We start from the raw sequence: 144,179 nt of genomic DNA, 5'->3' as shown, positions 1-144,179 counted from the left end.
CCATGTTCAATTTTATGTTTTTCTTGATTATAAAATTTCTAAGAAGATACTACTCTTATCTTGTCCACCAGTACAATCTCCACGTCTAGCAAACACTGGGCACATAATATATAATAATTATTTGTTGAATAAATAACCTGTATCTATTTACTGATTCATTCTTTCTTAAAAAATTGCTACTTAATTATAAATATGATTTGGAAGGTTAGGTCTATGCAAAATTTATAAACTACAAATCAAATTAGTTAATCAGAGCAGGCTTCTTCAACTGAGATTTGCTAGAGTTTTTAGGGTAAAGAGCAATTAAGTAATACTGTAGGAAGTCCTGATAAATTAAAATATTTTTACTTCGTTCACATTTTGTTTCCTGCACTGTGTTAGATGCTGTAACTCATCTGTGCGTTTTGGAAAGAGTGAGGTCAGGGCGAATGAAAACTGTCTTACGAGAGAACTGAGAGGCTTCAAGCAAATTTGATTACATCGAATTTTGATTACATGCATTTGGATTTCAGCATCCAGTGTATTCCAGAAATTCATCTTGGCATTCTTTCTGGAATTATATACAAAGCACATTCCTAGTGTCTGCAGATATTTAGACAATTTCCGAATTCCGGTGCCCTGAAAGACATGCTTTCACTTCTTTGCTCTTAACCTACAGAATGATTTTTGAATACTTATTGGATTTTTTTTTTCAATTTAGCTGAAGGCTTCACTTTTCGTTAACTTAGAACCTCCTAGATGTCTTAAGAGTGACTTAGAAGTGAAAGAAAACAGTCACAAAAGACAGCATTTTGTATCACTACATTTATACAAAATGTCCAGAAGAGGCGACTCCATTGAGACAGAAAGTAAATTAGCGGTTGCCTACATGGCAGGGGAATGAGATTGGAGGGCATGGAGATTGACTCCAAATGAGTACTGGTCTCTTTTTGGGGTGACCAGAATGTTCTAAAATTAGATCGTAGTGATAGGTGTACAATTTGGTGAATAGATTAATAATCATTGAATTGTATACTGTAAATGAGTGACCTTTGTGGTATGTGAATTATATCTCAATAAAGATGTTTAAAGAAAGAGTTGCTCACAGCTGAAATTTCTAATTACATTGCCACACATTTATATTTCCATTAATATGAAGACTAACTGCTACTGTGTGGTTTGTTGTTCCTTTATGCATTGATTTGATCTTTCCGTTAATTGAAATGAATTCTGCAATGTATACTACTCTGAAACATGTAATTGCTACTTCTAAACCTCCAATTTTTCTTAAAATAGGAATATTTCAATTTGTTCTAAAATTTATTTAAATCATTGAAAATTAAGATTAATTGTGAAATAATAAGTAATTAAGAATTTATTTGCTTTATTTTTTCAATGTAATATTTAATTACTAAATTTTCATTCTTTGCCACATATCAAGAAAATGATAAAGCATGGGTTGAATCTCACTATGTGTCACATATAATCATGTAATTTACCTTAATTTATTAAAATGTTGACGCCATAAAGCAGAACTTTGCCTTTGTCCATTGTTATATTGCTAACATAAAACAGAGTCTATCACAAAATAAACTTTAAATATATATTAACTGATTTACAGACTGACAATTTTGTCCTTTATATCAAGTATTACTATTACACTTCTAGAGCAACTGAAGGAATGAGTATATCTTCTTTGATTTCTGAAAGGTATTTTTGAGTTTATTTTAAGTCACATTTGGAATTAGCTTAATTATCTCCAAAGTTTATTGCTGCGAAGGAAACATCTCATTAAAATTAAATAGTGTTTGAAATGCTTTACAGTGTTTTAGAAAGATCAGATGCCAGGATTAACGTTTATATTCAGAAGTACATGAACAAAACCCATAGGCGTATGAATCCCCATTCCACCATCCCCCACTCTAGGAAAAGAAAAATTACTCTCGTCTCTGTTTCTGGCACTTCCATCTTTCTCATTCTATTAGGATATAGGAAAAGGGGAGAGTACAAAAACAAAGTCAGGATAATTATTTAGTGCGAAAAGGAAGAAGAGATGATAAATCCTCCATTTTAGGACATCTTTTTGGCACTGAGGTAAAATTTGCAGACATCAGGCTTGATTCTGGGGATTAATAGGGAAGCGGTTGACTTTGCCGTAAAACATATCGGGCAATCTTAGGCAGAGTACAAACATATTTTTCCATTCAGGAGTTTGTCAACTACAAAGTCCAAGTATACTTCTGTTTCCTATTTTATAATACAGCAAGCACTGGGGGTGCCAAAAGTTAAAAGAGTCCTGTTACTCACATCTTGGACATCAAAGGAGGTAGAGATTTCCTCAGTGTTTGAGTCCTTCGCAGCCCTGACAGCAATGGCACCAGTGACTCCAGTTATCACAGGGAAGGAGAAGCCAACTCACATTTTAAATGGTGTGTTTTATTCTTTAACACCCTGTCAGTGATTCTTCAATATTACTTTTTCTTTTTTCATTTTTGTCAGGCTGCATAATGTTCACAGTCTTATTATAATTTTCATAATTAGCATTACTCATTACATCAGTGAGTGAGAAGGCATGAATAATTTGAAACATATTTTCTCCATATAAATCTTACCAAACTTCCATACAAATCTTATCAAACTTCCTCATCTCTGCTACTCACTCAACTTCTGGAAATTTACAGATGTCATAAATAGTGGACTTTTTTTTTCCTTTCTTTTTTTGCTGAGGAAGATTCACCCTGAGCTAACATCGGTGCCAGTCTTCCTCTATTTTGTATTTGGGTTGCTGCCACAGCAGGGCGGAAGACAAGTGGTGTAGGTCAAGCCCTGGGAACCCAACCTGGGCCACCGAAGTGGAGCATGCTGAGCTTCACCACTAGGCTATGGGGCTGGCCCACTTTCTTTCTGTTTTTTCTAGTAAATCTTTTCTCTCTCTTTTGTTCCCATCCATAACATGTGATGTTCATGAACTAATCAGATATCTGTATTTTACTTTCACACTGATGTTTTAATATCTCTATTAATTTTTATCTACAATTTATCATGGTCATACATTCACTAAATCCTCTAGTGTCTCTCCTTTTTCTTTCATTTTTTGGTCGGTGCACAGTAAAAACAGGCTATGTTACAACTATAGGGAACACAAGTGCCTAAAGTGGAAATAAAGCATAAAATCATATACAGATCTTTGCAAAGACTATATTCATGGATTTACCAAAAATTGTTTCCTTTTTTCTAAAGCCAATAATTTTATAGTGTTATTTTTAATATCAAAATATTTTGTACAAACCAATAATTGTTTCTTAAAGCTCCAGTATATAAGAAAGCATGGTTTTTCCATTTGAAGCAGGGAAAGGAAACCCTAAAATATTGCTGAGATGACTTACCCTTTTTGCCTTCTCTTTCCTGGGGTAACTTATTGGGAAAACAGGATGGAAAATATTGTTTGGGGGCAATTCTCCATGGTGTTTCTGCACTTCTATGACAGCTTTCGTTCAAGACTATCTTTTAAGGATATTTGTATAATGAAACCTTGGAAGACAAAGCCTTGTTTGTAAAGCAAATATCCTCAAAAGATAGAGGGGCAGAAGGCAGAATTACTTCCTGACCAATATAATAAAGATGATGTCTCCTACTGGGCCAAAGTTTAGGTAGGTTTGCTTGCAGTCCCCTTTATATAATTGGGGGTTTCCTAAGCTCAGAGTCCCTCAGTTGTGATACAAATCCCCTGAGTGCAGAATCTACCTGTGCCCACCTCTGTGCCTCCCCCATGAGATTTATGGGTAGGGGGAAGGAAACTGATATGGACACTGTGCCATGATTTATAACATTCTTTGTCTCTGACCCAAGAGTCTTACGTCTTCTGCCAGTATCTATAAAATGATGATAGCCTAACTTAGCTTGCAAGTCGGGTAAAATCTCAAATCACTCTTGACAGTTTTGGAGATGATTAGAGCATGGGATGTTGATAGAGACATGGCTTTCTAAAACAGAAAAGTAAAAGGGCCCTCAGCAGCCAGGCTAGGGGGTATGAGAAAACTCTCCAGGGTCCAGTAGCAAATGTTCTCCAGTTGTGGACAAGGAGTGGTGGTAGGTAGTTAAAGGCCATCCCTCATTGTCGTAACTTTTAATGATGCTGAGTGGCGGAAAGTAAGCTTAAAATAAGCCACCCAAATGAGTCTTTGCTTGTTGTTTACTCCTCTATGCATAAGTTGGATAGGCTTAGGAGTCCCAAAGTTGGTACACAGGGCTTTGGGTAAACTGAAAACAGTTGAAGTTTGATTGAGCCATATGTCTGCTTGGAATGGATAGTAAATGTTACTTACTTACTGGTGGGAAGCTGCTCTCCCTCCACATGCTCCTTGACCTCTTGTTCCTCTTCTCAAGTGTTTTAAGAAAAAAAAGGTATTCTGGAGGAATATTTGAGGGAACTATTTTGGGGAAAAGAGGGATTCAAACTTTTTGGTTCTCTTAGATTCAGATGCTCAAATCTCCATCCTACCCAGACTTGTGTGAGGAGGGGACATCTGGATTCAATGTGGAATTCAAGCAAGGTTCATAGCTGGTAAAGGAAGCTAACATGACCTTGTATGGGGGTCTGAGGGACCAATTCATTGTAGTGGGTCTTTTTTTTTTTTTTTTTTGGCTTCTATGCCTGCATGTGTAAATGGAATTGATGGGTTTCTTGAACTTCCCCCATCCCACAAGTGCCAGACAATCGACCTGATCAAGGAAGAGCTGCAAGTAGAGAGAGACTAGCAAGACACACTTCCCTGTCATTTGGCATCAGTGAGTGGGTCAGGATTTAGCATGAGTTTCTTTACCATCTGCTGTCCAGTGCTTTCATTATGCAGATGATATCCTGTTGGTTGGCATGTCAGAACATGCAGTCTTAATTAAAGGCCTAACTCCAATGTTACCATACCGCCGTCAGCAGGGGTAGCAGATAAGACTCAAACCCTTGATAAGTTTCAAAGTGTTTTGGGACTACGTGGGCAGATTCATGATTATTCAGCCAGCAATCGAAGAAAAACTGCTATCTCTTCAGCCCCCTACCACTAAAAAGGAGGCCTAGCTCTTTGTTGGTCATTTTGTGTAAGGAGACAGAATAAGTCTCTGTGACTGAGGATTTTGTTGATTGGAGACTCTGGCAAAAAAAGGCATCCTCGACCTGGGAGGTTCTGCTTGGAGTTTTGGGGTCTCCCTGGCACAGCTACTGTGTACACTTTTTTTGAAAAGGGGCTATTAGGTTGCTACTGAACTCCTGTCAGAAATCCACGCCTGACTCATAGAGGCCATGTGACTGTCTGGCCTGGTATCTCCATTTGGTGGTGGGTCTACTGAGACTCAACAATTAACAAAGTATGAAGGGCCCCTAAATGGAAATGGTATATTCAAGAAAACAACTGCTTAGCCCCAATGACATCTTGGTTTTATGTGAAAAACTAGCAGCTATCCTGTGGTTGTATGAGGACTTTATGCCAGACCCCACCTCTTGAAGCAAAGCACTAGGGTCCATGGTTCACGGAGGTTCCCTTAAATGCCTGGACCTGGTTCACTGATGGTTCAGCTGAGAAGAAACAAGATGTCTACTCGAACGCTGAAGCTGTTTAGCATCAATTCCAGCGCTGCAAAACCAAAATTAGATGAGGTCACTCTGTTCAGAAGGCAGAAGTCTGATTCTTGTTCTTTTGTCGATGACCTAGATGTTTGGTCTGTCATAAGGAAAACAACAGACTAGTAGATTAAAAATTACCTGTCTTTGGGGCCATCAACTGTGGAAACAGATCACAGTTGTTTACTGAACCATCTGCATCACTCATGTAGATTCCCATAGAGAAGAAATACCCATTTTCTGGTAAGATCTACTCTGGTTGAAATTGACTTTGATAATAATAATACCTATTTCATAGGGTTATTTGAGGATCAAACGAGATTACATGCATAAGAAAAATTTGAAATCTTCCTGGAATATGATTAATCCATATAAGTGTTAGCTATTCTTAACATTGTCGTTAGATTTCTTATCATAACTGCTTCAGTATTTTCTTCCTCAGCATTGGTGGAAGACTTTAAACTATGAACTTCTTCTCTATTCAAAAATGTAACCTCACCTGCAGGTTGTAGCTCATTAAAACAGTGGGTATGGCTATATTTCTATTTGCATCTGCCCTTCTTAAAGGAAGAGAAATTGTGGACTCCTCTCTTAGTGCTATTTTTTCAGCGATGCTTATTTGCACCATACTTAACTCAAATTCCTCCAAACTTCAGGTATGTAGATTGCTTGCTTTTTTCCAGCACTCTTGTAGATTTCTTCTCTATAGAGTTATCATTTTCACAATTTCAAGCACATTCTGGAAGAAGATTGCTTCTTTTAACTTTTACCTTTATGCTATTTGTACTAAAAAAAATGATATCTTTCAATTTCTCTACAAATTTTATATCTGGGGTATTATTAATTATGAAACATGTAGGTGTCACAAAAAGATGGTAATGTACAGAAAGTACAAACAGATATATTTAAAATATATTACTTTTTAGTAGAAAAAATACAGAAACTTATCTGCATAGTATGGCTACACAAAGCAAGAGATATCACAACGTACTTCCGGGAGCTATATCCTGGGTTAACCAAGTCCTTATGGAGATGCAAAGCTGCTTATCCATCTTCTGAAAGCAGCCATGTTTTTAAAAAGCCCAAGACAAACTCTCAACCATTCTCTGGGGTGAAGAAGTTTTCCTGAAAATAGAAAGTCATCTATGTGCTTGCTAGGAACAAGAAACAATTAGGCTGCATAAACTGGGGTCGATAACTAGCAACCCAGAATCTTAAACTAGAATTACTTCACAGGAAGCCCAAAGGCCCATCACCCAGCAAGAAATATAGCTTGTAATGCACAAGAGGATCATAATCCCATTAGTAATGTTAGTTATTATTGCAACAGTATTGAAACCTGAGTCATTTAACAAAGAACTCAATAATTTTAAAACAAAAGTACTTTCTTTCAAAACGTAATTGAAGCCAGATATTTTAGGTTCAAAAATACTCTGTACTCATTTCTGAGAATTAAAAAATCATTGAAATGAGTAGTATCTCATTGTATACATCTGTAAAAGACATGCTTCCAAAATAAATATTCAAAAATGAAGGATGTACTTCCTTTTCAGGCCAAGTTGAAGAAGCAGGAATTGGATTTTTCCTTCCACCTAAAACAAATATAAAATCAGACAAAATGTACAAAATAATGGTTTTCAAGACATTGCACATCAGGCAATAAAGTTTAATGATCCTTAAGAGAAAAGAAATAAATGAGATGAGTCTTCTAATTAGCCCAACTTATGGTCTAGAGAGAGTTTCTAGGCCACAGTACCAGGAAAGGCAATCCGTGTGGAGCCTGGCGGTCTCTCTAAATTAAGGAAGCAGAGCTGGGACTCTGGAAAGGAAAAGGAGGTTAGAATCCACAGTGCAGAATATTGGAGAGGAGACAGCTAAATCAAGGGACAGCTCTTGAGGTCCACAGAGTCTCCCATAAGTTTTCAGCTAAGTGGTGACTAGGGAATGCAAGTGAGGAAATCACGCAAGTCCAGACAATGAGCCACCTAAAAGAATTAGAGAAAACAATGCCAAGAACCTATGCAGAGTGGAAAATTCCATAATTCAGGGGCATCAGGTAGATGACTCAGAAGCTAACTATCCTCAAAATGATCAAAAATTCTCAAAAAAGTTAACTTCACTTAGAACAAAATTAAAGAATATTTTTAAGAATATAACAATGTCCACTACTCAAGAAAATAAAAATCAGTGTCTGGCAGTCAATAAAAAATTACCAGGCATGCAAGAGACAGGAAAACATGAACTACAGTTTGGAGAAAAATCAGCAAATTGAAATGAACTCAGAAATATTACTGATATTAAATATGGACAAGAATCTTATAACAGTTGTTATAACTGTATACTATATAGTCAAGAAAGTAGAAGATTGTACTTATTAAGTAGATATATGGGAGATATAAAAAAGATCCAAATTAGAATTCTAGAGATAAAACTTATAAGGTTTGAAATGAAACAACAAATAGACTCACTGAGATTAACAGCAGATTAGACATTATGTAATAAAAGATGTAAGAACTTGAAGAAATAAATTATTAAAAATAAAAAAATAGAAAAAAACATTAAAAATAAACAGAACAATGGTGAGATCAATGGTAAACTGTGGGGTAACTTCAAGTGGACTAATCCACAAATAATTGCAGAGTCCCTGAAAGACAGAAAAAGGAAGAATAAAAAATAAATAGTGGCCAAATTTTTTAAAAATCTGATGAAAATTATAAACTCACGTGGTAAGTGAACATAAGTAAAGCCATCTTGTTACACTAAATGACCCCTTCCTGGTTAAAATCCTTCTAGCATGTAATCACTATAAGTTCCTACACACTTTCATGATCTTATGGCCCTGATTCTGTGCACATACCCCTGCTGAGGTACTCTGATAGCTTTGTTAATAACAATTTTAACACATTTTCCCAAGGAATAAGAAGGCCTCCAGGAAGAAGGAACACCTGTAGGATATTCATCATCACTGACAGAAGAAAAGAACAATGAGGGACCCTGGAGTTTGTTATGCCTGAAGGGCAACATTTTTAAACTCCCTCCTTATTGCCCATTTTCCCTACACAACTGCCTCGAGATTCTGTAATTCTTTAAGATGGTTTTCTTAGACATTAGTCTGCCATCTTCTGATTGTGCCTACTAATCAGATAAAAGCTGCCTTTCTCAATCGCTAACTCATTGTGACTAATTGGCTCAGATAACGGTGAGCAGAGCAAGCCCATTGCTCGGTACCAACTTACATAAGAAGTTCAATGAACCTCCAGCTCAATAAAACATAAAATGAACTACATTAAGTTACATTATAAACAAATTTATAAATACCCTGATAAACAGACAACTTAAAACCCAGAAAAAAGACACAGTACTTTCAAGGAAGAGGGGAAATAATAGCAAGTTTCTTATTGGAACAATACAAGCCAGAAAATAGTTGGACAGTATCTTTTAAGTACCTAGAAAAAAGAATAATCATGTATGAATTGCATACCCAATGAAAGCGTTTTTAATATCAAAAGCAAAGTAATGCCTTTTTGAAACATAAAATAAAACTGAATGAATTTATGACCAAAATACATGAAGAAATGTTAAAGATAGAAAGAAAATGATTCCAGCTAGAAATCTGGAACTATCCAAAGGGATGAAGAACACTGGAAATCATAAGTATATGGGAAAATATAAAATAACATTTTTCATTACTTAAATATTTCTGAAAGATAAATGACAATTTAAAGCAAAAATAACCAAAATAAATTATGAGTTTTATACAATAGTTAAAAAGAAAGAAAATGAAAAACAGCAATAGCGTGAGAGCTGGGAAGGGAGAAACGGAAGAACACTGTCATAAGGTTTTTATGTCATGCGTGGAATGGTATATCACTTGGAAGTAGACTATGATAGGCTAGAGATATTTACTATAAACACTAAACAATCATCAAATTGAAAAGTGCTATAGTTAAAAAGCAACAAAGGGCATGGAATAGAATCATATAAAGCATTCAATTAATCTAAAAGGAGGCAAAAAAAGGAAAGAGAACAAAGAAATGATGGGACAAATAGAAGACAAATATCAAGATGATCAACTTAAAGTCAACCACGTCAATAATAATAACTCAATCTATTATTGAATACGTTAGTATGCTCTGTCTACAGTCATGCATTTCTTCTAGATGGGGAAACTTCTGAGAAATACACTGTTAGGTGACTTTATCGTGTGTGAACACCACAGACTGTACTTTCGCAAACCTAGATGTTGTAGCCTACTATAAACCTAGGCTGTACGGTACTGATCTTATGGGGCCACTGTCATATATGCAGTCCTTCATTGACCAAAACGTCGTTATGTGGTGCATGATTATGTAACACTTTGTTTCATTCATGCCTATGTTGAATAAAGAGGTCCAAAATTCTATTTGATTCAACTCTCTTTTTTATGCTTTACATAGCAACAAATTAAAACTAAACATTCAATAAATCTTTATTAGATAAAGAATTTGAACTATTGTGAGACAGCAAGGAGAGATAGAACAGCAATGTGAATCTCTCAAGTTTATAGTTGGTGCTAGGATGGACAAGTTGATGCCAGAACAGGTTCTGAAATTCTTGGCAATATGAGAACTTGACCTGAAAACAAAAGTGAAGTAGATAAAAATTGGAAAGTGATATAGACATGTAACATTAGCTCCAAGAAAAGGAATTTTTCATCAAGGTTGGCGATTAATAAGTTGGAGGAAAATGGGAAGCAGGAGAATGAACGCTGTTGGATATGAAGTTTGGGCAACAAAGGAGCCTCCAGTGAAGAACACTGCAGAAATTCATGGAGCAAAATAGTGCCAAAAGGAAAATCAAATACATAGTTAGTGATAGTATATCAAATTGGAGCATTTAATTTCTTTCAAATCTGTCATTACTTCCAAATGAAGATCTATCTTTCATGTCTCTCAAGATGAATGTGGTGATCAGTTTAAATAGGTTGGAGTCGATAAAGCATTAGCCCCGTCTGTCTCAATAACAAGAGGTTTATTTAGACATTTTTCTCGCATGTCAAGAAGTTCCCGGGTATCTTACCTCAAGTAGAAAATGGTTATGGTGGTGGCAATTTTTGTTTTGTTTTGTTTTATTATTATTTTTTCAAGCTCTTACAGGCAACCCTCTCAATTAAAATGCAGAAGTTGAATATTTCTTGGCTGTAACGAGTAGCTTCCTCAGTCAAAAATGCCACTTGAAAATCGTCACACACACACACCACCCACATAATATTTTATAGCTTACAATATCATATTATTGTTCTTTTAGGGGATAACTTAGTCAAAAAATTTTTAACTACAAAAAGCACAACTAAGGCAATTCAAATTGTTTTTGAATAAATAGTAATGTAAAAAGGCATGCTCTAGAATATTTGTAATTGAAAAGGAAGGCAAAATTGCCCACAAATAAACTTGTCTTTTGTCATCTTTTTTTTTTTTTGTAAGATTGGCACCTGGGCTAACAACTATTGCCAATCTTTTTTTTTTTCTGCTTTATCTCCCTCAACCCCCCCCCCCCCCCGTACACAGTTGTATATCTTAGTTGCATGTCCTTCTAGTTGTGGGATGTGGGATGCCGCCTCAACGTGGCCTGACGAGCGGTGCCATGTCCGCGCCCAGGATCCAAACCCTGGGCCGCCACAGCGGAGCGCGCGAGCTCAACCACTCGGCCACAGAGCTGGCCCCAACCTCTTGTCATCTTTTAATGTCGCACAGTTAATGCATAGAAGTTAAGCCATATTTATAGCAAGCATGAAAGCTTACGTACAGATTCTATATAATGTTTAGAAATCAAAGATATATGTTACTCTGTAGATTTTAACAAAAAAATGAAAAAATATGCTAAAGTAAAATTGAACAAATACATTAGTTAACTAGGATGAAAAAGAGTACAAGAATCATATTTTTGGTTTAGTTATTGAAGTTTGTTTTAATTCCAACCTAATCTTTTAAATTCTAAGTGTTATGAATAGTTTGAAATGGAATAGCCTGTATCTAGAAATGAATTTATAGGAGAGGATTTAGACTTTTAGATTTAGTGTATAATATTAAATATACACTTTCACGTATTTTTTTTACCAGTAAGTCTTGTTCTCTTTTGATAATTGAAAAAACAATCCTCATGCAATTCTTTGTCAGTCCATTTACATTGAGAGAAATAAAATACTTTAACTTGATAATTTCTAGTTTATTTTATTAGTCTTAAGGTTAAGTGTATGAGTAATTACAGAGGTTATGTGCTGTCTGTGGAGCTATTTCATTTAAGCTCATAAATTGATGCCTTACCAATCAATATCTATCTGATGCACTGCTTAAACCGTACATATTTCATTAATTTTGCATTAGTTCAACTATCTTAGTGATCCTGACCAGTACTGAAATTGAAAGCATCCTGGCCAATGAATGATTTATTGGAAAGAGAGTTTACAAAGAGAACGCTCAATTGCCTATTTGCCAAGTTGTAAAAAGGTGAAATACCATTGATAATATTTATTTATGTATTCACATAAATTCCTCAACTCTCTTGCACTGTCTTTCTAAAGCTATCATCCACCTACTCAGATTTATTTTTCCTCTGTTTTCTCTCAGGTTTACTATCCCACTATCCTTTTGATCTGATAGTTCTTTGTGTATTCAGGGGCCATCTCCAAAAATTTTCTCTTTTTTTGTCCATAAATTCAATCTCTACTTTTTTTCCTGCCCACCTTAGCCAACAAGTTTTCTTAAATATCTGAGGACCCCCAAACAACTTTCTGAACTTTTCTGTATCATCTTTCTCTCCCAAAGCAGTTAATGATAGAGTTTAAATGTCTAAGCCCTACAGAAAAGAATTATTGCGTTTGAATCCTGGCTCTAACATTTTACAGCTGTGTCATCTTAGGCAGATTACTTAACTTCTCTGTTTTTCAGTAAGCCTCATCTGTAAAATGGTGAGAATAACAGTATCTACTTTATAGGGTTTGTAGAGTAAGAGAAAAAGAAATACAAGAACACTTTGAACTATGCCTGACACTATATTAATATTTGCTATCATTATTCTTATCATCAACATCTTTACTATACAAAGCCAGCCTCAGTGTTTTCACTCAAACTGCCATTTACACCTAAACCTGTTTCAATATGACTCCGCCACCACTGGAAAATTTGCACCATCTTTCTTCAGTGTAATTTAACATTATATAGGAAAGGTTTTCAAAACTTTGTAAGCCTTTGTGTCTACAATTCTATTTTCTGACATACATTTTAGAGAAATATTCAGATAAGTGAGAAAATTAAAAAGATATGTTTATCGAAGAATGACCAACAAAATGCTAACCAAACCTTGTTATGATATTTTTTAAAAAATGAGAAATAAAATCCAAGAATAATAGAGTGATTAAATAAACTATCATATAAGTACATAATTAGAGATATAAAGAATAACATTATAGATATACACCTGTCAGCACAGAAAATGCTTTTATCATATTTTTCTATATTAATAACATAAGCTTTTGGGCCAGATGCCTTGTGTTCAAATTCTGATTCATCCAATTAATAACTCTGTAAGCTTGGACAAATAACCCCTTTAATCAATTTTTTCCTATTTAAAGTGAAAATATTAGGCCTTACCTAATAAAATTGTGTAAGGGTTGAAAAGATCATGAACTTGAAATATTTAGCACATGTAAAAGACTTATAATGAAAAGTGTTATATTCTGTCTTTTCCTGTGCTGCATGATGATAACATTTCAGAATTTTTAAGAAGTCTATCTTTGGTACTTACTTTTTCAAAATGATCAAAATTGAAAAGATTCACTTTTAAAACCATAATAAATCAATTATTTTTAAAATGCCATAATCTCATCCAAGCTTTACAACCATATTTCAAATTCCTATAACATATTGCCACCTGGATATTGCAAAGAGCTCAAACTCAGAAATTCCAAATGGGTCCTCATAATCTTCTTCCTCAAATCAATTCTCTCTTCTGTAGTCCTTCTATTCATTACCGTATTTCTATCTAGGAAGAATGTTAAAAAATGGTAGGCTCTGATTTCTTTTCAGTAATTTCCTCCTCCTAGCCTTCCAAAGCAAATTGGTTACAATGTACTATGGATCAAATTGTATTCCCTCAAAAAGTCATATGTTGATGCCCTAGCCTCCAATGTGTCTGTTGGAGATGAGACCTTCAATTGAGAGGCAATTAGGGTAAGATGAGATCATGAAGGTGGGACCCTCGTTTTGGGATTAGTGGCTTTATAAAAAGGGAAAGAGAGATTTCTCTCTCTGAATGTGAAGACACAGCTAGAAGGCACTAACACTACAGTGAAAACAATCTAAACTCCTTACTCTAATATTGAGTGAGCGTGAAATGGTTAAACATGGAAATATTAGCTTTAGCAGTGCCTTGAAGATTGTTAAAACATTATGGTTATTGTGCTAGTTAGTTATCCCTGCTAAACTTAGTTGCTTAGAACAACACAGCAGTTGTTGATGGGGCCCCAACACAATTCTCTTCCATGGCAGGTGTGCCCAGTTCCCGGCTGCTGTGAGTTTAGGCTGCTCATTTACAACTACCCAGTCTATGGTGACTATCCCCTGGCTAAATGGGAGCCTTCCAGCCCTGGAGGCTACTCTCCGCTCCTTTCCTCCAGTCCCATACCCCTTGGGAGAAAGGCCTCTGCTAACGACTGGTTTACACTGGGGCAGGAGATGACCACCCCATTCCTCATTGCAGATAAACTGTGTGGTGCTATTTTTGCTTCAGGCTTCCCCTTTGGATCAGAGCAAAATCAGTGTCCAGGTGATATCCCAGCTTCCCTTTATTCCCCTAATAATCACTTGATCAGGAATCCATGTCTCAAGCTTTGCCTCTAGGAAACCCAAAATAAGAAAGAATATCATTTTTATTGTTCACAAGTCTATAGGTCAGTTGGGTGGTTATTTGGGTCCTCGCTGGGTCAGTGTTATATTTGCGATTACCTGTGGGCTAGGAAGGTGGCTCTGCTGATTGTGGCCGGACTCCCTCTCATGTTTGGGGTTGGCTGGTTGTCTGCGGCTCCTGGATGGCTCAGCTTTTCCCATGTGGTCTCTCATGTCTCTCCAATAGGCTAACCTAGACATGATTTCAGTAAATTGTAGCAGGGTACCTGAGGGTTACTGTAAATATTTCATAAGAATATGGTTACCCTTCGATGTTGTTTGCAACACAGCCACAGATGAAAAGAAGTTACTACCCACACAGATCCTAGATAAATAACCTCAATCCCCATTAGAGGTATTTGTTGAGCCCAAATGATTGCTTCACAGCCTGTGCATAATTATAGCTTGCTAATTTGCCGTTTTCTTGTCTAACCAGAGGGGTGATTCAATGGTCACAAGGATTTATGAACTTGTTTTGCAGAAGAAAAAGAATGCTTTTAAGGAAGTTGTTACCACTGAATGACCCAACCTCAGTTGCCATTGATGCCAAGAAGTCGAGTTGCTCAAAGTCTTATTTGAATTGAAAGAAACATGGACTTCCCCTTAGTTTCCCCGAAACTCCATTTCCCAAGCGCCTTAGCCCGATAAAGACCCCCTGCTTTCTTCTTTTGTTAAGGTATATCTGAGAGAATTTACTCTCCTGCCTTCTCATTTTGGCCAATTCAAATAAATCTTTCTCTACCTCCAAGCCCTGGTGTCTCAGTGATTGGCCTGAGATTAAGAGGTTCAGTATCAAGATCACAAAAAAGCAGGAGAAAGCAGAAGTGCGAAAGGCCTCTAGAAGTCTTAGAATTGACTCTCCATTACCTCGGACGCATTCAATTGGAGAAAGCAAGGTACAAACTAGCCTACACTTTATTTTTTATCATAAAGCAGAAAAGCTTTGGTGTTTGAAGCTTTTATGTCTTCACTCAGCTTATACTGTACGTTTTTCAAGAATGCTTTCAAAAGGAGTGAAAAGCGGTGGGTGGAGAGGGGATCTTCTTGGAGAAGAAATCCACAGCTTGGTAATTGTTTGTATGCTTATTTCTCTTACTAAATTGGGTAACTTTCCCTCAGAGAACAGATCAGTCCTGTTAAATATTGCATTGAATTTATTTGTTCATTACTCAAATATTCGTTAAAATGTCCCATATGTACAAGTCATTCTACTAGGCACTGTAAATTCAAATTTCAATCAATTTTCCTTGCATATTTTCTTTCTCCATTTCTTTCGAATTCACATCTAGTTCACATCTTTTTTTTAGAAAGACATCACATTCATTTGACTGTCAAACTTTTCAAAGTTATATTAGAAATCTCACTCCCATCAGTCCAGGCTCCATTATAGGTATATTTTGAAGCAGGCTCTTTTAAGTTCAACAATCATATTAGCTGACAAGGTAGAGGCAGGAGTAATTAGAGCATGAAATATATACTGCAGGGTCACCTTACATCTCCAGTGTAAATCACGATTCAAAACACTAACTCAGCCACATTTTGACAAGCAGCCTTCAGCCAATTTCCTTCTCTTTGGAGTAGCTTACCCCTTAGCTTGTTAGTAGAAGTTGTAAATATTGGAAACGTATAAACATTACAAGCCCATCTTGGCATACATGTGCCTTTGTGCTTTTAATGTGGAAATTCTCTCTGCCTTGCATAATAGTTTATTGAAAACTCTCTTTGATTTAGCTTCTTTGGTTATGTTCTGAATAAAGGGAAGGAAGGATCATGCTGTCTTACTTTGCATACCTGAAGTAGAATTTGGAAAGACCTGACACTAAATAAGACAAGTCAAGTTAGTTTTTACCATTTCTAGTTTTTCTTCCTAAATAGGAAAACCTTTCATCCGAGGCTACTTTTAGAGGGAAAAAATAACTCAAAACTTATGTAAGTGACTGAAACAGTGATAACTGCCAAAAATTCCAAATTCTTTTGCTTATCATTAATTAATTAAACAGCATGCAAAAGAAAAGTATAGCAGAGAGTGATACAAACTTGATTAAACACTACTTTTGAAAGTTCCTACCTCCAGCACATTTCAAGAGATTCAGTTCCTCTTTACTCTAAATATAAATGGAAATATCACTTCAGGAAGATTGAATTGGCCATTTAAGAGGTCAAATGACCTAGATTCAGCATAGACTGTTGTGATAGAAAAAGTGATTTTCTTTATGAGTACAGACTGTTTTTTAAATTTGTATTTATGATTAAATTGAAAAAGCCATAAGTTGTGGAGTTAGAAAAACTTAGGTTTTGTTTTTGGATAAACAGTTTACCAGTTGGGAACTTTGGTATGTTACTTAACTTCCCAGATGTTCCATTTCTTCCTCTGAAATTATGGACACTAATACATATCCTGAAAGATTATTTTCAGGCACAGAACAATCTATACAACACATCTAGCTTAATCTCTGGCATAGAATATGTGCTCTTGTTACTATTGTTACTGTTATTATTATGGTTATTATTTTATTGATGTTATTATGTTATTGATTACTATTATTTTATTGATATTATATTATTGATTTTATTATTATAAGAGTTCAAAGTAGTAGCTCTTAACATGCAATATTATTTTAACATGTAATTCTTCTATAAAAAATAAACAACTATAGCAAAGTATTCTATAACCTCCCTATGTTTAAAGAAATCAGGGATAGCACTGGGAAGAAAAGATAGATTTCTCTCTAACCAGTCTTACATAGTCCAAAAATTTTTGCCTCTTAAGCAACAATAAGTTACTAAAAGTCAAAGTGGTAGTATTGATTTGATTTTCTAACCTGAGATGAATTTTACCCAATTAAACAAATCATTACTAACATTTATTAGACTGTATCTCAGCAACTTTAGTTAATTCAAGTGACTAATTCCTAAAAACAGACAAAATAGAAAATACAGCTCAGTTTATGCTGGTGTCTTAAAAGTGGCATTTTTTTCCATCCTTCTAGACCAGCTTGAGGGAAGCAAAATCAGTTCGTTCTAACACTTCCCTTTGTGTGAAATGCCTTAAGTCAATTACTTGTTTCTTTTGTTCTCGATTTGAAAGTGCATGGAACAAACATTTTTAAAAAGTGAAATAATAAAAAAGAAATTATATGTAATCACCTTATTTGTTAGTGCAACATTTTTAAAACTTATTTTCTGTGTTGTTTGTTCTAGAATGATCAAATGTTAGATGCACAGACACAGGTAAATAAAGACACTACGGTTGGATTTTCAAAAGAAAATAATATTCTGAAAGTTACCATGGCTTATAATAATGTTTAAAAATAAAACTAAAAAGCATACTTTATCATAAAAAATATTTTTATTTGGGGAAAGAATTTTAATAATTGAATAATAAATTAAGCTTATATGCTTCTTTAAACCTAGAAAGTACCTGTCTACTGTGTAAATAAGCATGACAGCATTATTACAAAGTCATTGTCATCATACTTTGCCAAAAAAAGCTTATATTAATTGGAATACTAATTTTTGGAGGAAGAGAATGAAACCAACTACCATGATTTTATTGCCTGTATGTATTTTCATGAAGTTTTATGAGTGTAATACACATATCATAAGGAAAAGCAATTTGTCAGAAAAACGCAAAGACAGAACTAATATCAGAGAAATATAACATATAAAAAAACCTTTTCACCTCATTATAATACATTTTATTGATTACTGTACTATTTAATTTTAAAACACACAATTTTGCTTATAAGTTCTTACATATTTCATAATTCACTAGCTTGGCCAATCAGTCCTAACATAGGAAATGTTTTTCCTTTTTTCCACTATGTTAAGACATCATATTCAAGATTTATACAAGATACTCTTATAACTACTTGAGAGTGTTTTTTGTCCTCTTGAGATTTGAATTGTATCACCTGAAATATATAAAACTCTTTAGTGTTCTGGAAATTTCAAAGTAACTGGCAGATGCAACCTACAACCTTTTTAGTATCCCGGCAGACATACTCACTTATTGGTCTTTATTATCTGAGCTCCTTTTCCTTTGTAAACCATCCTCAAATGTCTTGACAACCTCCATCGTTAAAGTAGAATTTGTGAGTGGCCTTCAGATGATCACCTGACAATAGAAGGACATTTTAAGAAAAAAATATGATCTAAATCTAGGAAATAAAGAAAAAGGATATCTGTGTGTCCTTTCAGTGTCATGTTGCACCATTAACAGGTCCACCCAAAGATTAATTGGTTTTTTAGAAAGATGGATATTTATTTTGACTTACTGTGCTGCTTGATTACTAGACACTGTAAAGTTACGTGCTTACTTGTAGATATCTGTCCAGTAGAAAAGATATCACCAAGGATTATGGCTTTAGTGACCCTTAGGATATGAACCAGTGTTGCACCTAACCTAGTGATCTTATTCCAATATTCTCCTTCAATGCTTTTCCAAATAGACTATGCAAACACTTATTCCTCAAATGTTCTCGGAATCAGGCTCCCGTCTTACTGGTCACCTTGTTAGTAAGTGAGTTCTATAAAATCTGTAATGTGTATTCATTTTATATTTATAGAATAATTACGTTTTTTAAATTTTGAAAATTATACTTCAACAGAAAAAAGTTTAAAAGAAGAATGCTCAAATTAAAAATAATTTTAAATGATTATTTAATAATTAAAATTAATACTTTTTATTAAAATAAAATTTATTATTAAAAACAAATTTAAAAAGATTATTTCACACTTTTCAAATTTAAAGCTCTGGTGTAAAGGAAAAACCTCACTGTTTTCAGTCTCATTGTTTTTGGTTTCTTTTATTTAAGCTTATATTTCTTATATATCCTTAAGATCAGCTAAAGTATCATTTTGTTTACTATTATTTACTATGTAGTACTTCCTAATGTCAACAGTAATCTATTTCTTATCATTGTGTGTGTTTGTTCATAAAATATCCATTTTATTACGTTCTTACAGTTCAGAACAAAAGAGACCTGAGTAGAGACGGTATCTGAAGGAATCTGATTGCTTCTGGGAAGTGAAGCGGAAGCCTGGCCGTGAATGTTAAGTGCCGCTGGCTGCAGCTCTTCAGAGCAGTATTTCTTGTCCTGTCAGGTGAGTCCAACAAGGTAGAAAAGTTATGGTCTACCTCGAGGTTCCACTTGTAAAGGATGTTTACTTGTAAGGCCATTTGACTGCACTTAGTGCACTGAAGAGCAATCCTTTGACCTCACGACAAGTAGAGGAGGGACAGAATGAAACGTTGCGTTCAGAGGGCACAGCATTCTATTAGAGGCCTGGGCCAACTCCTGTTTAATTATTCAAAAACATCTCACCATTAGAGTCTTTGCATTTATTGAATCCAGAAAGAAAACAGTGATTCAGAGAATGAAAAAGATTTAATTGAAAATAATGGTTAGGGTTTATTTACAAGTTTACAAATTGTATATTTGCTAATACTTTTTGATATTGTAATCTAATATTTCAGCTGTGAAGGGAGACCGTTAATAGTTATTAAAGAATACCTGATATATACTTCTCTTAAAAATAAATTTTCAATCATTGCAAAAATATATGCATTCTAAAGTAAATTATTACGTGTAATTGATTCTAAAATACACATTTTTTTATTATCGAATGTCTCTAAACTTGAGTTTCATGTTAAAATTGACAACATATCTGAACGTAATTGATAGTATTTTGTCATTCTTAGTAGTATGTAATATAAAGGTATTTCAACTGATGACTTCTTAGCTTCAGTCTATGGCAATTGCTGTACCACTGAGACGGCTAGGAATTCTGCCATGCTCACACTGATGGTCTTATGCTTTATTTTCTTACCTTTTTGTAAGGTGATACAATAATTTATCTTCAACTCAGGACTCTTATGATAGTCAAAAGGGGTGCTAATAATAATTGTACTAAGACAATAGTAACAAAAGGCCCTGTTTCAATTAAACTGAAACTGTCACCTCAGAGAAACGGATACATGCATATACACGTGGATGACACATAGCTCCATGAACCAGGCCCTGCCTCTATCAATGCACATAAACACATATGCATAGCCCATCCAGGGAGCTCTAATTGAGAATTATGACCTATGATGGCTGTCCTGAGAAATCTCTCTATTGTTTTTATGAGGATGTTAATAAAATGCCCATTTTGGATATCAAAAGTGGTCTAATAAGTTATTGAAAATATTTTAAATGATATAAATGTACTACTGCTCTAGAATAAAAGCTGATGTCCCCTAAAACCCATATGTTGGAACCTATGACCCAGTGTGATAGAATTTAGAGGTGGAGCCTTTGGGAATTGATTAGGTCATGAAGGTGGACCCCTCATGACTGGGATTAGTGCCCTTAGAAAAGAGGCCCCAGAGAGCCGCCTTGCCCCTTCTGCCAAATGGAGACACAGGGAGAAGACAGCCAAACACGTCTGATGGACTCTCACCAGATCCAGATCTGCAGGTGCCTTGACCTTGGACTTCCCGGCCTCTCAAACTGTGAGAAATAATTTTTTGTTTCTTATAAGTGACCCAATCTATAGGAATTTTTTATAGCAGCCCAAAAAGACTAAGACAACTATCTATAAACTTGTTTACATTACTTAATTAGCAAGGAAATTTCCCCGCATTTAACTACTTATTTACCTATTTATTCATTCATATACATATTCATTTGTTTCACAAAGTATTTAGTAAACACTGGTATTTAAACTTTTAGCGTTTATTGAAAGAATAAATAAATTTGGGCTTATTGAATCACCTTTCATTCTTTCTATTGAGTATGGAAAACAGACCTAAAGGAGGGTCAGCTTTATTTTAATTACTTAATGACTGCCTTAGGGTCAAGTTGAAAGGTTTGAAAGCTAAATTGGCAAAGAAGCAGAAAAGAACATCAAATGGTATTTATTGACTTATAATAAAACTAATGCTGTATAGATCTATTGATATTTCCCCTCTTACCAAAATCTGTAGAACATTGACTTTTAGAGAACAGCTTGTTGTAACAGTTATGTTGAAATTTTTATTAAGACAATCAAGATATTATGGTAAATTGGGTCGTGTATATGAACACTCTAGAAACTGAGTCCAATAAATGCTAAATTTTTTTTCCAGTCTGGAAAGGGAATATACAATAAATTTTAGCATATTTGCTACAATTAGATGTCACATTTATCTTTTTTTAAGATGGTGATTATAGTGATATTGGGTTTCATTGATGAATTTTTTCATTGTTTTCTTCGTGAGTGAAAAAAATAGCCTACGTGAATGTTTTACTCAGATATTGCTCCTGAAACTTTAAGTAGGGTTTTAGTAAGGACTGAGAATATAGCATTATTCACTGTTCAGAAATCTTGTTTAAAAAATCTGAACATATTTCAGAAGATTGCATTTTGGCTGGTTCTCTGCAACTTGTGTGTTTCCATCTTTTGGTAGAAGCAATGGTAAAAATAATTACATATTGCAGTTTTGTAATTTTTAAAGTTTGGATGAGTTCTTAGGTTTGCTTTCAAAATTCCCTGCACCTCTGAGTAATCTTTATCAAGCCATTTCCTGTGTCATCAAAGACATATTGTTCACACACAGTGTTCACAATGTGAATAGCTTTCAATTAGAGATGGAATATTGTGGGAAAAGGCACTGGATAAGGACTCTGTAGATCAACATTCAAATTGTAGTTCTTCACATTTTTTGGAGCAAGGGGCTGAACATTAAGTTGGTCCATATCTCAACCTAAAGAGAGTCTTGATGCTAAAATCCCTTCAGAGGAAAATAGTAAGGGTAAATATCAGTCATGTGCTTCTCTGGGCCCATGGGATGTATAGATAAGTAGGTATTTTCCTTCTTTATGATCCTGACATTGAAGCAGGTATTTAGTTTAAATGCTGTTTTTCCAGTACTAAATAATGCACTTGCTATAGAAAGGGAGGACAATTTCAGCACTCACTAGCATGGAGGTAATTGTAATAAATACAGACTCAATAAAATAAATTAAAAAGTAACAGTTTTGTGGCCAGCCCAGTGGTGCAGCGGTTAGGTTCACACATTCTGCTTTAGAGGCCTGGGGTTTGCCAGTTTGGATCTCGGGCACTGACCTACGCACCACTTGTCAAGCCATGCTGTGGCAGGTGTCTGACATTTAAAGTAGAGGAAGATGGGCATGGATCTTAGCTCAGGGCCAGTCTTCCTCAGCAAAAAAAGAGGAGGATTGGCAGCAAATGTAAGCTCAGGGCTAATCTTCCTCAAAAAAAAAAAAAAGTAACAGTTTCCTTAGAATCATTTTATAAGAAAGAGATAGGACCTGGGAGGATGTAACTGTAGTCATCAGTGATGATTAATGAGAAGAAGGGTCCCATAGAGCAGTGGTTCATTTGAATATTTAGGTTTTTATTTTTATAGCAACTAATTCCAGAAAGGAGGAAAATTTCAAATGGATATGGACGCGAGAGAAAAAACAAGAAGTAGTATGATGAGAGTTTCAAAACGCTTACTCTAAATTGGCCACCAATTTGTCTCTATATTCTCTGCCCTCTGATGTAAACTGGAAAATACTATAGATTACATGGCTCAGAATATCCACAAAGTGAAAGCAAATCAGCTGCTGAAGAGCAACACAGTTATTTATGGAACTGAAATTCTAGGGAAACTTCTTCAACGGGCCCACTCTTAGAGGTCCACAGAGTGGGGCAGCATAGTTACAAACAGCCTGAGTAGGATTCATTCAGTAAAATAAATCCCTATCTTTTAGTCCATCTGCCCTCAAGATTGAACTCAATGTTCTGTCTCCAGGCCTTTTCTCTGGCTCTAATCTAAGTACCTTGACCTGTGAATGGTGATAAGAATAGTAACTACATTGAAGTGCTATTGAGAGACTAAAGGAGGTAACATGAAACTCTCGGTACTTTAGTTGGCAAATGTTAAGCACTTATTTTATTAGAGACTGTAGTCTCTATATAAATAAGAGAATAATAAATAAATAAGAGAATTTTTCATGTTTATATACTCCTTCAACTGTTTTTGCCTTTATTTTTAAAATCGAATTCTCTGTCTTTCATGAGAAAAGAAAAGAAACATTTCCTATGCCTGTTCTTTGTACTACCTTTCAATCACATTTGTAAGCAAAACATGATTTTGGCATAAATTCACTGGATCTTGAACAATACTTATCACCTTCCCCCATACACCTGTCAGAGAATCACAACTATTATATTGCAATAATAAAAATGGTGAAGAAAAACATTAAGTATTAAATGAGTTATTTTTCAACATTTTTGCAAATTCTTAACATTTAATATTTTTAAGTGAAAATGGAGAATGTTGAAAATGATGTTGAATGCATCAATTGTTTGAAATGATCTGTTTTCTTAAAAATATCCTCAAAACCTATCGTATACCGCATTTAAATAGTAAAGTCATGTGAATCTTCTTTCTATAGTACAAAAATTTCACACTGCTGAACTCTAATTGGTTTTCTAGAATGGATGACAGATTTCCATTCATCCACGTTCACTTATTAGCTCTTAGATTTTCAGGCTGGTGAGCAGTAGCCAGAAGATAGAAGAATTTGAAGATTCTGAAAAAGGGGATGGAAGTAAGAAAGAAATTAAATAGCCTGAGGTAAGAATTGGATGTCTTCACCATCATGATAAGAGGAGAAGAGAAAAAAACTCACTTTTATATATACATAAATTGAATATACCAACTCATATAACATACACATAGATGTGCACACACACACATGACATTTTCAAGAGGAGATATAAAATACGTACAAACTTTCCTCAAACTAATTTAAACATAGAACTTTTTTTTCCTAATAGAAACTAATTAACATCTTATGACAAACATTTAAAAATTCTTTTAGAAATGCTGCTTTGAGTGGAAGAATGATAGTTGAAGGGTATAAATGTTACTTGGACATAAGAAAGAGTATGTATATTCCTGCAATTGGAAATCCTTACATCCCTTTTTAGAGCTATTAAATCATTTATTGATTCCATTATTCAATAAATAAATACTTGATATTGCTTTTTCTTATAAGATCTAAGTATTCAAAAGTTATTTTGAGCTCTAATTCTGTAAGTTGTTTTCTTTGTCTTTTGTTCTTTTTTTTTAAAGATTGGCACATGAGCTAACAACTGTTGCCAATCTTTCATTTTTGTTTTTTCCTTTTCTGCTTTATCTCCCCAAATCCCCCTGGTACGTAGTTGTATATCTTAGTTGCAGGTCCTTCTAGTTGTGGCTCGTGGGACACCACCTCAACAGGGTGTAATGAGTGGTGCCATGTCCGTGCCCAGGATACGAACCTTTGAAACCCTGGGCCACCGCAGCGCAGCGCACGAACTTAACCACTCGGCCACGGGGCCAGCCCCTGTAAGTTGTTTTCAATGTATTAGAGTCTATTGTGGTTCATACAAATAATTTTATGACTGCAAAATCTATATTCCTACTGCATTTTATTAGGACATGATCTCTCTATCCATTTTATAGATTTATACCCTTAAATGTTACTTTGTCTTGGTATTTCTACTCCACATCCCTTTGTTTTGAATGTGCTAATTGTTTCGTTGCTGATTCCTTTATTTTTAATTTTTTGTCTTTTAAATCACTTTGTTTTGAGGGTGTGTGTGTGTGATTTTTTAATATAATATATCTGAGTGTTAGGTCTTAATCCAATATGACCGTCTTTGTCTTCTGATGGGTCAATTCTTTCCTTTCTTCCAACCTTCGTTCCTCCCTTCCTTCTTTCCTTCCTTCTCTCTTTCTCTTTTTTTTCTTTGAAACTTTAGTTTCATTTTATGCTACAAAGCTTTATTTACTATTTTTTAACAATGTTTCAATTTTCCAATGTGTATTTCAATGTGAAATGACATCAAATACATTAGATTACCAGTAAAATATAAAACAGTGAAAAGCAATTCTAGAATTTACTACGTATGGTGCAATTAGTGGTGGCTACTTTTAGAGTTTTCTTTTGGGGATTATCTATTGAAACATAACATTTCATAGTAAAGTAGTCTTCAAGAGTAGATTTCCAAAGGGAATCAGGAGTACAAGAGTTTAATATTTTTATAGGTGTTATTTGACAGGCTATGAGTGACTGCAAACCATTTTTACACGTGTGTTTTCCAAAGGCTTGGCTGATGAAGGCAAATCAACTTTCACCACTAGTATACTCACATAAAGTTCTAACAGCTCTCAAAATGCAACTGGGAGAATTTGGACCAATAAGTTAGTCCAGGATGTATTTTATTTCTTTACTGGTTCCCTTATCCATTTCATTACCTTGGTGAATTTGAAATGGAGCATACAGTGCACTGGGAGCTCAGAAATGGAAATACTCTGTTTACAACAGAGTCCCTTATTAAATCACACTTCAACACAACTTAAAGAAATTCATCTAACATATCAGAAAATTGGATTTTATGATTAGGACATAGTGTGGCATGTGGTTTATAAATCAGATTATTTAGATGTTGAAATGACATTTTCTCATAAGTTATTAATAGAGAATACATCCTAAAGACCAAACATCACTTTGAGGGCTTATCTTTGGTTTCAATTTCCATTTTTTCTTGAGGAAGATATATTTTCTATTGCTTCTGGTAGCCTATAATTACTGTGTCAACCTTAAGATCTTTAACAATTCTTGTTGTAACTGGTTGGCTGCATATGGTTTGCAATCCAAGAAATTGATTAGCTTTAGCATTCTAATTATCAGAAAGTTAAGAGGTTTCATATCACTGTGAAAAATGCCATATTGATGAATTGTATGAAGTGCCCCAGCCTATCTTTTCAGTTACTGTAGTATTTCCATGACTGTTGGATTTTTTTCTCTTTAAGCTAACTATTAAGATCAAGATTTCCACACTCCATTACCATTAAGATGTACTGGTCCCCGATTTTATAATCCTAAAGTCGGGTGATCTTATCACTGAGTTGCTGTAATTTATTCAAATAAGCTATTGCATTCCCATAACTCTCAATTATTTGCTCATCTGCTTCTTCTAGGTTCACATATTTTATAGCACGTATCTGTTTCTTTTCACTCAATACCTGAAATACCTTACTTGAATCTTTATGTTCTAACTGCTTTAATGTGAAATTAATTTTCTTTTAACCGAAATGTATTCATTTATGGAAGAGGATCCTGAGATCATCATAAATCAAGCTTATCAATCTGTTAATTCAGTTCTTTCATTTTTAATTTAGGTATTAATATACTTCATTTTCTTCAAGTTTGATTTTATGTATTTTATTTATTTGTCTACTTTGTTTGAGGAAATTGGCCCTGAGCTAACTAACATCTGTGCCAATCTTCCTCTCTTTTGTATGTGGGACACTGCCACAGCATGGCTTGATGAGTGGTATAATTTGTCTGCACCTGGGATCCAAATCCGCAAACCCCAGGCCATCAAAGCAGGGTGCATGCACACTTAACCACTCTGCCATTCATCTGGCCACTGATTTTACTTATTTTATATTGGGACTTCCTTTACTCTCTCTGTGTTAACTTTCTCAGTTCCTAAACACTCCATTTTCAATTAGTGTTAAGTTGAATTTTTTTACTGTATTTCTTTCTCATTTAATTAGTGCTTACCATTCCTCTGTCTTTATCACTGAGAGGCACTGTTTGTACTGCTCCATGCTCTAATTCTCTCCCTTTCTTCCTCTATAGGGTAATGCATTTAGAGTACTTTAAATCTTTTGTATTTTCCCATTTCATATAGTGAGACCTGTGGGAAAACTTGAACTTCTTTTCTCTCATGCTTCACGTCTACCTCAGATTTTGGCTGAGACAGTGTAGTTCTTTTTAGAATTATCCTTCTGTGAATCTTATGTATACTCAAACAATACCAAAAAGTATACATTTATCCATTAAGAGATTATTCTATAAAGAAATATATAATATATGTAAATTTATAACAAATAAAATTTATAATATATATTTATTTACACAGACATGTGATATATGTGCCAGAATCTATCAATTTATTTATATCAAGGTTCATACTCATTATTTTTCTATTATTCCATCTTCATTGCACATTTTGGTTAATTTTTTTTTGGTTGTAGTCTTTTTATTTTCAAATAGTTTGCTTAGGTGTGATATTTGAAGATCACAATTTTGAATTCTGGCATATATTCAAACATATTTCTGCATCTGAGATGCAAATAACATCTTGAGTAAATTGGGAATTCCTGGGCTGAAATCCATTTCTTTCTGTTGTTATAAGTGGTATTGTGTTTAACTGCTGATGATGTAAAGATGTCAGTCAGATTTATTTTCTTCTGCTGGTAACTTATCTTTACATATGGAGAATTGTGAAATTATTTTTTTTATCATTAGAGATCATGCATTTTATCTGGATAGGTGTTGTTTTCCATCAGTACAGCCTGGAATTCTCAAAATAAAGTTACAGTTCTTCATTCAGCTCAGAGAATTTTCTTCAATCAATTCTTTTGTTATTCCTGGTCCTCCATCTGTCCCTTTCCCTCTTTGAAACTCCTCTACTTTTCCTGCTAATATCCCTGAACCGGTTAAGTCATTATTTTCGGTCTCAAATTTCTTCTCATTTAATCCAGTTTCTGAATGTGTCTTCCTAAATGCTTGAAACAAATCAGGTGTCCATCTGCCTCCTCTAGCAGGTCTTTTTCTCTTGCCATGTGTTTCAAATTTTCCATTTTATCTTTCTTTCTCTGCCTCCTGAGGCCTATTAAGTAAGCTGCAATTTTACTCTGCCAATGGATTGAGACTTAGATTTTAATCTTTGAATATCTTTTATAACCAGAATCCTCAGGGTCTCAGAGGCAAATGAGACTCCTTCTCTGGGGAGCTGTCGATTAAGGACAGACTGTCACCACTCTATGGAGACAAATGGAAGAGTTCTTTCTACCCTCTGGTATTTCTTTACTTCCAACCTACCCAGTAATGAAGAATCAGCTCACCTGTTTCCAATCCAGGCTCACTGAGGCCAGAGATAACTAGCCCAAACCTCTGGAAAAAAGTCAACCTTCAACCTTTACTTCCAACACTCCCTCACCTGGGTTGTATAGACTCTGACCATAAAGTACATTAAAGGGTAGGTCATACAGCATCACATTTTCATTTGGAGAGATAAAAAGAAGAAAAATGTGGATGATGAATTTGAGTGGGTAAATTTGAAAACAGGGATGATATTTTGATAGATACTGAATAAATCTAGGTGATATATGATAGTATGGAAATGAACTATAGAAACTGGCAATAATGATATAGAAGATATAAAGGATTTTTAATCTTTTAGAAGATGTGACAAAAGCCACAACCACTGATCGAATACAGAGGACAAGCAAACAAGAGCCACCAGAGAAGATGTTCAAGATACTGGTTTGGGATGAGATGACAAAATAAGTTTGGTGCCTCTTTGTGTGTGTGTGTGAGGAAGATTGGCCCTGTGCTAATATCTGTTGCCAATTTTCTTTTTCTTGAGGAAGATTGTCACTGAGCTAACATCTGTGCCAGTATTCCTCTATTTTACGTGACATACTGCAACAGCGTGGCTTGACTAGTGGTGCTCGGTCCGCACCTGGGATCTGGACCTGTGAAACCTGGGCCACCAAAGTGGAGTACACATACTTAACCACTATGCCACTGGGTCAGCCCCATGGTTGGTGCCTTTTAATGAGAAAGGAGAAGCGTATTATTTGGGCAAAACTGCTATCAGAATACACTGGTGGGTCTGTCAAATCTCCTATCCAGAGTAGCATTTATATATATTTATTGGTTCTTCATAAAAAAATTGATAAAATAATTAAAAAAAATTCAGGATCATAAAGATTATCAGTAACTGTATTCTTGAAGTATTTTATTTTGAAAGATTCTCTGTTCACTCTGAATGTGTTCAGCCAATAAACATTTATCTGTATACCATTAACAGGAACTGCATGGAGCAGTGTAGAATCAAAGAAGAATGCAGCAAAGTCTCTTTCCTGAAGAAGTACTATCACGCAGATAGACTATCATGAAACAAAGTTCGGAGTTAGAGAAATTCACAGGATGTCATGACAAGAGAGGACCCAGAGTATGGATTGGTCAGAGAATTGGTACCTAATATGATTTTTAAAGGGTGAAGAGAAGTTAATTAGGGAAAGCTCAAGGGCTTTTCAGGAAGAAAATGCCACAAGAGTGAATGAGTGTGGCAAGAAACAGCATAGTATAGGTGATGCAATACAAGCAATTCTGTGTAGTTAGATGTAAAATGTGAAACTGGGATTGAAAATTAAAGAGTCTAGTTGTGTCAGTAAGTGCTAAGCCACAAAAGAATTTGTTAGGAAGTTTGAGAATTAACCTATACATGACGAGGAGTTACAAAATATTTGCAGAAATTATTTTTATGACAGCAACATGGTCAGATTTTTTTCTTTGAGATAAATGACTATCTCAGGTATGGTGTAAATGGATTCAAGGGGGATAGGATTGAAACAGAGAGATTTTGGAGGTTATTGCATTTGCTCAAGAAAGAGATTGCAATATTGAAATTGTGTCTTTTGAATAGAAATAAAGTCAAGTTTTAGATAACATGATTTTATGTGTTGGTCAATTTGGGCATGTGGCAAATATCCCCAGTTGACAGGTGCATAAGCATGTGTAAGGCTGGAAAGAGATAGCTGGGTTGGAAACATAGGTTTTTGAGTCATCAGCTCATAAGTGTTAGATGAAGCCATGAGAATGGAGAGAATTACTCAGGGAAAGTATACAGAGTGAAGTGGTAGTAATATGGTAGCAAGCAAGGCTAAAGGGTGGACAAAGAAAATGATCATCATGAAGAAAATAGTTTTTAAAAAGATACAGACATATCTAATTACACTGCAACTTGTTAAGGACATTACTGCTATTTACTAACATAAGTTCCCTCTTTCCTTGGGCATATGAGAGGATTGTACTCGCTTCCTGCTCCCTACCAGTCAGGTATAGTCAGTAGACTTGGTTTGATCAGGGAAATCTGAATAACAGAGATGTACTACTTCCACGTGAAATCCAGTAATTGCCTAACACCCTTCACCTCCTCCAACTTTGGTATGCTAATCACAGAAGTATTTATTGAAAGGAAGCCTCAAAAAGCTTGAATTATTGTCTGCTATTCATATCTGAATGAATGTTCTTTCAATGAAATTTTTCATATTACAGCAAATCTTGGTCCATAATAAGAACCTTTAGTATTCATGAGAAAATCTGTCATGACCTTAGCAGGATGATTTCAGTGAACTAGTGAGATAAGTAAAACTTCAGTGCATCTAGGAGTTTAATAGGTGTGCTATCGTGGACATAATATGTGTCATTTGTTGCTTTATGAACTTTGGAAGGGCAGGAGAGAAGCTAGAGAGTAAATCCAGGGATCTATAGAGTCAAGACAGGGTCCAGTTTGGCAGGGGTGAAGGAATGGAAGAGACTTCAGAAATGTATAAACTGAGGGAAGCGAGCCAGTTTAAATAGGAAAGAACACAAAAGAAAGGGAGTGATTGATGACGCTGTTTTCTACAAGATCCGGGAGAGGATAAGCTAAAAGACACACAGGGAGAAGGACTTAGGATGTGCTAAAGTGCACGCAAAGAGCAGGCTTTAAACAGGAAGAAGTAATCCTCAATATAAGAGACAGGGAGTTACAGGTGATAAAGAGAAAGAAATTAAGGAAAGATCCAGGATTTAGTTTAGGTAAAATCACAAAATATAATCATCAGAGCGATATCCCTCTGTGTTAAATAAGATGTTGGGTGGTTTGTTGGTAATGGAATTATGTTTTCAGAAGTTACAGTGTAGATTTTGGAGGTGGGGCAATAAGCAAAAAGACAAGAGTACAGAGGTTTAAATCAGTTGCAGAATAATTAGAGGAAAAGTGGGAGAAAGGGACCCTTCCATTTACGAATGAGCACAGAGATAAGGGAGAAATTTTCAGATCTTTTAACTTTGTCTCAAGTCCTTTTAGTGATAAAACTACTCAGCGTCCTCAGTAATATCTGCCCTGGTGTTAGTGGCTCTGCCATATGCTTTAAACAATCTTGTTCGAAACGTGACCAGTGCGGATCTAAAGATCTTGTAGTAGCACAATCATTCTACTGTAAAAGGAGCTAAAGCGGTAATTCCGTTAGACATGTTCATGAGCAGTCTTTTAGAGTAATTTTCTTTACTTTGAATCATAGTTTATACCTTAACTAATTGCATTAGTTTTCATTGCTGTGTACCAAATCACCACTGCTCTTCAAGGTTCTCTTCCAAGCTCATTCAAGGTGTGATTAGAACTAAATTTCTTTGGATTATAGGACTAAGTTTCCCACTTTCTTGCTGGCTGTTGGTCAGAGGCCATGCTCATCACTGAGAGGCTGCCTGCTGTTTCCCATCCTCTCCACAATAAGGCAGTTACTCATTTAAGGCTTTGAAACTCATTTCCTCTCACTCTGACTTCTAGACCCAGATTTAAAGAATTCCTGTAGGTCAGGCCAACTCATGTAATCTTCCTTTTGATTTCCTCAAGGTCAACTGGTTAGTAACTTTAATTTGGTCTACATCTGTAAAATCTCCATTGTCATCTAACATAACATAATCATCAGCACAAGTTTCCATTGAATTCATAGGTTCTGAACACACTCAAGATGAGGGAATTACACAAGGCATGTATACCAAAGAGTGGAAATCTTGGGGGCCATCTTAGAATTATAATTATTCCAACAACACTGATAATCAGTGTACTTAAATAATTAACGAATTATTGAACATAGGTGAAAAACTATTAAAATATGGCATTCCCATCTTGTTATATTTTCTTTCTTTTTTTTTTTGGTTAGTGTTCAGGTTCGGGTTCGGGTTAGGGTTTGGGTTCGGGTTAGGGTTATATATTTTCTAATATTATTACCTATCTGATAACTTTTCTCTCAAATTTTCTCCAACAATGATTTTCATACATATCTCACCTTGAAATCCATAAAAGTCATTTTGAAAATTGATGTGAAAGAAAGAGCATGAGAGAACAAAAGCATACATGGGAGAGAAAGCCAAGAGGAAATGTTTTTTACTTAAAGGAAGTGAATGATTCTATGAGCCCCTACAGCCGACCTAAAAGAATATATTTATTTCCTGTAGCAATGGGACTGATCTTAATAAAAGTATATAAATTTTTGATTTTGCAAGTAAAAGATTACACGCAAATGAAATTCAGAACCTCTCTGGAGCTCTTTAGTGGGAGTGAAAAGGATGATTAGAAAAATGTGAAACCCTGAAAATTGGAATGATGGAATTTGTATGGGTTCTGATAGACATGGTTACTTACAGCACCACTTCCAATCCTCTTTGACTTTGCCGTTGAGAAGGGAAATCTCTTGTTCTGATGAGGTTGTTAGCATTCCTTTGCTTTAATATTCTTTAGTAATTTGAGGCACATGACTTTCAAGAGGATGCTGATTGCTTTTAAGATCCACTAATACTATCTCTCATGCCTTCCTGACCCAGAATAACCTGACCAGCATATCCTCAGAAGAATTAAGATGAATTATGACCTGAAGGGAGATAGACAAAAATCTGGCAAATCATTTGGTTTTTATTCTATTTATATCAACCAAACCCTGAGAATTCATGTTATAAATGATTTTATGTGTTATTTTAGGAGGAAAAAATCATCACATTAGATGGGGTCAGATTATTAATAGGAATTGTAACTTGAGCAGTGATAAGTATCTCTAATAATTTACTTGGTGGATAACTGAAATCTGGAGTCAATGTTGGCCTACATTAAATGAAGTCAGAACTTGATCACGTAATGTAGGGGAAATGATATGCTTAGAGAGAAAAGCTATCTGCAGAGGATTCTTCATGGATTATTCGGGCATCAAAACTAATCACACTTGCAAAGGGGCCCTTCTGTTGCTTTCCCTTCTCCCTTCATTTTCTCTGACATGTGGGCCATGTGTGGTGTATGTGTTTTCAACTCTATGACAAAGGCTCTGGTTTCTGTAGGATGCCCTCATCACCAAGGTCAGCGGCAACAAGAAAAAATATTATTTTCAGTCTGTGCTTCTGTGGTTCCAGCCTTCATGTTATCTTTTCTTCCTGCTTGTGGACTTCAGCCTCCAGCTTTAGAAACAGAAACACTCTTACAAAGACTATTTAGTCAACTCCCATACTTGCATAAGCTATTTCCTATAACAAATATCCCACTAATTCTGCTCCTCTGATTGAACTCTCGCTAAAACAAAGGGAAATATAGTAAATTTTTTCATAATATGTATAATGGAAAAAAAAGAAATACAAACAAATCTAATTGGGGTGAAGACACTTGAGGTGAGCCATCAAATTGGAGAATGAAGGACCTCTAACCTAATTCCCAGATTTGAACCAATGTGTAAACTCTATAGCTCCTGAAATAAAGGAGAAACTGGGTTCCCTTAAAAGTGAATCTTAGAAATAAAAATGCAAATATGCAATGGAAATAGTCTTTCCAGTTTTCCCCGACTGGGCCTGTGAACATTTTCACAGGAACTTGCTTTGGACAAAGAGAAATATCCAGATCTTTTAAGTATTACTCAATGCACAGCTCTGAACTGACATGAATTTTTGATCATCCAAAAGGCCACTGCACTCTTCTACTCAGAACTGGGGATTATGGAGGTCAGTTGAGAAATAAAACGTTGGCCTGAATCCATCTCTTAGTGGGCTTGTAAATCTGCAAAAACCCTCTGTAGTTATCTCTCCAAATTCCAAAGGCATAGTTGAACTATCCATATTCCATAGCTGGCAGAATCCCTATGTTGGTTTACTGGCCCATGGGGTAAAGACTGCTGTAGTACAAAGGAAAAGTGGAGGTCTCTCATCTCATTATATCCAGAAAAGAAAACAAACAAACAAACACGTCATCTGTGATTCAATCCCAAAGAATTATGTCAACATCAAAGACTTGAAAGATACAAGAATAGTGAGTCCTAGCTTATTCCCACGTAAAATGCCACTTTGTCTGGGAAGACACATCAGTGCTGGAGAATTAAAAGGAATTATTGTAAACTTAATTATAAATTACCTCTAATTGCAACTGTCATTTCAGATATGATCCCTATCCTAGAGCAAATAGCATGAAGGTCAGCAGCTGGTATAAACCTATTAATATGGCAAATGCTTGTATCTAAGTATTAATTAGGAAGGACCGCCAGAGAGTTTGCTTTCATATGGCATAGAAGACAGCACATCTTCATTGTATTACCTCAATAATATGTCAGCTCTGTTCTATGTCATAATATAGTACACAGGAACCTTGATTTTGTCCCTATCCCTCTGAACATAATGCTATCTTACCATACTGATAATATAGAAATTAGATCTGGTGGTCAAGATATAGCAAATAACCTCTGGAAATATTTGTAAGAGGTATGTGCCAAATGGTGGGAGGTTAAGTCCCATGAAAACTTGGAAGGGATGAATATTATGCATGAAGTCAAGAAGAAGGACGTTCCTTTTTTTTTTTTTTTAAAGATTTTATTTTTTCCTTTTTCTCCCCAAAGCCCCCCGGTACATAGTTGTATATTCTTAGTTGTGGGTACTTCTAGTTGTGGCATGTGGGATGCCACCTCAGCGTGGCTTGATGAGCAGTGCCATGTCCACGCCCAGGATTCGAACTGACGAAACACTGGGCCTCCTGCAGCGGAGCACGCGAACTTAACCACTCGGCCACGGGGCAGGCCCCAAGAAGGATGTTCCTTAAGTAAGGCCTATCTAACTGAGTGACCAACTCCAGCTGCAAAGACCAATGCTAAATTCCTGACAGGATATCATTTCCCAAGAAGAACAGCTTGATACCTGATGGTAGTAGAGTTATATTTAGTTCCTTCCATCCCATAGAGGAGAAAGGTAAAGACAATAACTCGTCATCATTAAAATAGTGACCCAGGTTATATTTGTTTTTGCCTGCCCAAAATTCTTTCAGTGCCACCTGCTTTGGACTTATCGAATACTTTATTCAGCATCATGGTATTAACACAACACTGTTCCTGAACAAGGAAATCATATTATAGCAAAAGAATGAAGAGAACTGGCTTACTATCATGAAATTCACTGGTCTTGCCATATACCCCCGTTTCTAGAAGCAGTGGACTAATAAATTGAGATGACTTAATGAAGACTAAGTTACAACGCTGGTTGGACGACAATAACTTGTCATGCTAAACTGACTACCATATAGCTGGAAAAGTGCCCCAAAATATCAGAATAAATGTAAAAATTTTGGATTCTATTCTTGATTCTATCTGTAATTAATTGGGTGGAGTGAGGCAGATCAGTTTAATTTTCCATCTTTTTTTTTTCTGAGGAAGATTAGCCCTGAGCTAGCATCTGGTGCCAATCCTCCTCTTTTTTGCTAAGGAACACTGGCCCTGAGCTAATATCCATGCCCATCTTCCTCTACTATATATGCAGGACGCCTGCCACAGCATGGCTTGACAAGCTGTGCATAGGTCCGCACCCTGGATCTGAACTGGCAAACCCGAGGCTGCCAAAGCGGAATGTGTGAACTTAACTGCTGCACCACAGGGCCAGCCCCTAATTTTCCCTATTTTCAAAAAGAAGAGGTAGGCATAGGTGTTTCTGGGAACAACAAAAGTGTCCAAGGTGTTCCAGAAAGATTCAGTAGTTAAAAGGTTACAATAAATATTTTTGAATATATTTAGTTTTATAGAATGCCCCTTAAAAAAATTGGAGAACTTTCTTACGGACATTAGGTGATTATGTGTGATTATTAGCGGCCGTCAGATGAGCATAACTGTGATTTCATCTGTCAGTTAGTTGCTCTCTTGTATGAACAGTGTTTGACATGTTGAACTTTTGACCATTAAATCACTTTAATGTGTTTTTGCTCTTATTTACATATATATATTTAATTTTTGTTTATGCTGGTCAAAGTTAGTAGAAATTCTGAGTGGTTTTTGACAAATTCATGCTTTGCAAAAGTTTTCAATATTATTTTGAATTCACTAAAACTTTAAAAGAACTTGATGATTGATAAAATTATTAGTATACAGTAAGAGCCATAGTTCAAGTGAATAATGAGAAAGAAACTCTTCTTTCATTTATGGTTGATTAAGATCTCATAGTAATTTTCTATTTTTGGCATGCAGGTGAAAATAAGAGTTGAGTAATTATGATGGGAAAAGAAACAGCCGCTAAACATTCCAAACTGAGCATATGCACCTGATAAAATAACAAGCTTTAGAAGTTAATGTCGGAACAGAATTTTTGCATTATCAGAAAAAACTACTGAACAAAATTGCTAAATAGTAGAAAAATGTATTCATAATGAAGTTGGAGCAGGATAACTATAGATTTTCAAAAGCAATTGATGCAAACATTATAAATCATGCATTACTGGATTTTAATTATGACCGCCTTTGACAAGACTAAGGAAATGCTGATAAGCTCTCAAAAACAGGTCTACCTTATTAATGTGAGTGAGACAATCAGACATTTCACTAGTCCTCTGCTCACAGATTAATCTCAATGGAATTGATATTTTTCGAGAATTGGGTCTCTCTCAAAATGGTCTTCATTCAATGGAATTTTATTGTTAGATCTAAAACACTAATATTTAAAAGTGCAGAATTAACATGCAGAATATTGTTTCTCCCTGTCACAATTTCGATGTCTCTAAAGAGGCCTGCTGTAATTTAGGATTTCAGTCTTTTAGAGAGAAATAATCCTGTTATGTGTTTGGTGAAAATTTTATGTGGATAGTTTGTAAATTTAAGAAATGAAGACATGTAGATGTGGTTACCCATGTTATGAGACTAACAGTAGATAAAATTGTTGGTTTCATAAACATGTTGGTTTCATTCATTAAAGTGAGTTTTTGTTAATGTAGTGACTTGCTAATTTTTTATCTGAAGAGCTCTTTTTCCAGTTTTTCAAAATACAGTATGTAAAGAAGTTCAACACTACTCTGGTTGAAGTTTGAGTGGGGACTCTGCAGTCTGTTCTACTAAGCCCGGTTCCCAACAGGTTCTTTAACATATACAAGAAACCCCAAAAGCATTACAGAGTAGTATGAAGAGCTTAAATAATTTTTATATATTTGTGCGTGTAATAAGAAGTGTTAAAAAAAGTGTATGAGGATGTGGATTTGCTCTCATGCCAGGACACACACACACACACACACTCCTCAAATCAGGTTCAGTTGCACAAGTATCCTGAAGTCTTTGCAAGGAAAGAAAGAACAGAATGGTGAAAGCAGAAAGGACAAATTCAACTGGAAGGAATCTTTCAAGAATGTTGAGTTCTATATCATGCATAGTTTTCCCTCTGAGCGTTTGAGAAAAGATGGAACTATGTTTCTTATTTACATTTCAAACGTCTAGACCAGCTTTTCTTAACCATTTTATTCATCTCTCTATGTCTTTTCTATCCACATGATTGGTAATACCACCTGTGAAGGCCTCCCATATATATTTTTCTCAGTGACTGATGCTTTTGATATAACTGTTAAGAACTCTGTAGAGTCTGAGATTTTATCCTACCTGCAAACTAACAAGTTAGTGAACCAGAGTTTCAGAGATGCTACCAGAAGACCTAAAATTCCAGGGTCAGAAGCAAAGAACAGTTTATTACTCACTGCAATAGAAATAGACAGAGAATTGGTGTGTGTGTTAGTTTCTCAAGCCCCAATTTCCACAGGCTGATGTGAAGAGAAGTGACATCTGTCTACATTATGGCACAAAATTGGGGTTCTCCTGCCTGATGTGCATTAAAAAAGCCAATTATTACAGCATCAGTTTTCAGGAAAAAACAGCTTTATTGCTTGATGGATCTGCAAGGAGATAGGGGCATATGCCCTCCAATCTGTCTCCCTGATCCAGGGTTTGGGGCACAATTTATGGGATGAGGGCAGGGCAGTCTGAAATGTGGAGATAGATGATTGGAGGTAAGGAGAAATGAGGTAAGTGATAATCCACAAAAGTGTAGTCAAGTTTCATGGCTCTTCATAGAAAGCATGTTCACAAAATGATGCTGTTAGCATGATTTGAGTGTGGAGTCTTCAACCCTTTGACATAAAAAAATAGTCACTTAGGGGCCGGCCCGGTGGCGCAGCGGTTAAGTTCGCACGTTCCGCTTCTCGGCGGCCCGGGGTTCGCTGGTTCGGATCCCGGGTGCGGACATGGCACTGCTTGGCAGCCATGCTGTGGTAGGCGTCCCACGTATAAAAAAAACTAGAGGAAGATGGGCACGTATGTTAGCTCAGAGCCAGGCTTCCTCAGCAAAAAGAAGAGGACTGGCAGTAGTTAGCTCAGGGCTAATCTTCCTCAAAAAAAAAAAAAAAAGTCACTTATTAGGCATTTGCACAGGCCAAGTTGATGAGTTGTTTGTCTCAACTGGCCTGAACCGGACAAGGGGTCTCAGTTCCTGAAAAAAAACACCATTTTTCTTTTTTAAAGATTTTATTTTTTTCCTTTTTCTCCCCAAAGCCCCCCGGTACATAGTTGTATATTCTTCATTGTGGGTCCTTCTAGTTGTGGCATGTGGGATGCTGCCTCAGCATGGTTTAATGAGCAGTGCCATGTCTGCGCCCAGGATTCGAACCAACGAAACACTGGGCCACCTGCAGTGGAGCGCACGAACTTAACCACTCGGCCAGGGGCCGGCCCCCCTGAAAAGACACTCTTAATTACTCTGCTGATAAGATAGGGTCAGTTTCACTGATCCTGGAGGACCCACAGTTACACCTACACAGTGGGTTATATTATAAAAGAGGAACACTAAGTTTACAGAACCCACCTTTTTATTACCAAGCAGTAGGCATGCCTGTCATGCCTGTCCTTTGCTCCGGAGTGAGGTACTTTATCCTCCCAGGCGCTAAACAAACCTGTTTCTCTTCTATGGTGGAGGAGTGGGGCACACTATCTCTATCATCCAAGCCTGTTTGCTGTACAGACATCTTTGAAAAGAAACATCAGTACAGAAGCAGCTGTGCCTCTGCCTCCAAACTTTCAGAAACACAAGAGAGTCCCAGAGAACTGCCTCACAGTGATAACATCATCATTTTTTTAAACACCTCTGAAGATACTATTAGAGAAAAGCAAAATAAGAATAATCTTTAACAAAGTACAACTACGTCTCAACTGAATGTAGCAAATCATTGTACTGTAAAACTGTAGTGAAAACATCAAGAGGGGAGCTCAAAAGAAACATATTCTACAGGTACATAACGAACACATTTAATATATTAAAAATCCAACTATTTGGAAGTTTCCATTGTCTTATTATAGTAGTCTGTACTCCTCTTATCATTTCGTGCAGTACTTAGCTTTGTGATACATCATATAATTGTCTCTTCCCACCAAAATGGGAAGCTTCATGAGATGAAACTTCACGTTGATACAGATGATGAGTGGATCCCATGCATCTTGCACAGTGCCCGGCACATGATCAGGGTTCAGTTAATATCAATTGGAGACATAAATAAACAACATACAGTTTATAAAACAATGATGATATTTATAGAGTTCTAAAGTTACTTCATTGACATTTCTGAGGGGTGTTTGAGATTATGAACACTTTAAATGCTGCACTGAGCCCTACTCATTCTGATGCCCACAGCGCAGAGCATAATACAGCACCTCACACATAACAGTAAATTATTAACACTTGTATACGTCCCATTAAGCTGTAAGCAACTTCTTGAGAAAACTAAAATTAAAAAAAACAATTTAGATTTCCGAGTGTTACAAAATCACAGGGTTGGTTAGTGGCTGAACCACAGATTTCCTCCACACTTCACACTTTGATTTACAGAGCCATTGTATTCTTTTTCTTTTATTTCAGGGGAGCTATGGCTTCTCTGATAACATTATTCTGAATGTTGAAATCAATGTTCATAGTGCTCACATGTTAACCTTTTCACAGTTTGCTGTAAATATTTTTATAAAAGTAATTTTGAAGTGAAACATGTATGATACAAGATAAGAATAATTAAAGTGTAATTAAAATCAAAATAATAATAAAAAAATAAAGAGAATTTTTACACAGAAGAGAGAAAAAACTAGGAGAGTTATCTAGGAAGAAATTCAACTTTACAGAAGATGGCAAAGCATAACAAGACTACAAACAGAGAACCAGGCATGCAAGGTTGGCTTCCCACAATGGCTTGGTTACTTCAAGAAAAGTGTACAATGAGACTTAATGGATCAGAGCCAGAGAGTTTATTACTCAAAGCACAGCCAACATCAGGAGCATCAGCCTGTTTGTATTTGCTGCTCTGCCCCCAAGTCCCTGGATGCATGCTATGCACACAGTGGGTTGTGCTGCAGTTGAGGATGCAGGACCAAGGGCTCAACACTTTTTGATCAAGCAATATCGTCATTTGTTGTTCATGCCATTGAGTTTATTCTGCTAGTGACCCCATGGACATCAGAGAGGAATCCTGCCTGTGCTTTTTGCACCATCCTCTCACTTTCTTGTGTTATATCAGACAATGCTCCACTGCTATTCATAGGGTTTCCATGGCCAATTTTTTTGGAAGTGGGTGGCCAGGTCCTTCTCCCTAGTCTGGAAGCTCTGCTGAAACCTGTCCACCAGGGGTGACTCTGCTGGTATTGGAAATACTAGTGCCATAGCTTTCAGCATCACAGCAACATGTAGCCACCACAGTATGACAACTGACAGATGGCTTGTGTGGGTCCCTGACCAGGAAATGAAAATGTACCTGGGCAGTGATTGTGAGAGTGCCATATCTTAACCACTAGACCACCAAACAAGCATTGTAGCAAGCAGTAAATATTGTAGCAAGCAACAAATATTTCAGCAAGCAACAAATAAACCGGCCCCCTTCCCAGGTGAGGACCAATTACAAGTCACACTGTGGTCACTTTGAACTACTTTGTTGCCTATATGACTGACTACAGAAACTGCTCAGTATCAGGAGACAAACCTTGCAGTGTGACACACTCAGTAAGAACATTCAGGAATGCTCAGGGCCCATGAGGACTACCTGCCTCAACAAGGGTTTTAACCATTACCCCTTTGAAACACATTAACACTAAATATATTCTCATACACATTTGCCACAAAAAGATTCATCTTCTGAGTTATTTTAATAGACTTTATCTTATTACAATAATTATTCTAATGTATACTGAATTCACAAAGACAACTTAATCTCTATATTTCACAAGCCACTAATGTCCAATGAAGTGAAACCCTATAGCCTTAAGACATTGTAATCAATACCCTCAACGTTAAGAAATATTAATATTTATTTGTATATACTTGCCTTTGAGTTCTAAAGAGTCAATGCCAGTATATACAAAACTATACAAAACAGAATCAAATGTTTTACATATATTACTAAATATATCCTTGCAATCCCAGGCAAGAATAATGTAACTGAGCACTCAAGGCCACCAGTAGCATTTTTCAGGCAAATATTAGAGAACATCATAATGCCTGTAGATAATTTTCTTTTATAATTTTTGGGAATTCTCTCTAACCATGACTTTTAAGGTTAAAATATGTAAAAATCTGCAAATATCATTTTCAATGGAGTTCCTTATTGATTTAGGCTAACATTATAATCATATAATTGTTAGCGTCAATAATCGACTCAATTGCTCATATGTGTATTACCTTCACTGCTAATCATCATCATGATGACACAATATTAATAAATCACATATTGTTACAGTTTAAATTTCTTGTAATTCCATGACATGTCTCATTTTATTTTCATAAAACATTTGTAGGATAGGCAAGGTTTTGTCATACCATTTTGGAAATGCTGGAGACTGGCATAGATTATAGTTTTGCCCATTCCTTGGCAATTAATTAAAGAGTTAATGGATATAGGACCTAACAAACCAAATAAGGTGATTCAATCCTGGCTAGCCCTGGAATTTAGATTCCTCTGCCATTTTTATTAGATCTCACTCACTGGAGCCAGGGAACATGCTACTACTGAGCTGGCAGCACTGATCTCATTGGCTGGGGAAATATACAATAGTTACTGATCTGTTTAGGAGCTGAAAATTTTAGGCTTGGAAAAATGAAACTTTAGAAGGAATGAAAGTTGTCATGTACCATAGAAAACTCATTACGTGTAAGAAAATGCTCCTCTTCCAAACAGCTAGAAGCCACGAGCATCGAGAGCAGTTAAGTACTACAGAGCTGATGATCTAAGCCTCCAACATATTTTTAATCTTGCAAAGATTACACAGGCTTGTTTACTTCATAGTCCTGATGGAAACTTGGCTCATTTCAGGAATTTTATTAAAAACCTGATTCAACTCTAATCAAAATATTTAAGTCAGATATTGTCTTAATTACTGAAGAGACAAAAAAGAATGAATGTAGTTCTGACATCAAGAAACTTATAATACAGGCAAAAATCACTAACAAAAAATAAAAATTGTCTATTACACAGGAAAATTATCTTTCTTGTATAAATTCACTGGTTTTGCCCACTTTTATTAATGGTAGAATTTAACCAAATTTTTATCTCCTTATCTCTACATAATTTTTCAGGACTTAAAATTAATATTACTTTGTTCTAAAAGTGTATGGACTTTTTATGCTGAAAGCATCCACTAAAAAATGGTAATGATCATAAATTATATGCTGTCAGAGAAACAAAAGTCATTGCAACAAATTTCATTCTACTTTAAAGGTTGATAGAGCAGTGAGGCTTTCTAAAGAAATTTAGTGATTGACAGCTTAACTTCGACTTTCACTTATGCTCACCCTGTTAGGACAACCTCAACTTCTGGTCAGAATACCATTGTTTTCCCAGTTGACTCTCTGATCTTATGATTGAGTCAATCATATGTGATTGAACAAATAGCAATGCTCATATTAAATTACAGTACAATCTGCATGATGGTGAAATCAAGCTGTAAGAGATGAATTTTCTTTGCTTTGCAGAAGTAAACCATTATAAAGACTTATTGATAAACAAAATAGTTCAGCTTCCAATATCTTTAATAACAGAACACGTGTGCCCATTTATTAGTTAATGAAACAGATTTTACTATCTTCAGTCAAATAAGCATAAAATTTCACTTCTGGAATAATCTGATTTATTCAAAAACATCAAATATGGTGAAAAGAAGTAATTTGACTGGTATCATTTTTTCTTCAGTGCCATCATTGGTACTAATAAAAGCTTTTAAAACTATAGTAAATTCTGGTTAATATTTTTGCTGCTACTGCTAGTAAGATGTAACAATTCTCTGAATCTGACCTTTGGTTTATTGCAGTCTAAAATGTAGTTCTCAATGAAATTAAAAGTAAAAGAAATCTATAGTGTACTTTTTAATTCAGCACCACATAATTATTAGATCCTATCAAATAGGAAATTGAATACAAATCATTCATTTTACAGTATTTTATTACATTATATATTTCTAAAGAAGCTATTATATTAAAACAAAATCTAGTTTTAACTTTTCATATATGCTTTTATTGTCCATAAAATTTTCAATTAATTTTATTGCATCTCCATTACTGTAGTTCAAATTATTTTCTGACTGTAAGTTTTCAAGTAATTTTAACTGAGAAATCAACTTATCCAAGCTTCTGTCAAAACTTGAAATGATCAAATATCACAAACCCACAAAAACAAAATACAAAATTTACAGAAAAATTTAAATGATAATATCTAGAAGTGTTACGAACCAGAACTCATAGATATTAGTATTTTATACACGGGAAACAATAATTATCTTTTTACTTAAGAAGGTATATTTACCATGCAATTCTCATTTCTCTTCTGTCCTTCAAGCAAAGCGAAAATTGAACATGTGCATTTTATAAACATTGATGGCCATTTATGGGAAGGATTATTTACTTAATCTATCCCTAGGTTAGTACTCTACAACCACCAGCGCAGCTTCCAATTTGACACATAGATAGGCACATAGAAAGGGATGATATTTCTAACTCATTATAACTTCAATATTTGAGACAATTACACTCTCGACTTAATTATTGCACCCAGAGCTCCTTATTGTTGGAGAATGATCACTGAGCCAGGAATAAAAAGGCCTGAACTCGCATCTGGGCTCGGCTATTTACTGACTTATGTGATTGTGAGATGAATTCTTAATAGAAACTGGTACAAAATAAGAGCTCACAAAATATCGGTTGATTCAAAATGTGAATTTCACTGATGGAGACAAATATTGCAGAAAGAGGAATAATAGTATATTAGTTTTCTATGCTACATAGCAAATTATCACACATTTAACAGCTAAAAATAGCACCCATTTATTTCCTCACAGTGTCTGTAGGGTAGAAGTCAGGGCACCACCTAGCTAGGTTCTTCTCTGCTTCAGGGTCTTACCAAGCTGAAATCCATGTGTTGACTGGCACTGTCATCTCATCAGAGCCTGGACTAGAGAAGAACCATTTACAAGGTAGCTTACATCGCTGGCAGAACTCATGTCCTCGCGGCTGGCACTGAGGTCCCCATTTTCTTGCCAGTTGTCAGCCAGAAGCTGCCCTCAGCTCACAGAGGCCACCTATAGTTCCTCAACACATGACTCTCTCCATATGCCTTCTCACAATATGGAAGCTTAATTCTTCAAAACCAGCAACAGAGAAAGAGAGATTCTCACCTCAGAGATGGCCCATTCTCTCTTTTAAGGGCTTTCACCTCTTTAAACTAGGCCCACCTAGAGTAAGCTCCCTTTTGATTAATTCAAAATCAACTTATTTGAGACCCTAATTGCATCTGCAAAATTCCTTCACCTTTGCCATATCCTGTTGGCTAGAAGCAAGCCACACTCATGGAGAGAAGATTATACAGGACACGAACACCAGAAGGTAGGAATCATTGGGGTCCACTTTAAGGTCAGTTTGCCAAAGACGGAATTGTGATGATCGAGTCTAGAAGATGTCTAGCTTGTCATTGTTTACATATGAAAAAATGGAGAAGGAATCCAATGAGGTCACAGTATCCTAAGATAGAATGTGATAAGTGTAAATCAGTCAAAATGGTTAATAGCACACTGACAATAGACAATAGCAAGAATAATGTTCATGAAGTTTCCCTTACCTTGACTAGATAGTTGCTACAGGCAGCCACCCATCACTTATTGTAGGGAATAAAATGGGGCAAGATGGGGGGGCGGGATTCAGGCTGCTTTAGGAAAATTCATATTGGTAAGCCTTGCTTGGAATTTTTCCATGAATTTCTTTGTTTCTTTTCCCAAGATGTTGAACTCAGCTGGACAATAAAGCCTCTTACAACTTGTTTTTTGAAGCGACAATTTTTTGACTGTGAGAATCAATCCAGGACAAATAAAATCATTTATTGACAACCCATCCCCTAACCCTAAATGAAAATAAAAATTAAGCCCTGCAGGTGGATAATGTGTTCTTATAAATTAGATTTCCAACATTACTCAGTTTATTTTTAGAAAGCCAACATAGTTTGGCATTTGCTTTTCCCTGCTATACTATAAAGATCTGAATACATTGGAAAAGTAGCAAAGAGCTTTCAATTTTTTCAACCTGAAATTGGATCTCACACCATAGTTCCAGAATAGCAGGGCAATGTCTTTGAACCAAGGATTGCTTATCACCCATCTGCCAGGAGGACAAGATGTCCTAGCAGTCAGCAGCTAAATTCTCCTTTCCAACATTTTGAGCTGTGGCAGGGCTGCATCTAAACCCCAAATCCTACCTCTAAAGTATAAGAGTAGGAAAGCAATGGCCTAATTGTATGATTCCTTTTTCTACAACAGTCTTCTCTGTGATCTAGCATTAAAAATGGTCAAGTGGTCAAGTGAAAATTCATGTATAATTCTACTTGAATCATTAATTGTAACAGTGAACAACTAACTAGAAAATCATTCTATTAAATTTTTTCTTTACTCAACACCTATTATATCCTAGACAGTATTCCAAATTCTGGGGAGAACTGAGAGAACACCTTACTCCAAATATCTAACAATCAGAGGATTGTTAAGCATATTCTGGTATATCCACATTATTAAATGTTAACCAATCATTACTATGCTGTTTCTAAAGAATCTCTCATAAGATTTTTAAATTATTTTTTGGGGGGGATGTTTGACCCTAAGCTAACATCAGTTGCCAATCCTCTTCTTTTTTGCTTGAGGAAGATTGTCACTGAGCTAATATCTGTGCCAATCTTCCTCTATTTTATGTGGGATGCTGCCACATTGTGGCTTGACAAGCTGTGTTAGGTCCACACCTGGGATCCAAACCCGCAAGCCCCAGGCCACTGAAGTGGAGCAAGTGAACTTAACCACTACATCACCAGGCTGGCACCTTAAAAAAAATAATTTTAAATAAAAATCATTGAAAGTAATAGTTGCATGAAAAAATTGTAGCATATTCACCCAATAGAATGTGATGCAATAGTAGAAATGAATGACCTGGAATGACACACGTTAACTGGGATTAATCTCAAACATAAAAAATAAATTACAGAGGAATACTTACAGTATAGTCACGCAATACAGTGCAGGAAAAGTACAAAGAAATATATGGAACATTGAATATCAAATTCTATCTAGTGTTTAACTATATGGGAGAAAGAATGGAAGCCATTCCAGAGGGGAACAAAAGGGGCTTCCATCATTTATGTTACGTTTTATTTCTTTAGCTTCACATGGATATATAGGATAATCTTTTTTCTGAAACCTGTTTTTATTCTAGAATATTTTGCAACTAATTTAAAAAATAATAAACACAAGAGTAAAATTACCAGAAGAAAAATTCCCAGAATATAATATATAATTCCATGTGTTCAGTGGTAGGGTTTTTGTATTCTTTTTGCGTCTTCTGAGTCTTGTGTTTCTCTCTCTCTAGTCAATATTTATGCATTTGTTTTATAATTAGAATAAAACTGTCACTCAAAACAGTTTAAATGAGTTACTGTTCTACTTTCCAGGTTCATTCACTTATTGCTATACATAATTTTCTAGGTTTTTATCTATGTTGTGCATTGATTCTATTATTGCTTTTTATGTTTACATGGTAAGTTTTGAGACTCATAAATTAAACCTACCGTTAAATAAATATTTATTTTGTTTCTCTATAATTTGAAAATGCTCCCATAATTTATTTCCTCCAAATTTCTGTATTTTAGCTTTAATTTATTTTTTAAAAATCATGGAAATGATATCATAATCATTTCTGTTCTTTGTAGACAAGCCTCACTCTCCAACAGACACACACGAAATATTGTAACCTGGGATTACATATCTATGTGTGACATGTCTAACTCCTCCAATCTCTTTCTGTATAAGAATGATTGATAGAACATAACACTATAAATCAATTATGCTTTTAGAATGACTTTTTCTTGTCTGGGATAATATTAAATTTAGTATACGCTTGTTTTTGACAGTGTAAAAACTAATTAGAGGCTTAAATTCGAAGTTCAGGTAGATTAAGATCAGGTAGGTATAAATTCAGAAATCTTTATTAAGAAATCCTCATTGAAATAAGGAGTTAGTTATGTCATGCTGTTATCTAGGTCAGAACTTGTTTTCTCTTTTACCTTTTTCTCCTCTTCTTTCTGAACCTGATTAACTGATAGGCTTCTGAAGCTGACTCAGTTTTTAAAAGCTTTCTGAGAACAGAAATAACTTTGACAGTCAGTGATCTCTTAGCACTAAGCACACATGCTTCACTGTGACCAGACATGGCCTGCCAAGGTTGAGCCTTAGGTGCCCCAGAAGCACCTGAGATCTTGCACTTGATCATGTGAGGGAGATCAGTTTATCTTCTTGCTTCAAGATTAAGTTGTTTCAGTGAAAGACCTCACTAGAATGAGACTCCAGTATTCTTACTTTTTGGAGGGATTCTACTCTTCAAATCCCTGCTTCTGCTACATTCTACAAAATTATAAAAATCTGTTAAAGTTGAATATTTTCCATATTGACTTCCAAATTGTATTCTTACGTTGAAGAGTATATTTCTATTTCCTGCCCTCAGTGGTGATACTGAGCCCAAAAATACAATCCATAATAGCTACTGGTAATTGAATATTTAATATGTACCAGGGGATTTACATATATTCTTTCAATCTTATAGTAACTCTAATTCAGTGTTATTGACCTTATCTTGCAGATAAAGAAATTGAAGTTCAAATTTATATAAAACATACCCGATTCCTTAAGTGGAAACATTTTATCAAAGACCTTCACACTTTCCTTTTGGATAGTGTGGTTGGTGACAAAAACAAAATAACAGCTGTGGCCCATGCAGTGTTGTTTCTCCTTCATTCTTTCTCTAAGATTTTAGAGGAAGAAAGATAGGATGAAACAGATAAAGTGAAAAGAAGCCTAAAGAAATGCAGAGAAAATACAAATAGATGAAAAAAGGAACATAAAGGGCAAGAAATATAAATATGGAAGAGTACTTTTGAGCTTCAACAGACAGAGAAATATGCAAGTATATATATAATTTTTAATAAATAGTGAAACTGCCTTCCTCAATTACTTAGTAAATAATCTGCCCCCAAATACTCTAAATTCAATAGAAAATTAATCAGAGCATCACTATAAGCATGAAATACTGCCACATTGTAAAGTGTAACAGAAATGCTGTTCTGCTATCATCTTAACATTCTTACGCCAAATCCTCCTACAAATATTCACTTTCTGGACTGCCCTCCATGCCTCCTCACGAAGAACTCAGAAATCATGAATTGTATCCAATTCTTACATGTTGACTAACTTTAACTAAGAAAGTTTCATGTCTTTAAGATTTCAAGGTTATTAGGAAAAATGCTGCTGTGAACATAGCGGTGCATGTATCTTTATGTATTTGTGTTTTCATGTTTTTTGGCTAAATACTCAGCTGTGGAATAGACCATCAAGGGATAAATGGATAAAGAAGATGTGGTATATATACACAATGAAACACTACTTAGCCATGAGAAGTGATGAAATCTGGCCATTTGTGACAACTGGGATGGACCTTGAGGGTATTATGCTCAATGAGACAAGTCAGAAGGAGAAAATCAAATTCCGTGTGATCTCACTCATAAGTAGACAATAAAAACAATGACAAACAAACACGTAGAAACAGAGATTGGACTGGTGGTTAACAGAGGGAAATGGGGAGGGGGGAGGGCAAAAGGGGTGATTAGGCACAGGTGTGTGGTGACGGATTATAGTTTCTTTGGGTGGTGAACATGATGTAAATCTACACAGAAAAGGAAAGATATACTGATGTACACCTGAAATTTATATATTGTTATAAACCAATGTTACTGCAATAAACAAAATATTTCAAGGTAACTGAACTGGTAAAGTACACATCACTACTCTGTAGAAAAACTTTTCAATATAAAATCATAAGATATTCTTTGCAATTAATTTTCAATTACCACAGGATCCATTCTACACAAGATTTGGTTTTTTAATCCGTTAGATAAATACATATATTCTATTATTTCTTAAGGGAATACGTGGATATTATAAAATTCATATCGCTTTCCTTTCTAATTTAAATCAAAATATACAACTGATTAGATAATTATTAAAATAGTACGGATAACATATAGTTTATCTGTGTAAACCATTAATCAATAAGTATTATCTTGAAAATCACTAAATCACAAGTACAACAATTTTAGGTTTATTTGCTAGTTAACAAATGTTCTTCACAAAGACAGTTTCTGTGAAATCATATCGTATCTTTAATCATCAATTGCTATTCTTGTCATCTAAAATAATTTAAGGAATTTGATACTTTTGAATCCACTCTAGTTTTTAAGTCTCTTTTGATGTATAGATAAAGATGGTATTGAATGCTATTTTTGGAGACTGTTTTAGTCAAAATTATAGTCACCATCACATGGTGTATTACTGTGTAGTCTGTAATAACTTGATTTTTTGCATTTTTATTAAGTTTAACATATATAGCCATGTAAACTGTAGTTTATCACAATTCTGTTTAAAAGGAACACAATTATTAATTATTTTTGCATGTTTAAAATTATTCAGATGAAAATGCTCAATATGTAATATTGGATTCAAATATATACATGTACATATATACACACAAATATATTTGTATTTATATATATGTATATCACATGCAACTTAGGAAGCATAATTAAACCAATAGAGCACATCACAAAACGTTAACACAGAGGCTATTACGAATATTACAGAAGCTCCCTGTATAACTTACTGAGCAGCCTGTTGTGTGCTGATCTCAGCCTATCAATAACCAATATTGTGGCTGGACAAGCCCTTGTGGATCTTAATATAATTGCAAATGCCCTTAGCAATAACCATCAGGAAACTTTGGAAAAAAAACCAACAAGGTTTTATTACTTATAAGTCCTGCCGGGTACACAGCACACCTGGGTCCACAAAGAGAGATCGCAGATAGAGAAAGAGAGAGGGAGTGCGGGCCTGGGGTTCTGCTTTTATTGGGGTCCAGGGCAGGGGTCCTAGTTTTGTACATTCACTCATTATTGGTGGATTTAAAACATAAGAGCGGGAATTTAAAGAGCAGCAGAAGAACAAACAAGCAGCCCAAATGGTCAGGTCTTAAAATCAACAAAGATCTCTAAAGCAAAGGAGCCTCAAGGTGGGGGGCAGCCTGGCTTATCTAGTCATGTGGATAGCCATGTGTTTACTCGAGGAGCCACTTTTGAAATGGGTGCCTAGGGATCAAAGCTTAAGTCAGGCGCTGTATTACAAAAAAGAAAATCACTCAGCGCTTACACTACACAACATCCTCCTTCCTCTAAAGGGGAGAGCATGCTACTGCCATCTTTGTTTATCATCCGCTTGTGATTCTTTATAGTTTTATCACATATAGGTGCATGCTTAAAATATACCTTGTTTTGCATATTTTGTGTTTATAAAAACAGTTGGAAACTGCATGCGGCCTTTGTGAAATTTTCCCTCAACTTTATATTTCTAAAAGTCACCATTATTGAATTGTGTAGCTTTGGTATATTCACTTTTAGTGCTGCACAATGTTCTATTGTTTTAATAATCTACAATTTATTTATCTATTCTCAAGTTGATGAGTATTTAGACGATTTCCAGTTTTTTCCTCAAAGTGAACAATTTCCTTTGTATTTGAGCTTATCTAAGACAATGAAGGTATTAAGAGTGGAGATGTCGGGGCTGGCCCGGTGGCCGAGTGGTTAAGTTCGCGCGCTCCGCTGCAGGCGGCCCAGTGTTTCGTTGGTTCGAATCCTGGGTGTGGACATGGCACTGCTCATCAAACCACGCCTACAACGAACAATATACAACAACTATGTACCAGTGGGCTTTGGGGAGAAAAAGGGGGGGGGAAGAGAGCAGATGTCACTCTAATACTGCAGAACCCCGGCCTTACTGGACACCACTGTAGACTTTATAAACACTGTACACTTAGGCTACACTAAACTTACAAAAAACTTTTTCCTTCTTCAATAGTAAATTAACTTTAGTTTACTGTAATGTTTTTACTTTATAAACTTTAGTTTTTTTAGCTTTTTGATTCTCTTATAATAACACATATAAAACAAACACATTGCACAGCTGTACAAAAATCTTTTCTTTCTCTATAACCTTGTCCTATAAACTTTTTCTATTGTTAAAAATTTTTATTTCTTTTATCTTTTAATTTTTTTTTTAAAGCTAAGACACAAACACACACATTAGCCTAAGCCAACAATGGATCAGGATCGTTAATATCACTGTCTTCCACTTCCACATCTTGTTCCACTGGGGGGCCTTCAGTGTAATAAGAAGCATGGACCTGTCATCTCCTATGATAACAATGCCTTCTTCTGGAACAGCTCCTGAAGGACCTGAAGGTTTGTTTACACCAGCTCACCACAAACAGGTGAGAAATACATTGCACTAAGATGTTACATGGCTACAAAATGTCACTAGGCAATAGGAATTTAATTTTTTTTTTTTTGGTAAGGAAGATTGGCTTTGAGCTAACACCTGTTGCAAATTTTCCTCTTGTTTTTTTGCTTGAGGAAGATTGTCACTGAGCTAACATTTATGCCAATCTTCCTCTATTTTATATGTGGGATGCCATCACAGCGTGGCTTGATGAGCAGTGTGTAGGTCCATGCCGAGGATCCAAACCTGAAAACCCCGAGCCGTTGAAGCAGAGCACATGAACTTAACCACTATGACACTGGGCTGGCCCCAGTAATAGAAATTTTTTATCTCCATTATAATGACAGACCACCGTCATTTATGTGGTCTGTCATTGATCGAGATGTTGTTATGTGGCTGATGACTATATGAGGGTAAAATCAGGCTGACCTTAGATTTCTCCACAGAAGCACTCCTCACCACAAGATAAGTACAGCAGTGATTGCCACATCCTGAAGGAAAGTAAGTGTAATTCAAGAATATGAGCCACATCTCAATAGTCATCAAAGAATTAAAGCAACTGGCTGAATCTATAGTATAAATTGACTCAGGAAATATAAAATGAGTAGTTCTGTATAAATATGCTTGATAATTAAATTGAACAATCTGAAAGATAATATGAAGAACTCAAGAATGAATTTCAGTGATTTGTTGGTAATAAATATTAAGTCCATTTAATTATAGAACACTGGAATTATAGAACACAGGAATAAACACTGGAGGGAATGTGGCTGTTAATAAACTGTTACAATTATTGACAAAATAAAATAGTATAGGCAACAAAATTTATGGGTCAATAGATATGTTGCAGAAATATAGGAGTGCTAATCCCTTGGCATCTTTCATTCCAGGGAGTCATTAAATTCTGTTACATCTGAATATATGTAAGTGTAATTTTTGTGCCTTTTTAAATTCAATTTATATCTATATTTTAATAATAAGTGTATAAAATCTTTATACAAACAACAAAATAAACAAAACATATGGTAAACAATTTTCTGGAGAAAATAGAAAACAATATTATGATAAAATCCGTATTTACAAAAATGTGAAGGAATACATATATTCATATATGAAAAAGAGCTGTATATTTAAATGTTATTTATAAATAGTAAAATCATCACTTGATTTTGTTTCCATTTTTCTGTTTTTCTAACATACTAAATAATGCTTTAAGGTGAAATGGGTTGAATAAAATGTAAAAGGTTATGGTAGAAAGGTTAAATAAAATATAAAATGTTAAATAAAAATTAACTAAATCATAGAAAATTAATCACTTTTGTCTGACTTAAAAGGCCATAGAAATATCGTATGATTGTGTGTTCAATAATATAGAATGTGCACATTCAAGACTGATAAAAGCATTTTTGCCATGATATTAATCCTTAGACAGTGAAAGTCAAGGGCGTTGCATAGTGCTGGTACCGACAATGGAGGTCTCTCATTAACCTATACCAATGTGCCACATTATCAACATTTCTTTGCCTAGTGAAAGCTTATTAGGGGCTGTTTGAAACCTCAGTGGGCATGCGCTACATTTGTTATTCAATCAGAGTTCTGCAGTATTAGAGTGAGATCTGCTCTCTTAATACCTTCATTGTCTTAGATAAGCTAAAATACAAAGGATATTGTCCACTTTGAGGCAAGGATTAACTTATCCAAGCCACAAAATTCAATTAGGTAAGGCAAAGGTCATTTGTAAATAATATTCTGACCATCTGATTGAAAAACCTGAGTCAGGCACGAAATAATCAAGACTAATTAAGGGAGAGGTTTTATTATTTTTTTCTTTAGACTAATAAATACCTTATGATATATGACCTACGTTATTTTCTTTTTTTATTTTACTACAAATTTTCAAAGATGCTTACCTAAAGTTTTGTTTACTCACTACACTAATGGGTATGACCTTATATTTCTCTTGAATATTTATACTTCAATCTGATTTTTCAAACCAAGCCAAAACACATTTACGGATAAAACAAAAGATGTTCCATAATTGTTATCAACTGCAAATGTCTTGTAAGCTCATATATACCAAAAATAATTTAATTTCCTGTCATTTTCTGAATCTCTCCCTCCTGCTAGTATCATAATATTCAAGGCATTTGTGTGCCAACTTTTCCTCAGAACACCTGGTCAATCCTTTACTGCCAGATGGACCTGCTGATGCAGAAGAAAACAGGGAATAGTTGTAATAAATATGTCTGTGAGGGATACCGTTGTTAACATTATTGGTTGAGTCTACCTTGACTGAAAATTGTGGCAATCCATAGCCTCCATTTATCTGTCTACAACTAGCAAATTATTCAGAGGTGTCAGAAGGCAGGGTGATATAATGAAAGAGCACTGATCTATAAGTTGGTAGGTTGCACAAGGTCTGTGCTGCTCACTTCTTTTTGGCTCACTTTTCTCTCTCTAAAATGAGGGAATTAAAAATTAGGAGAATTGAGTAAGACGTTTCTTGTACTTTCCTCACTTTTACGGTTCAAAGTCACAATGTGAACAGCATTTTGGCACCAGAAAACAAAACTTTGAAGGGCATATATTTTTAAGTAAAAATGTACTTTTCCATATCATCTGAATTTTCAAAAAGTTTTGAAAAAAACTCCTATTTTAACAAAGTTATATTACTTTAATAAACTTTGATGAATAGCCACTGATGGACATTTTTTTCATTTTATTACTGTTGAACATCAACTGTGTTGATGTGTTTTTGTTATTTCTTTTACTATATTATTTAAAATATATTTTTGATGGTTTTCCTGGAGATTGAAATTAAAATCTTAGGATCAACACCACTTGTCAGCCATGCTGTGGCAGTGACCCACATACAAAATAGAGGAGGATTGGTGTAGATGTTAGCTCAGGGCTAATCTGCCACAGGAAAAAAAAAGTCACACAAATTACATCTTTATATATTGTAAGTCCATCAATGCAGTTCTACCAATATTGCTTTATGTGGTTGTTTTTTCAATCAGGTAAGGGAAGAAAAGATTTAAAAAATTATATATATATATAATATATATATATAGTATTTTTTATTTATGTATTAATTTCCTTTAGTGACAATTTTTTAAATGTGGATTTGAGTTACTGTAGAGTGTCATTTCTTTTAGCCTGAAGAATTTCCTTCAGTATCTCTTGTGGCAAAATTCTCTGACAAATTGACTTGGTTTTTGATTCTCTGGGGATATCTTCATTTCTCCTTCATTTTTGAAGAATTGCTTTTTGGATATAGAATTCATGGCTAATATTCTTTTTTTTTTTTTTGGCACTTTGGATATATCATCGCACTGCTGCCTTATATCCATGGTTTCTGATTAGACGGCAATGTTAATCTTCTTGAGGATACCTTGTATATGATATTATTTTTCTCTTGCTGTTTTTAAGGTTATCTTGGCTTTTGATATTTTGACTATGATGCATCTAGCTGTGAATCTCTTTGAGTTTATCTCACTTTCAGTTTGCTGAACTTTTGGATGAATTATGTTATGTTTTTCCATCAAACTTGTGATGCTTTTCTCCGTTATTTCTTCAAATATTCTTTCTGCCTCTTTTTCTCTCTCTTTTCTTCCTAGGAGTCTTATTATACATACATATGTTGGTATGCTTGATGTTGTTCCACAAGTCTCTGAGGCTTTTGAAATTTTTCTTCATTCTTTTCTTTTTCTGTTCCACAGACTGTACAATCTCAATTGACATATATTCAAGTATCCTGATTCTTTTCCTGCCAGCTCAAATCTGCTGTTGAGTATCTTTTTTGAATTTTTCATATCAGTCATTGTACTTTCTCAACTCCAGAATTTTTATTTTGCTCCAGTTCTTCTTTGACAAAATAAATTTTTATCTCTTTATTGATATTCTGTATTTGGTGAGACATCTTTCCTATACATTTATTTAATTCTTTTGACATTATGTGCTTTCATTTTTGAACGTATTTATAATAGCCATTTTAAAGTTGGTGTTTATTATAAAGTCAAATGTTTGGGCTTCCTTAGGGGCAGTTTTTATTGACTTCTTTTTTTTCATATTAAGGGACCAGACTTTCGTGTTTCTTTGGTGTTACAGAGGATCAGGATTGGCCACCCCAAAATGTGTCTCTTTGGCTTAATTATTTTTAAAAACAAAAGACTCTGAAAGAAACTTTGACCTCCCCCCTAACTTCCCAAAAGAATTTAAGATAGAAAGGCTGTTCTAGGAAGGAGCTAATACCATAAGAGAACTTAATATAGCATAATATAAACTAAGTGGGATAGACCTAGAGAAACCTAACAAGGACCTTTTCATCAAAGTCCTCTTCGTCTCTCATTGTCTTTGTAAGGCATGGCCAACATTTCTTTACCAAACATTTGCTTTTCCATTCCTGTGTAAATTGTCTTCCTCCCCTTTGAAGTCCCAACCCACTACCCCCGACATCCCCCTTTTTCCTTAGCTGAAGATATTTAAGGTAGTGACTTCTGCCATTTTGGTGACTTACTGAGTTTTCCTGGGTTTCTCCCATGTGTACATGTTATTAAGGTTTGTTTGATTGTCTCCTGGTATTCTGTCTCATGTCAATTTAATTCTTAGACCAGCCAGAAGAACCTAGAGGGTAGAGAAATAGTTCTTCCTGCCCTACAATGTGATAATTCTATGTTGAAAACTAGACATTTTGAATAGTATAACATGGCATATCTTCTACTCAAATCTGCCTCCCTCCCCACCCCAAGCAAGTGTTTGTTTCTATTGTTTGTTATTATTGTTGCTGCTGCAGTATGTTTATTTAGTAAATTTATGGAAAATTCTGTAAAATCAGTGTTCTTTGTCATGTACAACCACTGAAGCCTTTATTTTCTCAGCTTAGCTAGAGATTCCCTTAAATGCCCTGAATCAGTCTCCTATACTTTACTGAGGAGCTCTGTGTTTAGTCAGGGCATGCCTTTAATCCTCTGGCACTTCACAACTCTGGCTTAGACTCAACTTCTTGCTTGTTCAGAGCCTCAATATTGACCAAAAGTGAGAAATTAGGGCCTTCTTAGAAATTTCCTGTGTATGCCCAAAGTATTGTACATGTGTATGTCTTTTTAGATCACTAGGAATGTATCCTGATTTGTAAGCCCCTGATTTTCATCTCATTAATCTGATTTGCCTCTGAGTTTTTTGGCCAGATTTTTGGCTGCCCTAACTGGCATCACTGCCTCAGGCATCTATGATGTTAAACAACTGCCATAGATCTTTATTTTTCTTTTGACAAATACCCCAAGGAAAAGGCTATTTGTATGGAGAAAGCTTAAAGTTAGGTCGAATAAAGACAATCACTGAGCATGGGGCATCTCAGGGAACTGCCAGACCGGTCAAGTAGTGATAATCCTCTGTGAGTGAGACATTTTTTGGAGAATTATTGGCACCACTCATGTAAATAGTAATCTTTACTGTACATATCAAAGATCTTGTTCTTATTATCTTTAAACTTAGTCAGGGTTTAGGGTGTTACTCTGGTCTCTGATGCATATCCAGTAAAACAAAAGATTATCAGGAACTAAGACCAGATGTCTGTCTCACCTGGAGATCAGATGTCTGCCCCACCCAGAGACCAGCCCCTATATTAGTATCCAGTATTCTTCCTTCTGTAAGATGTTTCTTTTGGACGTTAGTCCCCCCATCTTCCATTTGCTAGCAAGTGTGGGGGATTGGAATTGGCCACCCCAAAATATGTCTCTTTGGCATGAGGATTATTTTGGGCTGGTTATTTTTAAAAGCTGCAGACATGAAATAAACTCTGAAAAGTAGAAGTTATCCTTTGTAAGAGACAATTACATTTGTAAGGGAAATCTCCATCTGTAAATGTGTCTCCCTCTGTGTACCAGGAAGAAGGAGGGATGACCATATCTATAAAAACTGTGATCAATGCAGAAGGCAAATGCTTAAATCTGCATAATAACCTTACTCTTATTTACTATAATTTTCTGGTAATCTCCCATAACTAACTCCCCCTACTCCCAACATCCTCCTTCGTCTTTGACTGAGGATGGTGTTTAAGGTGAGAGCTTCCGCTATTTCAGTGGGTTTCTCAGTTTTCCTGAGTCTTTTGCATGTATATGTGTTATTAAACTTTCTTTAATTTTCTCCTGTTATTCTGTCTCATGTCAATTTAATTCATAGCCAAGCCAGAAGGACCTAGAGTGGGTAGAGGAAAAGTCTTCCTTCCCAACACAAGCTGTAAGAAAAACTCTTTTTCTCCTACCACCTTGCCTCTTAACTGTTGGCTTGTCTTGCAGAGCATAGAAGAACCCCCTTTTTTAGTGGTAACAGCTTCGTGCTCATTCCACCCCCACCAGTGGCTGATATTCTGCTGATTTTCAGTCATACTGTTGTGTTGATATTGAATTTCAAGACCACAAAAAAGTTGGGGAGAAGGCTTGAAAAGAGCAAGTTAAAATACCATAAAATCATTGTTCTTACAGAGATTTAGAAAGTTTTCTTGAATAAACAGGAAAGCTTTTGGTTTATTTCAAGTGCTCTGAAAAGGATGGCTTTTTTAAAGAGTTTTGCCAATTTTCTCATTGCTTTTATGGAGTAGTGGATTTTTGGAGGTCTTTTCTCTGACATTTTGGAAGTGCTACAATATAATAAAATGTTAATAACCATTGTGAAAAATTGGTTCAGAGAATTTCCTACCTATTTAAGTCTGTCACTGAAAGTAATAAGATGTTTTTATCCAAGATATTTTTGAATTATACAAAAACCAAACACATTTTCCCTTCTGAGCTTTAGAAATAGGTTTTCTAAAGAATTGTCTCTATGATCTTGAAGGGAAGCTGAATTTGTCACCCCAAAATGTGCCTCTTTAGCATAAGATGATTTTAAACCGGTTGTTTTTAAGAAACTGCAGACACAGGAAAAGCTCCAAAACCAAGTAAAAGTTACTCTTTGTAAGAGACATTTATATTTATAAGGGAAATCTCCATTTGTAAGAATGTCTCGCTCTCTGTACCAGGAAGAGAATAGCAACATCTCTAGAAACTCTTATCAGTGGAGAATGCAATGACTTAAATCTGCTTAACAACCTTATCTTTCTTTACTGTGCTTTTCCTGGCAACCTCCCATAGCTGGCTCCCCACCCCCAACATCTTCTTTTGTCTTTAGCTGAAGATGGTATTTAAGGTGATGGCTTTGGCTATTTCAGAGAGTCACTCAGTTTTCCTGGTTCTCTCTCATGTATACAAAAAGTATGCATGTTATTCAACTTCTGTTTGTTATTGTCCTATTAATCTGTCTTATGTCAACTTAATTATTAGACAACCCAAAGAACCTAAAAGGGGTAAGGGAAAAGTTTTTTCTTCACCTATAACCTCATTTTTAGTATTCTAAAGACAAAGGCCACATACTCTTTGAAGTAAAATATCTAATTCTGTTCAGATGCTAATCTTTAAGTTGGTAATGTGTCTTCTATTCTCCTTCATCTATTTCCATAAGAAAGAAATAAATTATGCTGAAGTCAATATTTTGAAAATGATTTTTAATGTTGAAATTATCTCATAAGTAAGTGGAAATTTTAGAAGACCCAAGTCATGGTCAGAGAAAAAATAACCATTCTGTTGAGTTTGGCGATCTTGACCTTGGAATGGTAAACACACTGGGAGGAGAGAGCCTGTCTCTCTCATTTATTCCTTTCTAGAGGAACTCTACAGGACCAACTTTCTAAAGAATTTTCAGTTGCTGTTTAATCAATTATTCTTATTTATTTCATTTGCTGTTTAGAAAGATGAATATCTTTTGTTCTCAAGGACAGAAGTAGGTACTGACTATTTTGCATTGTTAATATCTTCCCAAACTTGTTGACAAAATATAATGCACAAGTACTTGTATTCACTGATGATTTAATTTCTTAAAGTGACTAATCTATTCTTTCCTTATTATGCAATTACTCAGGGACAATATTTGCAACTCTAAGGGAAAATTGAAAGCAAAACTGCCCATAAGTCTCAAATTCTATTATAAAATGTCAAAATTTCAAAGGGCACTAGTTGCTTCCAGTTGTCTGATTGTCATAGTTAAGTAGAACATGTTCCTATAAAGAAGTGAAAGACAAATATCTGTGTGTTTGCAGAGCAGTTAGGAAAAAATAAATAAAACAATGACAGCCTTAAACTAAAGATGAATACTATCATCTCATTTTTTCTAAATCAAATCCTTGATCTTTCAAATAGTCCAAAAGTAACACAAACTTAGAAATACAAGCACTTTCTGTACAGCATTAATATTATATACAATTTAATATCATAAATGGCTAAAATTCTGCTTAATTTCCCAGGCATAATAATCAAATATCTGATATTGATAATCAAATACCTGATATGTAAACCTTGCAGCAGGTACATCACTTTCACCTTCACCACGTTGTTTTCCTTTCATAAACAATCTGTATGAACTGTGCTAAATTGATGAAGGAAACGAAAAATATTTAGCTAAAAATACATTTCATTGAGTGGAAGAAACGGAACTAAAATACATCTTATAATTTTAGAAGCCAGTCCTCATTCCATTCTACTGTTTTACATTTCTTTCATTTAATTTTAAATAACATGAAGGAAGGAAAGAAATGCCTTACTATTATTTGAAATTTTAGGGAAAACTTGGATAAGAAATTAAAGTTTATGGGTCATTCATTTCATTTCACATATCTAAAAACTAAATGCATTTAGAAAAAAATTAAGAAAATAGTTTTAAAAGAAATGAAATCTTCTCCAAGAGTCATAATTGATGAAAATATTTTGAACAAAAGTTTTGAGTTTTATTTTTACTGATTCCTTTGTTGTATAGCTAAATGTTAAAAGCTGATACTGATTATGAGCTCATGTGGAAAACAGCTCAAATTACATTTAATAAACTAAGTGACAAAGGGTTGTTTTTACTGAACTGAGAAGCTGTCTTCATAATAATGCAACATTTTTGTTAGCATCATCAAGATTTTATCAACAAAGCCTTGAATAATGGGCCTTGCCTTAGTATGCCTTGTTATTTTCTTATGTATCATCTGCACAAAGTAAATGGCGTTATATGTTATTGTGAGTATTGGTGGTTAAAAGCAAACAAAATATGTAATTTCAATTGTTTGCTGTCAATGATATTGTTAGTTTCTCATCTTGTTCAAGGCATTGCTAGATTCTGTGAGAGATACAAAGGAGAAGACGAGCTCAATCCTTATCTATACTCAAAGAACTTTAACTCTAGATGAAAGATGTCATATAAACAGATGGCTATAGGAAAAGGCAAGACAAGAAGAGCATATTTAAGGTCAAGGGTCGTGAGAACTTAGAGAAGGGAGAATGCCAGTCAACTAGCCAATCAGTCTCATGCTGAAGATGTGCTGAGGAGAACACAAGGCTTTAGTCCCTCATCAGATATGCAACAGCAAAATTTAGCTACCTACAACCAAAGCACAATGCCCTGGGCTATCTTCTGTTATGAGTTGTTTAAAGTGCAAGCTCTAGCTAATGTTCAAAGTCAGGAGAGAACAATAATATTAATATAGTTGCCTCCTGTTTTGCCTCAAGTAGAGGAACAATGGTATATCACATTGTACTAGTCCACCTTTTCCCCTTATAATTAGTGTAATCTGTTAGCTGTAGCTGGCTTTTGAAAATAATTTATTCTGTTTTTAAAAAAATTGAAAGGAGTAAAGTGGAAAAATTTTGGTCTAATAGAGAAAGCATGGGCTATTGAATTAATCTAGCCCATTGAATTTCAATTCTGTAAAAGTCAAACTGGTACCACTGAGTTATCTCACTTAACCTCAATTTTATCATATCTTTAACGAAAATAATACCTTTGTGATTATTAGTGGTGGCTGTTGGTATTAAATTAGAAAAAAATAAGTTAGGTGTCTGGGAAGTAATATTTGGTCCTCAGTAAGTGCTTATTTCACCTTATTTTTAATAGACTTCTCAGCCAACATCATTATTCAGCTTTAGGTTCTTTTACTCTTTAAAGATCAGAGTCTAAGAGTGCACAACGTTATTATACTGAAGTTCAAATAAAGATGCCATTGTATTATATTAAATTGATAATATCTTGGCCAAGACATAAATAAATTAAATTTTAAAAAAATCTTTAATTTGGCCAAAGTTTTTCACCAGAATGACTCATTCTAGTAGAAGAAATAGATTTGATAGATATTTAAAGGTGTAAATAAAGTATTGTTGAGGAGGAAAATTTTTCTTCTACCTTCTAGGCTCTTTGTCTGGTTTAATAATTAAACTGACATAAAACAGACGTTTTTTAGGAGAAAAACAAATTTAATTTTGTATGTATGAGAGCCCTATACAAACATGAGACCTAAAGGCAGTCAGGGAATTGAGGCTTATATGCCATCCTGAGCTAAAGAATGGGATAGGCACCTGGGGCTTCAAAGTGGAGGAGAGCAATTCACAGGAAGATGAGAAAAGCAGATGTTTGTTAGTCAGACATTTGTCCTTATGCAGGTAAGTCTCTCAGATAAAAAGTTATCTCTGGTAATAGCTTTCTTTCTGGCCCTGGCCCCTATTTAAATTATTTTAGACAGTTAAAGGAGAGGTAAACGTTTTTCTTGAGTCTACTCGGTCTTGATTGCCTTCAGCTCAAAATAATCCACATGCCAAAGTAGCACATTTTAGGGTAGCATATTCTGCTCCTCTTCAGTATGAATTGCTAATAATAAGTAAAATGCTTAGTAGAAAAGTGAAAAAAATGTAAAATAGTGATAAGGATAACTAAATAATAATGTCAATAGTAATTAGAAATCATCAGTTAAAAAGTCTTATAATAAAATACAACTTGATTTAAAAAGCTATGTTTTAAATTGTAATTGCTAATCACTCGCAGTCTTTTTTTCAGTGTTAAATCTACTAATTATATTGGCATGTATACTTTGTAAGCAAAACAATTGAATAATAAAATTCCCTGGGCAGGAAGGAGATGAGGGCAGAAACAAAGAATTCCTAAAGAAATATGAATAGTTTTACAAGGAATTTGATCAATTGATTTACTAATTTAAAGGAATCAAGCAAAAGTGCAAATTTTCATAAGAATTACAGTGCTTTTTATCTATGTATGTTATTACTGTAAACCTACCAAAACTGTATTTACTTGTAAATATTCAAGATCTTTTTCCATTCCTTTCTCAGCCAAAAGACCAGTTAGATAGTAATGCAGACCTAGTACAATAGTTTATTAGCTCACTGTTGCATAATATATTATCTCATTAAACAATCGTGTGATAAAAGCATTATTATTTCCATCTTATTCATGACAAACCTGAGATTCAGAGAAGCTAAATGACATAACCAGGGTCATTCAGTTACTGAGTAGATATGCAAGAAACTGAACTTGAATCTGTCTGTTCTTGCTGGTTGAGTCTCTTTGGAAGGATGCTCTGAGATGGAGACTAATTAGTAGAAATTATATTAGGGTGTGTTGTTGCAAGCAAGTGCAGTTGGGTAAAAGAAGGAAGTAGGGTTTGGCAGAGACAGAAGCTTGGCTGCCACTCAGGTTCAAAAGGGTGTGGCGAATCACACAGGAAGTTCTGAAGCAGAGATGCTCTTTCAGAGTTGTTCAGAGATGAGAGAACAAGAGGTCTTTCAAAAGTAGTACTTCTTTGTGACAGGAAGTGTGAGATGGAATAAATTCTCCCTTGCTTTAGAGCAAGGTTTCCCAACCTTCGCGATGATGACACTTCGAGCCAGATAAGTCTTTGTTTTGGGGTCTGCTCTATGCATTGCAGGATGTTTAACAGCATCTCTGGACTCTACCTACTAGATGCTAGTAACACAATTCCTCACTTGTAACAACTAAAAATGTCTCCAGATATTGCCAACGTCCGCTGAAAGACAAAATCTCTCTTCCTCCCAGTTGAGAACTATAGCTTAGAGGGCATGTGCTAGTGTGCTCCAGATCATTAGCTTGAAAACTTCATTGATGTTGCAGGCCCTGACTCTTCATAGGCTTTATCCCCCACCCTCTGGAACAGTGAATGCAAACTGTTGCTGATTTGCCTTTCAGATATGAATGTAAAGAACACATGTGCTGGATAAGTGGCCATTTACTATGAATCTGAGACCACACAAAGATACGACACATGGCACTGCAACTGAAAAGGAGATTTTCACTTGGTTGATTTTGTGGAAGTCTACAGTCATCCTCAATGATCCATCTCTAATGTGTCAATGAGATTGTAGTGGCCAATTTCATTAAATAAATGGAGATAAGAAAAGGGCCACCAGTCACATCTCCTTAAAATCTTTAAGGGTGGCTCTGATCTCTGTCATACCCCTAGGATGTGATACTGTTGTGATTTATCATTTCAGATAGTGAGTAGGGGAGTTTCAGAGACTTTTACTTGGCATTGCCCAGTGTAATAGTCTAACTTCACTGGCTAAAGAACTAATGGGGGAGGTGGGTATACAAACTGCCAAGTATACCATTACAATTGTACATTTAAAAACCAAACAAATGATCACCAGGTGAGTCTGTCAAACAAGTGGATCTATTGCAACCCAAACCTAGGACAGTATTCTCATATGCCCTCATTCTAGTAAGGGAGCCATATTAATAATGCTTCACATGCATCATATAAATGTCAACTTGGATCCTATGTTCAACAGTTCTCAAAACTTGGAGGTATTCCTTTTTCTTCATTGTATAATTACCTAAATAAATGACTATAGATTCTCTTGAGGGAGGACTTGGGAATTATTATCTTGTACACTTGCCGTGGTGTTGCAGCCTCCTTCCTTCTGGAAATCTAACCTCCTCTGTCGGTGGGATCCAGGTTGGAAAACTGGCTCAGATCTGAAAAGTGATCAAAGAATTATGAATATCAGACTGGCTGTTCTCATCCTCCTGATTATCTGTCTTTGATTTCCTTTATTTGTAGAGGTTAAACATTACCCCAGCTGGCTGCCCATCTGTCTTGCCCTTAAGACTCATTGTTCTTCTAATCATCCCCATAGCTTTCTGTAGGTTAGGCTCCCTAGCTGTCACTCTTACCTTCACTCACATTGTAATAATTGTTACTGCCTTGCTTCACACAGTTCAGTACTGCCAAGTGGCCTGTACAATTTTGGAATCCTCTCATTGTCCCCAATGTCCAGTATTATACCAGCATTTTCTAATGTCAGCCCTGGTCTACAACGGAAAGCCAAGACTGAGCTTCTTAGGGATATGCACCTATTTTAAGCACATTCCTTATAGTTTTGGTAAATTTAGGCCCCCTCAGGGAGCATAGCCATTTGTTGAATTTTCTGGCCTTACCTTGTATATTTACTCTAGCGTTCCCATTTCTCTGAACATTTTGATTTCCTCTACTGTCTTCTGCTACAGAAATTTTGCTAGTTCTTATGATGGGCCCTCACACCTTCCAAGGTTCTAAAAGCCATGCTAGCAGCTTGTAGGCACTATGTCCTTGGCTACATACGAGAGCATTAAACCCCAAGTCCTCGGAGAATGCTCCTATGCACACTAATTCTCCCTTATTGAACTTTATTTTCTCAACACCTTGATCTATACCTTAATATCCTATTGCATGTGTACACTACCAATTCCTACCAGAACATATTGGGTAGGTCCAGCAACTCCTTCATGGTACCTTGTCTTCCTTAACAGATACAGCTTACCTTGACAAGTTGTGTTGTAAATTAACTCTAGTTTTTGGTCTGGTGGACAGGGAAGTAGGTAATGGCAGATCCTGAGAGGAAGGTGTACGTTATCTTGTCAGCCATACTTACTTGAAGTAGTGGACAGCTCTATCCTTTAACAGGGAGACATTAACCATTTCTTCAGGTGCAAGAGAATCTGGAGAGTAAAGATTTTCAAATGTATACCCAACTCAGGCCCGAATCATGGAATAGCAGAATACTCTGTATTGAGAGATCAACCTTCTCTCTAGCTCTACTGTCATTATTCAGCCCTGAGTTTCTTCCTTGGCTTTATTTGTCCTCTACATCAGATGAGAGTCTCTTTATATCTTGCAAAGGAAGCATCATAATTTTCTAACCAGTCTTTACATGATAATTAATCTCTCTCGGTCTGTCATTGTTTATGCCCCCAAATCAACCGCTCCCTGCAACAGCTACTCAATTCTATTATCCTTATAATTATTATTCCTTACATACACAACAAATGCATGATAATTTAACTCATATGTACCATGCAAGACCTTCACCTGTGAAAATTTAATCAATTGCATACTACCTTGTGCCAGAGTTTCTCTGCGCTCCAATTACTACTAGTGGTGGACTTCATATTATTATCTGGCCAATGAATGACCAGCTAGCAAATTCTGATTTATATCCTAATTTTTCTCTCACTTCTTGTATCAACTAGCACGGAGGTTCCCCAGGGAGCAGATTCTGAGAGGATTAGGGCATAAGAGGTTTATCAGGGAGTGCTTAGTTGTGGGATAAGAAAAAAGCAGTATTATTAGGCCATATTAGTGGGATGTGATACAACCTCAGAAAAAGTGTCAGCCAAACTAGAATAGCCCTTCAGAGATGTTTCAAGATGAAGCAAGGAGATTGAACATTTATACCATTGCATCAAGCAATCTGTGAATGCAGGCTGCCCTTGGTAAGGGGGCTTGGCCATAGCCAACGTAACTCTCTATGGCCAAGGCAATTGGCCATAGGGCTGGCAATTGAGAGTTATCAGCCAACTAGATGATGGCGAGAGAAATAAATCCTTTAGTCTTGAAAGGATGTTTGTATTTTTAGTACATCACAACATCCACTACAACATGCCACCAAATCATTGTACTTTCTGTGATGTTGCATTGTCAGCTAGGCTATTTCTGATCACAAATGGCTGCCGTCATTGTTGAAACATCTTTTTATAGAAGAGTTATGCTTTCTTACTGGTAATCTAAAGCCCAGACCCTTTGCCTAAGTTAATGTGAAAAATAAAGGAGATAGTTTAAAGTTTGGCAGCATAAAACCTTTGTTTTGAAGCTCAAATATATAGGACTTTTTACAAACGAATTTATTTATCTAAAAGAAATAAATGACATTTTTTCTTTTAAAATCATGTTACTTTTTAAATTATAATTTTAGTTTCATTACATATTAAACTGTATAGTGTTTAAAAGACAAACTAATTATTCTTCAAATGAATTTTCTTTCTCTTCTCACATCACAGTTAGCCTATATTTCTCAGATTTTCCTACAGTTGGATTGGCCGTGTGACCAAGTTCTGCTAGATAGAAAATGCACCTAATTGACATATGCTGCTTCTAGACATGACACATAAAAAAAACCCGCACACATTATTTTTATGTGTTCTTTAACCTTGGAAGCCCTGCATTAAAGACAGTGGAGCTACAAGATGAAAGGAGTTGGGCTTTTAAAACATCACTTGTAGGAAAGCTGTTCTCAGGTCAAGAGCTATCTTGGACTTTGCATGAGAAGGGAATACATTTCCATTTTCTTCAGACACTAAAACTTTATCTGTTAGTCTACTCGTGCTATCTTGATTAATATGGGTGGCATTTAAATTTTTCTTTTATATCTGCTGAAAGTTGTTAATTTTCTGTTTTCTTTCTTAAATATACTTAAATTTCTATGTGACTGTATTTTGCCTTATATTTAATTTACTACTGCTCTTTTAAGAAAAATAACACTAAAAATATACATTTGTTTTACCTTTTAAAAATGATTTTGTTTTATTCCCAGTTTTATTTATTAAATATCATTTCATCATATCTTTTTATTGATCTATTAATTGCATATGTCTATTAATATATTTCTTTTTTTTTCTTTTGAGGAAGATTAGCCATGAGCTAACCACTGCCAATCCTCCTCTTTTTGCTGAGGAAGACTGGCCCTGTGCTAACATCCATGCCCGTCTTCCTCTACTTTATATGTGGGATGCCTACCACAGCATGGCGTGCCAAGTGGCACCATGTCCGTAACTGGTATCCGAACCGGCAAACCCCGGGCTGCCGAGAAATGGAACATGCGAACTTAACCACTGCACCACTGGGCCAGCCCCAATATATTTCTTAATCTAAGCAATTTTCAGTTTTGTAATGAATCAAAATTGATGAATGCTTCTTTGAAAGTTAATGTACAGGGGAGATAATGATTAATTTTATTTGTAGTTTGTTTTGGTTTTCTTAGTTTAAAATATTTTTGTGATTAAATAAATTTGCCTAAAATATCAGAAAACATTTTATCCATTCAAGGTCTTTTGAATTCAATAAACAAGATTTCAGACCCTTCTCCCTTCTACCTCCCTACTCCCCACTCCAGAGAGGATATGGGCATGGGATATGGGCTGCTTCCAATACAGCTCATATAAGGTTGTACAGGTCATTCAGCAAGATTAAAGATTCATTTATAATTTAAGGAGGTAACATTTGAGATGGTCTTTGAAGAGGAGAAAATATTATAGCAGATAGATTAAGAAATTGGGGGGTGTGTGGCAGTGAGAGCGGCCTGGGATAAGGAAATTCCAGTCTCTGGTGTCCATCTGTCCAAAAACATGGATTTGAGATAGTATACAGCAGGTTCAGAGAACCAAGAATAGTACAAGTTGGCTAAAGCAGAGAGGTTATGGAGGAGTGTGTGATGGGTGAGATATTTTATGAAAGACTCACTTTCAAGCTTTAGAATTTGGATATTATACATCAATTTAAACAGTTGTTTCAGTATTTTTCCTCTCTCTCTTTTCTCATTTTGATGAGAAGAGAATTGACACAATCATATTGTTAGTGCCTATAAACATAGCATCCCTACCCACCACACAAGAGGGGCCAAATAAAAAGTGGAATGCCAGGCTTATGGCAAGGAAAGATCTTTTATTTCGGGTGACCTCAGCTGGGAGATAAGAGTGAGCCCTCAAATTCATCTCGTTTTGTCTGATCTCCCCAAAAGACGGAAGACCAGGGGTTTTAAGTTTTGTGAGGAATGTTGCTGCTTGTAGAGAGGGTGGAGAGTCAGTGGCCTTGCTGGTTGGAGCTTTCCCACCAGCCTGCGTTCAGTCTTGGGACACTGCTGTAGGAAGGAGGAAGAGATGATAAGGAATCCAGGTGGCTGTCCTTGGCTGGCTGTCTCCATGGCGGATAGTGGATTCTGGAGGCAGGAAGCCAAAGGGTAAGCAGGGAATGCGTGCCTTGGTTTTAACTCCATATATGTTAGGCTTAATATAGGGGAACTGATATTAGGGCCAGCATCAATATCTGTATTATTGGATGTGATAGATGAATCCAGGGTAATATTAAATAGATTCCATTAATCCAGATAAGAGACAGGAAGATCTGAATGAGGGTAGAAATACACCAATATATTTTGGATGTTTAGCTTTAAAATGCTTTAACATGATGACCTGTGCTTTTCTTCTTTATTTTTTTGACTGCTTTTTTATAGTAGTCACTTAAAGAATATTTCTGTATTTCTTAAACATGTTGGAGACACTGTTCATGGTGAATTAGTCCTCCATTTGTTTAGGGTGACCATACAATTTTGCATTTTCGCTATTTTCAGAGATACTGGGAGAGCTATTTATGAGTAAACTGGGTCAAGAGAAAATAACTCTCCAGGAAAAATAGAATCAACATAAGAATGGGATGAAAATAATAAAATAAGATACATATAAAACTGAATGGATCAATGACTTCCAAAATTCTAATGGCAAAGAATTTCCCCTCTGAGGTTTTATGACTTTTTAAACTCAAAATGAGCCCGATAAAATGCATTACAGTTTCTCCTTCTTTCTTACTTCTTCATTCCCTCCTTTCTAATTGTCTTCCCTTTTTTCTCTCTTTCCTTGTTTCTTTTTCTTCTTTCCTAATTCATCAGAATGTTTATAGGTAATGTAAGTGGTCAATTTGATGTGTCTATTTTCATTTCCCAGTCCTGTTACAATTAACTCTTCTATTGAGGAATAAATTCTAACGTCCTTCTTTATTCTTAACAGTGCTGTACTGGTGTTTGTATGAATTGTGGTAAATCATCTCGGTTATTTTTGAAGAGATTATAAATTATGCATAAATAAGGATATCCATATGCATGCTAATTTATCCATAACGTAAAAGATATGAGACAATATTACTGCTAAAGTTTGGAAGTTCACACAGCAAGATTTTTATCACTTTGAAAATAGTCTGGAGTTACCACAACTTTGAATCTTACCACTTTTTCACTTTGAGTTCAGCTCAGAGTACTAAAAAAACTCACAATTTCAAAGTCATGATATACAGAAAGTGCCAAAATATGGGGTAGAAGCTTTCTTCAAATCAATACTAACATGACCAGAATATTTAACTGACATGTTAAATTATCAGTCCTCTAGTAGATCTATATTTAGGCACAATATGGATGGCCATGCATTTGGTACTAGATTAAGATATAAAATGGGTAATTTATTCCAGTCACTGGAAATATTTGAATATTAAACACCTTATTTAGAAACAGCATACATCCATTATCGGGTTGATTTTTGTATAAGCTAGTGGGAAGAAGTACAAGGTCACCTCTCTCTCATAATTTAAATAAGACTAATAATATTCAGGCTTTGACTTTCTGAGGTGAATTCTGCTAGTATGATACAAACTGGTGTGGAGTGGCAATATTCCAAATATAAAAGAATGAAATATAAAGTTACAGGGAGGAGCGGTGTTAGAAAGAATCATTTAACAGAAAGTTCTAGTGATATCAGTTACTCTAGAATAAGCTGTCACTTTTCTTACACGGCTATTCTTTTCATTGTATAATAAGTAATCATGAAGATTTTTATTTTCGAACAGGCAAATGGCCATCGGAGCTTAGAACCTGTGGAATCAGTGTATTTCCAAAAGATTAAATCTAATTCTTTATGAAATTTCTCTTGGAGATAATATAACACATTTCTAGTTATAGAAGAATGGAATGTGTCAGCATGGTAACTGTTCATAATGCATAATACCTGAGTCTATATATTAAGATGAATCTGGAAATTCATATTTACTGTTCTTGCAGCTATTTGTTTACATACCAATAATAGACTATTTCTATTTAACACATATTTTTGTGCACTATTTTCTCCCTTGCACCAAAACATAAAGCTTGTAGTTCATCCTTTCCTAAATGGTTACCACTCCACTTTTGGTTTTATAAAGTTATATAAGAGGATAAATCATTTTTAGAAGTCATTGCAATATGAATCCATTGAGTCTAATGATATTTTCATATCCATCTTTGTTCCCAAATTTTACGTAGATTCAAGATTCAAGAGAGCCTACAAAAATCCAATACTAGAGCAGGAAGGCCAGGTACAAATCCTAGCAAGATGTCCAGGTATGGTGAGGAAATAACCTTTATTTTAATTCTCTTTTGATATCTGTTACATTTAATTCATAAATTTGTACCTTTGCATTAACACACCAATCTGTAATCTTCTTGACTGATTGAATATCTTTCTGTTCTGGAATAGTTAAACAAGCCAATAAACTAGGAACCAAAAAAAGAAACATCTTTAAGATCATGTCGTTTTTCAATAGTATTCTGCAATTCTATTAAAGTCTTGTGAAAATGGAATGGTAGGATTTATAGTGCATGATATAAAGGGTCAAAGAGGGGAAAAATAAAAGGGGAAATACATATTGTAGCATACAGACTGGTGGCAACATAATGCAGATTCCATGATCAGTATTAGTGTCCGATTTCCTGTCACAACAGGGAAGATAACAGAAGTAATGGATATGATTACATGGTATTCTCACATTTTTAACATCTTGAAAAAATTACCCCATAATAGCACTTCATTCCTGAAAGGAAAAATATTGTATTATCACTTGGAAAAGAGTAAATTGAAAATGTGGTAGAATAAATCTTTGTGAGATGTTTGAAAGGGAAATCCAAAAATGCTTAACAAAATTTTGAGAATTCTAAAAATATATAGTGTGTATCATAAGTGCAGTATATGCAATATTAGATGTTAAATAATAGAAGGCAACACGATTTAATTTATTTGTTTTCATTGCCTCCAACTCCTGAACAATGCATGCAAACGACAAGCCATTTACTTTTTAAAAACATTTTAGATATTGAAATAAAATCTTAATGATTAATTCAAAAATAGTTTATTCTTTTTTTTGTTGCACAGTTTGAGCATTATGAAAGATGTTCAGTATTAAGCAACTTCTCTTTTATAACTGGTCTAAATGTTAAGAATTAGAACTTTACTAGCTTGAAGCTTATTTCAGAGAGAGTTTAAAAAGAGTTCCACAAATCATTTTCTTAGTTTCAACCAAACCTTGAAGGTTGAATTTAATTGAAAATGGTAAAGTTTCATTTCAGGCTTCAGAGATCAAATCTTCTGAGAAAAGAAGGCAATTTAAAGACAATTACATTCTTTGGAATGTAATATGAAAGCATCCTTATTTTCAAATTAAGGATTTCCATATTAAGATCACCTCTAGATTAGTGGCTGGTAAATAATACATTGCTGACATAAATACCTGTGGGTACCTTTAAAGCAGCTGTACATTAATCAGTTCCATACCACATGCTGGCTCTCCAATGAGGAATGATGCTTTGCCTAAATTTAAAGGGCCTCTATATTCCCACTCTTCAAATTGATTCTGACTATACCTACATTTCCTCTCGATGGCACCATTATGATGATGTGGTAAAAGTCTTGGACTTGTAATAAGAATCAGAAGGCTGACATTCAAGTCTTGGTCCGGCTAATTTATTGACTGTTTTATCTTGCACTCTTTTTTCAACCATGTCATTATCTCCAACCCTTGTAAGGGTAATACTTCTGCTACCTGTTCTGTAATAGGGCCTGTAAATTTTCAGTTCTCTTTCTCTTCAGAGTATAGTTTTAAGCATAAACTGGAATTATCCGTAGCATAACAGTTGGTAGGTACACAGTGCTATACAAATGTTTAAAAATGGTATTTTTCTATTACATACATAAACTATAAAATTCAGTGATGATCAATGATTGTAGATTATTTCACTGTATGATGGTTAACTTTATGTGTCAATTTGGTTGGCCCATGGTGCCTAGATATGTGGTCAAATATTATTCTGGATATTTCTGTGAGAGTATTTTGGGATGAGATTCATATTTAAATCATTGGACTTTGAGTAAAGCAAGTTGCCCTCCATAGTGTGAGTGGGCCTCATTCAATCGGTTGAAGACCTGAATAGAACGAAAGACTGATCTCTCCTAAGAAATCAAGAATTCTGCCACAGAAAGCCTTTGGACTTGAACCACAGCATTGGCTCCTCCCTGGTCTCCAGCCTGCTGGCCCACCATGCGGATTTTCAACTTGACAGCTTCCATAATTGTGTGAGCCAATTAAAATAAATCTCTTTATATTCATTAAAACTGATAGAAATTGCCTTTATATAATATTGAAGTTTTATTATTTATAAACAATATTACCTTTCCCAACTTAGGTTTTGTATGGTCTTAATCGTTATTTCCTTATTTATGATATGTGGCAAATGATACATACTTTCCCAAATAGGCAGCATTCTGAGGGCATGGCTTTTAATCAAAACGGGTCCCTAACTCCCATCCTAGAAGACAGTTTCACCTCTTCTCTCAAGTTTTAACAGTATCAGTCCCTCAAAGCAGCACTCTCTATTCCTCTGAAGACCTTGAAATATTCCTTGCCCAGGCAAGGAGTCTGTGTATTCTTTTACCAAGTTTCTTCCATAAGAACAAGACATCCCTGGTTCAGAACATGGCTATTGTCACCCATTTGTACCAGTCCAGCAGGCCAACGATTATTTGAGATCAATGCTCAGTTATTCTGTCCCCAAAATGACTTCTGCCAGAATTATAATATTTGAATCCAGTAGCTTCTAAATATACCCCTCAAACCTTTAGTCCTTGGGGAGCCATTCCTCCCATTCTCAACTAATTTTTACGTTCGGCTATTTTCTCATTTCCTTACAACATTGAATGGTCCATCCCGTGGAGGGTCCCGATCTTAATTCCCCTTTAATCCCTTTTACACTGCTGTTTGGATCAAAGTTCTGCCACCTGCTAGCTTTGACTAAAACTTGGTTCTTCCCTGTGAACACATTTTCCTGTGGTCTTCTACTATGGAATTACTCCTATCAAACAGGATCCACAGAGCCGGGAGTGGACTTCAATGTTCCCTCCATCATCATTTCTTTTCCTGGGTCTCTGTTACATGCACCATACTCTTGTGAGTTTCATGCAATCTGGCTTTAAGCCCCTTTGTCTTCTCTGATCCAGTTAGTACCCTTCATCCCTTAACATCTTTCAGATAGGAATCAGAAACATTTTCTTGTCATCAATCTGAATGCCTATGATAATTTAAGGATAATTCAACATCCAAACTTTGCAACCTGGGACCATATAGACAGAGGCATCCTTTGCAGTGGTTTGGGAAGAGAGGTAAACAAGGGTGCCTTGGCAGAGAATAAAGGAGTCCATGTCTAGTTAAGTCTTCAAAAATAGTCTCTGACAGGATTAGTTGTGAAAGCCAAAGTTCTTATTTACAAAGGCTTTGTTGGGGTTGGTGGAGGCAAGAACCAAAGTTTGGTAAACTTAGAACACAGACTTCTACCATGAAGCATAGAACAAGACTCAGCTTTCTATCAGGACAGGAAAGGCCTTTACAACCCTTTCCATATTTGAAGAGGAGCACATTGAGAGGGGAAATAAAGGAAATAAAGGACTGAGAGAGTATTAAATGACTCTTAAACCTCCATTGCTGTGGTGATGACAGACAGACCGTTGGGTAGATATGAACATTCTAGTGCACTGTGGGATTATCCCAACTCCCTTGATTGGAACTCTGGGAAGGCAATAACTTGCAGAGTTTTTCAGAGTAACCAGGGGAACCTGAGTTAGAGATGAAAAAATTGAGTGGCTTCATAGATAGAGAGGGTACAGCCTGCTTATGGCCTGTAGGAATTATACCCATCACTTAGGAAAGAGTTTAGGCCAAAGATGTGCTTAGAGGGCCTGGGCATTGGAATAAATCTGTGACTTATTATAGCTTAGAACATTCTAATTTCAACACACAAAGTAACAAAGATAGAGCAGTGTATGCTTGAGCACACCTAGTAGATGTAGTGAGAACGGATACCAGCCCCTGAAGAAAAAGAAGATAAAGCCATAGCAGTGAAGTCTGTCCAGAAACTGGAGAAGAGCAGTAGATGATACCTTCCTCCTCATGACTGTGTTATTAGTCAAATCATGGAATTGGAGCACATTAGCAATAAGTTGCAGTGCTTCACCTTTGCCCATCTCTTTTTATTGCCTACCTTCTTTTCTTCCTTTTTTCCTTCTTTTCAAGATATGCTACAATAAATTTTAGATGTTGTAGCATTGCATCCTGTTGTGGACACTCTGAGAAGCCCAGTGAGACCTCTATCCAAAATTTGGTTCAGATGTCAAGACTGATGACAGTATACACACACAAGTGTATGAAAAAGTTTATTAATCACATAATAAGGCATTCTGGGGAGAAGGCACATGTTCCAAGGTGATCTGAAAAATGGCTTGAGAGAGCAAGGAAAAGAGACTAGCTTTATTGTGATCAAGAAGGTGGAACCAGAGTGAGGGTTCCCATGGGTGTTCACAGGCTTGCATGCTTTGAATCTCCCACCAGCACCAAAGAGGGAGCACTCTGGCTTTCTTATCACCTTGCCCAGAAGTGAGGCACACGGGGAAGAGGTAGCGGTGAGGCTTAGAAGATGTCAGTAGCCAAATATCCAAAAAGGGAGGCAGACTCTTTACTACACATCCTAAAGACTTCACATACTGTAACACAACCGTAGTCTGTTGTCAAGTCTAACAACAAAAATAGCATTAAACTCTTTATATCATCCAATATTTACTCTATACTCAAATCTTTCCAATTTTCTCATTTTTTATACACTTTGGTAAAAAGTCAGGATCCAACAAAGTCTACAAAGTGCATTTTTATGTCTCTTAAGCCTGTTCTATTCTTGAATTCCCTCTGCCCTGTATATCTGTCGTAGAATTATTTTTGATGTCAAATGCCCTATAGAATTCCCCATTTTCTAAATTTCTCTAATTATTTTGTTGTGCTATCTTTTAACTTGTTACTTTAGTTTCATTATTTCTTTAAACATTAAATAACATGTAGAGACGATTAAATTTGTGTTCAACTTTATAGGCAGAATATTACATAATACATTATATGTGACATCCAATCATGGGAACATGCTGTCTGCTTGTTTACTTTAAGTGATGGTCAGATTAACTGATGGATTCAAGTGATAAAAGTCTGATCTCTCTGTTGCAATTTGAACTTTTAATACTGCAATCTTCATGTAATCTGTGGGCTTTAGTTTAGCATAATGTAAATATCCAGAATCCCACACCACTCTACCAAAAGTATTCTTCATAAGATCTCCAGTCACCTGGCTGTTACCAAAACATTGATAAGTCTTATCTCAGCTCTATCGATTAACCAAACCACAGCTTTTGACTCTGTTTGTTTTTCTTTTCTTCTTGTGGCAAATTCTTCACTTGACTTTCAGAGTACCATTCTTGCTTGATTTTTCTTTTTCCTCTCTGTCCTCTCTGCAGATACTTTGCTGGTTTCTCCAGTTCTCCTTAACCCTTAAACGTTGAAAGATCCTAAAAGTGAGTACTGGAGTTTTCTTTTTTCTATCTAGAGCAGAGATTCTCAATCGAAGACAATTGTGCTCCCATGGGACACTGGCAATATCTGAAGACATTTTGGGCTACCACAACTAGGGGTTGCTACTGGAATATTGTGAGAAGAGGCCAGGGATGCTGCTTAATATCCCACAGTGTGCAGGACAGGCTTCAAAACAAAGAAGTATCCAGCCTGCCATATCGATATTGCAACGTTGAGAAATCCTGATGTAGACTCACTCCCTTGTGGTGTCATTCAACCCCATGGCTTTAAATACTGTTTAAATGCTGATGACTCCAAAATTTAAAGCTCCATTGGATTCTGACTCATAAGTCTACTGCCCACTTTCTCTCTCAATTTAGATGATGAGTAAGTATTCCAAGCCTAATATGCACAAGAGGAATTTTCAATTCCCTCTAAACACATCCCACCCAAAGCCTTCTCAATTTCAGTAAAAGCAAATATATTTTAAAGCAAAAAAATAATATAAAAAGTCAATCTTGATTCTCTTTTACTCAAAGCCATATGTGTTCCATCAGCATTTCCTGTTAGTTCAACCCTCAGAATCAAACAAGTCTTCTTTACCTTCTCTGGTCCAAGCCATCCTCATCTATTGTTTAGATTATGGCAGTAGTTACCACCTGAGCTCCACGCTCTTGACCTCAAATGTTTTAGGTATCTCCTTCTATGTAAATATTTCTAACTCATCTAGTACATTTTACCTCTTCTCAACTTCCAGTACATTCTGCCATACTCTTATTTATGTCATTTACAAGGTAATATAGACATGGCTTATCTTTTATATTGATCTCTTGAGAGAGGATTTGTATAAATTCATCTGGATGTAACAGAGTGCCCAGTATATAATAAGTAGTTAATAAGTTAGTATTTTCTTAACAGTGAATATGAAGAAAAACTCTGCACACTGAAAAAAATTCTATAACATAAAATTAAAGTTTAGTCAAAATGAGACTCTTCTATTTAGAAAGTGATGCATCAAAAATTAAAAATATTAAGTTATTCCATTGCGTGAAATTACTGCAAGTTGAATTCAGTACCTACATCTATATTTAGGAAAAATTTTATAGCTCACCTTATATATTGTTCTAATTTACTTACAGTCTGTTATCAGCAACAAAATGTTTTAAAGACTTTGGATATTTGTAGACACATTAAATAATATAAAAGTTATAAAGGTTTATTTGTGCTTACCAGTTAAAGCTGATCATGTGTAACTTTAATTAAAAGTGGGAAAATGTGCTTTATTAATGCTGCAGGTAATTGGAAAAGATAAAAAGAAAGTTTGATAATGAAATGTGTCCCTTTTTCTTACCCAGAGACAAATACAAAATATTAAGAATCATATTTTTAATGTTTCATTCATTTTAATAGAAAATACAGCTTCAGTGCTCTTTCAGCTCTCAAAATACTAATGGGACCTTACGTCCTACTGAATATATTGCATTTTGATATCAGTAATTATTTCTATTACTTGTATAATAGCTGCTCTAATTAATGATTAGTTTATTGCCCAACTCAATTTATGCTTTTGTAAAAATAAAGCTAAAATTCCTCATGAGCATTCATTTAAAAAGTATCCCATTTGACATCTGTGCCTCCAGCAAATTGCTAAGCTCTGAGCTTTATTTATACAAACATATTTAGATTTTACAAATTTAATACAAGAAATATATATTAAGAAATTGATTATGGGTAAAAAGCAGTTTGGAGGAAAACAATATTTAAAGATATGAGGTCAAATTATTTCTAAACAGACCTTTCGTCAAAATGCAATAAATTGACATGGTCATTTACCACCATTTAGTATTTAAACATATAATATTTCTTCACTGAATGTGCAAATACTAAAAATATTAACTTTTGTTTTTCATGCATTCTATTCTTCCTGAGGTACATAACTTAGCCGGTATAAAAAATTCATTTTTACTTACTTTTACCTGAGAAAGCGGTAATGAATTTATTGGTCATGACCTCAAATTAAACTACATTTTATTACATGACCTATTAGTTTCCTAGTGCTGCTGTAACAAATACAACAAACTAGGTGGTGTTAAACAACAGAAATTTACCCTCTCATGGTTCAGGAGGCCAGAAATCTGAGATCAAAGTGTCTGTAGTGATAGCTCCTTCTAGAGGCTCAGAGGAGAATCTGCTCCATGCCTCTCTTCTAGCTTCTGGTGGTTTCCGGCAATCTTTGGTATCTTGTGGCTTGTAGATGACTCCAATCTCTGCCTTCATCTTCAAGTGGCCTTCTTCCCTGTGCATCTGTGTGTGGCCAAAGCTCCCCCTCCATATAAGGTCACCCGTCAATTGGATTTAGGGCCCACTCTGGTCCAGCATGACCTCATCTTAAGTAATTACAGCTGCAACCTGATTTCCCCAAACGGTCACATCCTAAGGTTCTGAGTGCACATGAATTTTGGGAGATCCTATTAAACATATAGAGACACTATTTAACCCAGTACAGTCAGTGTCCTCCCCAAAATTCATGTCTGTCCCACATGCAAAATGCATTCACTCTATCCCAACATCTCCCAAAATCTTAACCCATTCCAGCATTTACTCTAAATCTAAAATCTCATCTGCCTTTGGAATCATTCTTCTCTTTCCTTAAGGGCAACACATGTTCACAGCCAAGTAACTCTGTAATCCCATCTCCTGCCTATAGACGCCCAGAAGTCTGACAGCCTTCTTTCATTTTATTCCACCTCTGTTCTTTTCAGTCCAAACTGGCAGTTTTTTGTTTGTTTTGTTTTGATACAACATTTTCAAAACCATCATGTTTTATCCATGCATGTCGTAAGAATCCACATATTTAGACACAATGACTCCCGAAGATCCCTCCTGGATGACTCCATCTCTATTTCTGGCTTCTACTACGTGAGTGATTGGATTCATGAGTCACACACCTAATCTCTCCCCAGAAAGTTGTCTAGCCACCTCCTAGGTGTTCACTCCAGCATATGCTTCTGACCAATTCACTACAAATCTGAGGTTCTCGCGACCCCTCCTTAGGTCTGATTAATTTGTTAGAGCAGCTCACAGAACTCAGGGAAACACTTACTTACCTTTACCAATTTATTAAAGAATATGATAAAGGATGCTGATGAACAGCCAGATGAAGAGATACATAGGTGAGGTTTAGGAGGGTTCTGAGCACAGGAGCTTCTGCTTCAGGGAATTGGGGTGTGTCACCCTCCCCATATGTGGACGTGTTCACCAACCTGGAAGTTCCCTAAACCCCATAGTTTTGGGGTTTTATGGAGGCCTCATCATGTAGGCATGATTGATCTTTAACTTCATTTCCAACCTGTCTTCCTTTTCAAGAGAATGGGGGATAGGCCTGAAAATTTCAAGCTTCTAATCATAGCTTGTTTTTTCTGGTGACCAGCCCCAATCCAGCAGCCATCCAGGAACCTGTCCAGAGTTGCCTCTTTAGAACAAAAGAAATCTCTATCACTCCGGAATTTACAAGGATTTAGGAGCCTTGTGTCAGGAACTGAGCTCAAAGACCTATATTAGAATAAAAGATGCTCCTAGTGCTCTTATTACTTGGGAAAGTTACAAGGGTTTCAGGAGCTCTGTTCAGGAGCTGGGGGCAGAGACCAAATATATTTTTTATTACCTCACATTGCATCTACAAAATACTTTCACAGCAACACTTAGACTAGTGGTTGATTAAATAACTGAGTACCATAAACTAACCAGGTTAACACATAAAATTAACCATTATACGTAATACACAAATTTTATTGGTTGTGGTGTATATATTAAAGTTTTATCGTAAAATTATTTCATATTCAAGTAAGTTACTGAGAAAACGTATTTTCACATGCCACTCATATTGAGGCAAATAAAAAAATGTTATCAAATTAAAGCTAACTATACAAGATATGGTTATTCACTATTACACCTAAAATTAAAGTTGTGTAAAACCAAATTCTTTTATCGCTTAAATTGTAATTTTCTGTATATATTTTAATTTATTTAAAAGTTAAACTAAATCAAGCCAAAGAAGTTTATAAAATGTATTTTGTGCTTAACTTTCATGTTGTTAATGGTCCCAAATTCTGTTTTGCTAAAATAATCTTTCATTTGTTTTAGTATTCTAGCTAGCCCTAAGGTATTTCAATTATTCTGGTTACAAAACAGATTCACAAGAGGCTTAAGTTCCAGGACAAACACTGAAAGACAGATGAATGCTTTATAATTACTTACTCTACATACATACTCTAACTATTCTCTATACATGTTCTGTATGGTAAAATAGAATAATATTTTCTGAATCTATCTAAAATTATGGAAATTTTAGTTTAATATTGAGCTAGTCAACTAGGGAAACATTTGGTAATAAGAAGTCATTCTCTAACTATAGCCTCTCATTTCACAGATATAAGGCTGCTCGTTATTTTATTTAATACATGTTCATTTGCGGATATAACTTACAAAAATAAACAGTTTAGCATGACTGAGTTTATGTATGTATTCCAAAGGATATGTAGTGTTTGCATTGTTTTACAAAGTGCAAATAAGCAAACAATAAATGGATTTTCTTTTGACCTTGTTACTTTTCTAATTATTGTACCTGAATTGGTCATCCAGGAAGTAAATGATAATCGTTTCACAGATGAGGTGGTTTCATGCATTATGTGAACTGCTTACTGCTTGGCTAGGAAAATAGATGGGATGTGCAGGGAGAGTTTCTAGCAGCATGACTTGACAGAGCCATTACAGTTCCACTCTTGTTGCATTTTAAATCAAATAATGGGAAAATAAACATAAACATAATAAATAAACATAAGGAATCACTAGACCTCTGGATAAATACCAAAGAAGTCTCATTATTATTTTAGTTCCTTGTGGATGGCTCTGATGATATTATAATGCTTATATCAATATTTTGCTGTTAATAATTTCCATATATTCATGTGGTCTTCTTATCAGAGGAACTAAAACATACATTAACAACAAGCATTTATTACATTCCTTCTAATGTCCTCATGATTGTGCTAACTCTTATTATGGATAGAGAGTAAGGCTTTTGTGGCAAGTGAGGAAGAAATACATCATAGTGTTTATCTACGTAGCCTCTAAGGAAAAAAAAGAAATACAATATCTGATTCCTCTGATAAATCCACTCCATCTACAATCTTTTCATTTTGAGCAAGTTAACTCACTCCTCTATCTCAGTTCCCATACTAGAATATGAGAATAGTAATAATAATAATAACTTCTTAAGGCATAATAATGAAATAATTAATTGAAGTAACACACATGAAACACCAATAATATAGCCTGACAGAGAATACTTACTAGATATTAGCTTCTAAATTTCAACATTCAGAAAAATTATATAAATGCTTAAAAGATCTATCTTAAGATTCTCAAACTTTTTCTTCCAACATATCATCCATTGTTTTCCAGTACTCTCCTGAGCACTTGCTAAACTCACTTTCTTTGTAAGCCAACACTTAAAACCATTTCAGAGAACTCCACTTATCAGCCTTAAAATGAGACTTACTTATAGCCAATGGTACTGTTTCTATACTGGTCCCCTTCCCCATTCCCAAGGTGCCCATTCAACCATTCCCCTGGGGAGTTGGGAGAGTACTGGAGAGAGGGGGGCAGGACTTAGGTTAGGCACTCTCCTTTTCTCCACTGTCGTGGCTGGGTCTTATTCTTCTACCACTGATATTTAAATTATCTCACAAAAGACTCATGCTCGAAGCTCTCAGACAATCTGTTCCCTTTCTATTTACATCTAACACTGGATGTGTGTTGGTAACCTCAAATGATTTGATCACTTTGGAATCTTTTGACTTACTTTTACTCCAATCATCATTCTAAGACACTTTGATATAATAGCCCACTCAACTCTTAACATATCAGATAATCATAAATACTACGAAAAATAATAAAGTAGGAGGAGGAATGTATTATTCAGGATCTAAACTAGAAGACTAAAATTCTGATGACTGAAAGAAAAGAAGGAATTTAGTGTAGGAAATTGGTAACATGGGTCCTGAAAAGGATGAGAACTCAAGCAGAGGCCAGTGAGGTAACCAAGTTTTTGTAGCTGTTTTAGACTGTCGGGCAAAAAGGAGCAGATAGAGTTATCACAGACCAAAGATTAAGTTTAGCCAATGTACTAGTTTCTTATTATGAGTGTAACAAATTACCAAAAACTTAGTGGCTTAAACCAATTTACATTTATTCTTTTTATAGTTCTAGAGTAAGAAGTCTAAAATCAGTTTCAGTAGGTCTAAATCAAGGTTATAGCAGAATCACACTTTCTCCAGAGGCTCTAGGGCAAAACGTATTTCCTTGCCTTTTACAGCTTCCAGCACTGCATTCCTTTTATTCTATGCCTAGCAACCCCTTCCTCCATTTTCAAAACCTCAGCTAGCATCTTGCTTCAGTTATCATATTGGCCACACGCACCAGTGAGCTCACAGCAGGGTCCCACAACTAACCACACTGGGAGTCTGACCTGCTCACTAACAAACCTGCAGCAATTGTGTGCCACTAGGCCTTGCAGCCAGCTGCACCAGCGACCTGCCTCACCCAATAACATGTTGCATGTGACCCAACTTTGCAATCAGCTGACTCAAAGAGCAGCCCCACCTACCTGCATTTCCACACCAACTGTGGCCCCACCACAATAAGAAAAGCATATGTAACTCACATAGGAGACATTACTGGAGCAGTTGGCACAGGTGATGAGAGGAGAACATGCTGCTGGGCCCCATGAGACATTTGCTGCATAGGGCCACTTTTCCAAGATTGGAAAATGTAGCTGATCTACCTGCTACATAGAAATAACCACAGAGAAGTAGGAAAAATGAGGAGACAAAGGAATATGTTCCAAATAAAAGAACAAGACAAGTTCTCAGAAAAAGAACTAAATGAAACAGAAATAACCTACTTGATAAAGAGTACAAAGTATTAGTCATAAGGATGTTCACCAAACTCAGGAGATAAATAGATGAATGTAGTGAGATCATCAGTAAAGAGTTAGAAAATACAAAAAAGAACCAATCAGAGTTGAAGAATATAATAATTGAAATGAAAATTTCACAGGATGGAATCAATAGCAAAGTAGATGACACAGAGGAATGAATCAGTGAGCTAGATAACTGTAGAGAAAATCACTGCAGATGCACAGAAAAAAGAATTAAAAAGGATGAGGACAGTTTGAAGGATACATCAAGCATACCAACATTTGCATTATAAGTATCCCAGAAGGAGAAGAGAGAGACAAAGGGGCAGAGAACTTATTTGAGAAATAATAGTGGAAAACTCCCCTAACCTGGGGAAGGAAACAGACATCCAGGTACAGGAAGCAGAGAGAGTACCAAACAAGAAGAATGCAAAGAGACCCATGCCAAGACATTACTGGTAAAATGTCAAGAATTAAAGATAGAGATAATCTTAAATGTTGCAAGAGAAAAGCAACAAGTTACACACAAGAGAAACACCATAAGGCTACCATCTTACTTCTCAGCAGAAACTGTACAGACTAGAAGGAAGTGGCACATTATATTCAAAGAGCTGAAAGGAAAATAAACTACAACCAAGAATGCTCTATCTGGCCATGTCATCATTTGGAATGAAAGGAGAGATAAAGAGTTTTCCAGACAAGAAAAAGTAAGAAGTTCATCACCACTAAACTAGCCTTACAAGAAATATTAAAAGAACTTTTTTAAGTGGAAAAGCCCAAAAATAGAAATAAGAAAGTTATCAAAGAAAAAATATCATTGGTAAAGGCAAATATCTAGTAATGGTAATAGGTCAACTAAATATAAAGCTAGTATGAAGTCAAAAGACAAAAGTACTAAAATCATCTATATCTCCAATAAGAGGTTAAGGGATAAACAAAATTAAGAGAGAAAAAATATGATGTCTAAAGCATAAAACATAAGGGAGGAGTAAAAATGTAGGGCTTTTAGTATGAGGCCAAACTTAAGAGACTATCAACTTAATATAGAGTTCTATAAATGTAGGTTGTTATATATAAACCTCATGGCAACCACAAACCAAAAACCTATAATAGATACACAAAAAAGAAAGAGAAAGGAACCCAAACACAACAATAAAGAAAGTCATCAAATCACAATGGAAGAGAGAAAGAAGAGAAGAAAGGAAAAGAGGCAAACTACAAACCATCTAGAAAAAAAGTAGCTGAATGGCAATAAGTACATACTTATCAATGATTATTGTAAATGCAAATGTAAATAGACTAAATGCTCCAATCAAAAGACAAAGAGTGGCTGAATGGATAAAACAAAAAAGACCCATATATATGCTGCATACAAGAGACAATCTTCAGACCTAAAGACATCCACAAAGTGAAGGGATGAAAAAGATACTCCATACAAATGGCAATGAAAAAAAGCTGGAGTAGCAATACTTATATTAGACAAAATAAACTTTAAAACAAAATCTGTAACGAGACAAAGAAGAGCATTACATAATGATAAAGGAACAATCCAACAAGAGGATATAACATTTGTAAATATCTATGTGCCTAACATAGGAGCACCTAAACACATAAAGCAAAAATTAACAGAGAAACTGACATGAATACGATAATAGTAGGGGATTTTAATACCCCACTTACATCAATGAATAGAGGATCCAGATAGAAGATCAGTAATGAAACATTAGCCTTAATGCCACATTAGACCAGGTATATATAGAACATTCAATCCAAAAGCAACAGAATACACATTATTTGAGTGCACATGAACGTTTTCCAGGAGAGATCATGTTAGGCCCCAAAAGACATATCAATAAATTTAAGAAGATTGAAATAATATCACGCATCTTTTCCAACCACAATGGTATGAAACTAGAAATCAACTACAAGAAGAAAATTAGAAAAGTAACAAATATGAGGATGTTAAAAACAATGCTACTGAACAACTACTGCATCAACAAAAATGTCAAAGGAGAAATTAAAAAATACCTGGAGAAAAGTGAAAATGAAAATACAACATATTAAAATCTATAGGATACAACAAAAGTGGTATTTTGGGCGAAGTTTGTAGTAACACAGAGCTACCTCAAGAAATGAGAAAAATTGCAAATAAACAATCTAACATAACATCTGAAGTAAGTAGAAAAAGAACAAACAAAGCCTAAAATCAATAGAAGGAATGAAATAATACAAATCAGAGTGGAAATAAATATAATACATACTAAAAAGACAATAAAAAAGATCAATGAAACTAAGAACTGTTTCTTTGAAAAGATAAACAAAATTGACAAGTCTTATCTATATTCACTAAGAAAAAATAAGAGAAGTCTCAAATAAATAAAATCAGAAATGAAAAAGGAGAAATTACAATGGACACCACAGAAATGCAAAAGATTATAAAAGTATTCTATCAAAAGCTACATGCCAACAAATTGGATAACCTATAAGAAAAGGATAAATTCTTAGAATCATACAACCTTTCAAAACTGAACCAAGAAAAAATAGAGAATCTAAATAGACCATTAACTAGTAAGGAGATTGAAACAGTAATCAAAAACCTCCCCAAAAACAAAAGTCCAGGACCAGATGGCTTTCCCAGTGAATTCCACCAAACATTTAAAGAATACTTAATATGTATTCTTCTCAAACTCTTCCAAAAATTGAAGGGGAGGAGATGCTTCCCAACTCATTTTACAAGGCTAACATTACCCTGATACAATAAGCAAAGACAACACATAAAAGAAAATTACAGGCCAATATCCTTGATGGACATAGATGCAAAAAATCCTCAACAAAATACTAGCAAATTGATTAGAACAATGCACTAAAAGGATCATATACCATGACCAAGTGGAATTTATTCCAGGGATGCAAGATGGTTTAATATCCAAAAATCAATCAATGTGATACACCACATTAATAAAGTGAAGAATAAAAATCACACGATCACTTCAATAGATGCAAAGAAAGCCTTCAAGAATATTCAGCATCCACTTTTTATGAAAACTCTGAGTAAAATGTGTATGGAAGGAAAGTACCCCAACAAAATAAAGGCCATATGTGACAAACCTACAGCTAACATCATAGTCAACAGTGAAAAGCTAAAAACTATTTCTCCAAGAACAGGAACAAGACAACATAGCATCAGAAGTCCTAGCCAGAATAATATAGCAAGAAAAAGAAATAAAAGACACCCAAATTGGAAAGGAAGAAGTAAAATTATCACTATTTGCAGATGTCATGATTTTTACAATAAAATACCCTAAAGAATCCATGAAAAACCATTAGAAATAATAAATGGACACATTAAAGTTGAAGAGTACAAAATAATCATACAAAAATCAGTTGTGTTTCTATACACTAACAACGAACCAGCAGAAAGAGAAATCAAGACTACACTATGATTGGCAACTGCAGCAAAAGGAGTAAAATACCTGGGAATAAATTTAACCAAGGAAGCGAAAGATTCGTACACTGAAAACTATATGACGTAGTTAAAAGAAATTGAAGAAGACACAAAGAAACAGAAAGACATTCTGTGTTCATGGACTGGAAGAATCAATGTAGTTAAAATGTTCATACCATCTAAAGCAATCTATAGATTCAATGCTATCCCTATCAAAGTCCCAACAACATTTTTCATCGAAATATAACAAAGACTCTTAAAATGTATATGGAACAAAAGACCCCAAATAGCCAAAGCAATCCTGAGGAAAAAGAACAAAGCTGGATGCATCACACTCCCTGATTTCAAGGTATACTACAAGGCTATAGTAATCCAAATAGCATGGGACTGGCAGAAAAACAGACACACAGATCAATGGAACAGATTGAGAGCCAGAAATAAACCTACGCATTTATGGACAATTCATTTTGACAATGGAGCTAAGAACATACAATAGAGAAATTAAACTCTCTTAAACAAATGGTGTTGGGAAAAATGGACAGCCACATGCAAAGAAATAAGAACAGGCCACTATCTTATACCATACACAAAAATTAACTTTAAATGGATTAAAAACTTGATTGTAAGATCTGAAATCATAAAACACCTTGAAGAAAACATAGGCAGTTCACTGTTTGACAGTACCCTTAGCAGCATCTCTTTGAACATGTCTCCTCAGGCAAGGGAAACAAAAAATAATAAACAAATGGGACTACATCACACTAAAAATCTTCTGCATGGCAAAGGAAACCATCAACAAAAAAAAAAAATACAACCTACCAATTGGGAGAAGATATTTTCAAATTATATACCTTATAAGAGGTTAATATCCAAAATATATAAAGATCTCATACAACTTAAGAATAAAAAAAAAAAAACCCTGATTAAAAAAATGGGCAGAGGATCTGAACGTTTTTCCAAAGAAGATATACAGAAAGCTAATAAGCACATGAAAAGATGTTGCAATTAAGGAAATGCAAATCAAACCCACAATGAGATACTATCTCACGCCCGTTCGAATGGCTTTTAGTAAAAAGATGATAAGAGTTAGAGAGAATGTGGGGAAAAGGGAAACCTCATGCACTGCTGATAGGACTGTAAATTGGTGCCATTACTATGGAAAAGACTGTGGAGATTCCTCAAAAATTAAAAATAGAACTACCATATAAGCCAGCCATTCAATTTCTGGATATTTATCCAAAGAACACAAAAACACTAATCTGAAAAGATATATGCACCCCTATGTGAATATTGTAGCATAATTCATAACAGCCATGACTTGGAAACAACCTAAGTGCCCATCAATGGATGAATGGAGAATAAAGATATGGTATACATATACAATGGAATACTGTGCAGCCATAAAAAAGATGGAATCTTGCCATTTTCAACAACATGGATGGACTTTGAGGGTATTGTGCTGCATGAAGTAAGACAGAGAGAGCCAAATACTGTATGATTTCACTCACATGTGGAAGATAAAACAACAGCAATGTTCAAACACATAGATAGAGTGAATGGATTGATAGTAACCAGAGGGCAAGGGGAATGGAGGGAAGGAGAAAGAGGTAAAGGGGCACGTTTGTGTAATGATGAATGGAAACTAGAATGTTGGTGGTGAACATGATGTAGTCTATATGGAAGCTGAAATATAATGGTATAGACTTGAAAACTATGTAATAATATAATCCAATGTTATCTCATTAAAAAAGAAACTAGTGAATCCCAACACACTAGACCCCAAGAAACCTATGCCAAGACATACTGCAGTCAAACTTCTGAACACTACAATGAAAAACAGTTTGAATAACAGCAGATTCCTCATCAGAAACAATGGAGGCCAGAAGGAAGTGGCACACCATTTTTAAGTTCAACCTAGTGTCATATCATAAGTAAAAATATACTGCTGGAATGAAGAGAAATCAAGAGATTATAAGATAAAGAAAAACTAAAAGCACTGTCAACGGTGAACCCATCCTAAAAGAATGGCTAAAAGAAGTTCTTTAAGTGAAAGGAAATGTAAAAGAAGAAATTTTTAAACATCAGTAAGTAGGAAAGCACATAATTTGAATGATAAGCAAATATATAGGTAAGAACGGACTTTTCTTATCATTTTTAGTTTTCTAAATTATGTTTGATGGTTGAAACAAAAGTAATAACATTGTCTGATGTGGTTCTATGTGCATGTAGATGAAATATTTAAGAAAATGATTTTATAAATAAGGTGAAAAATAAAAGCAAAAAGTAAAGGGCCAAAAAGTAAGGTAAATTTTCTAAACTTCACTTGAACTGGTAGAAAGATGATACCATTAGACTGTGACATATTATGTATCTATAATGTAATATCTAGAGTAATCATTAGAAAAAAGCTCTACTAAGAATACTCAAAATCACTATAAATGTATCAAAATGAACTTGTAAAAAATGTTCAAGTAACCCAAATAAAGGCAGAAAAAAGAAAACAGAAATGAGTAACAAAGTGAACACACAGAAAACAAAAAATAAAATAACAGAGTTAAGCTCCAACGTTCACAAAATTTCATCACATGTAAACGGGATACATATATCACATAAAAGACAAAGATTGGCAAGGTTGGTTAAAATACATGACGCAAATACAAGCTGTTTACTAGAAACTCACGTAGAATACATTAATACTTTAAAAGTAAAAGGATAGAGAAAGATATATCATGCAAATAATCAAAATAAAGCAGGAATGGCTATATTAATGTCAAGCAGTAGGTTTCAGAGCAAAGAAAATTACCAAAGAGAAAGAAGGGCATTACATATTTATAATGATAAAAGGGCTAATCCACCAAGAAGACATAGCAATCTTGAATGTGAATGAACCAGAACACAGAGCTTCAAAATATATTTGGAAACAGAAAAAGGTGGAACTGACAATAGAAATAGACAAATTCACAATTATTGTTGGAGCCTTCAACACCATCTTCTCAATAATTGATAGAACGATTAGAAAATCAGCAGTGATAGAAGAAAACTCAACATCGCCAGTTACCAACATGATCTAATTGACATTGATAGGACAACTCACCCAACATTAGCAGAATATACATTCATTTGAACAGCCCATGGGGTTTATACAGAGACACCAGTACTCGGCTATAAAACAAATCTGAAAAAATATGAATGAATTGATACTATACAGAATGTTTTCTCCAACCACAATAAAATCAAACTAGAAATCAATAATGAAAAAACAACAGGAAAATTTCCAAATAATTGGAAACTGAAAAGCACACTTCTAAATAATCCATGTGTCAAAGAAGAAGTCTTAAGGGTAAAAAAAGGAAATTGAAGTGAATAAAAATGGAAATAAAACATATCAGCATTTGTTGGACAAAGCTAAAGCAGTACAGAGAGGGAAATATTCATACATTAGAAAAGTCTCAAATTAAGAATATAAGCTTCCATGACAAGTATCTAGAAAAAGAAGAGTAAAATAAATCCAAACAAGAATAACTTGCTTGGTATGTATCTTGTTGCATCTATCTTTGTTCTGTATCTTGACTGTATCAATGTCGATCTTGGTTGTGATACTGTATGATAGTTTTGAAAGATGTTACCATTGAGGGAAACTGTAAAGGATTCATGTGTTCTCTCAACATTATTTCTTACAACTGCGTGCTAGTCTACAATTATTTTTAAAAATGTAATAAAAATAAATACAAAAAGAGGACAAAAATTTACTTACTCATATAGTTTTGTTATTTGATATTGCCTTCTATTTTTATGTTGAAATATCAACTCATGTCTATTTAGAGTTTTCTAAAATGCTGGAAGTGACACATAATATAAAAGATTTTTTCCTATTGGCAAAGAGAAATAATATAATTTTTAAAAGGTTCTTAGTAGGTTTGCTGATCAACTTGTATCATATAAATACAAACATATTTTAACTACAGAATTCAGTTCAAAAAATCCTTGTTGTCATTTGTACAGCCAACACAGCCTTGTTTAAATAATTTTTTTAAATATTAAACTCTTTTCCTAAGAGATTATAATTTCAATTACAAGAATCTCTTCACCATAAATATGCCTGGTTTTGTTTAGAGTTAACTTGTTATTGGATAGCTTTATTCTTTAATGGAACATAGTACATATATCTTGCTATTCCAAGTGAAAGATTACAAGTAAATTTACATTATTCACTGGACTATACTCAGAATATGAAACAAGGTGATGATAGTTCTACCAAAATATTCAGTAATTCACATTTCAAGTCTTATTTTATTCTTTAGTTCATTCATAAATAAATTTTCATTTAATTTTTTTCTGTGTTAACAACATGTTGTACATATACATCAGCTTTTAATCTCCTCTACCTCTTCCTCTTTCCACATCTCCTCAGAAACCAAATTTTTCAGTAGGCTAGATGTTCTTGGTTAATGTAAATTGAAATAACATTAGGAGTAAAATAGAATATACAAGTCATTATTTTCTTATTAATAACCGTTCAGCAGGACATAGTAGTGTATGTGTTTGCATGTCTGTTGTGTATGAAAGTACATTGTGAAGAATTTTTATTCACAATAACAATTTTCTTTGTTTGGAAACATTTTCATAAATGAAGTAAATTAAGTGACTTATGAGACTAACATGGTTGCCAGCTATTGTCTGGTTTTATTCCCATCCACCAGCATTGCATCCCAGAGTATTCTTACTCTTTATACCATCTTCTATACAGACAAAGGGGTTCCACCTGCTTTCATCTCCTTTGTAAGCTTGTCTCTTCCTGCACCTTTTCTTGGGGTTCCTATCTCTTGAAAATTTACTACATTATGGGACACAATCTCTCTCATATCTTAAAAAAAACAACTGAACAGAAGATTTCTCACTGATTAGTATGAAGAAATAGAGAAGGCAATGACTAAATAAAGGGTGGCTAAAGACCTTAGATTGTGGGTATCTGTTGTGTGTAAGTGTTTTGAATTTTGTTTTTTCATCAAGTATTTCTTAAACGCCTCTTGCTTACTCTTAAGATCTTGGGATTGTCAGATTTGGGCCCTCTAATGACAACGTGTCTCTAATAACAGTTGATTCAACGTAGTTGCTGAAAGTGTGTATTCAAGACAAGTCACTAATGTGATCTCGAATGTAATTATTTCTTCATTTATCTGCAATATAAATACATGAATAATTTAAAACAATTTTCAAACTGACTCAATCAATCTGTAATATTAAATTAAAATGGTGTTTCCACTCATGTGGCATTATGAACTTTATTTTTGTGCCAGGAATATTTCTTCAAATTAATAAAGGAATAGGTATAAGGGTGATGTGATGTAGAGAGAAGGGAAAGAAATGCATATGCCTTTGAACTAGTCCTAGCATGAGATTCATGTTAGCTTCAAAGAAGTTCCATGCTCAGATTTGCCCTGCAGGATGTACAACAGGAGAAGAGCAGCTGGTCACCCACAAGGGCTGAAAGTGGTAACCAACTGAGCAACACACAACTCTAGCAAAAATGTAGGAGATCTGCTAAGGAAATCCTGATTAAAATTCACTTTATAGTTTCAAAACGATGGCAAGTAATATTTTCCTCCATGGGAAGGAAAAAGAAAATTCTAATTTTCCCAACTAGACTTTCAAAATAATTTCATAATTTTGCATTTGTTTACCATACTAATAGGAGAAAAGTATCCTAGATAAAACATCAAAATATTTATAGATTACCTAACAAATACAAAAATACATACAAATAAAAATAAATAAGACACATTTTGTGAAAATCTAAAGAGAAATTTCACCTTTTTATCCTTTATGTTGCTCTGGGGTTCTGGATGTTTACAAAAGTTTCAACTCCTAGCCTTAAAGATAATTATAATCTCTGTATTTTATTGTTCAATACATAACTAGCTGCCTTTTTCTATTACTCAAATTGTCTGGGGGAACCATGTGACAAAAGACCTCGTTGACTGACTGTTTTTCTATTCAATTGACTGTGTTGATGCTGTCAAGACCTGAGCTAGTAAAGCCATATGGAGGAACACGCGGACCTCTTTCTACCCCCATTTCCTAATCAAGGGCCTTGTATAAAAAGCACTCTCAATACTTGTTTGCTGTTGCTAGTGTGGTTGATCAAATCTTCAGTTCTATGGTGTCAGTACAACTCTATGCAAAGCAGAAAATGTAAGTAATCTCATATAAATGATGTTTTTTTTCCCCTTATAGATACCCATCATTTTAGGACTAAAGGTATGCAGTGAAACTTGACTTTTTGTTTTATAACCACCAAAAACTTTCAACCACATTTTCTCCATGTGTACAATGAACCACCTGAGTCCATGCCTTCCCAAGTAGAGGCCAAAGAATTACTTTGTGGCCTTCTCTTGCAACTAGATCATAGGCATGTGACCTGCTTCTTCTTCTGAGGTTGGTGGATGGAATTTTGAGTCAGAAGAAAGAGTGGAGTTCATTCTGGCAAGGGTGGGGTCAGAGACATGAGTCTTTTGAGGCAGCAGTGATGCCATTTGATCCCAAGCTTGAGTGCTGTTTTCAATAGCTGCAGCAAAGATATCTTGACAGCTACAATGATGTGTTATTCCTGGCTGGGAAGGCTTTAGGCATAATTCTCACATCTTTATGGAGATAAATGCACTACATAATTTCCTTCAATATGTTTTTTTTTTTCTGTTAACAAACTAGGCCAGGTCTTGTTTCTTGTAACTAAGAGTTGGGATCATGTAATAAACATCTCTCATTGTACCTGGCAATATGTGATGTTCAGAGACTGATTTTATTTTCCCAGTTTCACAGACAGGTGGGAAGAAAATCAGCATTAGAGCCCATGTCTTTCAAAGGCCAATCCTGTGTACTTCCATGAAAAAACAACACATAATGCTTTTTTAAAAATCCAAATGCTTTTAAATACCTAAATATCTGGATGTCTTACTTAACATCCCAGAGAAAAATTTACAATGTGTGACTTTGCTTATTTTGTCTTAAAATTGATCAAGAAATAAATTTCTTTAGTGATATTAAAGTGACAGAGGAAGAAAACCACAACATCTTAGCAATTATGCCAATGAAATCTCCTTAGAGTTTTAATCATTTGCTACAGAAAGAACTAGGCTAGGTTTGCCTAACTATCAGTTCAATAGAAAGGCATGGGGTGGGGGAGGAAGGGAGGGCTATCTATTTTCCATTACTCTCTGGGCCGTTTAAAAACTGTTAGAGTAAAACGATCCAAAAAAATGTTTCCTTTGGGTCTGCAGTTACTACACTTTAAAGCTATTATTTCTTTAAAGAGAAATGATAAACTACAGGAAATTATTTATAGGCTCAGATCGTCCTTCTCTATAATATGTGACTTGCTCCCCTGACCTGAAGGTCGGCTGTCTTGGGTCTTTCTAAAGCCATGGATGAATGAATTTTTGAGCTAAGAATCATATTATGGCAAGCATCTTTCTCCTTGAATACTTTCATTCAGCTCTCGGCTCTCTAATTCAGGAAATATTACATTAGAAACACTTTAGAAATTCTCAAAGGTTATAGCTGCCTATGTGAAGAAAAATGATCTTAAAGATAGCTAAGGACTAAGCCACATATCAAAACCAACACTTTCACGGCTCTGAGAAGCAAAATGGCTGCCCACACACTCTATAGAGCAGGTAATATAACTCACAGGGGAGACATGATTAAAGAAATCGCATATATCAGGGACATAGCGGTCTAAAACGTCCTTTAAGGATTGCCCTAGAAGCATGTGTTGTAGGAATTTAGTCTTGATATTTAAGTCACAGGAAATGTAGATTTTGCCTCACAGTTAAAAAGCATAATTCATAATATTCACGCATTTTATATATTTGTGTTTATTTATTATTTTCTTATTTTTTAGTTATTTCTTTTACAAATATTTATCACAGCTTTAATCTCAAATTGCCATGTCAGCAACCAGGTCATCTAAGTGAAATGATATAGACAGAGACCTATCACTTATGGATCTTATATTCCAGTTAAGAAGAGAAAACTAAGGGCTGAATCACGAGTAGGATTCAGCTAGTTGAAGAAATGAGACAAATGTTGCAGGAAAAGGGTACTTTCAAATTGGACCTGACCTTAGAAATGACGTTGAAATTTAGTGTTGATTTTATAACCAGCTGAGTCACATGGCTTTCCTGGTTTATTTCCTATTATTTATTGTATTGTAGCAACCTGTTTAGCATTCTGCCTTTCAAATTTTTCTGAAATCCTGTCCCCCTTTGCTTCCCAATGTCATTGCTTTTGTTAAGACCTTATGATTTCTTGTTGGGGTTACTGTGTCAACCTTCTAGTTCATCCCTTTTTCCTGGGCTATTAGTTCCCAGGCACCCCCCCCCCCCACCCCCTGTCATCCTGAATTCATACTGAAGCCTGTGAAAATATTTTAAAAATGTGTTTATGTATTTATTTTTAAAATGCCTCAATGTCACTCCATTACAGTATGTCGTTAAAATTTGAAGACCTTAACACAAAGCTCTTGGCCATGTTTTGTGACCACCAAAAAACTTTGAGCACCCTTTCACCCTTTCTATGTTTGGAGAATTAACAAGGCTCTTCTGATGTAGGCTCTTCCTGTCTTTTTACCTAGTATTGTGTGAAAAATTCCCTCTTTGTTCCAACCATAGAGAATCAATTTTAGTAACCCCCAGACATACTATGCTTTATATGGAGGGAGTCCTATGGACTACCTTTCCTTGGATCCATCCTCCTCCCATCTCTTCCTAAAAAATTCTTATGTGCCTATTTTTCTTAGTTGTTGTTACCCACTATACTAACCGTAGATATATGTATTTGCCATGCCTCTGTACTAATCCTGATTCTCTTCATTTCATTTTTTTTCATAGTGTTTTATATGTCTCTGCCAGTTCAAACTGTGTTTGCAGAACACAGGACCATTCTCTTCTTTATATTTGGATCCTAGCACAGAGAATTCTGTACATTTGTAGACAGTTAATAAATAACAGTATGATGAATGAATAACTTCTGTGTTTTACAGTCTCAATCATTTTTTAAAGTATAAGGTATGAATTCTAAAGAAAATACAAATTTTCAATGATAACTTTTCTTTGTATTGATTAACAGAGTTATTTATAATTAAAAACTATAAATACTATAAGATATATAGCTATATTATATAAATATAATCTTAAACTATAAAACTATAAAAATATAGTTTTAAGAATAAACTAATAATAATAGTGACTTTTTAATGATGCCATCAAATACTTGCACACTTTCCCAATGGGTATGAGTTTATTTTTAATGTGTATATTGGACTTTTGAAATACCTTTTTGAAACAAACTGAAATGCATGGAATACTCTTCAAAAATATGATTCGGGCACCAGTTTATAGGCCATGCTCAGCATGCACACAACTGAATTGTTAAATAATTTATAACAACAGCTAGGTGGTGAAAATAGCTGGGAAATGAAAACTGTTTTCCTGCTCAGATTGCATCTACTGAGGCAGAGGACAGAACTGTTTGAGGCAAAGGTCTAGTAACATTTCTTTTTCCACTTATAATTCCTTTTTTTTCCTTTCAAATTTTTTACTCCTTTCTTATTCTTGCTTCTAAACACAAGACAAATTCAGTTTCAAAACCGTTGCTGAAGCTTTTATAGTCTTGGAAAATTTTTGTAATATATAGAACCAAATCCTCTATCTATCTGTAGATATTTCTATCTCTATCTCTATCTACATCTATTTCTATATCATCTATTTCATGAAACCAGAAAGTATTTCACCAATAATTTGCCCATCCTCTTTAGTTATAGTGCCTTTGGTACAAAGCATATAAGTAATATTCGTTAATTGAATTTGTTAGGCATATAGACACTGTTTACATTAAATTAAAAGTATCCTAGGTGTGGGGCTGGCCACATGGCCGAGTGGTTAAGTTCGCGCGCTCCGCTGCAGGCGGCCCAGTGTTTCGTTGGTTTGAATCCTGGGCGCAGACATGGCACTGCTCATCAAACCACGCTGAGGCAGCGTCCCACATACCACAACTAGAAGGACCCACAAAGAAGAATATACAACTATGTACTGGGGGGGCTTTGGGGAGAAAAAGGAAAAAAATTAAAAAATCTTTAAAAAAAAGCGTTCCAATTTCTGATTGAAGGAGACTGATCCTATTTAGCCATTTCTCAAGCTCTGTTCAGAAACTCTTTTCCACTTGTTACTCAGACAATCTTCTCTAGAGAAGTGGGTCAGTCTTCACTTAGTAAGTCAGTACAACGGGTACTGTAGGAGGTACTAAGGGAAAAATTAAAAATAAACGGTAAATTTCTGCTTCTGATCGCAATAGAATAACAGGGTCTGGACTTAAAGTCACTTTACTGAAAAACAAACAAACAAAGAAAAGCACCAGAAAAAAATATATAAAACAATAGTTTTTGACACTGGATAATAGGTAGTACAAGTCTGTGATCCCTAGCAGAAGGAAAATGAGTCAGAGAGGCCCTACAATCTCCTTGGACTTCTGGCATTTTGGATCTCAGGGCATGAACGGTGACCCCAAATAAAGTCTATCAGTCTCTTTAGTTGAAATGGCAGAGATGAGAGCTCAAGGTTGAAGTTTCTGAATGTTGTAGGAGAAGTTCTGCAAAGGAGGGGAATGAGCTTCAGAAATCTGCGTATAGGTCCACTTGTGTCTTTGTTGAACACTCAGTTCTGTGTGCGTGTATGGTAAAACTCTATGGAAGCCAGGCAAAAATGACAGAGGAGCAATAAGATGAATAATTTCCAACTGTCACAGAGAGTGTGAAGATGTTTGATCTCCACCCTTATTGATTATCCAGGGCATTCAGTTGAGATACTGGAAGGGTCACACCTTGGTAGAAGTGCACAAATATATTCAGAGTAAAGTCTGCTCGAGACAATCACAAATAAGCCAAGAAGCAAAGCCTGAAAGAGCTAAGATGATAAGCAAATAAATTCATTGCCCACAAGAGCAAAGCCCAATGCTCTTTAAAGTAATAGAACAATCCAGACACTTTGCAGTATGTTTTATGGTTACCCCACAGCAGCAGAACCAATTCTTCTCAGCCAAAATTGGTTCAGATATCAAGTGTCACATATGCACCAGGGGAGTATGTGACTATTTCATAAGCATCATGATAATATGGAGTTTATCTCAGGAATGCAAGGTTGGTTTAACATTTAAAATTCAATCACTTTTTTGGTTCATTCTTTGAATAGATAAAAGTAAAAAGCCACAAGGTCATTTTAATAGATTTACATGATAAAAGTTCTTAACAAACTAGAAATAGAATGAAATATCTTCAACCTGATAAAAAGCATATATGAAAAATTTACTGTTGAGATCATATTTAATTATAAAAGACTGAATGCTTTCCCCCTAAGTTTGAGAGTAAGTCAGGAATGTCTGCTGCCATCACTTTTATTCAGTATTCTGGTGGAGATCCTACCCTGTATCATAAGGCAATAAACAAAAAGAAAAAACTACAGATTAGAAAGGAAGAAAGTGTAAATACCTTAATTCTGAGATAACTTGACTGTGTACATAGAAAATCCATAGAGATTTACCAACAAAGGTACAAGAACTAAAAATTGAGTTTAGCGAGTTTGCATAGTCTAGGACACTAGGTTAATATAAAATAATCAATGTTATTTCTAATGCACTAGCAATAAACAATTAGAAGTTGAAACAAAATAACAATAAAACAAAATATGTAGAGTTACATTTCATAAGAGATGTTCACAATTTGTACACTTAAAAGTAAAACAAACTTAGAAAAAATAGGTAAAATCTAAATAAAGAGACATATCACGTACACGCTTCAGAAAATTCAACATTATAATGAAGTTAATTCTCCCAAAAATGATCTATGAGAACTACAAATCTCTCAGCACAAAGACTCTATCCAACCCTACTGCACTTCTCCTGCCCTGCACTGAGACTTAACCAAACTGTAACTTGACTTCTATTGACACAAGACTATGTCCCTAGGATGACCCCAGCCCCCATTAAAATAACTGCCTGAAAAAGCTCATCACTGCCAAAAAATGTACTGTTTTTTCCATCTAAACATCTAAAACCTGACTATAAGCCTTTTCTTAGGTCATTTTGCTTAGGAAACTTACATTGTAAATCCTTTCTCTACCTTCCTGAGACGTTAGTCTTCTATAACCTGGAAATGTTTCCTCTAGGATATGGAAGCCATTTCTTTGAAATACAAACAGAGAGAGGTCTCATTTCTTTCAGCTTCTATGGAAGGAAGAGAGCATAACTTTGATAAGGGCCTTGCTTCAATTCCAAGACTACCTCCCATGATCAAGATATGAGAAGTTTGCTTCTCCTCTGGATGAGAGGTAATGCCAAATAGCAAACACAGATGACCTAATCACATTGACCAATATCCTCCTCCCAATATCCTTCAGGACTTTTCCTTTAGCACACCCCTGTATTTATTTAAAAAGCTGTCTGCCTTTTGTTTCAGTGGAGTTGAACCCAGGTTATACAGAAGTCACTCTCCCCTGCAATAGTCTGAATAAAACCTGTCTTGCCATTTTTAACAAGTGCCTGGTGAATAATTTCTCTTTTATATCTATATACTTAATGAACCAAATCAAAATCCTAACAGGTCTTTTTGTAGAAATTGAAAAGCTGAATCTAAAATGTACCTTGAAATTAAAAAGACCTTGTTAATAGCTGAAAGAAAAACAAAGAAAAAAGTTGGAGGAATTAAACAACTTTGTTTCAAGACTTGCAATAAAGCTGTCGTGTTACAAAAGTGTGGTACCAATGAAAGGATAGGCATATACAAAAGTGAAATAGAATGGAGAGTCCAATAACAGATCATACATATATGGTTAAGGGATTTTCTACAAAGTAATTCACTGGGAAAAAGTTGTCTTCTCAGCAAAGGCAGGAACAAGTCCAATGCTAAAACAGTGGCCTTTACACGTGAAAAAAATTGTTTACCAACCCTTATCTCACATCATAAAAAATACTAAATTAAAATGTATCATGGAATTAAACACTAACACATCAAAAGGAAACACAGGATAAAATATTTACGACCTAGAGTAGGCAAAGATTTCTGAGATAGGACATGGAGCGCAAACTTTAAACTCCTTAGATAGGAATAGTGCACAAACTATAAACTTTTAAAAATCATAAATTAGACATCATAAAAATATTGTTCAGAAACCAAAAACAAGCAGTATATGGGGGGCAAAATCTTTGCAATATGTATAGCTGACAAAGGACTTCTATCTAGATCATATAACAAATTGATACCACATGATAATAAGAAAGCAAAACCCAATCAAGATATGGATAAAAATTTGAGCGGTGCTTTTCATGAAGACATAAAAAAACTCTTGACATCATTAGTAATCAGAGAAATGCATATTTAAACTACACTTAGATATCACTACACATCCACCTGGAAGTCCTAAATTAAAAAGAGTAATAACTGAATGTATTGGCAAGAATATAGAGCAACTAGAACTTCCATTTATTTCTGGTGGGAATATAAAATGGGTACAAGCATTTGCAAGTCAGTTTGGTATGCTTTTATGGAAAACATGCATATATCCCAGAAATAACACTCTATAGTATTTACTACAGAGAAATGAAAGTATGTGTCTACGCAATGACCTGTACATGAGTAGTCACAGCAGTTTCAGTCATAATAATAAAAAAGGAAACAATCCAAATGATCATCCATTCAACTACCATGAATGTTTAAACAAATTATGATATACCCATATAACGGAATACCACTCATAAAAAAAAAAGAAACAAATTACTACTACATGAAACAACATGGATTAATCTCCAAAATAGCATGGCAAGTGGGGGCAAAAAAAAAGCAGACACAAAAGAATAAATACTTTATGATTTTATTTATATAAATCTTGAAAATCAGAGGTCTAATCTAATGTTAGGGAGGGTTAGTGAGAGGGAGTAGATCTCTGGTTGCTTGAGGCTAGCTCTGTGTGTGTGACTGGGAAGGGGTGATGTAAATATTTCACATATTGCGATTTTTGTTTACATGAATATATACACCTGTCTCAGCTCGTTGAACAGTAAAATGGATACATATATATTATTACATGTAAAATTAGACCTCCATAAGTTGATTTAAAAAATGTTTATACAGGACCAGTCCTGGTGGCCTAGTGATTGAGTTCAGCACACCTTGCTTCGGCAGCCCAGATTCGGTTCCCGGGTATGGTCCTAGACCATTCTGTTAGCAGCCAGGCTGTGCTGGTGGCCCACATAGTAAAAAATAGAGGAAAATTGGCACATACGGTGGATCTTCCTCAGCAAAAACAAACAAAAGTTTATGTAAAGAATAAATAAATACCCCAGACTTGCTATAATTTAAACCTATTTGACATGATAAAGTGTTTACAGTGTATTTATCTTTATATATTTGTTATCCTTTAAATTCATTCATTTGGACATATTCCATGGGAAATTAGAAAGCAAAGAAAAAAAGAAGAAAGAATTGAGACAACTAATTGAAGTAAATAAAAGAAAGAATTGAAATAGTGAGGAGGGGGGAATCAGATCAGAGAAAATATATTTTAAGCAGAGAGATTATTTAGAGGAAATAAAAGTACGTTTTCATAATTGAGGGAAATGATCTTCTTGAAGACTTACGAAAAGTGAAAAAATTATGAATTGTTAATTGCAGACAGACTGCTTTATCCTATGTATCTTCCTGATGCCCAGGCTCCAGTGCCCAAAACCAACTTAGTTTCTGAGTCCACCCTTCCTCTGTTCCTAGTCCTCCCACAGTATGATAAAACATAGCAAAATGCTTATTTGACATTTCCACTTAGATATATATACTAAACATCTCAAAATTAAGAATAACAAAAAAACAAAGTCATGATCTATACCACTGCCCTCATGTTTGCTTCTTTTCCCTTCTCAGTTAATGGAAACTTCATCTTTCGATTTTCAGACCCAGAACCATGACACATTCTTGTCTCCTCTTTTTCTCTCACAGCTCACATGCCACACATTTGCAAATCCTCTCGGTTCTATCTTTAAAATAAGTCCAGAGTCCAACTCATTTCCACCAGCTCCGTCACTACTTCTCTGACCCAACCACAATAATCTCCCAACTGGATTATTTCATTAGCCTCCTGGACAATCTCCCTTCTTCCACTTTTGTCCTTATAAAGCCTACCCCGCAGGGAGCAGGTGGAAAGATCCTATTAAGTTGTCAGTCAAAACACAGCAGGCCTCTGCTCAAAAACAATCACACTTCTGTCTAGCTCAGTGTAAAATCTCAGCTTCCTGCCACAGCTTAAAAGGCCTTGCATGATTAGATTCGCTGTTAAGTCTGTGATCTTACGACCTAATACTCTCCTCTTTGTTCGCTCCATACAACATCACAGGCTCTGGGCTCTGCCACTGTTTCTTGAATGTGCTAAGCATACTTTCGCCTCATGGAATTTTATTTGTTACTCCCTCTGTTAGGAAATCTTTCCTTAGATATCTGCCTGGTTCAATTCTTTGCCTCTTGAGTCCTCTGCTCAAATGACATTTTATCAGTGATGCTTTAATGACCATTTATAAAATATTCTCCTATCCCAGTTACTTTCTATTAGTCTTGTTAGTCTGTATTTTTCTTTGTGTATTTTACAAATGTATTGTCTTTAACTCTGCTAGAATAAAATCTTAAGAATGAAGAATTTGCTTGTTTGTTTACTGCTATAAACAGAGTAATGCCGATTGCATAGTTGATACTTTACAATGAATGGAGTCTCCACATACCATGAGAACCATATATTTATGATATATATTTACCTAATTGCTTAACTCTAAAGTTTATTATTAAATTTGCTTAAAATTCCTAGCCTTCATGGAAGGAAATGGGAAGAAAAGACACAGAACACTTTTGATTTCTATTACTCTCTTTCTTTTGTTTCTTCTTTCTATTTCTCCTTTCCTGAAAATGTTGTTAGTTCCAGGATAAGTTTAATTTTTTTTTTCCAATAAGAAAACTCTGGTACGTTCTGTATTGTGTTATATCTATAAGCAACAACAAGCCATGAACTAAAGGGATAATATTTTTTAGTTTTGTATACTCATTTCCTTGTGCCTTTACACAAGCAGCAACGATTCTATAGTCTGGATATAAAGGCAATAATATCAATATAATCATTGGAATTTGGTTAAAAAATGAGCAAATAATAGAAAAAGGAAAATTTTTGTTGGATCATTATTCATTCCACCATTCATCAAATATTTATCGAGCCATCTGTGTGCCAGACTCTGTTTCGGGTACTTGAATATGGCGTAAAACAAAGGAGATGTGCTCCCTGCCTGAAACCTAGAGTTTTCTAAGGATTACAGCATTAGATCAATAAATACAAAGGAAGTTGTTAAATTAGTTATTTGGGAAATTGCCGAAGGTCCTATGGAAATACATCGGTGAATAGAATAAGTGCAGAATATGAGACACATTTTCACAAATGTGACAAAGTCAAAAATATAAATGTGTCAAAAATCACATACCGGAGCCGGCCCGGTGGTGCAGTGGTTAAGCCTGCACATTCCACTTCGCGGCCCCGGGTTTACCAGTTTGGATCCCAGGTGCGGACATGGAACCGCTTGGCAAGCCATGCTGTGGTAGGCATCCCACATATAAAATAGAGGAAGATGGGCATGGATGTTAGCTCAGGGACAGTCTTCCTCAGAAAAAAGAGGAAGATTGGCAGATGTTAGCTCAGGGCTAATCTTCCTCGGAAAAAAAAAAAAAGAAAATCGCATACTTGAACCATATGACAGTTCCTGACAAAGAGGTTAAAATAGTGTTTCCAAATAAAATAATTTCTTTGGAAGTTATGGTCAAGAAATCCATCAACCAAAACAGCAGGGTTGACAAATTAAGTAAAATAGCTGTAACTGAAATTTATAGTTTTTTATAAATAATCACAGGAAACACAACTGATAGTCAATTATGGTAACATATTTTTCCCACTAGAAAATATACTATGAAAGTATTTTGAAAGTTCAATAACAAGTAGATAGTTTGTCAGGTGTTTTTACACCACACAGAATAAATCTTATCTTTGCCAGACAAATATAAATGTGCTAGTTCTTTTGTATTTTGACTTTCAAGTTTGTGCCAGAAGTGCCAGTGAAATCAGCTTCTGACTAGAGGAGATAAAATAAACTCTCGAAAGAGCTGAGCCTGTCAAAGTAGATGAAAAAAACATCCCTCGCGGATGCGCAAATAATGGATACTGCATACATAAGTAAAATTCAAGAGAAACTTCAGTTCTTCTCACATTTAAATTAAGTTTTCTTGTTTCAAGCCTATGGTGGATTTCAGCATCTTTACTTAGTCACCCTAGACAGAAAAGTGTATTTGGATCTATAAATATTAGAGTTCTCACTGATTTGACACTGAATTTCTTTTCACCATAATGAGGCAGATTCTGGTAAAAAGAAATGAATGAAGAATACTCAGGGCTTGGTTGCTATGGAAACTAGCAATATCTTTCCTCATGATTAGACATTGAAGTAACCGATTTTCTTTTTACTTTTTATTTTTTTCTAGTGCAGAGGAATATATCTTGATTTATTTTTTAACTTCTAAACTAACAATTTACAGTGCTTTCCTTTTGCATTAAATTCCATTTGTTTTATCCCAGGAGTCTCGGAATTACTATCAGTCACATACTAAATAAACTTAAAAGCCTTTTGTTAGTCAGTTGTATGAAAAATAAAAACTCTGAGTTGTCATTTAACTTCAAAGTTGGTTTGAAAACCACTGTTTTAAGAAAGAGATCAGATGAAAATCTTTGCCTTCAAAGCATTAGTTTCTGCTTCTTGTAACTGATCAGTGTGTGTCTACAAGTGGACTTGCACATGGATACGTACAGTGTGTGTGACAAGGTACATTTCTGGAAATATGCACGTTTACAAAAAATTAAACTGTCATGTCAGTAATTTCAAGATCTCTAAATATCAATATAAAAAAATTCTCCCCGAAACTCTCTTATTAAGGCATTATTACCTGAAAACAGAGAAGATGTCTCAAAACAGAGAATACTTTGTACTGCCATTTTGCCTAGATGTTAACGTAAAATAATTTCTATCAGTTACATTTTTCATATATTAAAAAAAATTTGGTACTTGATCTTTGAAACGTGAACATCAATGGTGCAGACTCTTGGGAATTTCAAATTTCATCAACAATTTGGATTTTTTTTCCTCCATAAATATTTCTCTCCAGGTTCAGCATATCTTCTTGCACAAAACCCAGCAAATTCACTTCCTCTCATCTGGTATTTCCTCCCTACCTCATCACACGTCCTCAAGCTTACCCTAGGGCATGTACTACAAAAATTCATTTCGCTATAGTCCTCTATGTGAATCTGGACATCTTTAGAATAATTTCCAGGCATAAGAAAATTTATTCTAGTTAATATCTTCCTTATTTACTGCCTACAAATGTAATATGCATTTTTATTACAATAATGTTAAAAGAATTAAAAGTGGAATAAAATAGATTGTTCTTATTTCATTCTTTCATTGTATCTTAAATTTTTCATATTAGTACTTGTATATGAAAGAGACTAAATAATCTGACTTTAAAGCTCTTTTTTTCACCCTGCCAATTCCATCCTTAATCCTACTCCCAAGAGAAAAACTCTTTGATTAGTTCCTACTTTTAGTTTGGATGTCAGTTCTAGTTGGACTGAATCTAAAAGTCATTTTAAATTTCATCTAAGTCTGAGAGTTGGTACAAACAGCTGTGTAGTGGACAAAAGAGAATCAAGGGTATTTCTTTTCCTTATCTCAATGACAAGACTCATCATCCCAGCTGGAAACTTGAGAGTCATCCAGAGTCCCACCCTTTCTCACTCCTCACAACCAATCTGTGACTAAGTTATACCTTACTCAAACCCAGTCTTCCTTTCTCCATTCCCATGACTAATGTTAGAGACTGAAAATTAATTTTGGGGGCTGGCCCCATGGCTGAGTGGCTAAGTTTGTGCACTCTGCTTTGGCAGCCCAGGGTTTTGCCACTTCAGTTCCTGGGAGCAGACCAAGCACTGCTCATCAAGCCATGCTGAGGCAGTGTCCCACATAGCACAGCCAGACAACTGGAATATACAACTATGTACTGGGGGGCTTTGGGGAGAAGAAGAAGAAAAAAAAGAGAAGATTGGCAACAGTTGTTAGCTCAGGTGCAAATGTTTAAAAAAAAAACATGGAAATTCATTTTTTCTCTCCTACATTATTGTAATAGTCACCTTTTTTCCATTATGCTGATCAGACTCGTTTTTATCTTTTATCCAGTCTACTGTCAGGATAATTTATTTAAAGGAAAAATCTTACAAGTAACAACCTGTTTAAAGAATTTTCTCTCCATTATTTGCATAATATTTTCCAAACTGTTGTTTAGCCTTCAATATGTTAGTATTTGGTAAAAAGGAAAACATATTTTTTGCTCAAATAAGCATAAATGTATTGACATGAACATATTTAAACATTTTCCTTTTCCCTTGAAAGCGTTCTTGGCATCTTCAATACCTTGAAATACTTTGGAAATCTCTAAGAGTAGCCTGTAAAGTATGCGGGTTTTTCCCCTTCATCTTTGAGCAAGTAATACTTTACCATGCTATATATTACAATGTCTCCAATACATTCAACAGGAGGTTCTGCATCTCAGAGTTGGGGGTTTAGATGTAATCCACCAAAAGATGGCCTATGTGCTTAAGTTGACCTCTCTCTATCTGGATTGTTATGTACCTCTCCAGCTTCATCTTTTCTAGCTTCCTATTTTCTGTTTTTGTCACTTAAAGTTTTAATTTTTAATAAAATTTTAGTTTTATTAATAAAGTTAATTAAGTTTACACAAAGTTGTTTCATGTCCAGAAGCCCATATTCATTGTGGTAAATGTAATAGAGAGAGAAAGAGAGAAAGGCCACATATTTCTTGCCTTACCTCAATGCATACTCTTTTTAATGAGACTGAAATCCTTTGAGAAAGAGGTAGATCTATTGGTTTCCCCCTTAATCTAGACTGGCCTTGTGACTTCCTGTGGCCAGTGCTTCACCTGAGCTGATAGAACATGTGGAAGTGGCATTACACCAATTCTAAGCCTAGATTTGGATAGGACTTGATCCCACTATCCAGAAAAATTACAAAATGCAGAGAAAGAGCTAATAGGAGGGAGAAGGAGAAAACATAGAATTATTCCAGCTCTCCAAATCAAATAGAAATTCTAGGAAGAACAATCAAGAAACGAGAGGCAAATAAATAAGTGAATTATTATTTTTTAAATTTGAGAACAAAAAAAAAAGTCATGTTTTCAATTGCAATGCCCTAATGAATCCCAAACAGTATCTGGGTGTGCCGCTCAGAACATCTGCCTTTGAGATTCCTTCCTTGCATTTTCTGTGTACTTCTAGGGCCTGGGAACTGCCGGGTTCTGGGAAGGGTGTCTCAACCAGGACCAGAACTGAGATCCATGTGTGCTCTGGGCCCAAAACGGGATATTCTCTGAACTTCTTCCCAACCCTGAGCCCACCCATGCATGTATGATTGACTGGATACTCCAAGAGGATCTGAGACTCATGCCTACAGGATTTTCCCAGGGCTATGTGGCCTGGAGAATGGCTCACTCCTCTTGGTCAGTGTGGCCAACAAGTTATTTATTCCATGAGATCACATGACCCTGGATCACTGGGATGACACTGACACAGTTATTTGTGGTGACTTTCACTCAAGTCAGAATCAGAAGTCCAGGATTCTAGGCTACTAGTGGTCCATCACTGACTTTGGACCTGAGCTATGTGTACGAGCCCCAATATGGCTCTTGTCGATGAGTGTTCCAACCACATTGCTGCAATTTCCTAACTCTTAGACCAGGAGCCTGACCTAATCCAGGTAGTCCTTCATGAACCTTTATGTCATCAGTGTATTTTGCCCATAGCAAACTAGCCAGCTTTTCTAGTTATGCACTCACTGAAATAGAATCCTAGTTCTAACCAACATTTTTGCAACTTACTTTGAGTGATTAAAAACAAAAAGAATTTTAGAGCTTGCTGTGGTTTGTTTATTTATTTCAACCTGTCTAATCTTAAGGTTAACTAATACATATGTCTCCTTATTCTACCCCTCACGTGAACCTTATTTTTCAGTTACCTACTGGTATCCATATCAAACCCTAGAATTCACTCCTTTGCTTTAGAAATGTCATTTTTGATTTTCCCAGAAGGAAGACTGTTTTAGGAAATGTTTGTCTCCATATACATTTTCGAGTCACTGACAGCTGAGAGCCATGTCTATTTTTTTTACACAGTGTTCTTGGAGGTTGATTTGCTCTTTTCTCTTTATTTTCTCAACAGCACTCATGTTCAGATCTTATGGTTCTAGATTTAACATCCCTGCAATTGAACTAAGACCCTTGGTTATAAGACAAGAAGTTTAAATTCCATTTGATTGCACACATACAAATACAGGTAAATTGCTCCTTTCTGAGGCTAAATGAGAATGCAATTTAGGGCAACTCGTGATATGTGTCAAAGATCTTAATTTTCAGTTTTAGACATTATATATTGACATCTCTTTGGAGGAAGAGCATTCTGTTCTCTTACATTACCCCCTTGTCTCCCCACCCTCCCCCCCCACACACATGGTTAGATGTAACACTTTTCTCATGTCCTCATCCCAGGATAATCTTTTTGTTTGTTAAATCACTATTGTGTTTTTATTATTATAAACAAAGTAAATATAGCTGAACTATGATTACATTTACTGTCATAAAATTTTTTGTTTTACCTGGAATTAATACTTATCTATTTTGTGTATTTAACTCTTAATTTCATTAATATTTGTCATCACGTTCTTCATAATTTATTCATCATCACATTCTGCTAGAAAAATGAAAAAAATCAAACACGTAGAATATTCCATCAGCGTCCATTGTATTTCTGTTTGGAAGCACGTTTCCTGAAGTCATATTTTTTTCTTTTTAAATATTTTATTTTTACTTTTTCTCCCCAAAGTCCCCTGGTACATAGTTGTATATTTTTAGTTGTGAGTCCTTCTAGTTGTGTCATGTGGGATGCCACCTCAGCATGGCTTGATGAGTGGTGCCATGTCCGCACCCAGGATCCCAACTGGCAAAACCCTGGGCCCTGGAAGTTGAGCACGTGAACTTAACCACTCTGACACAGAGCTGTCCCCCTTGCTGAAATCTTTTTTTACCCTGCTTCAATCTGGGCTTGTTATCCTCTAAACCAGCTGCATGTTGTCATCCTAGGAATTTCCTAATAAAATTGCTGGGAATTCTCATCCAATTCACCTCTTTCTTTCCTAATTGCATGTCTTCCATTTCTTCTTTTCACTACCTCATCTTGGTAGATATTCATGTAAAAGGAATTTTTTATTTTTAATTCTTTAATATATTTCTTCCCTTAATGTCCTCTCTCTTCTTTTTTTTTTTTTTTTCCTGAGGAAGATTCACCCTGAGCTAACATCCACTGCCAATCTTCCTCTTTTTGTATGTGAGCCACTGCCACAGCATGGCCATTGACAGACCAGTGGTGTAGGTCTGTGTTCCAAAACCAAACCCAGGCTGTGAAGTGGAGCACACTGAACTTAACAACTAGACCACTGGGGGTGGACCCATGTCCTCTGTTTTATTTTTCTTTTAACTCCTATCATTTGGATTTTAAAATTCCAAGATGGATAATATAGTCATTTCTCTAAAATTTCTACTTCCCAGAATAGTTTCCTATAGATATCCTCCTCTGGTTTTCTTCAAAAGTTCTCTTGAGTATTACATTGTCCTCACTTTTTTCCCCAATAACTTTATTCTCCCTCTCCCTAGATACCCTTTCCTTTGTTCCCTGGTCTCTTTTAACACTGCAATCTCTCTTTTTTCATAGAGTCAATGACTCTCCTGAATTTGATGATACTGATCTTTTCTGATGTTTTCAACAGTAAAGCACTAAAAATCTGATTGAAACCTTTGTGTTCATATTTCAGGCCTACCTACTGCTAAACTCTACGTTAAGTGAACCAGTTGAGAACCCAGTGGTCTGACTGCAATAAATGGGATACGAAGGAGATGTCACTATCTCTAGGTCTTTTCTCTTAGGTTGGTCAATTGCCCACACAGGAATCTTTCAGTCTTCTGGCTGGGGGTATAAATGTGGACTACAAACATTCTACAATAATTGTAAGAGATTATAGGGTCTTGATATTTATTACGTCTACTTTTATGTACTCTCCTAGGTTTTAGTTGTGGTACCTATTCTCTGCCCCCAGAGATACTTTCTGACTTCAAGGCTAGAGAGTGTCAGTTTCAATCACAATAGACTTGGGTTGGCAATGGGCTTAAACTTAACGATTTAACTCTCTTTGTAGTTCACAGGATGCCTAGTACCCTCATTTCCTCAGCTTTTCTAATTTGCTTTCTTTTTGACTGCTTCAACACCATTACCTCTCAAATTTATTTTACAGCTTTCTCCTGTCTGCTTAGTAGCTTGTTCATCAGTGTTCCAGCTATCAAAATTTTAATGACATTTCTTCTAGAGTGTTATCTCTTTTCCTGTTCTCTTTACCCTCATAGAATCATATTTTTGTTGGTGTGGTGTGGTTAATTTTTTTTGTGACATCTTAGTGGAAATTAGGGAGGGATTATAGATAAATGCATATGTTCAACTATAAGTCCTTCATTTTACAATGAGAACATTAAAAGTCAGAAAAGAAAACTGATCTGCCCAAGATTCTATAAAATTTGGGCTGAAATTCAGGTTTACATTTTGTTTATCTTGCGCTAATCCAATTATAAAAAAATGATTTGTTTATTAGAATTGTACAAATTCCTGTAATTCACAGGGCACAAGAGATATGGCCAAAACCTCCTGGTCTCTTTTTCTTACAAATCCCCAGGATCTGAAAAGCCCCGGCTAGGATGACTATATATCTCTAACAGCTCCATTAAACTTCATGTCATATTCTTTCTAAATGATACATCCTGCAGTTGTACAAATATGGCAGCCATGATCTATATGTAACTGCAGAAGCATGAAGTCAGACTGAAACTACTGGGTCCCTTCTCCATGCTTAAGATTGTTTCCCTCTCCATCAGCCCTGATTTAAATCTGCTCCAAGCTCATTCTTCAAATCACGGCAATAGTGAATTCCCAGTAAGCAAATTTAATTCCAGGATTCAGAGTTCTAGTGTGGAGCTTAGAGTGGGAAATGCCACTAGTGGGGACTTTGTTATAAACCTACCACCTTCACGATGATGAGTACCTATCATGATAGATCTCCATTCTCCTGATTATTTTAGTTTCCACTTTCTATCATTAAGAAAAAAATCCTAAGTTTTTAGAAAGTTTCTCTTTCTATCTGCATGCTATTTATGTTAATACTTCAAAAGTTAATTTCATGCAAATTTCCATGATATTCTGTTTGTTTTAGATTTAGGAGTGGTAGCCAGAGAGACAGGAAATGAACTGTATATGGGAAGAAGTTTAAAAATGATTTTTTTGAAATATTAGGTGATTTTAAAACATTCAACGTGAATATGCAATTGGGCTCTGGTAAATAAAAGTAAGATGTACAAAAAAGCAGAATGATGTTGAGTCTGAGCTGGATATATTTCAATGATCAGAATGGAGTAACTGTGGACACTTACTAGCTCAAGTTGGATTTACTAGAGGAGGACCTGAGTCAAGGATTTTTGTTCAAGTGCCTTATGATGGAGTGCTCTCAGCAAAAAGGCTGTGAGGGACACCAGGTTTGGAGAAGGAAAGAATGCTAAGCAATGATGTAGTCTCAGGGGCCCAATGGCACCTCAGAGGTAGTCCCATCTGGGACAAGGGGTCAGTCTTGTTATCCCTGTGCAAAGCTGGTCTACAGCAAGGTCTAGGACGTGGGGTGGGGAGGGCTGTAGTCTCCTGGGCAAGCAGCTCCCATTGGGCCAGAGGCAATTCTCCTGAGAAGGGAGAAGCCGTGAGTTGGTATCAGACAGTTCTCACAATAATTGAAAAATGGGGGATGCGGCAGAGTACCAATAGCATCCAGTACATTTGCCATGTATTATATGTGCTTCCCCTTCTGGGTTTTAGCATAATTCTGTGAGTCTATCATGATAATACATTATACTCACTGGGCTAGAGTAACTGTGAATAAGCAAACCCCAGTTGTCAGCTTTATAACTATTGCTTATCATATTCTAGAGGCTGTACAATCACACTTACTTTCTTTGTAATTTTCTAATAAAACCAAAGCACTAGTAGGAAAAAAGGCAGTAGGTTCTGTTATTCAAAAAGAATGAAAGAAAGACAGAGATGACAGAAAGAGGAAAAAAAAAGAAAGAGGGAGAAGAAAAGACAGAGTAAAGGAAGACCTGCAAGATTGTCACGAAGGAAATAAGACTCTATTAGCATGATTATAAATTCAAGTACAGTGACATAGTCTGTCTATTCTGTTCAAGTACCTTCCTTCTAATCACATTCATTGAACCTATACTGGGGATAGCAATGTCCATTCAAATTCAGGCTGCCATCAGTGGGGAAAATATTCCCCATCTTCCTTTTAGTTCACATGTGAGAAATGATTTAAAAGCTGAAAACAACAGGGCAGCTTTGAAACTTTCTCACAAAATGACCAAGGTCTGAATTCCCTTATTACCTGTCCAGTGTACACTCAGGTAACATGGTCAAGAAGACTGTAGAGGCCAACCCCAAGCCACCATTACCTTATTTCATAGTTGACAAAAGTTTTTCTGTCTAGGCAATGCTAAGTTTCTGGTCAGAAAATTGCATGTATTCGATAATGTTAAACAAATAGGGGAAGAGGACTAGGGAACATATAATTGATACTTTTAGTGGAGTTAGCACATTTTCTCCAATTGAAATCCAAATTAGTTATCATTTTAAGCAAGCCATCCATCACCACGATGAATGTGCATTTGCAGAAAGTGAAATGTCAGAGGATTCTTTTTCAATCAGATTATGTTCTGGTTCCATTTAGAAATATTTAAAGCTTCACTTTGTAAATTAAATATAAGTGCTGATATGTCCTCATTGTACAATGCAGAACCCTTTCCTCCTCCTTCAAAGGCAAATTGGTTCATGACTGATCAAAGTTGTTAAGACAGAGAGGTTATATAAGAATAACTGTGGGCACTAAGCCCTCTCTTAATTTCTTTCTGACCTAGAAATTACAAACGTCTCTTAGAGTACGCAATGCTAGTTTCAGTAAACTTAGAGAGCATTCAAAAGAAGTTACCTACTTTAAAAAATTGATAGTGAAAATATTACTGAAACTTCTTAAATGTTAAGATATAGCAATATTAAGAAGACAAGAATATAAATGAATACTTGAAGCCATACAAAGTATATTAAATGTATAATATTTCAATTATAAACTAGTTAATAATTATACATACGATAGTAATGACAACTAACATCATTTAGTGCTTTTTAAGCACTCTTATGAACACTTTGGATATTTTGATCACTTTTTTATGGCAAGAACTCTAAATGGGAGCTACTATTGTTATCCTAATATCACAAATGAGTGCATTGAGGCACAGAGAGGCTGGTAAATTTTGGAACCCATATTAAAACTCACAGGTCTGAGCGCAGATACCACAGCACTAACCATAATGCTCCTACACAATGTATTTCCATTTTATCATAACAAAAATAATTAATTTAATCATAGCCTGAATGTTAATTTTGAGCCCTTTTAAGAAAATACATTCTTTTGATTCGTGAAGTGCTTTTATATGTACATTTCTTTGAAGTTATCTTCAAGTACACAATTTAATATCATGTGTTACTTCCACTGAATGGTAAGGTGTCTCCATCAGAAAGAATCAGATGGGTAGCCACATTACCTTAACAACTAAGAGTGAGGGGTGAATTAGCTTTGTTGGTGGAGTGATTGATAATGATCACTGAGGATGGGAATGGCCAAAGGCCAACATAGTTTACATCATAACCAGGTGTTAACTCTGGTCGAACACACATACAGACCTCACATATTAATTGACTTCCTGTAGTAAAGATAGTTTGTCTAGTCTCTTACAACACAAGCTTCTGTAAGATTTCCTTTGCAAAATAGTCTAAGCAAAAATCAGCTAGAGATTTAAAGAAGTTTGTGAGAAAAAAAGGACTAGGTAGTTTTAACTGAGCACTAATTCAGTATGAAAGTGTAGTGCAATGTAACTGCTAAATGTGCCATGAAATGCCCTAGAAAATAGATACAGTTAAGATCTGTGCAGGCAATGGCAAGGTCAGGCAGCCTCTAAAATACTGTATTCCAGTCTTGGAATTGTATTTTACAATGATAACAGAAAGGTATATACTATGCTATTGAAGGATCCAGAAATATTCCTCTGGAGGAGAGCATACATTCAGCTCCACAAGATTCAAAAGATTTTACTAAACAATTATAACATGCCAAAGTCAAGCGCTTTTTCAGAACATTTCCATCCATTACCATACCAAATCTTTACCATGAGCTTTTGAGATGGGTCTTATTCCCTCCTTCATAAAAAAAGAGCATTGTTTTCTTATTTTACTGATGGTGGAACTGGTTTCAAAGAAGTGAAAAAATTTGTACAGAAACTCACTAATAATAATAGTAAAAATAATGAGAATGATGTTATCAGCTATCGTTTATCACTGAGTGCTGTGTGAAGCACTCTTTAATAGCGTTACCTAATTTAAATCATTGCATTTTCATTATAATCCCCAGAGAAAGTGCTGGAGTCTGAACATCAAATATGTTCTTTAATAGTAAAGTGTATGGCCACTCAGGTAGATTTCAAGAAGGATGCTACTCATCCTGGTGAGAAGTGAAGCTCTGTGATTATTTGCAGTTCAATCTAGGGCATATTGCTTTTCTTATTTGGGCTTTATTTCTTTCTCTGAGAGGAGATGATGGCTATGTCATAATGCTTTTGTAAAAATTATTTATCTTCTTCATGTCACTGACTACTTTTCTCTCCTGATAATTCTGATGGGTCTAGTTCTTATGTTGTTATTTTCCCTAAATGTATTTCTGCAGTATCCACAAGTTATTTTTATATCTCACCATACTGTTCTCATAGCTTATTATTGATGTCTTGTTTCATAAAGCTCACTGATTTGTAATTTCCTTCAGAATGTAAAACGGTTAAAGTTTTCATTCTATTTTCTGTTTTTCTCTTGAAACTGCTCTTTTCAAACATCTCTTCCCTATTGTTTTTCATATTAATCTAGGAGACTTTGCATAGGGCCCACTATTTTTTCTACTTATTTAATCTAATGGGTCTTCATTGTTTGTATCAGTTATTTCCTTTACAAACAGTGTTTATTACTAAAATGCCCAATATGCATCCTGCACAGTCATCTCCTACTTCCTTGACTTTTCTCATTCCATTGGTATTTTCCTCACTCCAATTTTTCAGCTCCACTTCAGTCATGTTTCCCATTCCAGAGCCAAACTTTGGATATTACTATCACTCGAAATTACAAGTTACTAAATTCATTAGTTTGGACATTCCATTCTCTGATGATAACTTGTACTTATGGTCTGTTTAATGCATTTATTCCCTTGACATCTATAGCTTAATTCTGTAAGGTCAACCAGTTCATTGCTGAATTGAACTTTACATTCCCAGTATATATATTGAGATAAATGAAGGTATCTCAATATATCTTTGTCTTTGTTCCCATCTTATGAAGTTAATCTCATGGCTTATCATTTCACTTACTCTTTTACCAATATTCCAAACTCTATCCTCCTTCCGTTGGCTTCTAACACTACTTAAAAGCCCCTAATCTTGACAAGACCAACAAATTTCTGCATTGTTTGGTTTTTCCCAATATCTCAAGCCTCAAGTCATAATGCTTTTTAATTTTATTTCTAGGTTGCCATCATTCTGCAATGAAAAATATATATTCTTGTAGAATATTTACAACTCATAATATTTACATATAGTTTTCTCTATCTGGATTGATCACTTTCTCTTCCTTTTTTCAAAAATATTAATTGAAGCTGATGCCTCATACCCTGTGTTAGTCACATGGAACATGTCAGTGACAAAAGAAATAAAGATTTCTTACCTCGTGGAGCTTGCATCTTAGTGGCATAGGTATGCTAATCATGGTGCCTTAATAAATTGAATAATGTTTAGCGGTAATAAGTACAATGAGTGGGAAGTAGAGCAAATTACAGGAATTGGGAGTACAAGAGGATAGGGTTTCAGGTTATAATTTTAAATGGGTGAAGGAGTTAGCCCTGAGAATGTCTCTGCATTCCAGCAGAGAGAAGAGGCAGGGCAAAGGCGATAGGCTGATATTTATTTTTTCTTTTCTTAACTAAAATAACTTATTTGACTAAGATCACTGAGATCCTGGATTAGGCAAAATAACTTTGCTGTTTCCTTCTTCATTTCATCTAGTAAAACACATCACACAGTGAATTACTTTGTGACTCCCAATCTCGGAGTCCTTGTTGATAGCTCTCATATCCATTCTTCTGTTAGGAGGAGGAGATGAAAAGGACTGTGAAGAGTATATCTCATCTTGCTTAGTAGAATGTCAAATGCTGCCACATGGCAATATGCCAGATGACCATTTACGTATTATTGGTCTGAGCTTAGTTATATGATTGTTCCTGGATGCAAGGAGAGTTGGGAAAATAATATTTATTATGGATGGCTATACGCCTAGATAAAAATTCTGTAACAATGGTAGAAGATAAGTTTAGCTACTAGAAGACAAAGAGAAGTTTTCGCCCTTAGAATTTCATTGAGGGATTGGCTGATGGGGGATTATAAAACTACAAGTAATTTTAAAATTTTAGTAACAAGAAAAGGTTTTTCAACCAATAGAAAACAGCATGAAAGTGGGAGAGGAGCGGCAAGTAGTAGCAGAAATTATTCAGAAACCTCAGACTGGCTGGAATTGTATATAACAAGGTCATTCAGTGCCTGCTCATGTGCTGATTGAGGTCTATGATTGCTTGGCCTGAGGGAGAACAGGAGGGGGTCCATTCTTTGAAAGATGAGGCTTATAGTCAGGTTATAAGGAAGTGGATCATGTTTCTGGAAAAGAAACAGAAGATAGAAATCTGCTTTCAAGAATCAAGCAACAGTCCATAACAAATACGAGGTTGACTTAATGTTGAATCACTCACATATCAACATATAGAATCTCATATAGAATCCCACATATAGATCCCATAAATCCTTCCTGATATAGCATGCAAGTGGGGAAATAAGCCCCACTAATGTCATTCCTGTTTGATTTTTCTCTTTTATGCATAAAAAGTAAGCCATCAGGCCCAATGCATTATTCATGCTGGTATCCAGGGACCTCCACCATTTTCTGCATGTCCCCTATTGAGATGATGCACCATGTCTCTTTTCTATGCACAGACATCTCTAGGAGATTTTGAGAGAGTATGTTATTTAGAAAATACACATACTACTGTCATCAAAATTACAAATAAAAATATATTTATAATACTATAAAAATTTGTTTCCCAAAACACAGTCACATCCCTTTAATCTTTTTATTTTTATTATGATCAACTTTGGACACAAATACTATTTAGAACATGTGAATTTTAGTCAATAATTTGAGGCAGACCTTCAGATTGTCCCTTGTCATACTTTTCTCTCAATATCTTAAACAATAGTTTCATAATTTCAGATAAAGAAATATTCCTTCTCCATCTTCCTGCCACCTTTGGGGATGATCATGTGAAATACAAACAATGTAATAGACAGTATTCAATAGATGCTTATTGTAAACTAGCATTTTGCTAATTATTTTCATATATTTATTTATTTATTCCTTACAACAACTCTTTCAGGTAAGAATCAGTATTATTTTTTATTTTAACATAAGAAAAATGAGGCCAATGAGTGGAAGGAACTTGTACAAAATCACAAAGATAGTCAGAGGAAGAGCCAAGATTTGACTCTCAGTAGTCTGACTCCAATATTATGCATTGAATACAAACACTCACATACACTCACAAAAACACACATGCACACACACGCATATAAACACACACACACATACATATTCATATATAGATATGCTTATGCATATGCTTTTTCCTTAGATTTTCCTAATTATTTATTTATAAAGGAATATAAGACATATCTTAAATTTGTAGGTACTAATATTATCTGCCATCTGTAGATAAATTTCTTTCCTTCTTGTTAGCGGTTTAAAAATGTTCTTGTAATAATTTTAGCAAGTGAAATGCATATTGGACTTTTATTTAGAGGTTCTGGCAATTAAGGATTTTTAAAGTTATATCTAACACTATTCCAAGTAATTTACGTCTCTCAAGACAGTTACCTTCAGGTAATTTGTTTCTGAAGTAAACTATTACTAGTGAAGTTTTGAAAAATGTGAGAAAAACTTTAATGCATTTTTTTTTTCAAATTCCCCCAGCAAATAGTTGTGTATTTTTTTTAGTTGTGGGTCCTTCTAGTTGTGGCATGTAGGACACCACCTCAATGTGGCCTGACGAGTGGTACCATGTCCACGCCAAGGATCCAAACCTGCGAAACCCCGGGAGGCTGAAGCGGAACACGTGAACTTAACCACTTGGCCACGGGGCCAGCCCCTAATACATATTTTTTAAATTACAGACAAAATCCAATTATATGTTTTCCTATCTAGATCCTGTTATGGTGGTAAACAGTTGGCGTTCTCAATCAATATTCTATGAATGAATAACAATATAAAAATATGTGGATGAGTCCCTGAGTGAATGAGCTCTGAGTACTTTAAAATAGCAATGAAAACAATGACAGATATCTTCTACTTTACTTCGAGAAAACTTTCATTAACAAATAATCTTGAAAAATATATTCAACACTGCATCAATCTTAAAATGTTATATTTTAGATTAAATTTGTCAATATTAAAATGATTCCTTTCTTCGTACTTCGTTCATGTTATTTTGAAGATGCTGGAAGAGTGACCTTGAAAGTTTTACGTGAAGCACTTTGCTCTGTACTTGGAGATGTGAGGTTATCTCTTTCTCACTGTAATTTATCCTAATTATCTTTTAATTGGGTGTTTCAATAGGGTGTCGTAGGAATGCACAGTTCTCAAAACTTAACTCATTAAAGACTTCATTAATTACATTGTCCTTCAGGACATTTTAGAGAACCTTCTCTTTTATTTAAATATCTTAAAACAGCTGAAAAGGAAAAAAAATGAATATGAAAAGATAGCAAAACCTATAAGATATATGAGCATGTTTTGTCACTGACCGTAGAACAACATTCATCACAAGAAATTCAGAAGTAAGGCATGAAGTTTTATAAGACCTAGACTTCATTTCCCCTTGGCACTTCTATGTTGATAAAGGGCTCCTATTTATTTTTTCTCTTTTTTTAAGTGTTTTGGGTTGGAAAAGAGCGGGCTATGATTGAAAGAACATTGGTTAGAAAGGCACACACATTAGCGCACTAGTGCATGTTCCTCCAGAGACGACGCAGCCTCTCTGAGGCTCACTTTCTTCTTGCATAAAATGTGGAAGCAAGTGAAATAAATATCTTAAAAGATTTATTGTTGTTCTTACATACAGTAAATTATTAACAAATATTAACTTCCCTGATCCCAGAAAATGTTATATTTCAGTTGTTTCAATAGTTGAGGGAAAATATCCATCAGAAAGAGTTTTATGCTTCTTCTGAAGCTTAAAACAATACACTTATGAAGACAGTGAAATTCTGATATGACAACTTAGCAAAGATAACAAAAAAACCAAAGAGTTTACTATTTAAATATACAAAAAATTAACAATCTATTTGAAAAAAACTGTATATTAAAAGAATAATTCATCAGGGTGACACATAAGAAATCAAGAAATCTATTAATATACTTTTTTACTTCAGTAGATAATACAAGAAAAAATATATAAATATATAATTACCTTGATAGATGACAAAAAAGCATGTGTTAAATGTACATATCATTTAATGAATCAATCAAATATCTATTCTAAACAAATAAAAATATTCTCTTTGGGGCCAGCCCCATGGCCTCGTGGTTAAGTTCTTCATGCTTCACTTCAACAGCATGGGTTTGACTCCTGGGCACAGACCTACACCACTCATTGGTTGCCATGCTGTGACAGTGACCCATATACAAATTAGAGGAAGATTGTCATGGACGTTAGCTCAGGGCGAATCTTCCTCAGCAAAAAAAAAGTAAAATAAAATAAAAAATTCTCTTTAGTGGTGAAACATACAAAACATGACAACGAAAAAAAGAATTGTCAGACATGAATGCTATCAGTATTTTACTTAAGTAATTTGAGAATAATTTATTAAACTGGAAAAGAAATAACCATAATTTTATTCATATATATATTTTCTAACAAGAAAATTGGTACATATTAGAATTAGTGAGTTTTATAGAATGAATGTATAGAAATGTATACAAAAATATTCACTATATATCTTTAATAACCGAGATAAATATATATATTTCATAAAAGCCAGTCTATGAATTGCTTTAGTAGTTTTTATTTCCTTTTATTTTATTAACTTTTATTCCTTTTAATAAGAAATGACCAAACTCATAGCCATAATAAGGAAAATAGTTACATAATAACATTAAAGAAGATGAATAAATGAAGACACATGTTATGATTTGGAGTGTGAAAAATACATGATGTTATGAAGATTTTCCCAAGATGATTCATTTATCTAGATGCAAGTACATTTAGATTTCAAATAATTCTAACAATAATTTAATATAATTTTTATTGGAATGTAAAAGATTATTCAAAACTCTTTTAAAAGATTTTAAAACTCAAAAGTAAGAACATTTATTAAACAGTAATAATAGGTAGAGGAGAGATTAGCCATACCATGTTTCAAATGTATTATAAAGCTATGATGAAAAAAAGATACTATGATGATTCTAACATAAGAAAATTACAGAGATATCCGTGGAGTAATTTAACTAGAAGCAGACTAAATTATGTAAGAATCCTAAGGCCTCACAAGTAAGTGTATTTTACAGTTGATTTTTCAATAATTTGTCTATTGGAGTTTGCTTAGGGACTAACTATAGTTGTTTTAAACAGTTCAAACTGTATTTAAATGAGGCCATCACTTTGATGCAGAGACATTCTTGTTCGGTGAATTCGGTTTTCCTGACCTATTCCTCTCTTATTGATGTGTTCTTTCAGAGGCTCATTACCTATCTTGCAAGCTGACCTCTGACTGGCTATTCCATGGAATTTTCTTACCTGTGTTGATTCTAGGACAAATGTGTCTTAACACAATCTAGAAGCTCTTCTTTTAAATTCTTAACACTTTTGACAATATTGCCTCCTTATCTTTGCTTTAATGAAACATGCCTATCTTCTGAGACTTTTTACATAACGTCTCTTCTCCTAAGTGACTGTATCTCGAATTCGGGTAGCACCAGTCTGCCCCTCGCGTGAGATTTTTCCATCCTGGTACAAAGGGTTCTTCCCTTTAGAGTCTCATACCATCTGAATATTCCAGCATCTACCACTCTTTCTAGAACTACTGACATTTTTTCATTCTCAGCATTCCTCAAGGACATTTACGTACATGTGATATTTCACAGATTGCCTTGGGTTTAACCTCAGTTTTGCTAAAGACTAGTTATGTAATCAGAAGCAAGTTATTGAAGTTATTTTTGCTTCAGTTTCCTTATCTGTAGTATATGGATATTTATTGTAAGTTTTTCACAGGATGGCTATAATGGTTACCTGACACAGTACGATTATTATGACATTACTATAATGATTTAGAGTCTTACAATTGCACTTCTGATATACTCTAATATCCATATGGATAATCTCATCAACACACTCTCTGAAATATCTCCAACTAAAAAAGTATAGTTCCACTGTTCAAGCACAGTATATGTGAAACACTCACACACTGAGAGTGCTTCAGAAAGAAACACGATATTAGATACTACTTTATCACTAAAATATCTGATAGGGATTATGAAGGGAATATACACTGCCCTCTGGGAGAATATACCAGTTTAACCAAGTTAGTCCAGCACCCCAGGAATATTTCTATGAGGATGTTGAGGTATTACAAAGTTGACAGGAGTATATATATATTTAAAAAATCCGTATACAGGAAGCAGCATATGAACAAGCCAGGAGATAAGTGAGAGTATGATACATTCAAGAAACTAGAAGATTTTTATTCTAAGAGAGAATGTAGGGAGGACAATCATTGGGAAGAAGATGGTGCAGCGGCAGGCATTGTAAATCCATGTGGATGAGTATGTGCTTTATACTAAAGGCAATGGGTAAATAAGAAAGATTTTAAAGCAGTGAGGTGTTATGTCAAATTCGTCCTCAGTTTTTTGGTGAAAGCTCTCACTGCATTTGGAATAAGTAAAAGGAAGAAGACAAGATTAGAAGCAAGGATACCAGATTAGAAGGGACTTGTCTAACTGAGTGATGATGGTGGTTTGCTTAAGAATGGAGAGAAGTGAATAGATTTCAGGAATGTTTAGAAATTAGAATGCAGAAGACCTGAAAATTGATTAAATGGAGGCAGCGATCTCCATCTTGACTAACTAACTGGGTAGTGGATGATGTTGAAAATTATCAATTTCAGTTTTTTACCAATGTAGTCTCCCCAAAATGCATTTACCAATTTCATGTAAATGTTGCTTTTACAAATAACTTAGAATGCACCACCTGCAATCAAGCAACATACACACAGAAGCAAAACAAATCCAAGAGAAAAGAAAGAAAACACCAACTGTAAACTTTCTCATAGCATGGGGCAAAATGATCACTATGCCCTTTAGAATGGGTGTGCCAGATTCATATAGTGATCATTTCTGGACCTTAAAGATCGATATCTCATTATTCGCCAGCAATCATGTATCCTTCCAGTTTTCTCTTTCTGCTATTTTCACTATAGTTGCTTTATAATTTTATCGGAATTTCCAAGCCTTTTACTTCTCCCATAACTTTTGATCTGTTTACTACTTCTTGATACCAATTTCTTTTCTATCTAGCCTAACACATGGCCCATCACTTCAAACACTGCTCCAATTTGGAAAGTGCTGGAGTGACAAGTGCTGGTTGCTTCAGAAGCCTTTTCTTAAGTCTGCTATAGGTAGAGTACCTTACACATTTATCACCCCAGGGTCTAAAAAGACTCATCTGGGACCTGTGTAATAGGCAGGGTTAAGTACCTCAACCATGCAGAATAAGACAGCCCTCTGCTTTTAACGGATAAACCAGGCGTATCCTCAATTACAGTGAATTAGATGATGAGAAAGAGCAGTGCAAACGACCTTTGTACTACGGAAATCTGGCTTCCCACCTCTAGCTTGGCACTTGATATATGGTTACAGTTCCTAAACAGACGTACAGCCTCCTTTCTAAAATGAAGAGAATAAATTTTTACTTTGCTTATATCACACACATCTATGAGAACATAATAGAAAATGAACGTAAGTGTTTTGTAAATGGTCTAAAAACTTTATAACTATAGCTTCGTCAATACAGATATTCATTATATTATGTCAAATGTAGACATTTAGTTTAACATTAGTCATTTTTTTCTTCTCTCTGTCATTTTCTAGGATGCTTGGTGATCATTGTCCTCACCTATGTCAGTTTCTCCGTGTATTATTCCTGCCCTTTCCCCGGTCACTCAATATATGAAGACAATTGGGGATGGAAAATGTAATGACTTTTCCTAAATCATACAGTCAGTTAGTGGTTGAAGCTAAGCTAGAAAAACCTAGTCTTTGTACCTGCAGTCTACTACAATTTCTCTAAAAGTTATGAGAATATTAGAAATTATACAGCTTGTAATATTTATGCTCAATATTGTTCACAATGTAAGTAGAGTATTGTATAACATGGAGATCCAGTATAACATAAATGATTTACATTTATAGGCAAAGTTAATGCTGAAGCTTACTTAGATGCCTACTACATAGGATAGAATTATTTTACAGCTGGAGAGGTCATTGAGTTTCCTCAAATATCCAAGCCTGTTAGAGGAAAAAATGAAAATAAATATTAAGCAAGCTAACGTCTGTACTAATTTAGATTTCTCAAGATTGGGGAGAGAAAAAAGTAAGAGCTTCCAAGTCTTGACCTGTTTAGCATTTTTGAAGCATATCAATTATTTTGTCATCACTTAATACATTATTCAGCAAAATCTACAAATTCTCCCTCATCACATTTAATGATGCCTCAACTCTTAAGCAAAGATGTCCTTTCAGGGGCCAGCCTGGTGGCGCAGAGGTTAAGTGTGCACGTTCCGCTTCCGTGGCCCCGGATTCGCCGGTTCAGATCCCAGGTGCGGACACGGCACCACTTGGCACGCCATGCTGTGGTAGGCATCCCAAATATAAAGTAGAGGAAGATGGGCACGGATGTTAGCTCAGGGCCAGTCTTCTTTAGCGAAAAGAGGAGGATTGGCAGCTAAAAAAAAAAAGAGAAAAAGATGTGCTTTCATAGTGTAATTGAAACTTTAGAAAATACCTTGTCTTCAACATTTTCAAATTTTTTCTCAACTTTTTAAGTGTATCTATGTCCTTAAGTATTCACCTATACAATGCAATCATAATTCAGAACAGTAAAACAATAATTATAAATTAATTTGTTTAGTATTTAGGATATACATTTTAAGTTAACTAAAACTTCTCAAATTTTCAGCATTTATTTTATTTGGCATAATTAAATACTCTATTAGAAAGTGAGATCTGAAAATATTTCAAATGTAGTGTGCAAGCACTGTCACACTCCAATGGCAGTTTCCATGACTGGAATATACATTGCTCTGGGGGTTATACCTCCATTCACTTTAATTTGATCAGTTTAATTAAATCAAACAGTGTTATAATCCTCAAGAGGGAAACTACTCTACTTATGATAACTCCATTAGAAACACTTGAAATATGAGTACTTTTATAGTGTATGTTAAGAGCCTGGTTAAAAATGCAGTGAAAAAAGAACCGAACATCCAAGGATCACTAGAAAAGCTATATTTTAGGCTTTTGTTAACCAGGAAAGTGACAAGAAAGTAAGCCAAGCAAATAACTATAAGAAAAGATAATAAATATTACATTAGAAAGCACATATGGGTCCGGCCCAGTGGTGCAGCAGTTAAATTTGCACCTTCTGCTTTGGTGGCCAGGGATTTGCCAGTTCCGAGCCCAGGTGAGGACAGGGCACAGCTTGTCAAGCCATGCTGTGGTAGGCATCCCACGTATAAAGTAGAGGAAGATGGACATGGATGTTAGCTCAGGGCCAGTCTTCCTCAAAAAAAAAAAAAAGAAAGAAAGAAAGAAAGAAAGAAAAGAAAGCCACATGTAGTGCTGTAGAGTGATTTTATGTAGATCAAAATCACAATATGTCTACATGGAAGACATTTGCTGTTGAATGATATGTCTTGAAACACACTGGGGCCCCTATTATTTAGTATAATACTTCCCCAATTTCTAGTTGGTGCTTCTGATTCAGCCCTCATTCATTCTATGATCATTTACTGATTTCCCACTCTTTGCACATCACCATGTTAATGCATAGGCTTTCTTACCTGGCGTCTTTATTTATCTTACCATGTCTATGTGATGTTTAATCTTCTCAAGTAGCCTCCTCCCCTAATTTGGAGGTAGGCTCTGCGAGAGCGACTTGAGGTGAAGATAGGACTGAGTATGAAGGAGTTGATGGGAGCTGTGCTTCAAGGTTAATTTAAGAGAGTGGCATGATCAGTCAGTCAAAGATCAAGTTTATGGACACTTGTTAATTTATTTTAGTTGAAACGGCAGGATTTAGACCAATCACCAGTAGGGTTTAGGTTAAAGTCTAAATCTGACATATTTAAATATTTGCGTTTAAACCCACTGGGGAAAAGAATTGAATACAAACAAGTTCCAAGCCTGGCGAGCGATACTAAAAAAGGAATATAAAAATAAAATATAATAAAACCAACATTAATAACAACATTCTGTTATCTAAAATGGGTTACTTTACCATTTATCCTCACAATCAGGAGTACCACAATTAAGGGTTTATTTTTGTATTTACTATCAACTTAATTATAAGAAAGGTAACTTACTGCGTTTATATTAAAAAGCACACACATACACACATAAAATCTTTAAAATTTTTTTTCAATCATGTTATCTATTTCAATTGATAGAATAGCACGGATTCTTTGGATGCAACAATGAATTATGCATGTATGATACCAAATCTCAATTCATATTTTCTTCTTGAATATATTGAGTTAACAAGCATGTTCTTTCCTAATTGCTAACCAGCACCCCTGTGGAAAACATTACCTACTAAAGTTTAGTGCTTATAGACAGTTCCTTTTACCTTTAGTTTTACAGACTCCACTCATTTCCAAAGCAACCTCTGTCGGTACCTTTTCCCACACCTCTTTAATGAGATTATTTCATATATTAGTAATACAGTAAGAATCTTTTGTCACAATGGTATACTTTAGAAGATGGTTTGGCAATTTTCCCCAAAGCGAAACATAGTCCCATCACACTATCCAGCAGTATTTGCCCAAGTGATTTGAATGCTCATATTCTCGCATACACAAAAGTTTTCACAGAAATATTTATGGCAGCTTTATTCATAACCCTCACAAAACTGGAAGCAACCAGCTGCTGTCTAGAGTACTTTCACTTGACAGTGTGTACATGAAAATGTCAAACTTGAAAATGTTTACTTTCATTTCTGCAATTGAAATTTTTTCCATGTTTTGTGTATATGTTGATCCTATGTACGGAAAGTCAAGAAATAGTATTTAACGTAAAGAACCACTCCCAAACAATGATATATATGAAATATAGACTTACGTCCAACAATGACAACCCTGCTGTAGCAAGCGCATTCAGAAAACTCTCACACACTACAGCAGGTCCACTCAGCCTCTGTTCTCTGGATGTATTATTATTATTATTATTTTTAATACACCCCATCTATAATTTTCCACTGACTCCCAGACTGGTGGCCTGATAGTTCTCTTCTTTTCCGTGTTCTTCTGGCCAAAGCATGTACTGTGGCACCATGGCTAGTCCAAGCGGCTGGCAGAGGCAGCACTGCTGAATATTTTTCCTACCATCACCGGAGACAGTAAGCGGTTAGCAGAATCAGTTAGATTCTGAATGTGATTCTTTTTATCAGTAGACCCCTGCATGCTGTCCTTGGAAAGAACGTGTAGTTACTAGTTTATTGAAAGAGTTGTCAAAGGAGTGATTGAATTTGAGATCGAACCAAGAGCTGAAGTGAAAGGTACATTTACTGCACATTTGTCTTGCATACAATGAGACGATGCCAAGGGAGAAGGTGAAAGTACTAAGCAAAGTCCCACTAAACCCGAACTGGCAAGTTTTAATGCAAGTATTAATAATAATTTTCTTAGAAATTTAAAAAACTCCAACTGGACAGAATGGCTGTACAAGTGTGTGCTGGAATTGTCTCATACAAATCTGTATATCTGGTCACCTTATACAAATATGACTTTCTAAGGAGAGTGGTTTACGCTAGAGTGAAGTCATTTTTGTCTCCTGACCACCTTGTGGGTTTGGTTACTGACTTTCAGGAATAGGTGTCTTATGCTCAACACAAACATGCAGAAAAAGTTAGATATCTTGAGATACTCAAAGTAAAGAGAAGATAAAGGAGGGAAAACAGAGGAGAGGAGCCACCACTACTGGGTTCGTTTGAAAAGAGGTGTGTCTAAATTCATGGCGTGTTGGTGGCCAGAAATTGATACTGGAAAACGAAATTCTCAGATGTATTGCTAAGATTCTTATTGTTGCCACACCCCGTAATTTCAGCGTTAGTAGCCCAGTCCACACCAACAAAAGTGGTAATTGTCCTATTTTCAAGGAAGTTTTATGAGGATATTTCCTCCCATTTTATGTACACTTGTCCTTTTTGGAACTAAAATAGTGTTGAGTTTTGTGTATAATACACGTTCCTGCTTCAACAGAGAACTTAGAGACAGAGGAGGCCAGGAAAGCGTGAGTTTTAGATAACTTCACAGACAGCTCTTGATATTTAGGTTTAATAAGGGTACACGTGCACCAGTGCTGACCATGAGGCCTTAGAAAAGCAAAGGTGATGGGATGGGGGAGAGAAGAATGGGCTGCATGATTAGAAGGTGCTCTGACACACTGGTGTGAGAGTCCCCCCTCCCAACCCTCCTAATACACCAGTGAGACTTAATTCCAAGACACCCTTTTGTTATGGCAAGAGTACAGCTAATGCATGTCTTTATTGGGGACATTGTGAGTTACCCTGCTAGTCATGATAGATATGCCTGTCGTGACCTCATTACTCTGATCCTTACATGAGTTCTTATCTTTATAAAATATTTCCATCTTCACAGAAGATGAAGTTATCGTGAAGATCAGTGGTTCCCAATCTCGGCAGCAAATGACTCTCACTTTGGAAGGTTACAAAGTGTGCTTATGACTACCATCATTTCCATGCTCCTACCCACATTCTTATTTACTTGGTTTGAGCATAAGACCCAGACATTAATACTAAAAAGAAGAAAAAATCAAAGAAACTTCCAGATGACTTAATGTAAACCTATTCTTAAATAGTGATTCTTGAACTTTACCTTGCATCAGAATCATCTAGAAGGACTTTTTAAGGACAGATCACTAGGTCTCACCTCTAGAGTCTCTGATTCACTAGATCTGGGGTAGGGCCTAAGAATTTGCATCTCTAACAAATTTCCAGGTATTGTTGACGCAACTAGTCTAGGGACCCTACTTACAGAACTACTGATCTACGTGAGTGCTTCAAACTTTAGCATGCTTACAAATCAACTGGAATTCTTCTTAATACTCAAATTTTCAATCAGTAAGTCTGCGCTATGGCCTGACAAGTTACATTTTCAACAAGTGCAATGAAATTAAATAGCTTGTGTGGATGTTAATGTTCTATTTTTAATATAGACATCAAAATAGATAAAATAATATCTCTGAAAGTCAATGCTAAGAAGAGATCTAGAAACCATTTCCATTATGTCTAGCTCAACGTTTCTATTATTCTGTAGATGAGCAGTACTCACATTATATTACTGTCAGTTTTCCATAGACAAAACGATTTTGTGTTGGAGAAAGCTTAGAAATAATAAGGTCAAATTATTTATTGTGGTAACTATGAAAAGTTTTAGAGCATGTTGTCAAACTCTTATAAGAAATTGTACTAGGGAACATTTATAAAACTTTTCTCCTCAGGGAAATGTTTTGATCAAAACCCGTATTAATACAGCACCAGACTCTAAATTACATGGAACCCAATTTGAGAAAACTTAGTATAGTGTTTTACTTCCTCTCAATCATGAGAGAGTTTGACTCAAGTGCAGCAGGTTTCTAAAATTTGTGTTTTCTTGGCTCCACATTTACAGAGGATGATTAGTTTTTGATTCTTGATAGAATTGAGGAAGTGAGAATAAGAAAACTTTAGAAAAGAACTAACCCTTGCTAACTTACTCATCAGGCATTGAGCTTTGTCTTCATTTTTGTATTCCCAGCATTTATTCCAATTCATAAAGTAGCTAAAACAATGTAGAGTGAATGATTAAATCAGTATATATATGAATTACAGGATTTGGAGGAGATTTAAAGAGATCATTAATATCATAGCTACTTATAACTTCTAAACCTCTAAAATAATGGTTGTTAATTGGTGTCACTATTGTTCTGATGATATGAATGATACCATCAGCGTAAGAAAATAAGTAGAGAGATGGAGGCAGATAAAATCAACCCATGTATATAGAGTTACACAACTAGAGCTGTGAACTTAAACCAAAAAAGGTTCAATCAACTGGCCTTTAAAATAATGACTAGTAGTTGTTAAACTCTCCATCATTAGAAATATCCCTTGTCAATTAACATAAAGGGAAAAACATAACATAGAATGGAACCCAAATTCTATAAATTTTATCTGCCATTTCCAGTTCTTTAGAAACACTATATGACATTAACTGAGAAGTAAAAATATGAATTCATGAAGTTCTGTAAAATTACTAGTATTTCATCTCTTCCTCTGGTTAATGAGTTATATTGCATTATATTGGGCATACAGCATGGAATTTTTGGTGTAGCATATTATATAGTCATGTCTTTGCTAATAAAAGTCAACTGTCCTTTTACTTACAATTTGCATTAACAGCTCATCAATATAAACGGAAATGATTTATTAAAATATTACTGACTAGAGACTGAATGGCTCAGGGGATTGATTAGTAATGGGATATGTAGTCTTTTATTTCTAGGTCACTGATTTGAATCACATCTTGGCAGAGAGTAGAGGCTGTTTGGTGACATATGGTGTGTGGAATGGGGTGGTGATGTCAGTCTTATTTTCAGTAAGTGCTGTCCATTTAGGTTTCAATATTTCAAGGAAACAGCACTTGACTCTAAAGTCTGTTTCCATGGATTCAAAATATTATTATATATACATTTGTAAAAAATATTCATGAGAGAGATTAATGTTACTAAGGAGAGAAAAAACATATTATCCACTGAAACATTTTCAATATGAAAATATTTTGCACGACCTATGTGGGCAGGTTTGACAAGCCTGAAAATAAATCTATCAGTCTGCTTAAGTTAACACACTCTCTTTAGTTTTTTCTTCCTCATGACTTCAGGAGATACAGCTCTTTCAAAGTTAGATTTTGAGTTTACTTTACTATTAAGGTAATGTTGAGATAGTTTATAGAAGTAAAATTTAAAATTCTATAAGAATATCATAGATTAAAATAATAGTATGTTATAATTGAGAAAGACTAAGCAATATCTTTAACTAATATTATTTTATGGATGAAAAAAGTGAGAAGTATAAAGCTAAAATAACTTTCCCAATATCGTCCAGCTGCCCTGAGCTATAGCTGAACCGTAAGTTCCAGATCAAAGCTCTTCTCACTGCTTGTGCTCTCTTGTTTAAGACGAAGTCCTAATTCACAGGAGAAGTACCATTCCCATTCTTCTTTAGGCCAAGACAGAGCAAGGAAAAATTAGGTAAAGAGATTTAAAAGAAATGTTTGAAGATTGTAGAATCATATGTGAAGGAAACCTAAAATCTGCAGTCACACACTTAGAATTAATACACGAATTGAGCAAGATTGTTCATTAAAATTCCATCACCAAAAATCAATTTTATTTTTGTATATTAGCAACAGAAAATTTAGAAAATGTTATTTTAAAAAACAACAGTTCAACAGCAACAAAAATAAATGCTTGGAAATAAATCAACTGAAAGATATATAAGACCTCTACACATAAATGTATAAATCAGTATTAAGATACATTGTAAAATACCTAGAGAAATGGAAAAATATGGCATGTACTGGGATTGAAAGTATAAGTTTTATACAATTGGCATTTCTCCTCAAATTAATCTTTTGATTAAACACAATATCAATAAAACTCCAGTGTTTGGGGCAGGGCAGGGAGGATTAATACATTTCTCTTAAGATTTTTATGGAAAGGTAATGAGCCAAGAATAGAGGACCAGAAAATCAAGTGCTAACTTTTTAAGGCATGGTCTGGCAATGACAAAGAGCTCTTGCTTTAAAGTGAGGCCTAGCCAGGTAATTTGCTTTGACTGATGAATGAGAGCAGAAATATATCCTTTGTTTGCCAAGAGGAAGAGGGAGAGATGACTGGGAGAAGGATGAAAGTAAATCCATATCATGATCATTCTCAGGTGGAGATGGTGATAGCTGATTTTTCTATTCTCTTAGCAGAGCAAATATGTTGACATCCATTGAGTTTAGCAGCTAGATGAGGGCAAAGTATCCATGTCAAGTTAACATGCTCACAAAATAACCTTCAGGAATGAATCATACATATTTATGAAGAAGGGTGGTTTACATTCATGAAAAAGACTATTATTTTATTGTTCTGAATTCAGCAGTAATTTGATAAAGAAATCCGTTAAAATTCAGTTGCTACATATTTTTTAAATGTAATAACTTCAAAACTATGATGTTTTCATTAACTCGAAATGGTAGTATTTCATTTCTGCACAAAAAGTTACATTAAACTTAGTTTTCCATTAATATCTCTATGATCAAGAATAACTCTTACTAGTATAGTACAAAAATGCCTAAAGAATACACCCTTCATCTTTGTATTAATTACACACTCTGTGTGTGCTTATGGTGTCCAATTTACAGGAAGCAAGCTTCTCCTTGATTCAGGTTTCTGAACAGCGTATGTATTAGTATAATGGGCCACATGCTGAGATGCTAATAGCCTGCATGGAAGGCTTTCCCCATGCCCTTATTCATGGCCAAAGTATTTTTTAGACATAATTTAAATCATTCTAATTCTGTTAAAACCATCTTTTTTTCTTGAAGACAATATTCACATGGGGGAAAACTGCTTTAAAATATATTCTAATTAAATTCGAATATATTTCACATATGTTGATGTGTATATCTTCTCCTAGATTATGGATTAATTACCAACGGTAGGGACTTAGATAATATCCATTTTCAAAGGCTGTAGATGGTCAGTGATGGTATATTAAGGCTATTTTACCTATAATTGTACAGACATGTTTGATCTATCCATTCACAGATAAACTAGAGGATGTCTACTTAGAGATAATATTTTGTACAAAACAACAAAACTCATATTTATTTTTTAATTTTTAGTCATTAAAGCTTCAGTTTATAAACTCGAAAGAATAGTTTATTTCATCCAGTATTTCTGTGGTCCGGTCTCCATGACATTGTCACAGTTGTGCTCAGTACACCTACTAAGTCCCAAAATCTTATCTTTGGGAAACAAAACTCAGATAGTTCCCATGAAGTCTCTGCTTTTATTTACTCTCCTCCTATACTTACTTTACCTTCAGACGAAGTGCAGCAGTACAAAATATACTGTTTAATTAGCCATTTTTTAATTGATATATAAATTTAATTTACTTTATTTTTGATATTCATAGTTTAAACACAACTGAGGAAATTCAGTGTGGTAGAGTTGATGAATGGAAAACAACAACAAATTCCTCAAATATACCTCTTGTGTGTAGGTATGCATATTATAGATACCCTGAAAACAGGCCTTTATTAAAAAGATTCTGGAATCTTTTTCCTTTGGATTTTAGAAGAAATTAATTTGGTTCCTATAGATTTGTAATTTTTTAAAAAAGTTAGTTTTATTTACACCTCAATAATAACATTTTTGTTAGAGTTTGTTAGTATTTAGCTGCTATGTCTTAGGAAGATTTCCAAAGGGAGAGTGAAATTTTGGCAAAACATCTTCATTTATGTTAATAGTTTTCTATCATATATGCCAACATTAGGATAATCTGAAAGTTTGGAACAACTGATTCACTTGCTTTTGGAGTTGGAGAAATAGAGATGTCAAGAAGAGTAAGAGCAGCATTTTAACATGGCTTTCTTCACAGAAACATTCTACCTAACATGTTTCCAGGCTCCTTCTCGGACGGCTCTGAGTTAGAGAAGCTCAATGGGAGCCTCTGATGTTTTTGCCAATATGTGCTAATAAATGGAAAGGAACACGAACTAAAGATTATTTTATTTAACTGGGTAAAATTGGAGAACAATTAAACCACTCAAGATTTCTATCTTCAAATGTCAATTAACATGCATATAAAAATAGAGAAATATATATAAACGCACAAAATGGCACTAGAAACTAGGTATTAGAATTGAGGGAATCACAAAGTTAGGGAGGACTTTGTAAAGATCAGGATGTCAATAAGAGTGCAGAAGAAACACATTAATGGCTAATTAAAGCTGGCTCATATAAACCACCATATTTCTTTAGGTCCATGAGGTTATCAATTGCAAAATGCCACATTGCTTTATGGTCATCAAGAAAGAAAAAAATAATATTTGCTATTTAAATCAATACAATCAATGCTTCTTTTGATTGTAAGGACCTAGTCCACTTTCAAACATGGCAATATGTGAAAATATATATGACTTAAAACTGATGAATATGACAATAAATCAAAATATGAGGAACACAAAACAAATTGAATTTATTCTCATCCCACAGCTAGAAGATAGGAAAGCTGCCACTAGTATGGAAAAGAGAACTAAAAGGAGATTTAAGTGAAAACACTTCCCAAAATGTATATCTACAAATGATCACTTAGCATTAGATCCAAGCTGATGGTTTAAATAAACCTCTGACCTCAGCCTTAATATAGCAATCAGTGAACCAAGCACTGAAAATATAAAGTAAAACCATTTGTCAGCAGATTGATCCCATTAGCATGGTCGATTACAGGAAAGAACAAAGAACTGAGCAAGAAGTCCTTGTCCTAAACTATTCCAGCCCCTTACGTTTCCATTTGCCTCTGTGCACCAGTGTAATTAAGATTCTTCCAGGAACTTAAATACATTATAAAAAGAATTTTGCCGTCTTCTTTGCCACCTCAGTTCAACAGATATGTATGTTCTCAGGCCATTGGTCCAGGCATCAGCAGCCTAATATTTGGAATACTGGAATGGTTCTTCAATCTTGCAGAGAAATAATATTTGTCGAATTTCTAAAAATATAAAGCATTAAAGACTGTCTGTGTCAACACAGCCTCTGATTATTTACCTGAAATGGGATTCTGCCAGGACCTTCATCCTTGCTGGAAATTGTAAAAGCTATCAGCCTTTCTACCATTATTCACACCTGCTGCTGGGATGCCCACAGAGAGGCTGTCTCCCCAGCCCACTGCAGGGTGGTAAGTCAACTGTGTGGATGCAGCTGTCTTCAGTTCAACAGTCAGGAAAATGAAAACTTCATTTGACCTTAGGCCTGTACAACATTCCCTCTGATTCAGTTTAGCAGAAACATTTCACGGGATAAATGCACATGGATAATTTATAAACCTAATACCGGTAACCTCAGCAGAGCCATTCTTAACTGGTTAGAACCTAAGGAAAGGATAAATAATTAGCCCCATTATAACAATTATGGAAACCAACTAGCACTTAATTTAAATTACTTTCTATGATTTTGTAATCATTGTGATGGCTCCAAATTCAAATTGAAACATTAAATCAAGCAATTCAATATTTGCTAGTGGATAAATACAAACTTTTAGAAACAATTTTGCTAGCAGATGGTTAGTAAAGGTTTTCCACTCTCTTCTCCAAAAGATGAAATTAATGTTAACAATTAAATAACATTCTAATTAGTCTTCTTTACACAAGATGTTTTTTCCAATTAAATTTTGCAGAAGCATTTTAATTGTTCTTTTTCATTTGTCATTCATTTCCACAAAAAATACAAAATTATTTTACAACACTATAACTTAAATCTTGAAAATTCAGAATAATCTGGGTGTTTTCGAGTAATTCCTTAAGCACAGGAGAAAAATACATTTCTTTTCACTCTTTAATTACTGCTTCATTTAAAAGCCCTACTAAAAGCAATTTCTTGTTTGTGATTTCTATCCAAGCTCTATTTCCTTTCTAGATCTCGAATTGTTATTGAAAAACAGAAATATAGATTTTCTTCAGTAGACTAATGTAGAGGAGAATAGATAAAATGTATTAGCAATAATGCATACAAGATATCAGAGAAGTTACTGTTGCAAGATAAAATACAGGACATCCAGTTAAGTTTGAATTTCAGGGAAGTAACAAAACATTTTTTGGTATAAGTATGTCTTAATTTTTGCATGGGACGTATGTATACTAAAAAATTGTTTTTCACCTGAAATTCAAATTTAACTAAGCACCCTGTGTTTTTATTTGTTCAATCTAACAATTCCATGTAAGAGTAAATTGAAAGGTTATTTATGGTGAACTTCCTAGGGCAGGGTTTCCTTAAAGGTACCCTGGACGGTTAATTTTATGTGTCAGCTTGACTTGGATAAGGGGTGCCCAGATAGCTGGTAAGATATTGTTTCTTTCTGGATGTGTTTGTGTGGCTGTTTCTGGAAGAGATTAGCAATTGAATCAGTAGACTGAGCAAAGGAGATTGCCTTCACCAATGCAGGTGGGCATCACCCGATTCACTGAGGACCTGAATAGGACCAAAAGCAGGAAAAGGATGAATTTCCTCTCTGCCCGAGCTGGAACATCCATCTTCTGCCCTTGGGTATTGGACCTGGTAGCTGGACTTTGGACTGAACTGAGACTTTCACTATTCTCTCCTCTGGTTCTCAGCACTTTGGACTAGATTAAATTATTTCACTGGCTTTCCTTGATCTCCAGCTTTCAGACAGCAGATCATGGGACTTCTTGGCCTCCATAATCGTGTCAGTTAAATCCTATAAAATATCTTTTATTGGTGCAATTTCTTTGGAGAACTTACAGTGCCTATATATTCTTCCCTTCGTCCGTGTTCTGGTTTTTAGTTTTGTAATTTTAGAAATAACCCATTCTACCAGACTAATTTTGGTTCACATCTTCAAAATTATAAGAGATTGAGAAAGAAACCAGATAGGATTTTAATTTTACATTACGATGGACGGATGCACGTGATTGTCACATATCAAGGAGTTGCTGTGCATAAAATAATAAAGCACCCCTGTCCTGTGACCTAGGAGAATAAAAGACAAGACTTCCCAACACTCTCCACAAATACCCAAACTTTTGTGCTTTTGCTTCAGGTCTCCAAAAAATCTCTTTTCTCTGTTTTATATGAAAGAAAATCTATGTGAGAAATGGCTACCATAAATTTGGTAAACTTAACTGAAAATGCGTGATGTCACAGTAGATTCAACATATGGCACAATGCAAAGTTTTTGACCACCAGCCAACCAGCAAACTCATAGGTACTGAACCGCCTTCTTAACAGATGCTCTCTGGCAGGTGTAATCCTCTCGTCCTTCTGGTGTTTTCTTAAACTAGACTGACCCTTTCCTCTCTCCATATACTTTCAGAGCAATTCTGGGAATCTTTTATAAAATAAAATTGTGGCTGTAATTATTCCTGAGGAACAAAACAATTTGAAACAAGAAGTCTCTACTCAACTGATGCTTCAGAAAACAACATCTAGCATTTTTTGGTGGCACTTAGGACTCCACTAACTCATGGCCCAAGTACCCTTGACTACTGTTCTCTCCTAGTGAGTTGAGAGGGAGAAGAGGAGAAGGAGTGGGAATGGGAGGAAGATATCCTTTTTTGAAGATGTCAAATCGTTATAAAGTTAATATGTGATCTTCAGAAACTTTTCATGTTATTATATTCTTAATTGAATGGTAACAGAAATTGCAGGGAAAAGTAAAATATTTGGAGACTACATATAGTCTACATACAGTTTACAAAATCAAATCCTTAAGACTTTTTAAGACCAATTAAGACTTCTGATCTCTCTCTTGTAGCATTTCTGTCATGTCTAAATACAACTCAGAATCCTCTCATCACCCCCTAGCACTTACTCCCTGCAGTGATCTCTACCATGTAGATGTGTCACTCTGAAGGCTCAAGTGCCTCAGTGGTCACATATGTTAACAGGACTGCCACGTCCAACAGGAACAGAGGTGCACAGTAAACAGGAGGCCCAGTATACAGTACACTGTTTGGTGATACATGCGGGATATGAATCTGACCTGATCAATTTAAAGATGTGGTTGGGGATATTTTGAGGTCATTGAGACCCTGCTTATGCAGAATGAGCCTAGTAAAATAATTTTTCAGGAATTTTTATATTGAATGTAATAATAATACATTACAAACAATTTTGCACTTATAATAACGGATAATTTAGGCTTTCATATGAGAGCATTCACACACGCTCCCATGGATAATGAGAAAAATTTGAATAAGAGGTTCCATATTTTTAAGGGTTGTGGAACAATTGTTTGTTCACTTCAAGATATGCACTGTTCAAGATAAGTCCACTTTTCATGCTCTGAGGCAATGTGTCTCATTCTGGCAGTATTGACACTTTGGGGTAAAAATACTTTGTTTGGGAAAGAGGGTTGTTATTTGTGCATTATAGGATATTTAGCAGCATCCCTGGCTTTTACCACTGGATGCCAGTAGCAACACCCCTCATCCCAAGTTTGATAATCAAAAATGTCTCCAGGCCTTGCCAAATGTTCCCAGGAGTGGGGGACAAAATTGCCCCAAGTCGATAACCACTGGCCCAGAGAATAAGCAAAGTGAGACAATTACTTATTTATTTAAAATAATTTAATTGACCTTAATATTTTTAGAGGAGTTTTAGGTTCATAGCAAAATTGAAGGGATACCCATATACCCATTGACCCCACACATGCACATCCTTCCCAGCTATCAACATCCCACAGCAGAGTAGTACATTTGTACAATCAATGAACCTGTATTGACGCATCATTACCCAAGGTCCATAGTTTAAATCGTGATTGACTCTTGGTGTTGTACATTCTATGGGTTTAGACAATTTATAACAACACGTATCCACCATTATAGATTCACACAGTAGTTGCACTGCTCTAAAAATTCTCTGTGCTCTTCTTAGTCATCTCTTCCCCACTCCCACCCTTGACAACCACTGATCATGTTACTATCTCCTTAGTTTTGCCTTTTCCACAATTCATACAGTTGGAATTATACAGCATGTAGCCTTTTCAGATTGGTGTTCAGAAGGAGATCTATCTCAAGTTTCTCATGATGTTAGCTGTATGTTGTTTGTATTTTTGTAGATATTCTTTATCATGTTGAAGAAGTTCCCTTCTATTCTAAATTTACTGAGAGTTTTTATCATGAATAAATGGGAGATTTTGTCAAGTGCTTTTGCTGTTTTATTGAAATAGTGATATGAATTTTTGCTTTACCTTGTCGATATGATTGATCACATTAATTCATTTTCGAATGTTGAACCAACCTTGCATACCTGGGATAAATCCCACTTGGTCTTAGTGTATAAGTCACCAAATGTGTGCCTCTGGACTATGAGTTTCACAGGTGCTTCACAGGATTTTCCTCCTCTCAGATGGGACAGATGGCAAGAGTGGACTGGAGTTGGGTACTTACCTTCCCCCGGGTCATTTAGGCTCTGAAAAATATCTGATAGTTTAGGCTTTGGTAAAATAGTTTTTCTGGAGAACAAGCCTTGTTAAGAAGAAAATCCTCTGGAATATTTCAAAATGCTTACTTCTCTCCTCCCCCTACCTGAATCCCAAGGAGATTTTTCTCTGATATTCACTGTGATAATTTGTCCAGCTCTTAGAGGTGAAAAACAAAAGTGTTAAGGCCCTCAATGACTGGGTCCACCTGGAATTTTTAATTCTCAGACTTGTCCACACTGAGCCTCCAGCAATTCATCAACTACAATTCAGGTTTTCCTACCCCAGCACTGGTTCCCAGGGAGGTTTCTGCCCATGGGTTTCTGTTCAGGTAAAGTGTTATCTTTTGTTTTTGCTTTTTGACGAAGATTGCCACTGAGCTAACATCTGTGCCAATCTTCCTCTATTTTAGGTGGGATGCTACCACAGCATGGCTTCACAAGCAATATATAGGTCCAAGCCTGGGATCCGAACTTGTGGATACCTGGCTGCCAAAGCCCAGTGCATGAACTTAACAACTATGTCACTGGGCTGGCCCTTCAGGTAAGTTTTGATTCTTTGTAACTGCTCATCTGATTTTCCAATGTTGGAGGCAGTGGTTTACCCTGTGACCTCACTTCTCTGACAGAGCCAAGGAGAGTTGTTGATTTTTCAGTTTGTTCAGATTTTGATTTGTTGTTAGGGTGGAGTAATGACTTCCAAGCTCCTTACATACCTGACCAAAACCCAGAAGTTAATGTTCCAATTACTTTTTAAATGTTCATTTATATATGTTTTACAGTACAAATTTATTCTTTCCTCTTTCTCACAAAATAAGCTATATGAAGCATTAATTAAATTCATCATGATTTCTGTCATCTTATTTGCTCATAGACAAGGAATATATTTTTCATAAGTACTCCATGGAAAGCTACTTCTTACCCTGTGGTGGAGGAAATTAAGCATTATTTACTGACAACCTAAAATTTTTAAATTATTATACTTTACAAACATTACTTAATTTTCCACTCATACTGTGAAGTAAATATATGTTATTAAGGGAGGGTTTTTTTAGAAAAATAATATGTTATGGATTAAGTGCATTGTTCAGCATAGAATCTATTTCTGGAGTTTTATTTTAAAGGGTACTTATAAAATGGCACAATATTTTCTGGAGTTGAATTCCAACAGCATTATTGATTTTAGTATAACCAGAAAATATGACACCAGATGTTTCAGGAAGTATGGATAAATATAAAAATTATTTCTAAACGATATTTATCACAATTAAATGTAAACTGAAGCAACCTAAATATTTTAATTACAAATAAAAAAGTATAATTAGAATTTGACTAAATACTTATTTGCTTACTCCCTTTTCTTTTCCAATTATGTACATGATTTCGGGGTCTAGAATTCATTTGTAGGTATTCACAAGCAAAACAATTTATGAGCTTTTATCTATGCTGAGAAAATTACAGTTGTTATTAACTAAATTTTGTCTTGCCTTTGTTTTTCACAAATTAAAAAAATATATTTTGCTTATAAAGCCATGTCAGCCAATAGATTATTTGTGTAGTTTAGAACATTCCAAAGAATGTCTGACAGCTTTTCTAATATACTGGGCCTTGTAACTTTATCCAAATTGCTAGTATTCTATGTTTCTGAAGTTTTAAAAAGTAATTTCCCTAAAAACTCTTGAAAAACCATCGTTTAAAATCATTGCTTACTTGAACAAGTGCCTACCAAGCTATTTTTCTATAAAGAAGCTCAGAGAAACTTGTACCACGTAACTGTTTAAATTACAATAGAAATTTAAAATAATAAGAGAAAACATTAATTAGAGCTCCTTTTAAAGCTTTATGACAGGCCAACACTAAAATATAATAACAGTTTAAAATTGCTAGCTATAGAAATCTGTTTCTTTTATTTTCACAAAGGCACTTAGAGTGTCATCTAAAATTGCTCCAATATAAATTGGTTAATGCTTATAAAATTATGTATTCATTTATTCAGCAAATACGCTGTGTTCTAATAATTCAAATAATGCTTGATTAACATGTAAGTACATTTTCATGATGTAAAATTCTAATAGTGTCCATGATTCTATAGTTTTAGCCTAAGAGAAAAGTATCCATTGCAAAAGACTTCTTTAGTGTAGCTTATAAATAGATACATAGTAGTTTTCATAGTCTTTATTCTTACTTCATGAATTCTTTCACTTAAAAAGCTACAGCCATATTTAATCACCTAAAAGTGGTGACACAAATTTTCTGTAGAGCGTTTAAATATGAGCTGTCCATTTTTGATGTTAAGTCATTAATCTGCAGGTACAAGATCAAAACAACAGTTCTTCACTTCTGGCTAATGCAGTTACCTGAGTGGGCGTGACTAAAACTCTATGCAAAATTCTCATTAATTTGGTTACAATAATTGAAAAGGTTGGTCCTAAAAAACAGGAATGAATGATATCTACCAGGATATTTAGCCACATCATTATCTTCTTAACATACTAGATAAGCATATGATAAAATTTAAAATTAATTCCAGGTTAAGAAGATCCAATTCCAGTCAGAGTTGTACTCAGGAAAAAATAAAAATACTGGAGTTTTCATGCTACATCCAACCACAGAATCAAAATATTTGCTATAATTTTCACTATTTGCTAAAAAATTTAAACCATGAAAGAATATTTTTCAAATGTGGTGCTACACTTAAAGAGAAAAAAGAAAAACAGTTATTAGAATTTAACACAAAATATAATACAATAAAAAAGTTTAGTAATATGGACAATGAATTGCCTGTGAATCAAAAATAATCAGTTTAAAAATAAAAGGAAAAAAGAGTCTCTTATGATAAGGAAATATGTGAAACAAATCAGAATTAATTTAATAAATAGTATGTCTTGCTTATAAGAAAAGATCTTATAAAATGTTCAATAAAAATGAAAGAATAAATGAATAAGCATATCAGTTTTTGTAAGTCTCCTTTATGGACTCTATTTCCCTGCCTATTATTCAATATGGTGTTATGTGGTTCTTACATAGGACATCCATTTTGTCCCCCATATTATTCTCTTGAATGAATCACTACCTAGAGAATAATAACACCCTCTTGAGCTACAGATACCTGTATCCAGCAGCCTTTTGGATATGCTTACCTGAAGCCCCAGAGCCACCTGATGTTGAGCATATGCAAAAAATGGAACAATTCTGTAGATCTCTATAATCAGCAACTGAAAAATGTGAAATTTTTTTTTTTTTTTTTTGGTGAGGAAGATTTGCTCTAAGCTAGCATCTGTTGCAAGTCTTCCTCTTTTTTTAGCTTGAGGCAGATTAGCCCTGAGCTAACAGTTGTTCCAGTCTTCCTCTCTTTTGTGTATGGGTCAGCACCACAGCATGGCTTGACAAGTGGTGTATGTCTACACCCGGATCCAGGCCCACAAACCTAGCCCACCAAAGTGGAGCATGCTGGACTAAACCACAGTACCACAAGGCTGGGCCCCAAAATGTGAACCTTTTGAAAGTGTGCCTGACACATTTACACAAACACACAATACTCTAAACTATAAAATAACTCAAAATAAATCTCAAAAATAAAATTATACAGATTCAGTTATTTTATTAAGGTGCTATTAAGTTGAAATTAAGCACATAATTAGAAATTTTCTATATATTGGGAATTAAGAAACACACTTCTAACTAACCCACAGGTGAACAAGTAAATTGCAATAGAATTAGAAAATATTTTAATTGAGTGATGACACCAATATCATAATTCAATATGTGGGAGCCTGCTAAATCATAAATTATAGTAAATTAAGAGCCATATATTAGAAATGAAGGAAAATAAAAATATAGGAGTGAAGTATCTTTTTAGAAAATTTGAATTTTTAGAAAATTAGAAAATTATTATTAAAATTGTTAAATTCCTTATGATAATGATCATTAAATAATATTACATCTGCAAATCTCAGACTTATTACATAACACATCTCAAATCCACATTTTGGACTACAAATTTCAGTTCATAGGGTAATATTTTCTGTTAAGATTATTCTTTTTTCTATATCTAAAAATGAATAGATATTAGAAAGTAAATATTTTAAATTAAAAAACAACAGCTTTAAGTTACAAAAGTCATATATAATCCTAAGAAGAAAACTGAAAAAAATAGTTATATCGGACACAGTGTTGATTCTCTTAATATTTATGTATATCTATCAAAAATAACAATGTATTTCTGTATAAAATTATCTAGCATTATGAATATACATTTCAACAAAGAAAAATTACAAATTTGGGATGATCCTTATCAGTTTTATGAATCTTATCAGAGAACCAACATTTGTCTTTGATAGTTATCTTTACTGTACATATGTTTTCTATTTCTTTAATTTATACCGTCATCTTTGTTTCCTTCCTTTCTTCCATGTAATAAAATCATGAAATCTTAATTGGGCATGTAAATATTAGTTGTATCAGTTTTCAATTTCTGTGTAACAAATTATCACAAATTTAGTGGCTTTAAACAACACCCATTTAGTAGCTCACAGCTCTGTAAGTCAGAAGTCTGGGGCAAAGGACAGTTGGGTTCCCTGCTGAGGGTCTTAGAAGGCTGAAATCAAATTGTCAGTTGTGTTTCATTTCCTTTTGGAGACTCAAGGGGTCATTCTTTTCTAAACTCATCCAGATTATTGGCCATGAACAGTTGCCTGCAGTTATAGCTTCGAGACATCCA

This window comes from Equus asinus, chromosome 18, assembly GCF_041296235.1.
Source record: "Equus asinus isolate D_3611 breed Donkey chromosome 18, EquAss-T2T_v2, whole genome shotgun sequence".
Taxonomy (NCBI): Eukaryota; Metazoa; Chordata; class Mammalia; order Perissodactyla; family Equidae; genus Equus; species Equus asinus.
Note: the sequence above shows the minus strand (reverse complement) of the source record.